Genomic DNA, 144,179 nt, shown 5'->3' with positions numbered 1-144,179 from the left:
CTTTGCTGTTTCCAGGGCAACTCCACGGGCCAAATCTAAGTACCCTGTGGGCCAGATCTAGCCCCCAGAGCTTGAGCTGGACACCCCTGCACTACATGACTGGACATTTTATGACCATTTTTACAACAGTTGTAAAGTTTATTCAGGTCGTTAAGCGAATCCAGCATATGCAATCGGGTTTTTTCCCATTTCTGCTGGAAAATGGCAAAAAAATATTGCAAATTGCAGTCACATGATAGAAGAACACTGTCACCAGTCTTAAATGTGAGTCAGCTGCAAGTACCCAAAATGTGATCATGTGACCATAGGGGGAGAGGCAGCAGTTATAACTGTGAGACTAGGTTGTAAGTAGCTTTTGTAAAGTCTGTCATCATTGTGAATAATTGTTAAACAATCGGTTATAAGTCAAGGCTTACTGTAGATAATTTCATTTATTCATTTTTTAAACCTGGTCATATGTTCTAGAGAGGAGAAGTCAATGATAAGAAACTATACTTTTATATTTGGTGCATTTTTCAGGTTGGATTCTGTAGATAGGTTCACATTATGTTTATATAATTTGGATTTACATATTGCTCAAACCTAATGAGCTATGATTTTTCAATAAACCATATCTAAGCAATCTATGTTTTATAATGAGGGGTGAATTCTATTGTATGTGTCCAAGTGTATGCAGAATTGCATGAAATTGCAATGGCATAAAAATATCTTTATGTTCCAGCCAAACACATGTATTCTTCAAATTGAAATGAAAACTTATCCTTTCTTCTCTAGCTTCATCTCTCATTGTTCAGAGTCTATCTGAACTATCCCCCTTCCCTCAGTTGTTTTTTTTTTCATTCTGAAACTTAGCTTGTAATTATTGTCAAGCAGCAGAGTTTATTTGTTGCTTTTATAAAATACCACAAAGTGATGCTAAGCATAATTCTTAATCAGAAATGTTTCTGTAATATAAAATATTCATCTGCTCATTAAGAATTAGACTTTTAAAATTCTTGATAGTGTTATTATAGTCAGGATAGCAGTACTAGGTTTCTAGTTGTTTTCATAATCTAGTCATGAAATCACACAGACACTCACAACCCTGTACAGTATGTACGTGACCACTCACATCACCCTGTGTCTTCCAGCTCATATCTTCCAAAGGTGATAAGGCCAGTTAGACATTCTTAAAGCTTGAGCACTCAACCTCAGTGTCCCATTTCAGCTCCAATCCTATCCCAGTTAACTCAACATGCACTGGCTTTATGTAGACATTACCCTACTCAGTACAACTATTTACAGGAGATGTGTGCAAAGTGCATAAAACTGTACTCACATTACCTTGTCCAAAAACCAATCAATGTATACACATTTTACATATGAAGACTTTTTTCCCATATGACATGAAAGAATACCAGAAAAAAAAACCGGTAATATGGTTGATTGGATTGAGGTGAGACATTCCCCTCCAATTAGCAAATCAGGATGATTTGACTTAATTAAGCACTATTAAGAATATACTGCACTAACATTTGAATTAAGCACTATTAAGAATATACTGCATTAACATTTGATTGAAGGAACATAATCTACATAAGGACTATTATGTAGAAAATATTGTTAGAATTTTTGTAGAAGGTAATTTTTTCTACAAAATCATCTATTTTATTATTATATGGTAGAAGGTTAAATCTCAAGAGAGAGGCGAAATTAAGCATTTTCATTAGTATGGAAACACCCGTCAACTGATGAGAGAAGATAAAAATTCAGAAGAAGGAATCTGTTGCAAGAGGTAATGATTACTACACTGAAATAGTCCAAAAAGAGCCCAACAAGAATGCTGATTTGGGGTGAAAGATAGAAAACTAGATTAAGAGAAGAAATAAACTGGAGTGTAGTATCCTGAAAGAGAATGTGGTTGACTGAATGGAAGAATAAAAAGGAACACCATTGCAAGTTTTCTTGCAGTCCCACGATTAAAGCAACTCCCTATTTTCTGATAATATCTCCTGGCAGCATCTACTTAATTGTTCAGATTCTCCATACTGACCTCTTCCTGAACTGAAGGAAAATGTAATCAGGTTATCACTGTGAGTGGAGAAATATGTAGAAATATGTCAATTTCATGTTTGTTCCTGTACATTTCTACATCAATTTTAAAAGTCCTGTTCGTTTTCATGAACATTTCTTACCTTTGTATGTTCCTTTCTTAAAATATACATTTTTTGAAAATGGTTTTTCTTTCATCTTATTTGTAAGATTATTTCCTTCAAATATTCTAATTATTATTATTTAATTCCTGCAATGTAAATTGGGCTGTGAAATAGCACCTGGTTCAAAAGTACCCAGTGCATGTTCAATACAGACTTAAACTGGATTTCCATTATCCCATTTCATCTTTATCCATCCTGCAGTTTTGGTGCCTTTGTTTGCACACTTTGCAAGCAATATGTGCAAACCCTTAAATGTGTGCTTTGATTTCTACATGAGACGAATATTCTAAATGGTGAAGATTTCAGTAATTCTGACCTAATTATAGATTAGTGTTGATTGGGCAAATTTACCAAAAAAAAAATTCATAGCAAGCCCTAACCATAGGAACCGAGGTACATTGGCAACAATAGGCTGAATTCACATAATAATATATATTTTTAAAAACCCACAATGTGGCTTAGGGTAATCAGTGATCTAAGCCAATTTATTATGTATCAGTGTATGTGTTTGTGCTTATATATATATATTTATTAGCACAAGTCATCTTTCCGAACACAAGGCTCAAATCTTTTCCATTCTGTTCTGAAGCTATTAATAATTCAACTGCAGGAGCTATCTTACAAGAATGTGCCACTATCAAAAGAGAGGAATGCAAAAAGTTTTTCCCTTGCCTGCATGATAACTTCAGAGACCAATGCTTTGAGTGCCTGTGGAAAGCAAATGATAACAAGAAACACATGACCTACTGCATGTGTTAAACAGCTCAGTGTGTTTCGCTGTTATTAAATTTTAATGACACTTAAATATTAAGAGGAAATACTAATATTTAAGACTTAATACCTCTAAATAACAAATATTATGGTCAAACAAAGGAAAACAAGTTGACACATTCCTCATAGGTTTTTTCTGTTATTTGATCATTTTTGCAAATTGGATCCAGAACTAGGGGGATTCTTTAGGATACTTCAGGATAATACACCTTTCTTTTTATACATTCAGAATTTTAAGGCCAAATTGAAAGGTGAAAGATTGGCTCGTTATGTAATGATTTAGATTAATGGTGCACTTGGGTACTGTAGAGAAATGGACTGAGAATAACAAAACTTTAAATTTTAAATGACATTTCATTTTTACATGAAATATAATGCAAAATTTTTAATTTAAGAAACAAAGTATGCACCTAGAGGATTTGGTAATAGTATTGTGAAAAATACCTTGGAATACTAATCAATTACAAACTGAATATGGATAAACATGATAATGTGGTTAGGAAAGAGGCACTTTTTAGCTGTGTCAACAGATATATAAATTCCAAATCATCTTCTTATTCTATGCTGATTAGCCCACAGCTTGGTTGAGTTCAGTTTTGGACAACACTCTTTAAGAAGGATTTAAAGAACATGAAACAGGTTCAGAGAAGGGCAAACCGTATGACAAGAGGATTAGGAAAATACTGTAGATCTATGAAGAAATATTTCAGGAATTAGGAGGTTTAGCCTTAAAAAGAAAAGGTAGAGGGGGAAAATTTTTAGAACTTAACAAAAACCTGAGTAAATGGTACATAGAAAAAAAGGAAATATTATTATTTAGGATTGTAGAATGCTACATTCCTATAAGGACCAGTTTGATAGTAGAACCAATTTTCCACAGGATGATAATCTTTCTTTTTTTATTCTGCATCTTTCTTTTATTATTATTATTATTTATTATTTTTTCATAAAAATAAAATACAAAACAGTAAAACAAACAAACAAAATGAAACAAAAGCATACATTACATTCAACCCTAACCACAACAAAAAATAGTGCACAAAAAGTGATCAATTAAATTTAATAGTTAACATGCAGGATCCGCCTTGGCAGGATGCTGAAAGAAAAGAAAAAGCAGTAAATTCTCCTTCCCTTTTACACACACACACACACACAATTATCTGTTGTTATATTTAGCACATGGAAATTCCACCAACAGTTTCCAGTCTCTAATCCGTTATCTCTAATCAAAGCAGTTAATTGATAAGCTTCACCTTTCTGAAAGGATTGAGATACAAGGTAGGCAGCCATCTGTCTGGAATGTTTTACTTTAGATTCTCCTACTGAGGAATCTAAGAAGCTGGCATAAGTGTCCTTACTGCTGTATAGCTTTATGGTTCTACACAGAGAAACCATTTGGCTTTTGGGTATTTTTGGCAGATACATTAACTATTTCATGCAACGTCTGTCTGTCTGTCTGTCTATCTATCTAGTGTATGGCATATCATACATGGACTAGGAATATAAATTAACTAAAGAAGCTGTGATGTAGCTTGTTTAGTTTGGGTTTATAGTAAATCCAGTCCCTGGGATCTGTGCAAATCCAATCAATTGTGGTTTATTTGATTAATAATGATTAAACATGCTTTTGAATCATGTATAAACCTAGTTATTATGTTCAACAGTAAAACAAGTGGATCCAAAAAGATAAGTTATTTCTTAAAAAAAGAAAGAAAATAAAGAACTTTATAGGCATCTTGCTTTTTTTATATTGTCTCATATAAACAATATTTATTATTTATCAGCTGAAATTCTTATCAGCTGAAATTCTGAAACCATGCCATAAATTATGATGATATTATTTTCTAATGTGCTTCTGGTATCATGAGTTCAACATGACTATACACACATGTTGAAAACTACATCTTTGATGTTACTTTCTGCCCATTCTTCTACAAATACAATCAAAGGAAGTTTCTACCTGGAAAATGAAAATGGAATCCATAACCATTTAGAAAGAAATTTAGAAAGTTGTGGTGTCCATCATTTGACACCATTACCCCTGCCATATTTTCTATGCGAAAACTCATAGAGAAAAGAGATAATGATGTCATCACAATCTAACATATCAAAAAAGAACAAGTTTTGGAAAGTGTGTTGTACACTAATGATATCTTCTGCTTCTTCAGAATAGTACAATATCATAGAAGGGATTTATACCAAACTCTTAAAAATCCAAATTTTGAAATTTGGGAAGCTTTTGGAAGTCTTTTAAGCTGGATGTAGATGATTTCTTCAAATAATTGAAAACAATATTAAAAGGCGACAGATATTTATTTCGTGAACATTCATTACATTTTCAACATGAGTTTTAAACAAGAAAGAAAATATGTAGAATGTATTTGAGCACAACGACAACAGCAGAAAATAAATAAATAAATAAATATTTTATGGGAAATTAAACATTTTTCAACATTTTCAGGTGGGGGGTTTTTTGGACCAAGAAAATGAACATATGCCTTATAATATTTATTCCTTGGAATCATAATATATTTGATGAAAAGGCATTACAAACAAATAGTTCTACAATTAATTTCAAATTAAATACAAATCTTATCAAAACTTTCAACAGCTAAGAATTATTTCTTATTAAGCACCAGAAATATTAAAAGTTACAATTAACTTGTGCTACCCCGTTTTTGCAAAATATATTTATATTCATTGACCAGAAGCTGATTTTGAAAATAACTATTCATAGTAGATCACATTATTTAATTAAAATAAGTAATGAATATTTAATATTACCTGAAGCTGAATAAGGAAGGAATGCGAAGCTGGTAAGCTAAATTTCACAGCAGCCAAGTGATAAATTCAGAATAAAAGGTCGCTACTTTCACTATTTAAATTCACTAATTTAGGTAACTCTGTCTGAACATAATCATCTTTTAATGTATCAATGGCAGAATTGTATTCCCTGCTCCATTATCTTCCAAGGAAGATAATGAATAGTTATGCTTCTCAACCTAATGCCCTTTCAGATGTGCTGGATCTTGCTATCCACAATCTTTTCTAAGATTGTTATCTGGAAATTATAGGAGTTATCAGACACATCTGAGGGCAGCAGATTGGCAGAGGCTGGAACAGGAAAAACTGAAGCTCCTACTTACGGTCACACTTTTGGGATCAAAGGCAGGTTCTTTAGGTGGTTCTGGAGCTGGAGCGGGAGCTGGAGCTGGAGCTGGAGCTGCTTTGGGGGCTTCTTTCTTGGGTTCAGGCTTTTTAGGAGGCATGAGTCTGGATTTCTTGCCAAAGTGCTTGGTTGAAAAAAACCTTAAGGGCTTCAGGGAACAAAAGGCACTTCTTACATCAATGGCTTATATACTCAGCTGTGGGTCTCAAACCCAGGGGGTGGGTAAATTGCAAAGACAACTGTTTACTATAAAAGGAAGGGACTCCAAAAAAGTAGCGTGTCTCTCAATCAACAATTCTCCTTTGTCATCCACAAGGGCCTGGCTTGACTCCATGTCCTATGATAGAACACGCAGGCTGGCTTTGCACACCTGAGCTGAGAAAGCTGTATTGAAATGGAAATGCTTTTTTTGAGGATTATCCAGAAAAAAAAAATACAGTTCTTTGCTTCTCAACCTGCCTCTATTCTCAAGGGGGGACAAAGTGTGTCTTTTTATAGGCAAGCCTTACAAGTGCAAATGCCACACATTCCTTTCAAGCTCTGGATTTACTTTCTGACACTTTCCCAGTGGGATAGTTGACTGCAAGCTGTTTGATCAACAGGTGTGTGTGTGTGTTTGTGTGTGTGTGTGTATGTTTCAATAGCTGATCTTGTTGGAGAGCCTTATTTGGCTTTTTGTTTCATTTTATTATCAATCATATCTTTTGCAATCTTGCCTTTTGGCTAGAAACTAAAATTATTTTTCAAAAAATTATTATGCTGCATATTGAATGATGACACCTGGGTTCTTCCATTGTACTAAATTTTGCATTGACTTTTGTTAAACAAGGTGTGCAAACCTAGCCAGCTGTAATTTATTCAACAAAGCATGTCTACATCATAATAGTTTTTAGCATGGTGGATGAACTAAACCAAGTTTTACAAACCACAATGGCTAGGTGACTATCATGCTAAGTCTAAACCAAACAAATCACATTATGGCTTGACATACTAAATATCCATTCAATGGTTTCATTCCGGGGGTGAAATTCAGCAGGCTCTGAAAGGTTCTGGAGAATCGATAGTGAAAATTTTGAGCAGTTCGGAGAATCGGCAAATACCACCTCTGGCCCGATCCCAGAGTGGGTTGGGAATGGAGATTTTGCAATATCCTTCCCTTGCCATGCCCACCAAGCCACGCCCATCGAACAGGTAATAAAAAAAATGAATTTCACCACTGTTTCATTCTCATAACTATGCTTACTCATAGTTAATTTAAACATAATTTGCTCAATTAACCCAATTCTCTGGTTGTGTATAATATATTACACTAAACCATGAAGTAACAACCCAGACTAAGTCTGCAACGTGTTAGGCCTAAATTTAACATGGGTGTCTACAGCAATTTTTATAAGGGTGACTGCAATTTACAATATATTATTTCTTTGCATGCATGCATTATTACTAACATTGTACTGTAAAACTGTACCTCTATGGACTTTTTGGTTTAGCATAATATTACATGAGACAACTTGTGATCTGTTGAGTCTTTTCAGAGATATTTCCTTTCTTAAACAAATAAAACAGAAAGACCATAAGCAAGCAAAAAAGCAGTGGGAGTGACACCCCTCAATTTGCATTCTTGTCATTTCCCACTGCCCAACTCACCACAAAAAGTGTCCTTCACACAAGTTGCAGCTCTCTTTTGAATCACAAATAGCCAAATTTACTTAGACTCAACAAGGAGAAAAATTGGATGATCGGATAGGTTTTTTTAAAAAATTCCTCTTCAATGGCTGGGGCAGACAGAATTTTATTTAACAAAACAGAAAAATATATTACGAAAATTATATTTTAATCACCCATAGTACCTCACCTTGGAGAGGATATTCTTTACAGTCTGATTTCATTGCCTCTTCATACTTGTATGTTTTTGTCCATGTATGTATGTATACAACCTCTTTTTTGTTGTTTTTATATGTCTATTGTCATTTTCTACAGAACTATACCCCTTTTCCTGAAAACCTCAATCTCTTTTTTATCGTTTTCTTTTCAATTTTCAATTTTTGTTTTACCTCTTCTTCTCCTCTTCTTCTTTTTGTTCTTGGCTGAATTATGTGACTCATTTTTCCTGAATCTTTGCTCAATCCAAGGGAATCAGCTGGAATAATTTTTCCTTCATGCAAGGTCTGAAGTAAGGAAAAAAAGGCATTTCTCTTCCTAATTGTTTTAGCTGTGCTTCCTTTCCTGTTTCCTTTTTCTCAGATGGGCTGCCGATCTTTTAATTTTAACTCTTTTGGCCTTTGGCTCTGATTATTTAACCTGATGCCTGTCTGCCACGTCCCTAGGCAGCCATTTTGTCTTTCTTGCTCCTTCCTGACTGCTCAACATGCCATTTATTGGGACTACTGGGAGTGAGATGAAAAGAGATAAGAAGAAGAGAGCAGTAGTGCTTATGTTATAATATGCTCTAGAAGTCTGTCTTTCTGCACAGTTCTACAGGTGGCTTTCCTGATGTTGCAATACCTCCAAGCAACTACATAACCCACAGTGCTGGGCCCTCAAATAGGCCTCATGACAAACTAGCCCACCATCTTCCAAATGTATGTCAATTGTGTTCTGTAGGGAGAACGAGGCAGACAGGGACTGAGGCAAGGCAGGTTGAAGCTAACACAACCTTTATTAACAGTGACAAACAGCTCAACGGAAGGCAAACCTCGAACTGGCAAACAGCAAAGCAAATGACAGCTGATAGCTCTTTTACACTAGAGCTGTCAGACGCTTAGCCAATCAGGTAGCTAGATTCTCCCGCCAGCAGGCTGCTTGCGTCTTAGCCAATCAGGAACCAGCAATGTAAGTCAATGGCAGGGAACTTCAGTACTTAACACCCTTCTCCTCCCAGTTGGCACATGCGTAGTCCGCCAAGTATGCCGGCCGGCGTCGGCTCCGCCCTGATTGTCTCAGTTCAGGGGCGGCGATCAGAGGAGGAGTCTCTGCTGGCTGGGCCTGCGGAACTGCCGGGGACTGAGCGGCTGAGACGGCGGGAAGAGTGACCTCCGCTGGATCAACTGGACTACCAGGTAGGGCAGGCAAAGAGAACGTGTTGGAGGAGGGTGCAGGAGCGGCTTCTAATGGTGTTAGTTCACCAGGGCAGAATTGGGCCTGTCCTGGCTGTTGATCTACTGCACTGGGAGGTCTCCAACGAAGCTTGTTGATGTGCCGGCGCCACTCTCGCCCATCGTCGAGCTGGACCCTATAAGAGTAGGGTCCAGTTAGCTGTGTTATTAGTCCGGGGAGCCACCTTGGTTTAGCTTATTTAACTTATTAAAGAAATCAATTTCTGGATTGTAGCATTGGTAGAATTCCTCCTAAACTGAAGTAAGAGTATTCCAGATCATACTTGACGGTGTCTATTAAAATGTCTATCTGTGTGCTTCCCCAACATTTTATGCTGCAATGTATGGATCAGCTTCTCAGAAACCATTCTTTCCCATGCTTCTTGACCATTACACCCAAAACATATACAAACAATGTATTTCTTTTAACTCTTCCTTTAATTGACTGCATGTGAATTTTTTTTTTTTGCATAGGTATCCTGACAATTATACATTTTTCTTTTCAGTACTCTATGACACTGAATGAAACTATATTTTTTGTAATTTGTGTGATTCTACAAAACAGGGCTGACCACCTTTTGACCCCATCCTCCTTGTGCTGACATTTGGCTCTAATAAATATTTGATTTGACTTTTTGATGCCAAGATTTGAGGAATGGGAGGAACAGTTGCTGTAGGTTGGACAATTATGCTAAATATATGGGGGATCTATCATAGACAATGTAAAGCTGGGATTATCATAATTTTCCAGGTTGCTGGATGGTTTTTCGTTCTCTCCTTTTTTAAACACTTTTGTTTTAAACATATTTAACATCAGATTATTTTATTGCTTTTTACCATATGAAGGTACTAATTTTCACCACTGAAAGTTGGCAGTATACTATGAAGGGCAGTGCTTGGCATTAGGGCAAAACTAAATGTCTATGGAGCTTCTCTGTCATCCAAGTCATAATTGTCCCAAAGGTGCTTTTTCAAGAGGTAACTGGACATTCTAGTTTTTCTTTGAAGATGTTTCGCTTCTCATTCAAGAAGCTTCAGTTCCTCTTGAAAAAGCACCTTTGAGATATTAGGGCAAAAGTTACACATCCCTGCCATGACAGATCAGTTCCTTGAAGCATTTCAATTCAAGGGAGAAAAGTCAAAATTTAGAAATGCAAAGCCTGTTTCAAAAGTTATTTGTTTAATTATTTTATTTAATATTTATTATTTGTATAAATATCTCAAAGTGGTGAATATACATAATATTGCTTCCTTCCATCCTTATTTTCCTCGTAACCATCCTGTGAGGTAGATTGGACCTAGAGAGAATGACTGGCTCAAAGTTATCCAGCAAGCTTTCATGCTTAAGGCAGGACTAGAACTCCCAGTTTCCTGGTTTCTAACCTGGTACTTTAACCACTGGATCAAACCAACTATAAATTGAATCATTGGAATAGTCTCCTTAAGTATGAACATGAGCACTGGTGGGGATTCTTCTTTATTCTTCTTTATTCATGTCAGAAGCACCTTCAAATTATAAACATACAGTCCTGAATATTGAGCAAATAAAATAGATATAAAATAGGTCATAAAAGTATAGCACGTGTAAAAAGCATATAAAATAAATAGGAACTAGATGACATTTGTCCGGTATCAGGCCACATCAGCAGCAATTTTTTTGCCAACATGATGTCTTCCTGTGTATATGTTGAAGCTCATTGTATGTACCATAGCACGTGTGAGGTGGATTGTTCTCCACTTCACACAGAATATCTTCTAGGGAAACCCCCCTTTTTTAGATTGTCCTTTGATCTCCCTACCTTGGTGTCCAGTCTATTTATTGATTTCCATAGAGGATAAGATTGTTCTTGATCAGGTGACAATTGTGTGGTTATGCTCAGTTGCCTAGTAGCTCCTTATTTGCCTTCCCTAGTTCCAAGGTGGTATGTGGTGACTGATTGTTAGGAGAGACAGAAGTTTTGAGGAAACTGTTTCTTGATCTCACTCTCGGCCTGGGAAGTTGATGGCCTTATAATAGTGTATTTCTTTAGATGTCATTTTAACTCATTCTTTCTGCATAGCACTTTCCTGGTGGAATTTTGAAGGAGGGATATTAGCTAGTTAATACACCTTTTGTATTGGAGTCAATATTTTCTGTCTGGTTTTAAAACAGTGGTTCTTAAAGATAAGTGAGCAGACCAGAATTACTGCTAGATACTTTGGAAAAACACAGTGTTCTATTCCATTCCATCATACCTAGAGTATTCTTAATGCCCTATGGTTTTTCAAGTGGAAAGCACAAAGTTGTGTCTTTAGGCAGTTTGGCTTCAACTGGTTATCCTTGAAGTATGTGATCAAAGCCTTGGTCATTTTTTTTCTTTTAAAAAGTTTTTTTATTTTTTCCTTTCAAATACATTCATAAATATACATTCTTATAAGTACTATTAACATTTATCTATTAACCATTTATATTTATTAGTATCTTCTTACAAATATAGAAACTATAGTTTGGGTCACTTTCTTGTCACCCCATGTCTCCATCTTATTTTGCAACAACCCTGCTTCTTTCGTCTTAACCTCCCTTCTCTGCCTTCTTCTTTCCTCCTCTCCTTCCTCTTTTCTTCTTCCCCTCTCTTTCCCCCACTCTTCCTCTTTTCTCCTCCTTCTTCCCCTCTCTCCTACTCTTATTTCCCCTCCCTTACTTCCTCTGCTTTATTCTTTCTTCCTTTCCCTCCTCATCCTCCCTCCTTTCCGTTGTTGCCCTTGCTTATTTGCTTTCTCTGATGGATTGTTGGGGTGGCATTTCAGCAATCCCAACTTTGTATTTACATTAAAAAAAAAATCTTGGCAACCTTGAAAGTTATGCTCTACACTGTTATTGCCAGTTCATTGATGTAAGCAAACTCCTAATAGCTTCCAGCAGTGGTTGATCATTGGTGTATACATTAAACAGCGTAGGAGCTAACACACTGCCCTGCAGAAGGGTTCTCCATCTATAGTGTTGTTCCTGAAAATTGACATAAATCTGTAATATCTATGATAATGGGCATCCTATAATTTTTGTGAATTTAAAATCCTTTGTAAGGTGAAGGGCTTTCTTCAACAGGGCTGCATAGTTGGCTGTATCGTAAGCCATGGTGAGATCTGTGAACACCATTCCTGTGATTTTCTTCAGTTCAAAGCTATGTATTGTGTTAGGTTGAGAAACTGAGCTGCAAAGTTTTTGCTGGCTCTGAAGCCAACTTGTGGGATATAAGCAGGCACTCTATTACTGCAGATAATCAGTTGGGGATTATCTGCAGTAATTAAACATTCAAATACCTTATATATAATAACTGAGAAACAATATGGGACATGGCTTTTTGGATCGCTTGTCTGGTTAAGTATGGCTATCACGCCATATCTTGGGTATCTGAACAATATTTAAACATCTGTTTTAGAGGTTGAGAAAACTTATTTTTGTTTTAGGTCAAAAATGTTTAATCCGCTCAACCCAAAATTAATCAATACCAGCTGCTTTGTCATTCTTAAGTTTGCCTATTGCCACTTCCAGCTCTCCTATAGTAAAGAGGAGTGTCAGATTTCTCATCTTCCATTCTTTGTTCCTGACTGTCCTCTGTTTATATTTTTTTGTAGTTTGAAATCTGGTTTTCACAATTTGTGGTAAGCCAGCAGCAGTAATCTCACATAGGATAGGTCGATGTTGGATCTAATATCTTTGATATTGCATTCCTATTGACTTTAAGCATTAATGCGCTATATTATCACAAAGGAAAATAAGGTTAGGTGTGTAATGTCGCCTCCACCAACCACTGTTAAAGGACACTGATAGTTTGGTTTCATGGATAAGTGATAGTTGGTCAGATTTTACCTATTCTACTATGGTCTCTTTGTTTTCATTGTTATCTTCATAGCCCCACATATTATTATGATAATTGAAGTCGCCTATTATAAACTTAACTGATTTGTTACGGACGTTTGGTGGTTCAATGAATGAAAACTTAAAGGTGGTGGTTTATAGATAGATCTGCAGTCACTGAGCTCAGCTATTAATATTTCTACATTATTTTCTTCCATCACTGCCATAGCCAACATATGGAGATCGGTTCTAGCAAACTCTGTGCTTCCATATTGCTGGTGACATTGTCAACAAGTAATTGTGTTGGAAGAAATATCCATTTGGTTCAGTTCCAAGCTGGGAGAAAGTAACTGGAAACATGGAGGCTGATTGGAAAGATGACTTAATGATGAACAGAACTACCAGCGTTTATGGTTCTGGTGCAGCTGACAAAATGGAGTTGAGAGTGGGGTGATTTTATAACTTCTTTGGCCTTTGTATTTGAGCTTCCTGTTCCTGTGCAAGAACATGTCCTTTAATATTCTATTGGCTGTTGTCAGATTCCCATGGGGTTGTGTAGGGGTTATGTAGGGGTCATAGCTGGCTCAATAGGAAAAAGAGGAAAAGCAAATCCTAGATGTTTGCCTGAGCTTATCTTGGTCAACCTCTGGCTTATTGTTTATCTGAGCTCCTGAAGACTGGACTGCTTTGGGATTAGTGCAATGAAGGGGCTTTGGACTCTCCAAGCTGCTTCAAATCTGCCTTTGTTTCAAAATACCAGTCATGAATGGATTACCAAATCTGTATTTCTAAATAGTGGCTTGGGAGCAGGGAGACTGGGACTGGTTTCTGAATAGGCTGGCCCAATCTTTCTTAATGGGCGCAAAATATCTGCTGGGGACTATTAACAAAGACTGAGTCTGCTTGCTGCCTTTAAAAAAAACACATTTCTCCATTTCTCATTTAGGGAAATGTAATATTCTGCCTTTTTTAAAATATTCCTCAAAATATTTCATTCTTCTAGGAGGGATGATGGTGGCTTCCCACAACTGCATTCCAGGAACTACTGGTTTTCCTCCCTATGAGTTTCTTGCAAACATAATAGGTCACATTTATGTCTGTCACAAAATTCTTGGAGCAGGATTTCTTTGACTAAAGATATTCCTTTTATGCTGACTGTGATCATGTCAATCTGAGCCCTGAGAAGGGGCATATTTTGAGGTTGCTCTTCTTAGTAGTTATCTCCGACTAAAGAAGCTTCTGAGTTGAAAGGATTTGCCAGTGACAACATTGTTGCCCAAGGGATGCTCAATTGCAAAAAGGCTTTGGGGAGGCCCCTTTCATGACCGCCATTGGTAGGGATAAGGAACTACTAAAAATATCCTATCACTAAACAATGCGCTTATGTGAAGGGTCTAACTGCCTTGCCTTCATGTACATCTCCCTATTGCTGTAGAGAACATATACTTGTAAAGTACATCTTTATGAGAGTGCATATAGTACGGCGGGAAGAACTTATAACTTTAACATACCAGAGGAGGAAAGCTCCTATTATTGAACAGGATCAAGCTTTTATTTTAATATAAACAACAGATGTACTTCCAATAGTTTCTGAGTCTTCAGCACAGGAAGACAGAAGTTAAAAGCTATTTCTTGGCAGGATCCCTTGCCTTCTATGCCTATTATTTGCCATGAACAAAACCTCCTCTTGTTTGACTGTAAAAAGAGCATATATTACAACCAGTGGTGGGATTCAAATAATTTAACAACCAGTTCTCTGCCCAAATGACCAGCTGGGTAGGTGTGGCTCGGCAGTGATGTGACTGGCTGGGCGTGACCAATTCAACGTCATTCAGGTTGATGGGCACTTCACCTTAGCTGTTACAATGTAATAAGGGTTAACCAGAGAGGCAGTTTCTGTAAGCAGGGCAATAAAGATTAGGCTAGAAATAACACCAGAATGTTTCCTTCCTGCCTTCCTTACAGGATTAGCCCTGTAAAATGGGAAAAAAAACAAAGGAGAGATTTCTTCCAACAACCGGTTCTCCGAACTGCTTAGAAAGTTAACAACTGGTTCACCCGAATAGGTGCAAACTGGCTGAATCCCACCACTGGTTACAACTCCATGATCCCTTATTATTGCTGTGGAGAAAATGGTTTGTGAATCAATCCTGAGCTCTATTTCCAAACCTGCTTCCATGTCTATCCTTTTTTAGATTCGCTTTTCCTTCTCAGCTGTCCTTCTTAGCCAGCTAAGTTTATCATAACACATCCTGAAGTGGGAAGAGCTGAACATCAGTCCAGGAGATATTTTGACTTTGTAGCCTCTCAGGGGGATGGTCAGGTTTCTTAAGCAGGTGCTGTGTAGCAAGTACACTGGGATATGTGCAAACCTTAAAGCTCTTGGGGAGGTGGAGTGGAGATGGATGGGCTGAGCAGCTGCTGAAATTGCTGAGTTTGTGTAAAGTCTCCAGATTTGCTCTCCTGCTTTTCTTACATGCTTCGCTGCTGAATCTGTTGATCCAAACATAGGAAGAGAAGCTATTTCTGCAGCCTTGAAGGATTACTTATTCTCATAAAATATGTTCCTCATCTTCTTTAGTCTGTTTCCCTCCAAATATTTTCCCTTTGTTCAAACTATAAACTATACGTTGTCCAATATACCTGAAAGGTGCAGAACCACTTAGAAGAGTATCCTTTAAGCCAGGGAAAAGTTTTTGAATATAAATTAAAAACAAAAGGAATTTGAGTATGGGTGTGATGACAGCATATTCTGCAACACAGGAATGTATAGGAAAAAACTGAGAATAGCGTTCCCATTTCTTTTATCTCATTTCTTATTTTCTTTTGCTTAGTCCTTGCATGTTTTCTACACTTTGCATAATGTTAGTTTCCATGAAGGAAAGCAGAGCCCACTGGAGTTAGGTGGCTAATTAATTAAACAAATAAGTAAATAATAAAAAGAAAAGTGTAAAAGAACTGTTTTAGGATTTGATTGTTTAGCTGTTTCCTTGTTGATTTGTTGGTTTTTCACATTTCTTCCTCAAAGTGGCATTCTGGTTGTTGTACAATAAAATATTAAAATATAAAAACAATATATAAAGATTAAGCTGTTACAATTACAATTTTAGAATTAAGATTTTGGAAAGAGACAAGAATAATTAACCCCATTGAAAAGGTGAAAAGAAGGGTCTTAGGGCACCATCCAGCCCTGCAGCTTGCATGCTCTTTTGAGCTTCCCACACGAGGCTGATGAATCATGTCTTAACTCCTTTTTGGAAAGCCAGAGGGAGGGGAGGGGCTGCCTCACCTCTAGGGAAAGAATATTCTGTAGTGCAGGAGCAATAGGAGAAAAACAATTCTCCTACATCCTGCCAGTCAGAGTTCTTTAACTGACAGAGTCCACAACATAATTTCTCTGCCTGACTGGGTGGGACAGACTGATGTAATGGAATTAAGCCAGTCCCATAGGTAACCTTCCCCCATGCCATGTAGAACTTTATAGGTAATAAACCAGAATTGGACCTGGAAACGAACAGGCACCCAACATAATTCGCTTAGCAATGATGTTACATGTGCTCTTCTTTGGCACATGTAGCTCGTGTGGCTACATTCTATACCAAGAAGAAGCTTCCAGATATTTTTCAAAGTAGAGTGCATTGCAGAAATGCAAACGAGAGATGACCAGGGTATGAGTGACCAAGTGGAGAGCCACCCTATCCAGGAAAGGGCATAACTGGCGCACATTGAGCTAGCCATGATTGCCACCTGTTCTTTGGGCAGGAGCCATAATTCCAAGAGAACCATAGATTACACATTGTGTCTGTCTGAGATAGTACCTCTCCATTCAAGACCAAAGATGACAAAACACCTGGACATAGAGAAGCCACAGCTACTCCATTTTACCAGGGTTGTCCTGGTAAATCAGCTGAAGTCTATTGTTCCTCATCCAGGCCTACAGGCATTATGAAAGAACATCCACAATATCAACTTATCTCAGTCAGGATGGAGATAGATAATTGCATATCCTCAGCATACTGGTGATACCTCATCCCATGGTAATGGATGATCTCACCCAGCAGTTTCATGTACATTTGAAAAAGTATCAGAGAGAGAACAAAGTCCCATGTCACCCCACAAAGCAATGGCAGTGAGCTGAATGTGTCATTTCCTACTAACACCAGTTTGGGACCAGCCTTGGAGGAAGGAAGTGAACCAGCATGAAATTCCGCCACCCACTCCCAACTGGCCCAAAAGGATTCCATGGTCAATAGTACTGAAAGCTGGTGAGAGATCAAGAAGTGAAGGATGGATGCACTACTTCTATACTGCTTTTAGGAGTGATCATTCATGAGTGAACTAATGCCATGTGGATCCCATACCCAGGCCTTAAACTTAACTGAAAAGGATCCAGGCAATCCGTTTCCTCCAACATCCTCTGGAATTGCATCACCACCTTCTCAACCACCTTTCTTAAATTGGGGAGGTGTGGGACTGGATAAAAATTATCCATAATGGTAGGATCCAGTAATGGTTTCTTGAATAGGGGCCACACTAGCACCCCTTTAAAAAGAGCCAGTAATATCCCCTCCAACAAGGAAGAATTCACTAATGTTGGACTCATCTATTCGATACCTCTCGAGTGGCCTTAACCAGCTAGAAGGGACATGGATGTAATGTGCAGGTGATGGCATTTACAGTCCACTGCCTCAGGTCCAACAGAATCAAACAGTTCCCAGATATGAACAAAGGTGAATTTATGTGTCCCAGGATAGTGTTGCAGGATCCATTCTGGATCGGTCACCAGGACCAGATATTTTTCTTCCGAGCTTTCGGACTTATGCTGGAGCCCAATCTGAGGGAACTTCTCTGTATGCTTTGGACTGTTCTATGTGTGGTATTTATATGGTGGCTATTCTGTGTAGCTTTAAGGTATAGATTGGGGGGTTGATGAGTGGCAAAAAAGCTACACACAACAGCCACCATAAATGTCACACACAGAACAGTCCAAAGCACATACAGACATTCTCTGAGGATGGGCTCCAGCATGATTCCAAACGCTCAGAAGACAAAACCTCTGGTCCTGGGGACTGAACCAGAATGAATCCTGCAATTCCCACATAGGTGGGTGAGCGCTCTCCTCAGGCATCTCCACAGAATTTGCAATACTTGGTATCCAACTGGGAACAGATCTGAGTGATTCTATCCTCCAGATGCCTGGAAATTTCCTCCTCATGTTCCTGTAGGTGGGCCTCTGAGTTTCCCTTTCCAAGGAATGTCTAGGTCAGTGATGGCGAACCTATGGCACATGTGCCACAGATGGCACACGGAGCCATTTGTCAGGGCACGCAAGGCGCTGGCCAGCTGAGTTCACCCTTTTTTAAAGCCAGAAGCTTTATAGGAGCCTGGGGAGGGTGAAAATAGCCTCCTCTGGAGGCTTTATGAGCTTCCCTGACGCCTTCGGATCGCTCAAAACGACCTCTGGAACCTGGGGAGGGTGAAAAAAGCATGTAAAAATGGGGGGAGTGCCTGTAGTGCATGCATGCACACTGGGGGGGGGGTCGCACAATGCATTATGGGTGCGGCACGCCCACAGACGACCCCCCTGTGCTCCCCCACTTATGGCACGCGAGCCAAAAAAGGTTCGCCATCGCTGGTCTAGGTGACCCTAAGGCAGCATTCTAGAATAAAAGTAGTTCGTGGCCTTAGCTTGTATTTGGTCAAGTTCATTCTTCAGTGCTCTTGGCTCCCTTAATTCCATGAACCATGTGAATCACTCCTTGATTAGCTTTTAGGTATTGAGGTTTCAGGGCAGGAAAGCGATTAGCTGTATCCCAAGTAATTGGGAAAAAAATGGCAGTCCGGGATATACAAGCTCATGATTTCCTTTGATAAATCTGCTGTCCAGAATGCTTAATTATCAGTATGACCAAAATAGCACATCCAGGCTTTTTTATTAGATGTGCCACCAGCTTCAAAATCTGCAGGTCCATTTATAACTTTCATACCTCTAGTCTTTCCAGAGCATCATTCATCCCAGCTGAAGGGTCAAATCCCAGATTTTTTTCATTTGTCAGAAGTTACTCTATCCAAGTTACTTTTGAGAAAGAGGAGGAATGCTGGCTTTTTGTATGATTTTGTATGGAAAAAAAGTCAAGCAAAAATAGTAAAATACTTAAGCTAATGCTTAAAGGGCAACTATTATTTTTCAATAAACGCAAGTGAATTAGAAATACTTCTTTTTTTAAAATATATTTTTATTGTTTTTACATTTAAAACAATGCAATGCTGCGGGGTCGGGGTGATCATATATTCACATTATGTACAGCTGGTTTCAACCATTAACAGTTATTCTACTTAATACATTGTCTGTCCTTCTGTTCGATCACCATATATACATTTGTTCCAGTCTTGTCATCTTAACTTATACCAGTCATAAAATCTATTCCATACCTCAAAATATTCTGATTCCCCTTTATTTTTAAGTTCCAAGGTGAGCCTATCTGCTTCTGCACAGGCCAACACTTTTCTGATTATATCTAGCTCTGATGGTGTATTTAGAAATACTTCTAAATGATGTAAAAAACGAAAGTTAGTTGTTCTTTGGAGAGGGCCCTCGTAATTTGAAGCCTTGACCTGTAATTTGTTTGAATCAGCTGCAGGTCAGATAATGTTATGCCCTTGAATAAAACCAGTTAGATGGAAAGGTGCAGTCAGTTTCCTTGTGATTCATTGCTCTTATAAGCAGCTCTGTGGCTACAATCCCTTATATGTAAATCCCACATTGCAGGTAGCCAAACAATCCCCAATGCCAACATCATCAGGAAGGGCTGATAAGAAAATAGGATGTGGTTTTCAGAGCTAAATGGTTTTGGAGAAAGAGGATTATGACTACGTGTATCCTAAAACGCAGACCTGTGGATTAAAAAAAAAACACATTTTAACAGTATAATTATTAAAGCAAAAGCCAATTGCCTGGAAAATTGGGGGAAGTGGTGGCAGAGAAGGTTGTATGGAAAACAGGCCCTTTCTCCTAGGCGCTGCTTGGAGTGTCCAAGCATGGGTTAACTTCAGCTTGCTGCCCAAGGACTGAGTTTAAATCTTTAGCGTAGCCACGCCTCCTGCTCCCTTCGGAGATCAATTTGAAAAACTCAGTCGCCCTAAAAGGATGTGTTTGAGATTTCCAGTCCTTGAATAGCAAGCTGGATTTCTCCTAATAGCATCTGTGTAGCCTTTTTATTGTTTTCTTCCACTGTGGTAGTTTTAGATAGACCTAGGTTTTTTTGTTTTACCAATGAACAGAGTTCCCTTCGTCTAATTGCTTCCTCACGCGTAGACCAGGCTGCTGGGAGCATTAAAGCTTTCTTTGTTTCCATGAAGCTCTGGCAGCACTGGGAGGCTTGTTAGCGGCCGCTGGCGAGCCCTGGGGTCAGGTAGGGAAGTCAGGTACCCCTGCAATCTGTTGGAAGACTCCTCTTAGCTACGGAGGCTCTACTGGGCACTCTGGATTTCCGACGGCAGCCCGATATAGCTCCAAAACAAGCTGTGGCCATTTTGGGAGGGGAAAAGAAGTGTGCACTTTAAATCCAAGCCGCTTTTTTCCTGTTCTCTCTGTTGCAGCCTGGTCCCTTAGCAGATCGCCGCCAGGAGGGGTACTGGTCAAGTGGCCTTGCTCTGGGTCGCTAGGCAGGCCTCCCCCTCCCCTGAAGATCTTGATTGGCGGCCACAAGGAGTTTGGCTTTCTGGGCCATTCCTTGTCCCTATTAACAGCATGGATCTGCAGCGCCCTGAGGACTTCTCCTATTGGCGCCATTTTGTTGCTGCATTCCCTGCCGAGCCGTTGCCTCAGAGACTCATCTCGTATTGGGACTCTTCTTACTCCAAGCAACTTTCTGAATACCGAGGTTTGAGGGCTGAGAGTTCACCATGGCCAGCAAGAGTGTGGAGAAGGTTACAAATCAGGCAGGGCCTACCAACGGCAAGTGCAGCAGGCCTAATCCTGTGGCCAAGGGTGCCAGTGCAGCATGCCCCACTAAGGGGAAGCAGCCTAGAACAAAGAGGGGGTCCAAGGCAGAGGAGAGGCTGGCTGAGAGACGCCAGAGAGCCCTAGAAAAGCAATTTCAAAAGGCTCATGGCAACCAAGATCTACCATGTTTCCCCGAAAATAAGACAGGGGTTTATTTTCTTTTGCCCCACGAAATATGGCCTTGGGTTTATTATAGGGGAGGGCTTATTATTTTCTGGGGCAGGCGAGAAGTGAAGCGCGCCTTTTACCTTTCCAGCTCCGTCGCGTTCCTCGCCATTGTGCTCAGGGAAGCGGCTGGTTAAAAAAAAAACACCTCCTCCCGAGTTCAATCAAACTTCTTGAACTCGCGAGAGGTTTTTTTTTTTTACCAGGGCTTCCCTGGACACAATGGCGAGGACTGCGACGGACCTGGAAAGGTAAAAGGCGCGCCTCGAGGCCCAACACCGCCCACCTTGCCCCAATGGTAAAGGCAGCCTGCCTGGTTCCCTTCCCTGCCGCCCCTTTAGGGGGGGGGGCGGAGAAGCGAAGCGCGCCTCTTACCTCGCTGCGTTCCTCGCCCATTCGTCCAGTGAAGTCCCTTGTAAAAAAAAAAACCCATGAATTCAACTAGCGAGGTTTTTTTTAACAAGGGGCTTCAATGGGCAAAGAACGCAGCGGAGCTGTCAATCTCCGGTAGCTCTAGGACACGCGCCTGGCGGCTCCCCCCCCCTACATTGGTAAACGTTGCTACAAATGAGACTCCAAACAAATGATAGAATGGGGGGGGGAACGAAGGCAGAGGACAGAGAATGAAACAGAAAAGGAAGAGAAGGGGGGAGGGAAGGAAGGGAAAGGAAGGCAAAGGACAGAGAAAGAAACATTCTCCCCCCCTTCTCTTCCTTTCCTGTTTCTTTCTCTACCCTTTGCCTTCCTTCCCCCCATTCACTTCCTTTGCTCTTTCTTTCTCTGTCCTTTCCCTTCCTTCCCCTTTCTTCCCCCCCATTCTCTCCCTTTCCTGTTTCATTCTCTGTCCTTTGCCTTCCTTTCCCCCCCTTCTCTTCCTTTCCTGTTTCTTTCTCTGTCCTTTGCCTTCCTTTCCCTCCCACCATTCACTTCCTTTCCTGTTTCTTTCTCTGTCCTTTGCCTTCCTTTCCCTTCCCTCCCTCCCCCCTTCTCTTCCTTTTCTGTTTCATTCTCTGTCCTCTGCCTTCGTTCCCCCCCCCCCATTCTATCATTTGTTTGGCGTCTCATTTGTAGCAACGTTTACCAATGTGGGGGGGGGGAGCCGCCAGGCGCGTGTCCTAGAGCTACCGGAGATTGACAGCTCCGCTGCGTTCTTTGCCCATTGAAGCCCCTTGTTAAAAAAAACCTCGCTAGTTGAATTCATGGTTTTTTTTTTTTTTACATGGGGCTTCCCTGGACGAAATGGCAAGGAGCACAGCGGAGCTGTCAATCTCTGGTAGCACTAAGATACGCGTCGCTTCCCCCCCCACACTGCTACCCCCTCCCTAAAGGGAGGTTGGGGAAGGGAAGCAGCCAGGCAGCCGTTATCATTGGGGCTTGGTGGGAGTTGTTCTTTTTGCTCGGGAGGGAATGGGGTGCGAGAGGGATCAGGTGGGGGAGGGGGGATCGCATTGCTGGACTCTTTTTGCAGTGGACTCTTTTTTTCATGGGACGGAATGGGGCGCGAAGCACTTTGCTTCGCCTGCTGCTCCTTTTGCGCTGGGCTCTTTGCAAGGGAGGGAACAGGGTTTTTTTGAAGTGCATTGCTGCTGCGGGATCGGGACAGAACAGGGTTTTTTTGAAACGTATTGCTAGCCTACCGCTCTTTTTGCGGTGGGCCCTCTTTTTGCCCAGCAAACTGTACCCGTAGGTACGGCAAGGGCTGTGGGGTGCGTGGGGCATGCCCCCCCCTTCCCACTCTGGTTTTGGGGGGGCTTATTTTGGGGGGAGGGGCTTATTTCCCCGCATGCTCTGAAAAACCCGATTGGGTTTATTAGCAGGGCGTGGCTTATTTTCGGGGAAACACGGTACAACAGGATCTCCCTCCTTCTGCTGAAATTCCTGCTGACCCTCCCCCCATTCCGAGCAATTCCTCATCCAGATGAGCCCCCATCTATGGTAGAGGAGGGTGAATTTGGGTTCTGCCCCAACCTCTCTAGAGCCTCTCACAGATCTTTAGCCTCGTCCCTAGAGGAGGAGCACTTGGAGGAAGTTGGTTCCCTATTGGAGGAGGAAATCCCTCTTTCTGGGCCTGTCGCCAGGGCTTTGCCCCAGGACCAGGATCACACCCCTGAGCTGACCACAGCCATGAAGGAGGTGGTTGCAAGAGCCATATCTCAAGGGATTGTTGATGGTATCCAGCAATTGGGCCTTTCCCTACCCCTCCAAAGCTGAAACAAAGCCAAAGCAAGGGTTCCTGGTCCCCCACAGCAAGCTGGCAGGGTCACCCTTCTGGCCTCCTTGGCTGTCAATGAAGCAACTGACATAGAGGAGGGCGTCAAGATGCTCTAGATTTGTCGGAGGACGAGAATCTGACTCCTGACTTCCCTACATTTTCGGGTTTATTCAAGCCCTCCATGTTCCGGGCTATTCTTACCAAGGCTTGGGTCTCTTCTGTCCAGATGGGGCTTCCCGCCCAATCAGATAAGAATTTGACTGATCAGGGCAATAAGCAAACAGAGGGAACTCAGGATTTAGGTGCAGGACTGTTCAAAGAGACCACTCCCCACCCCCTGGAGCTGGTTCCAGCTCCCCAGTTTTTCCTGGACATTATTCAGCACCAATGGGCCCAGCCGGGTTCCATGGCAAATCCAAGTGGGGTGGATAAAAAGCTGCATTATATGGAAGCCGCCATGGAAGATATCCTAAGGCTTCCTCTGGTGGACGACCCCATAGTGTCCCTAACCTCAAATTCGTCTCTCCCAGCCGACCTACTGGAAGGACTTAAGGCTGAGGACAAAGAGAGCGGAGAAAGCCTGTCACAAGACTCACATGGCCACTGCGTGGGCCATAAAAGCTTCGTCTTCCTCTTCCTACTTTGGTAGGGCGGCCCTATTTTGGCTGTCCACTCTCCCAGCTAGCAACGTTAGGTCACGCCAGGATGTCAACAAAATAATTGTGGCAGTCGAGCTTCGCTTAACGCCAACAAATTCTCAGCCAGGGTCCTTGCCTCCAATGTGACCTCACGTCGCCTGCTGTGGCTTCGTCACTGGCAGGCAGACATGAAGGCGAAGTGGAAGCTTGCTTCCGCTCTCTTCAAGGGAAGCAAGCTCTTTGGGGACACCCTGGACTCCTTTTTAATTGAGTCCAAGGATAAGTGCAAGGTCTTGCCGGCTGTTACAAAGAAGCCGGAACGGAAAGGGCAACAGTTCTTTTGTAGGCAGCCCTTTCGTAATGCAGATGCCCCTTCTACATCAGGGACTACTCTAGACCTTACACCCAGTCACAGGACTGCTCCCACAAGAGGTCCTCCTTCAGGGTCAAGAATAGGCAGCAGGGGACTCGCAGGTAATTCCGAGAGGGATATTCCAACCACTCCTTTCATCGGACTAAGTGACCAGCAATGGTCCCCTCCCATTGGGGGCCGTCTTCAGTTGTATGTCAACCAATGGGAGGAGAAAACGATGGATGCTTGGGTGCTGAACATGGTTCGTTACGGGCTAACAGAGTTTCTTTCGATACCTCCATGAGATGGTTCCTCCATTGTCCCCTTCCAAAATCACCCCTCAAATGCCAGATGGTGCAGGCGGAGATCAGACATTTGCTAGACATAGCAGCCATAGAGCAGATACTCCCAGGGCAGGAGGGTAGAGAGTTGTTAAGTAAGTAAGCTCCCCGTTAGGAGAGCAAGTGTGCAGAGAAGCGTAATGAGAGTGGTATGGAAGAACATGCACACACCAGCATACAGGGATACTGAATAGTATAAATAGTAGTAGTTTACTATTTTGAAATATAGAGGTATTCAGAGTTCAATTTACAGTCCAAATCATACAGGGTTCAGTCAGTCAGTTATCAATGTTCTCAGTTAAGGAATGATCCTTCGAACACAGTCCAGTATCTAATAATCGGTTTAGCACACAAAATAACTAACAGTAGCAAAAACACAGTAACTCACGGTACACCGATCAGCGTGTAACAAACAGAGAGCTAACAGTCATTCTGGCTCCCTCTTATGCTGCTTGAGGTAACAGCAACCTATCATATTACAGCAGTACTTAAAGCTATAGTACTACCATCATGGTTTATATATTGCTAACCCAACTGTTAGCTTACATTCCTAACATTCTCCCCTTTGGGTAAGCAATATATATAACCTTACATTCCTAGTCCATATGCTTCACAACAATGTTTATGTTTTACCATACCTTGAGCTTTGGTAAAATGGTCAGCTACGTTTTCTTCAGATATACAATACTCTAGTGTGATCATGTTTCTACTAACACTTTGCCGTACATTCGTATATCTTAAGTCAGTATGCTTTCTCCTTGTCTTTACAGCAAGATTTGATGCCATCTGGATTGCTGCTTAGTTGTCCTCATGTACAACAATAGTCTCCCGTACATTAATTCCCATATCCATTAGTAGTTGCTTGTAACAAATCAAATCAGTACATAACAAAGATAAACATGAAAATTCAGCTTCCATTGTTGATAAACTTAAATGTTTTTGACGAATAGACAGCCATCCAATTAACACTTTTCCTAAGAATATTGCAATACCTGATGTGGATTTACGTGTAGACATGTAGAGGTATTCAGAGTTCAATTTACAGTCCATGTCATACATGGTTCAGTCCGTCAGTTATCAGTGTTCTCAGTTAAGGAATGATCCTTCAAACACAGTCCAGTATCAAATAATCAGTTTAGCACACAAAGGCGCTAACAGTAGCAAAAAACACAGTACCTCACAATACGTCTAACAAGCAGTGTTCACCGATCAGCATCTAACAAACAGAGAGCTAACAGTCATTCTGGCTCCCTCTTATGGCTGCTTGAGGTAACAGCAACCAATCACCTTACAGCAGTACTTGGTTGCTGTTACCTCAAGCTACAGTACTACCATTATGGTTTATATATTGCTAACCCAACTGTTAGCTTACATTCCTAACAGAGACCGTTTTCAGTTGTATGTCAACCAATGGGAGGAGACAACGACTGATGCTTGGGTGCTGAACATGGTCCGTTATAGGCTAACCTTAGAGTTTCTTTTGATACCTCCATGAGATGGTTCCTCCATTGTCCCCTTCCCAAATTGCCCCTCAAATGCCAGATGATGCAGGCGGAGATCAAACATTTCCTAGACATAGCAGCCATAGAGCAGGTACTCCCAGGGCAGGAGGGCAGAGAATTTTACTCGATCCCCTTCCTGGTTCCCAAGGCATCGGGGAGGTGAGGGGGGGCAATACTGGATCTCAAGAAGCTCAACATCTATCTAGCGTACAAGCGCTTCAAGATGCAATTGCTACAGACCATCTTGGGTTGCATCAGGCAGGGCGATCTCATGACATTGATCGACCTGAAGGAGGTGTAGCTGCACATCCCCATTCACCCAGCGCACCGCCAGTTCTTGAGGTTCCAGTACGCAGACCATCATTACCAGTACAAGGCCCTTCCCTTTGGCCCCTCACGGCACCAAGGACATTCACAAAGCTCCTGGCTGTGGTCGCAGTGCATCTCCGGTCTCGTCCTGTTCGTCTTGTTTGTTACCTGGATGACATCATCTTATTGTCGTCATCTGTTCCACAGGCATGTCGGGACCTCAGCTTCACCATTCACACCCTTGAGCAGCACGGCTTCTCCGTGAATCTGGAGAAAAGTCACCTGACTCCGACCTCCAGAATTCAGCATCTGGGCATGGTAATTGACTCCATCATTTGCAAGGTTTTCCTCACACAACAGCGAGGAGACAGCATAACCTCCCTTGTGCAATGCATCAAGATGTCTAGGTCAGTTTTCATCGTGACCCTATCCCAGTTGCTGGGGAAATTAGTCTCGTGCATGGAGGTAGTTCCCTGGACTCGAATGCACGCATGAGCGCTCCAATGGTTCTTACTCCCGGTTCAGTGGCGCAAGGACAGCAACTCCAAGAGCATGGTCAACATTCCTTCAAGAGTCATCCGATCGCTCAGATGGTGGCAGTCGCCGGCTCTGCATCAAGTCTTCTCTTCAAGGATCCAGAGCGCCTGGTTGTAACAACGGATGCCAGCCTGTACGGCTAGGGTGCCCACTTTCAGACTCAGATGATGCAGGGCAGATGGTCGCCAGCAGAGATTGTCCACAATATAAATTGGCTGGAGCTCAGGGCAGCCAGGCTGGCACTTCGACATTTCCGCCAGTGCACACGTCCTAATAATGATGGACAACATTGCCACCAAGGCATACATAAACCATCAGGGCGGCACTCGATCAAGGCCCTGATGCTGGAGGCAGAGGCTATCAGGCATTGGGCCAAACGCCACCTGGGGTCGCTGAGTGCAGATCACATCTTGGAGGAGGAGAATACAACGGCAGACTGGCTGAGCAGAACAACAATCAGCAACTCGGAATGGCAGCTCCATCCATCTCTCTTTCATCAACTATCCGAGAGATTTGATCTTCCGACGATAGACCTGTTGGCCAGTCCATTGAACACACAACTCCCTTGGTTCCTCTAACGCTATCAGTGCCCCGGAGTGGAGACGGACGCCCTGTGATGCCGGGCCTCCAGATCTCCTTTACGCTTTTTCCCCTCTGAACCTCATTCCTCAGGTGATCAAAAAGATCCTGCGGGAGGGGGCCGAGCTGCTGCTGGTCACGCCCCATTGACCGAGAAGATCCTGGTTCGCTGATCTTGTCAAGCTGTCCGTGACCAAGTGCTGCCGCATTCCTCAGGAGGAGATCTCCCTCAGGCAGGAGGCCATTCAACACCCGGATCCTCAATGGCTCCAGTTGACCGTCTGGCACTTGAGGGGGAACTCCTGAGGGGTGACAGTTTCTCGGACAAGATCATCCACACCATTCAGGCGTCCAGGCATCCAGGGGTCCCTCCATGGTGCACATCTATGACTCTACTTGGGCTGCCTTTTTCAGCCTGGTGTCTACCGCATCAAATTGTCACCACAGATTGGGGGAGGAGCCGAAGTCGTGATGAGACAACGTGCAATCTCAATGCTCTGAGATCGCAGTCGATACTTTTGCCACTGGGTGGCCCAAACGGACCTAAACCGTCCTGCAGAGACGGTGAACAGGAAGAATAGGTCTTGCTGATCTCAGGGACATTGCAAAGTCCCTGATTGATCCAAGAGAAGTTCTTCAAGTCGGTGACAAAAAATCCAGCCATTCGGCTGATGAAGTCAGGGCGGCTCCAAAACAGAAGGTTATGGAAAGAGAAAGTGTTTCCAGCTGGTGAGGAATTTTTACTGTTTTAAAAGTGACTGCCTATAAAAAACTTAAAATTAATTTAAATTGGAGAACAGAAGAAATAAGCGGCGGAATTAAATTTAGAATGGTTTTGGACAGTGGGTTATCTTACTTTTTAAACACTATCTTCACAGATGGAATTTATGCAAGCCTTTTAAAATGAATGGATTAAGTTTCCTTCTTCTATTTGTTTTCTTTACTATTCTTTGTAATCTATGGACTAAAATTCTCCTCTTTCATTACTGTGGGTGTTTTTGTAACTCATTTACGAATCAGACTTTTTTTTAAACTTAAAATACAAAAAGGATTCAAAAAGAAACAAAGAAAATTGCAACATTGCAACAATAACAATGCTACTCGAAGGCTGGAGGTTTGTGTATTGGAAACAAAACACTTTTATTTTTTTTCATTGATTATCCTGGCTTGGCACTTCAAGGTCTCACAGCTTGTTTATAGAGAGTGATAATAAGAAAAGCACACAGATGTTCCTTTGAAGTATATTTTTAAGCAGACAAAGGTGAAATGTTATTGTGAATCTATGTTTAATCCTGTTAAAACCTTTTAAGCTAGAGCAGCAGTGTTTGTTAGTTGGAAATAATGGCACAATTTCCACAGCAGAAAGAAGTTTTATGTCTGCAAAAGATATTCTCAGAAATACAGAAATTATCAGATACATGTGAGAGGATAGAGAAGAAATTGGAAGACTTAGTGCACCTAACAGCAAAATATGATGAAGAAGTTGAAGATGTTAATCAAATGGAAAAAGTGGCGGTTAAAATCCTAAAAATCAAAGAGGAAAATGAATATAAAGAAATTAAAATTGCTGATATTTATGGTGATTGCTTCGTCTCTGAAAAGGGAAAGAGTGGAATACTGAAAGAGGAATTAAATGGAGGGAAAATCTACCCCAGATGGCAAGATACAGAAGAAGAGAAAACAAAAGAACGTATGGATTTAAAGAGAGAAATTTTATGAGCAATATCATTGATAACACTACCGACAATCAAAGATAAGCTGATTAAGGAAATAGAAGAAGGGTATCGAAATTACATGAGAGATTTTATAAGCAAAGAGTTGATTAAAGGAGATGATTAGAGGACTGACGCCACAAATGGCAGAAGATATGGGACTGTTTTGCTACTGGAAAGATACAGGTTGATAGATTGAAGGGTATAATTTAAAACTAGTTATAAACAATGAAATTTAGTGACAATAGATATAGTTAAATAAATAATTGATAATGATAGTAATGTATACAATGTGTAGTGTTATGATAAGTAATAACTGGATATGAATATTGAATGGTACCCATGAAAGGAATATTAGAAACCCTTTTGGATTATATATAAAGGTTAATAAAAAAGAATTAAGTTAGATTCAGTTAAGTCTTGATTATTATGGGGAAAATGATGTGATGCGGGATATAGTCAAATAAAGGAGGGATAATGATAACAACATATATATATGAATGGGTACAACATAAGGAAATGGGATGTAAATTATAAACAGTGATTTGGAAAGAAGGATTAGAAAACTTTGTTATTAAATATTATGGATGTTTAGCTAGAATAGGACATAAGGATTTAGTGTTATTGGAGGATTTTAGAAATAGTAAATGAAATGCCAGTATGTGGTTATGTATTAAATCTTGGTATATTTTATGATAAAGGACGTTTAAACAATTATAGCCAAATGAAAATGGAGGTATGATGATGGTAACATGTATAAATATCTGAGTTAAAATACTTGAGTTAATATGAATTATGTTTGTTGACTGTGGAAGAGATGCACATAAGCCTTTTTGTAACCAACTTATACACTTTGTACAGTATGTAAAGAAGGATGTGTTGTGTTTGTTTTGAAAATTAAAAAAAACTTTTATAAAAAAATTGTCGCCATGGCTGCAACTATACCACAAATCCTTGAATTCCTTCAGGACGGATTGGACGAAGGTCTGGCCCCTAACCCCCTTCGAAGACAGACTGCCGCTTTGGCAACTATCTTATCCAGAGATGACTCTACACCGCTTAGCAGACACCCAATGGTTCGCAGCTTCCTGAAGGGAGCTGCCAACTTACGTCTCCCGACGGTCCACCGATACCCGACTTGGGACCTGGCAGTTGTTCTGCAGACATTGATTTCTGCTCCATTCAAACCATTTCGTTCTGTCTCCACTTACCCTTTAAGACTGCATTTCTCATTGCAATCACTTCGGCTCGCAGAATCTTTGAATTGGCGGCCCTGTCGATCAGGGAGGACCTTTGTGTTGTGCATCCGGACAGGGTCATTTTTCGGCTTGACCCCTCTTTCATCCCTAAAGTCAACACCTTGTTTCACCGGTCACAGGAGGTGATTCTCCCTGATTTCTGCCTGCATCCCGACATCCCAGAATGCAGGTCTGGCACAAACTTGACGTACGATGGGCAATACATATGCTCTGTCTTGCGGAGAACATAGGTGGACAAACGGAGGCGAGCCAGGACTTAACAAATGCTAACAGTTTATTGCTAACAGGTTGCCAACGCGGCAGTTCACATTTCGCGCGTTTAGCTAACAGGCAACAGCTGAGCTCTGCTTTGACAGCCTTTATATATGCCGGCTGTCAAGCAGCCAGCCAATCAGCGTTTAGCACAGCGCCCCCTAGTGCAACGGACCAGAGGGAAAACTTGTGATACATAACAACATATATATAAGAAGAGGACAGCCTCCTTTCGCAAGTCCAAATCCTTCTTTATTTCCTTCCAACCCGCCTCAATGGGCAGGAAGGTTTCTTCTTCAACTATTGGGGGCTGGCTGCGCGACTGCATTAAACTGGCCTACAAACATCAGGCCCGGCCAGTTCCTCCTTGCATCACCACTCATTCCACGAGCGGTGCTGCGACCTCGGCCACATGGGTAACCCAGGCGCCCATTGAAGAGATATGCAGGGCAGTGACTTGGACCTCGCCATCCCCATTTGTTTGTAACTATAAACTGGACTCCTTTGCAGCAGCGGAGGCCTCTTTTGGAAGGAGTGTCCTGCAGAGTGTCTTAGCGGCTCCAGAACAATGGAAGGTTTCTGTTTCCCACCCTGGGACTATATAGCTTGGGTATGTCCCATGCTTGGACACTCCAAGCAGTGCCTAGGAGAATGACCGTTGGCTTACCTGAATGGTCATTCTCTAGGCGCTGCAGGAGTGTTCAACCCCACCCTGAAGAAAGAGTTCACCTTCTTCGACATCCTTCTGGTCTTCACGTCCTCGTTTTTCAAACTGACCTCCAAAGGGAGCAGGAGGCGTGGCTACACTAAAGATTTAAACTCAGTCCTTGGGCAGCAAGCTGAAGTTAACCCATGCTTGGACACTCCCGCAGCGCCTTGAAAATGACCATTCAGGTAAGCCAACCGTCATTCTTTCTCTGTCTCATTCACTGTTAGCCCTGTGAGGCAGTCCCAACAACAAGGAGTACTTAGCTCTACCTTTATTATAAGGCTACTTTAAGAGAAGCTGGCAAGACTAAAAGTATCCTTGCCCCGCCCACCTTTCTTTTTACTCCCTGTAAAACCAAAAAGGATGCCTTCTGAAACATTTCTCACAACATCACTGCTTCTGTGGGATAAGACCAGTGGTGAAATTCAAAATTTTTTACTACCAGTTCTGTGGGTGTGGCTTGGTGGGGGTGGCAGGGGAAGGATACTGCAAAATCTCCATGCCCAACCCACTCTGGAGCCAGCCAGAGATGGTATTTGCCGATTCTCTGAACTACTCAAAATTTCTACTACCGGTTCTCCAGAACCTGTCAGAACCTCCTGAATTTCACCCTGGATAAGACATTCTTTACATGCTGGATTTCCTATCTCCCAAGGTTCTTTCCACATATCATTACATTCACTGAATTTACAGAATGAAACATGCAGATGTCAGACATTGTTAATTTCCATGTGTAACCCTTGTATGTTTTCTCCTTGCTTCTTTTCCAGCCTTTTTTTCTTACTATAAAGCATTTCCTAACAAGGGAAAATAGGACTAATTGCAGGAAATCATTTGACTAGGGAATGTGCATCTTTAAGCACCCTGAAATTGATGCAGAGAAGATATTTTACACTAAATAAAAATATATAAACAATCAGCTGGTGTAAAACTGCAATACTTAATAGTGAACACCAAGCGGAGCTCAAATCTGTACGGGAGCAGGGATCCTGCTCATGATTCTGAATATTAAATCTGCTTACAGAAGATTTCTATAAACAGCTCAATTGTGAGTCTTGAGATTAAAAGGCTGTGATTTGAAAAAAAAAAACCTGACTTTTTGGGGGATGATAGTTGGAAATTATTCAGGGACAGACTTCATGCTATGAACGCAGTAAAAAGCAACAAGCAAGGGCATTGTTGTAGGCAATCAGGTCAGAGTCTACTGAAAATCCCAATGATGGCAATTTCACAATCAATTAAAAAAGGGAAATAAAGACATGAAATGTATTTTTTAAAACTTAGAGAAAATATAGCAGAGAGAATATAACATATTCTTTCTTTTGTGTGCAATTTTTTTTGTATAGGACAAGTTTATCTTTGCATCGGGAAAATTTTCCCTGGAATTTATTCCCTGGAATAAATTTTCCTGACATAAAATACATGTGAAATGTATTTTATTAAGCAAAGGATAACCTGATAAATGATAACAATACGACAATGCAGATATGAAACACATATATCAGCTGTATCTTTTGGCATTTTAAAAATATAGATATAAATATATGTGATCTAAATTAGCATTTAACACTGGCAGAGTTTGCATATACTGTAATTATAGGTAATCCTCAACTTACAACAGTTGATTTAGTGATTGTTCAAAGTTACAACAGCACTAAAAAAAGTGACATAACCGTTTTTCAGTTACAACTTTTGCAGCATCCCCATGATCATATGATTAAAATTCAGGTGCTTGGCAACTGATTCATACTTAGGACCGTTGCTGTGTCTCAACGTCACCTGACAAGCAAAGTCAATGGGAACTTTTGCGAACTTCTGACAAGCAAAGTCAATGGGAAGCCAGATTCACTTAACAACTGGGTTACTAATTTATCAACTGCAGTGATTCGCTTAGGAACTGTGGCAAGAAAGGTACATGCTGCAAAACTCACTTAACAAATGTCTCACTTAACAACAGAAATTTCTGATTCTATTGTGGTCATAAGTTGAGGACTACCTATAAAAAGAAAACAATCTCTGGAAATATGTGCCATTAATAATTTGACTTCCACCTCCCAAAAAAGATAATTTGACCACACCTACAGAATCATTGCAAGGGGTAGAAGAGATGATAGAGATCATCTAACCTTTTCCGGACTGAGTGCCCAAAGCACGGGCCCCCAACCCCCCAAAATGCAATGCACATGTGCCCCCTACACATGCACCCCCTGCACATGCGCGCGTGCCCCCACGCATGCATGTGCCTCCCCCCCATGCATGCATGAGCTCAGTGACGTGCGGTGAGGGTTATGGCTGGGGAGGCTGGTGACGTCATCAGGAAGGCGGGGAATGGGACCACGTGTGCAGACCACGTGTGCAGACCACGTGGTCTCGTTCTCCGCCTTCCTGAGTGAACATTAAGGGGACCGCAGCGTAGCATTACTTCCTCCACCGGCACCAGTCCCTTTCACCCCGCTCAAGCCTTGCCGCCTGCAGCCACCGCCCGCCCTCACTGCTCCTTTCGTTGCTTGCCCGCCCGCCTCTAAGGCACGCCAAAGCCTCCTTCGTCCCCCCCCCAGCGCGCGCCCTTTTTATTTCCCGTGACACCCCCCCCCATTTCGGGAAAGCTTTCCCCATTGCCTGGGGGGTGAGGGGGGCGGCTCCTCTCCCCCCACTCCCTCCGTCCCTGCCTCTCTCCTCAGCCCCAAAGCTCCGTCCGCGCGACTCACTTCCAAGGCGATGGCTGCTCCATCCCGCTCCGGCTCTGGAAGCGACCGAAGATCAGGCTGCGTCACTCGCTCGCTCGCCGGACTGCTTCGGCGCCATTCTGGCTACCTTCGTCCATCCGCGCCCGGGAGATGCGGAAGCAGTCCGGTGGACGAGTGACCGAAGATCTCGCTGCCTCGCTCGCTGCCTCGCTCGCTCGCTCGCCGGACTGCTTCGGCGCCATTCTGGCTACCTTCGTCCATCCGCGCCCGGGAGACGCAGAGGGAGAAATGTTGTCGGCGCCTCCAGATGACGAACCAGTCGCTTGCTTTCGTCATCGGGAGGCCGATAACATTTCTGCCTCCACGTCTCCCGGGCGCGGATAGACGAAGGTAGCCAGAATGGCGCCGAAGCAGTCCGGCGAGCGAGCGAGCGAGGCAGCGAGATCTTCGGTCACTCGTCCACCGGACTGCTTCCGCATCTCCCGGGTGCGGATGGACGAAGGTAGCCAGAATGGCGCCAGGGCAGTCCGGTGGACGAGTGACCGAAGATCTCGCTGCCTCGCTCGCTCGCTCGCCGGACTGCTTCGGCGCCATTCTGGCTACCTTCGTCCATCCGCGCCCGGGAGATGCGGAAGCAGTCCGGTGGACGAGTGACCGAAGATCTCGCTGCCTCGCTCGCTCGCCGGACTGCTTTGGCGCCATTCTGGCTACCTTCGTCCATCCGCGCCCGGGAGACGTGGAGGCAGAAATGTTGTCGGCCTCCCGATGATGAAAGCAAGCGACTGGTTCGTCATCCGGAGGCGCCGACAACATTTCTCCCTCCGCGTCTCCCGGGCGCGGCCGGACGGATGTATATAATATTATATATAGTATATAATATTATATACTATTATTCCATGAAGAGAGGTGAGGCCCTGCCTCCCTTGCCTCTACTGACCGCACGTCACTGCATGAGCTTTGCCCCGTGCATGTGCGGCAGAGACCTGATGACCAGCTGGAGCTGAACTAGGGCAACGACTCACATGCTCACAGAGATATGCCATAGGTTCGCCATCATGGATCTACACTAATCCAACTTCCAGCAGTCCCAACAAGAAATCATCGATCATCACTTTAAAGTCTTTCAGTGGAGGAGATTCCATGAGCCTCTCTGTTCTATTATTAAACAGCTTGCTTATTTATTTATTTATTTATTTACTTACTTACTTACTTATTTACTTAACCTACTTACTTACATTTATTTATTTTAAATCTTTATATAGCTGCCAATCTTCCAATCAACCCTGAGCAGTTTCCAAACCAATGATATCCAATCTGCTTCCATTTATTCATATTTCTATATCCTTATTTATTCAGTGTAGAAAAAAAATGGCTATGAAAGCACAGAAAGTGGGGTGGGGTAGAATTGCCGTAATCCTAATAAATTGGACAACCCAGAAAAATCTCTGTGGCAAATTCATTTATTTGGTTAAAATATAATGAGCTTTATTTAGTTTTGATTTATTGAGGCCAACCATAATGTGTCAATTGTGGTGTATTGCATATCATGTTATATGAACCCCATTGTAGCTTATTCAAAAATCATGATGAAAAACACATGGTTGGATGATGTGATCACCTGCATAGATCATCTCCTCGCTGTCCATCCTGAACATTTTGGTTTATGCTGTTCAACTGGCATGCCACCGTTTCCACAGTTTGCACAATTCCTGCCTGCTGAAGCCCAAGTTGGATTTTATAAACTTCCTCAGCTTTTGGACCACTTCCAAAACACACGTCCATTATTTCTGGAGACAGTGCTAAAGTGCTCTTTTTTAAAAAAAACTAATTAAAAAGAGGAATGGAAAAGCAGCAGCAAAATCAATATGGACAATAAGATCTACCATCTTTCTAATTGGGTGCAGCAGTGGATACTGATTATAGTGATTTTTCTATGTATCTATGTGGCAATCTGTCAAAAAAAGGGCTTCTGTGTAGTGGGTGAAACAGGTGAAATGAAGCTCAGCTGGAAAATTCCCTATGTCCCACCCCTGTACTGTGCCAACTTATCTATAAGCATTTTTATTTTAGGCAAATTCCTTGTGCCTCACCTCCATACTGTACCAACTTACCTATCAACCTTTTTGTTTTGGGAGATGTGTCTTAACACTGCCCCAGAATAGCTCTAGATATGAGCTCAAAATTAGCTGAAATGACAGCGCTGCAAGACATTTATTTTATTTGTTAAACTGTCAATGTAACTCTCAGAGCTTCTGTGGGAGGAAAGGTGCCAGGTCCTGGATTCCCAGGCTCCCATCTCCCAACCTTACTCTACCACATTAAGAAAGCCATTAGGTGGATGCTTTTCCCAATTAGCATGTGGAAGTGGGACCCCTGCAATGCAGCCTCCTGCACTAACACACTGCACAGTAAGGGCATCACCTTCTGACCTCTTTACTGAAGGATAACAGAAATCAGCTGCCAAGACAGAGTAGATTACTGTATATTGACCTACTTTTGTTTTAGTAGAAGAAAGCAGGTTGAAGTAGCTCCCTGGAAGAGACCATTGTTTTAAATGGTCTCTTTTCACAGCACTGCTTTGCCTCTCATGTTTTGGGTGAAATGTGTGTACCCACCTTGTTTGCGAGGTTCCCGAAGACCAGAATTCAGAGGACAGATTCTTATTACAAATGAATCTATCTGGCTTATAGAAGCTTTGGGTTTCTAGTTATATCCAGGTTTCCACATTTTTAGATGCAAGGTTTTTGCAAGGGTTACTTTTTATGCAATTGCACACAACAGCATCTCAGTATTTCTCCTTTTAATATTTATGACTTGTGGATATTTTTCATTGTTCTTCACTGAACACAATAAACACTTCAGAGATAGCATTTTAGAAAATAGTTTTATTCCCATGATAATGATGGGTTTGGATTATTGAAGCATTGAAGAACCAGTTGTATAATGATGAGGCAAAAACTAAATAAAATTTATATTCTATTGATAATAACCTTTCTCTTTTGCTCCCCACTCAAATTAAGCAACAAAACAACCCAAAGAGGAGTCTAAAACCAAGAGGTACAAATAGGTTGGGGATGAAGATGATCAATCTTAATTATTTGAAAGTTCAATACCATATTCTTAAAAATATCTCCACAACTACCCCCTTTTCACCCCAGAAACTCCTGTTTGTAAGTTTTTTGGTGAAATCATTCATTAGAATTTTGGCCAAATAGTTTTATCTCAAGGAACACTGCAATAAATAATATAAAATACACTCTCTTAAAATAATCTAATAATTTGATATATTCTTCTTGTTCAAATCCCATTTGTAATCCTTTTGTCTATTGCAAAGAAACAAACTCAGCTAAACAGTTAACAACTTGTTGGTTGAGAGTTTATGAATCTGCAACTTTCTATCTCCACTGAAGAGCAGAAAAAATTTAAATCCATCCCAGAACAAACTTAAACATATAGAGTAATAGATCTTCTATTGTCTTTCATATTCAGAACTTTGTAGGCATGGCAAGAAGGGAAAACCCTAAAACTAATTTGGATTTAACAGAAATCAAAATAGCCTATTCCTATCTCTAATGTCATTTCATCAATTGAACACAAGAAGTTTGGGACTGCTGAAGTTGAAGTTCTCAGAGCAGAAAAACTAAAGCAGTATATGCAGTTGTGGTGTCTAATAGTAAGATTATCAATTAAAGTGCTGTGGGTGTGCAAAGCTCTGGAATAAGAGGGAGCAGCTTAAAATAAGGAATAGGATACTAATAAACCAGAGAGAACTTCAGTTTCAAGCGTAGGTGGGGAAGAATTACATAACTGGATCAAACCAATAGCAAAGCTCTGGGGAGATTTTCTTTTCTTTCCTTTTCCCTATAGTAAAAAGGAGTAAAAATCAATCATTCTGCCACTAACCATCAGGTCAAATCCTATCAGGATCAGCCACCCTCAATCATTGCAAGATGTCATAAATAAATTAAAAATGTGCCTCATTTTGCCAACCTGTGTTTCTGGTTAACAGTTATTCTTATGCCTTGCAGCAGTTTCATTTCAATTCCTTATACTTTCTTGGTAGAGTAAGGTAGGCTGGATTTATATGCCACAATGTCCTCCCTTTTTCCTACTAGTTAAATGTGCCAAAATCTTACCAGCTTTAGCAAAGAAAGATGCCAGTCCTTCTTGACTTGGAGACTTTCAGCTATCTTGAGCTATGACTCCCTAAATCCTTAGCCTTTGGCACCACATTTAAGAAGGTTGCCCAAATCCAAGGATCTGATGTCAGCCCATTTTTTATTATTTCTTCCTCCAAATACAACCAAGTTTCCTTTCTTTAATATTTCTACAAACACTATTCTAACAGAGCCTGGGGCATATAATTTATAAACAAATGCAGAGTAGTCTTCAGAAATGATATGCAAGTGCTTGAGTACTCACAAGAGAGTGAGCACAGCACTTCTCCACAATACATTAGCCTCCCCTTTTTTCAGGCTTCCATCCAAGTCTTAATGAATCTATTCATTCAAAATTAACATGACACTTAAAGCAGTGGTACCTTTTTTTTTTCTAAGCTCACATAGAAGCCTGAGATATCTATAGAGGAGGGAAGGGAAACTCCTAAGATCTCTGTGTTATTTAGAAATAACAATGGTTGCTTACAGTTCCATGCCACGATAATAAATCTTAGTAAAGATCAATCCTTTTAAGTGTAAGTAAGTACAGAATCTAGCTGATTTCAAAAAAAGTTAAGCAAAGTTGATTAAAACTACTTAGAGGGCAACAATAATAAATTACCTCCATATTGTTGCCAAGTAAACCACATGGATGTGTCCATGAAGTCACAATTCTTACCTGTTAAAATCCTTTTAAAGGAAGATCCTGGGGACTAGAGGCAGGAAGTAGTTTGGACCCAAAATTTACATTCTTTAAACATTGGTCTGGGTAAGAGAGAGTCTATCACAGCATAACTGATAATGGTAGGAGCAAGCAGCTACAAATTTCCCACTATGGATATAATTAACATGTTTTGCCTTGATGATCATCGCTGGACTTCCCCTAGATCCAGTATGTTTCTAGACCTGCATATGAGTAATTAATAGTAACAGATTTAGGACTCCAACTTCACCTATCCCAATTCCTCTTATTTCTGTTTTCTATCATGGAGGCCATATGTTTGTTGTTTTACCTGAAACTTATCTAGCATATTATCAGAAGAGGAAGACAAGCTAGTTTCCCAAGTTCACCAAGGAAAAAAAATCCTCAGGAAGAAAGAAGCAATAGCAGGATGGGTCAACAGGCAAGCTTTCCACAAGAGAAGGCACCTCCTTCAACAAAGGCAAAGGAGAAAACTAGCATTGCCTCCTTGTGGGCTCTAGGGAGTGAGAGAGTTGGCCTGCCTTTTATCTGCCTAATACCTCAGGCCAGGCTATCACACATGCTGGAAAGAGGTTTCCAAAGTCAGTACTAAGAGCCAGACAACAATTTACAGGGATGTCAAAGACTTTCTCTCTGCCAGGCACATGGCACATACCACACGTACATGCATGCATTCTGTATGATCAGAATCTGTTCAGCATGCAAAATACGAACAGAAGGGCCCTGAGCAGAGGCACTGGAGGGCTAAAGCATTTAAGGCAGCCTTCTCCAACATGATAACCTCCAGATGTGCTGGCTGGGAATTATGCAGTTATCGCAACAGGCCTGGAGGTTGTCAAAATGGAGAAGGCTGATTTAAGGTGATTTGTGTTGTAATTCTTTTCTAGGCACTGGAAAAGATCTGGCAATGAACAAATCTTGGGAGAAAAATTGAAAGTTATCTTTTTCTCCCTTTCCCCCACAGTGGTGGGCTGGTTGCAGCACCATAAGATAGCAAAGGAAGAGATCTATAACAATTTAAATTGAAAGAGGAAAGGAAGCCATCTTCCTCCAGAAGCTGTTTGGCTTTGGCTGGGAACAGTAACGAAGATCCAGTCTATGGTCACTGTCCACTCCAGCCGTTCCCCAAGCATTTGGGGTAATTTGAGGCACCAGCGGAGACCAATCTTCTCCCTGTCCTCAGAGACTCTGTCCCCACCCTTCCAGCCCTGAAGTATAAAGAAGCATTTAAGGACAGTGTGATTCTTCATGATCTTGTGGGAAAGCCCAGGCAGTGCTGCTGGCAGGGAGAGGATGTTAAAGAAGTTGTTGGCACAAATGGCAAAGGGGGGATGGAGGGAGTCCCCAGACAAGGAAGGATGTTGAGTTACAGGCCTGGTCAATGAGGGTGTGGCTTTGGGGGTGCAAAAACTACAGCCATCAAACTCTTCCTGTAGGGCTGAAGGCCAATCTTTTAGGAACAGCCTCTGCCCTCAGTGGCTCTCAGCTGCCACCCCCAAAGGTCTGAGTGGAAACAAGCTTCTCTCTAGGTGGATAAAAACCCATCCTTGAGGCCTTAACGGATATAAGCATCACGCCCCCATTCTTCCATATTGTTTTGGTTATGACTTAGAACTTCCACCTCTTCCTCTTCCTGGCAGTAGCGTTCCCTCCCTTTGCCCCGCCCACGCAGAGACCGATTATGGTTTTGTCGGTCAGGCTCCTCGGCTTCCAGGGAGCCTTGGCACTGGGGGGTACGATGACCGCGGCCCTGGAAGTGATGAGGCTCAGGTTCTTCAGCCTCCCAGGCGCCTTGGCGGTGACTCAGGCAAGGAGGCTCCGGCTCCTCATAAGGGTCAGTTTCAATGTCCATGCAGGAATCCGTTGGATCGGTGTAAGCAGAATCACGACTGCCCGGCATCTCTGAATCAAAGGTGTCTTGTCGGGAAAGGCCTCGGGCAGCCAAGTGAGAAGGAGGCACCATTGAACGGATGTGGCCATGCCCCACTGGCTGCCCTGTGTAGCTGTGGAGGCCAGGATGCTCGGGGTCATGAGGCTCCTCCCCATGCACCAAATAGGGTCCCTGATTGAAAGAAGCAGATATCGCACACCATGCAAACGAACAGAAGAAAAAGATAAAACAATGTTAGTGCAGCCACCACACAGCAGCAGTAGTAATATCCTCCAACTGGTTAGAATGAGACATTCTTGAACTCTAGTCTTGTGAATCACCCTAGATTTAAGAAAGCAGTCAGCATTTCATCTCCCCAGGCCAAGACAGACCATTTCCTTTGGCAGCATTTCCTCTTCTTTCTCCCCAAGCAGATGAACAAGAAAATCCTCATGCATCTTAATGCCAAAGAAACTTGCAAAGAAATAAAGATGGACAATTGAGGGACTGAGAAATTAGGGGTGTCAGAAAAGAGATTTGGAACAGTAGTGCTGCTGGTTAATTATAAAGTCCAGACTTAATGGCGTAAAGTGTACTTTTAGGCAATAATGTATATTACTTCACTTACTTCAACAGAAAACATACCATGCTGTATTTTGGCTCTCCAAACTAGGATCTAGAATTTTGCCCCCAAATTCTTCCCTGAATGGCATCACCAGGAAAAAAGGAAATAGCTTCAGAGAAGAATGTTAGTTCTGGCATGTTGTCAGAAATTGCTGTTTAGATGTAGTTTTGGACAGATTTTGCAGAATCAATGTGAACTAGAACAGGAATGAGAATTTTCTGGCCCTCCAATTGGATTTTTCTCACCACTACTCCTTCTTCCAGATTTGGCTATGTTTCATTCCTTGTGACATACATACATACATACATACATACATACATACATACATACATACATACATACATACACACACACACACATACACACACACACACACACACATGTACATGCACACATGTAGTTATTTAGGGAAAAATGAGACTTTTTTATTGTTTCTATAATGTTAGAAAGACTTACCATCCAGTTTGATAACCTGCAAGATTTCAGCATATATAGCTCAAGATGAACTGGCAGCAAAATTGCTCTGCAGGTAGTCCTCAACTTACAACCACAACTGAGCCCAACATTTCCGTTAAGTGAGGCAATTGTTAAGTACGTTTTCCCCAATTTTTAGGCCTTTCTTGCCACAGTTGTTAAATGACTCACTGCAGTTGTTCAGTTAGTAGCACAATTGTTTCGTGAATCTACTTACCCATTGATTTTGCTTATCAGAATGTCAAAAAAAGTGACTCTTGAACACTGCAACCATCATAAATGAGTCAGTTGCCAAGTGTCTGAATTTTGATCACATGCCCATGGGGAGGCTGCAACAGGTGTAAGTGTGAAAAATGGTCAAAGGTCACTTTTTTCAATGCTGTTGTAACTTCAAATGGTCACTAAATGAATTGATGTAAGTCGACGACTACTTGTACCTAGATTTTGGTCAAGTTCTGACACAATGCCATTTATATAGATAATTAGTAGATCATTAATCTATTGAGTCTCATCATGCAGACCCATAAAAAAGCAAGGGAGGCCAATTGGAGAAAGGAACAACTTAAGGATGAGCTTCATAAATATGTTTACCACTTCAGAGCCTGCACTTTTCTAAAACAAAACGCATGTGACATTTTTCATCATATACTCAAACATCTATTTGAAACAAGGAAAGCTCAAGTTTCTGAATGATAGGAACAGATTACCTTCATTCCTGAAAAAATATTATAGTCATGGTGCAAATTCGTATTTTCAACTAAAGGAAGAAACATATTAGATGAGCCTCATACCAGAAGTTAGTTTACTAGGTGCAAAGATGAGGGTCCTAGTAAAAGTAAAAAGATAAGACATTGCATAATGTGATGTGGAAGATGCCAATTTTGACAAAATGGGGTGCTGATTCTGATAGATTAGTGTTGCCGCCTTGTCTACTAATTGCTTGGGAAGCTAGAAGGGACATTGTTTGATAAGTTGCAACAATGATTAAGTTTTTAGACAGTATATCTAAAGACAGTATATCTTTAGACAGGAGAGGCAGTAGTAGTGGGTTTTCTTAGATAATCTCACTCCACTGAAGCTTCCCCAACCTTGGTGTATTCTAGATGTGCTGAAGCTCAACACAGAGAATTTTCAGCGCACTGAAAATTCACTCAGTTGAGTTGATACCAATACATCTGAGGAGTATCAAATTGGAGAATAATGACCTTTTGAGTACAGCCCTTGTCTACATTCTCATACACTGTTTAGGAATACAATAGGAACATAGCATGGCAGAGGAGGTGAATGGTAGTGCAAATTCGTCCAGAAAAAAATGGCAACCATGGGTACCTTTGTGGCATAGTAACCCAGCTTCTGCATTCATGTACGTACATTTGCAAAAAGCTTGGTCAATTCCTGCATGGCTTGTCAAGAAAGTGAAGGAAAATGAATGCTTTTTTTATGGCTTCTATGATACCATTTTACCATGATTAAGATAAACTGCAATATCTTCCCTCCAGACCCAACATTCTTAGCTCAGTGTCCTAGCAAGTAATGCTTGTTAGGACAAAGGCAGGGGAAGATGTAGGAAACCACACAACGCTATCCTTTCAACAAAATTAGCGTAAATTTTGAAAAGACGGAAGGATCCTTAGCAGAGAGATTCATCAGAGAAGTGTAAGGCAGAGAGCAGAAGAAGAAACATAGAGTGATCACCTTCACTAAACAGCAGTACTAACAGTCATTTGAGGGCAAGTGGGAGCCTTGTTGATGGGTCTCCCTTATTTCTTCTTTCTGGAGCAACATCCCCGTTTTCCCAGAAAGCTATAATTCATGTTCTTCAACCCGGATAGCTCCACTCAGCCCCTCGTCTAGGCTGCCCCTCCCACCCCAGAACCCCAGGTTGCGCTTCAGGGAGGTCAGCACTTGTACCTGGAGGTTGGAGACCGGGGCAGGGCTCGCAGCCAAGGCAGCAGTTGCCATGGTGCGGGTTAGCAATGGATTGGGTGGATTACTGCTAGGAGGATGGGTGGCCTTCCAGTAGGCTTCCAGGTACTCAGCCAGGTGTTCACAAGCATCTTCCAATTGGTTTTCATCCAGAATGATGTCAAACATTTCCTGCAGAAAAATAGGATGAAGAGTAGCAGTAAATTGGTCCAATGAGAGAAATAGAGAGATGGTGTAGGGGTGGGAAATGGGATGGAATATCAGGAGCAGCAGTAAGCAAAGGAAGTAGACAGATCTTATGAATAGAAGCCAGTGGGCTGTAGTAGTAGGTATTTAAAAACACAATCTTCTCCAATTTCCAGAGGGTAAACCTTGGGAGATGACAACGAAAAGTTGAAGAGGAGACCTACAACGTGATCTTTATGTACCACCTAAGTTTACTTAAATCCTTCAGATACAATAAAAGATACTATCCCATTACTATATTGAAAAACTATTCTGGTGCAAGTGCAATGACCATTGTAACAAAGAAATAGGGAACTATATATTGCTATTTTTTACTAGTGGTAAAATAGTTTTTGGTCAGCCCTTCCTCTGTATGAACATGCTGGCCAAGCGTATTAGGAATTGTAATCCATTATCACTGAAAATCACCAATAAAAATGACTAGGCTACACAGGATGCTAAGCACCGAAGAGTCATAATAACTTCCCTATTTGGCTTACTTTGTAAGCATGGGCAAAGATACAGATCAAGAACTTATCAAAGGAATGGAATATCACAACAGAAGCTGAAATGTGAAGTTTGGTAACTACAAAGATAAGAGCAGTGATGGTGGTGGGAAGAAGGCCAAATGCTTCATTTGCATGGTATAACTGCGATTGGAAACATAAAAGGAAGGGAGAGAATAGTTGAAGGAGTCCTGACCATTAGGCTGCTGCATCCGGTGTGAGAACTTACTGGGGGACATTGTGCCAACTTGTCTGATGCCACCATTTGCACATTCAAGTGCTTGGCCTGGGATTTACCTCTAGATTTCACCAACCTTTGCAGCACCTGTTGGAGGAAGAATGGGAGAAAGATAAGTCAGGGCCCAAAAGAATGGAGACAGGATCAGAACAAACCAATTATTAAAAGGGAGGAAGATACTTCCAAGGAACTTTTGCTATCATCCTTCTCCCGAGGGAACCCTTGCAATTGTATGAACATTTATTTATAGAGAAAAGATATTCCCCTGAACACAGAGCCTTTATTCATCAGAGTAAATAGTCCCAGGAAGAAGATTACATTTCACATTGTGGAGATGAAGTAGCAATTTAGAGTGGATAGATTGGAGTGATAATAGAGCAATGTTTTGCCTTCTGCATCCTGTCTTCATTTCCTAGCATTTCATGTAAAAATGATTGTGTCTCTTCTTGACATCTTAAATAACTCCTTTGAGCCTGAAGAGTTTCTGAAGTATTTGGGGCAGTGATCTAATGTGTCACAAGTTATTTCCTTATGTGCAGTTGCTTTGAAAAGAAGCAAACAAAAGAAGCTACACATGAATTTGTATGAACCATATGATGTCTTTACATTTAACAGAGCATAATTCCACTTATGGATGATCACCCTCAATTTTAAGCAAGGTATGCTCAAAATAAGATCAAGTTTTTGAAAAGAGAAAACATGAAACACAGATAGCCTGGGGTGAAAACTGGAAAACTCTTTGGTCAACAAACAACAAGGGAAAAACATAACTAATGAAAAGTAAGAAAATAAGGTTATGAAACATACAAAAGGTTACACATTTCTGATCATCTGAGAAATATTATATTTTTATTTTCTAAGCTGTTTAACATCTTCCCCTTTAAGAACAGAACTTCTGCAGGAATAAATCAACAAAAAAGTGCTGTAATTCATTAGAGACAACACAGGATTTTCATGCAAATGTTCACAAATTCAATACCTGATACCAAAAGGACTGGAAAAGATTCCTTCCTGAAATCATGGAGAACAGTGGCAGTCAATGAAAATAGCGCAAGGTAAGTGCACCACTGGTTCAGTTCCATAATTTCTGGCTTCTATGTAACTTGCACATTCTCCTCTATAATTTAGCACTAACCAGTTTCCAAAAGATATTAACAATTTGTGTCAAAAGTATTCATATATCACTTATGCACTCCTTCTGAGATTAAACATTCCTATACACTATTCTCACCTGCACATGCCCCATGAAGTACATAAGAATTTTCAAATTTCTTTTGGCACCAAGTCCCTCTATGACCACCCACCTTTCTTTCCCAAGCCAGGTGGAAGGTAATTTGTTAGTAGAAGCAGGTTGACAAAAAAGGAAATGTGTTCACCTTTGGGGAAGATATCTTGATGTAGACAATAATAGGTGCTAATGAGGTCTTGGAGAGTTGAGCTGGATGATTAATGGTGTCTGCATCCAAGGCAACCAGTTGTAACGTTCGAGCCAATTCAAAGATGCGCTCTATCTCGCTCTGCACTTCAGCTGTCAAGGCAGAGAGCAAGCAGCAAAGAAGAAGACAAGGTCAGCACTGCCATGGGAAAAAATAGCAGCAAGATTCAACTGCCCTGTGATAGTTCTAAAACAATCTTTCTCAACCTTGTTAGCTTCTGAAGAACTGGACATTCCAATTATGGAATTCTGAGAAATGATATCAAACAAAAGGAAAGCAACAGATTTGGGAATATCTTTACTGTTCCCTTTTGTAGTATCTATTCAATGCATGAAATGTAATCAGTTATTTTATGTTAAACTGACAGTTTGATTTAAAGCTATTCCTCAAATGAAGAAAAGTGAAGTAGCTCCTAGCCACAAGAAGCAAGTTTGAAGCATAAATAAGAAAGCTAAGTTTTGATTCACAAAGCCTGATCCAGGAGGATATCCCCCACAGCATTAATAGGAAGAATCTAGTCCTTCCTCATCGCTTCTAGGATAATTTTTAGTGAAGTTTATGCCATGTTAGGACAGTAATGTGGGAAATAACACCATGTGGAAATGCTACCTGTAGTCCATTGTGATCTCCTTGTTTTAAATATTGCTGTTTGTGTTTATTTTTTCTTTTAAGTTTTCAATTTAAGTCCAATTGTATGGAACTCCCAGAATTTTCCAGGCAGCATGACCATTAGTGAGAATTCTGGGAGTCAAAGTCTACAAACCTGCAGGGTACCAAAATTGGAAATGGCAAATACAGAAAATAAATAAATAGATAAATAAATAAATTTAAATATAGAATCTGTAACCTTTTACAACCAAGTGATTTCTCTAACAGTGTTAGAGCATTAAGACTACTTACAGATATGTCCCACTGAATTTAACTGGTCTTCTCCCAAGTAAATATGCGTAGGGCTGCAACCAAAATATTAAGCATTGTTGCTGTCCTTATGATGGCCATGAACGTGGGGGGGGGGGGGCACATTCTTTTTTGGATTTGGTTTATTAAGATCTTAGGAAATGAATGAAAATGAAAAATGAGACTGATATGACTCTGCATTTTTCACTTCTCAAACACAATTAAAAATCCAAAAAAATGTTTTAAACATTTTAGCAAGAGTGAAACGTATTTATTGTTCTGGTTTTGAACACCCTCTGCCCCATTATCTTAAACATATTTCCCATGCTGAACTTAAGCAAGTTAAATTGGCACTTGGAAGGAACACTGGACAGCTTGTGAAGTTAAAGGTTACATACCCAAGACATCTGTATCAGGAGCACAGAAAGGAAGAGGATGCGCAGACACAAGGGAAGGAAAGTTGTGGGAAGGAGGGGGGAAAAAGAGAAGAGTGAGTCGAAGTCATTGGGAAGCAGCAGAAGATGCCTACAAGTCTGATGAGGTCACAACATGGGGAGGGATTAAAAATAGAGAAGGCTGCTGACAAACCCAACTGCTTTCTCCTTTTTCAATTGTTGTTTGAGAAGGAACATTCTTCCTCATACACAGAAGTGTATGTGGTTTAAAATGCACCCTATAATACTTCTGATACCATTGTCCATGCTCTGCATATTTTAGGCTGCCCCACTTCCATTCCTGAATATAGATAAATTCATGTTGTTGTAGAGACCATCCCAATGCCCTGCTCAAGGATTGGGTCAAAGGGGTTCTGTTAGGGAGAGGGGGGGGGGGGAAGAGGCAACACTACAAAAAAAGATACAAAATCAAGTAGCATCCAGGAAAAGATATTCTCAACTGATACAGATTAGAGTTAGACAAAGCTTAGGTACCATGCAAATGTTAGTGTAATGTGACTGCCTGCCTTCTCTTCCCTCCCACGATTTCAACAACAACAACAAGAAAAAACGATCCTGAGAATTTTTTTTTATAAGAAAGCAAAGATTTGAAGTTTTCTTTCAGGATCTCCTTAACCTTACCCAGACTGGAACGGGTACTGGAGCGCTCAATGATGGTGTGTTTGCTAGGATTGTTGAGGACTGAGCGCTTAGCCAGAGAGATATCAGCAGTCACACGTGTGATGGATATTCTGTAGAAGATACAGAGGGATGAATAGCTGAGGAAGCCAACTTCATTCGCCAGGTATTCCCATCAGATCACTAGGATGGTATTTCTGGCATTAGAACCAGAAAAAGAAATCTAAATATCTGCCAATGGAAGTTTAACAATCTCAGCCCAACCAAACTGAAACTGGTTTCTCTTCATCAATTAGGAAAGGAGTTTTTAACAAACCACGAAAAAATATCTAACTTCTTTCAGTTTTTATTTCAAAAAGAAACGTCTAACTTTCAGCTCCTGGAAGAAAGAGGGGAAAATGTTTTGTAGTCAGTAAAATGCAGGAAAACTTGTAGAAATTCTGGAAGGCAGAAACTCTGTACCAACCCTCCCATATCTTATGACCTCTACTTGGATTTTTTCCTGAAATCACATAGATGTGGCCATAAGATTTCCAGGTTTCCCCCAAGACCTCTCTTCCCCCCCCACCAAAGCTCCTGTTCACACCTGCCATCAAATCGGCGTTTCAAGAAATCAAATAAGGCTTTCTGCATCATGTCTGTCACCTAGGAAGATAAAAGGGAAGGGAAGAAGAGGTACACAGAAGTTAGTATCCAAAAGTTTGTATATTTGCAAAGTAAGATGGGTGCAAAGTTTTATGTCAGCATTTGATAAAAAATTGTCCAACAGACTATGAATGTAAAACTCTTGGGATATGTTGCAGTTTAATTGCCAACTGATACAGTCTGTGTTCTCTGCATGAATGGATATCCTTTTGGATTCAAAAACTAGGCCTAGAATTAAGGAGAAATTTCTTGATAGTTAAAACTATTAATCAGTGGAACAACTTGCCTCCATAAGTTGTGGGTGCTCCAACCCTGGGAGTTTTAAAGAATAGATTGGACAATCCTTTATTTGAAGTGGTATAGAGTTTCATGCCTGAGCAGGGGGATGGAGTAGAAGACTAGAAGATCTCCAACTCTATTATTCTGTTATTCTGTAACTAGGTTCATATAGCAAAGTGTGATTTGCATAACCATGTACAACTGCATTCATATAGAGCTGAGCCATAATACTTCCCAGAAGTATTTGGAATGACAGTTTATAAATGTGATGGATGATATATAAGGTGACAGACAGACAGACAGACAGACAGACAGACAGATATGGACAGACACACACACACACACACACACACACACACTGTAGTTGGATTCGTGCAAAATATTACTGCAAAATCAAATCCAACATTCTTCTGTAATAATTTTAATTTTTATTTTGATTGATTCTGCTCAAGAAACAGGAAGAGAGAATTATTAATCTAAATAAAAGTATTACAATTTAGTTTTCTGCTTTTTAATTGTTATAAGAATTCACTTTAACATTTTTGTGGGGAAAGGAAAGTGTAAAACACTAAAAGTGAGTTTAGATTGATAATGTAAAGATTAGATAAATCAATTATATCAGAAAGGAAATGAGTGTGTCTGGGCAAACAATTGATAGAAACATTCACAATCTATTCTAAACATCTGATTGACAACTTTGAAAGATCTTTCATCTTTCTATTTTAAATGAAAATTTCAAGGTTCAATAGTGTTCTATTTCCCAACCATTTATCCTTGAAAATAGTGTAGCGAGCCATTGGGAAGAATGGGAAAATCATTTATAGAATCATGGGTCAAAAGGGGAGCAAAGTTGAGATGAGCTACATTAAGATGAGGCATCAGCTCACTCAAATGCATGGAAGGAAGTTGGATTGGAGTGACTTTTTTAGGAGTTAAGATTGTATTCAGCATTTGATGTTCCACATGAAACCACAAGTCAAAAAATGAGCAAAAAGTGGACTGGGAGCACATTTGATTTAACTTCGTTTAAAGACTATATCTAATGATTTCCCAGTTCTGTTATAAATTAAACTTTTGGAGCTGTTCTACGGACTGCACCACAGCTTGTAAAAGCTACATACTATTCAATGGTTTCAGGAGATGTATCTCAAATTTGAACAATGAATTGGTAGATGAAAAAGATGTCTGTTGGCCCTTTGGATATGTTTCCAGCTTCCCGGTAAAGTAACCCAACTCCTCCATATTATTTTCCCCACATCACCATTAATCCCACTCTGCACCTCACATGCTCTATGCCTCACCTCATATCCTTTCAAAGATGGGCCCACAAGAATGATTGGCCGCATAGAAGGAACTACATCATATGGTGGCACATGCTCTGTCTGAGGGCAAAGAAGAATAAAATATTAGGTTTGCTCTTGATTATTAACCCATGCTTCCAGATTCTCACAATATCAATCTCTACTTTGTGGGGATCCCCAGAGCTTGGCACTCTCTCCATTCAGTTTAACATCTACATGAAGCTGCTGAATGAAGTAATCTGGTGGCATGGCATAATGTATTATCAGTATGCCCATAACACATGGCTTTATATCTCTACCCTTGGCCAACCGAATAATGATATGGAGGTTCTTAGTATCTGGAGGCTATTGAAATCTGGATGAGGAAAAATGGGCTTCAACTCAACCCTAGCAAGTAGTTCTGGGTTCAATGGTCACCAAGTCCTGAGGACTTTCCATTGCTTGTCCTGGATGAACGCAGAAAACAGTGTGCAATTTGGGAACCCCGTGGACTGGCAGCTCCTATTCAAAAAATAGGTGGTGAACATAACAGAAGGTCTTTGGACCACTTGATGTTGTGCATTACAAGTGGTCCTTGACTTATGACAACAACTGAACCCAGAATCTCAGTAATTAAATTTCTGGGAAACCTTCGCCTGATGTGATATTTTATAAGCTTACTTACCGATTTTTGCTTCTGCTTGGCTATGTCCAGTGATCGCCATTAATGGTTGGGGTGGGGATAGGAATATGGGAATGGGAGAAGGAACAGGCAAGAGAAAAAACAAACAGGGCATGCGTGTTACTGACAGCTCACACTTGCAGAAGCAAAGGTAGGCACAGGAAGGAAAGGGAGAAAAAAACTAGGGCCAAGAAAAACAGGATACTGGCTGTTTTTCAGTATTAGTAAATTTATCCTCGTACCCACTAGTGGTGTGGGGAAAAACCTTCCATCAAGCATCCAGTTTGATCTCTCTTCTCCTTACTCTTCTTGCTCATGGCAGTCCATAGTACTAAAGAGCAATGGAGGAATCCTTTTGCTCCTTAAGGCAAAGAAAAACTTTATCCCTCTCCCTCCAGTTCCAGAACCCACACAAACTTAGAAGTTAAACTTCAAGTCCGACAATGCGATAAGATTATCATCATCATCATCTGTAAGGCCAGATAGCTGATATAGGGGCAAAGATGCAGGATAAGCTTTTTCATACATGCAACTCAATCTTCCAAAATTGCCAAGGAGGTGCTTTCTCAAACTATTTATACTTCCATCTGAAAAACTTTGAAAGTTATTTCTGGAGAAAGGCAGCTAGTAAAGACAGCTAAGCACCCCCTTCACTCTTCTTCATAGCAAACTATCATTTGGCTATTAATGTGACATGTAATTTAGTCTTCCAACACTTCCCAACCTGTATCTTGAATTGGTTTAACAATTAGGCTCCAGGTTATTTTCTTCCCCTCTTTCTAAGGAAGGCTCTGAATAGGCACATTTCATATTCAGAGGTATCAAAAGAAGAGAATATTTGTATAGAACTGTACAGAATATTCAGTGTATAGAACAGAATGTATAAAACAGAATATTCATGAATATGGAATGCTCCAATAGCTTTTTCTCTCCGGAGAAAAAGAACATTCATAGTACTGAATGTGCTCAAGAGCATCACCACATTCAGTGCTACGATGTTTCTCTTTATCTGGAGAGGAAAAAGTATTAGAAATTTCATATTCATGCTTATTATGGAATGGTTATGACCAACATGATGCCTTAATCCCATATCTATATTACAGGGAACTGCAGAATTATTTCACCCATTTGCTATTAGAACGTTCTACTGATGGAATTTTCCTTGGGTGAGCAAATGGAGAATATGTTCTATTCCTATAATTAGCACAGGGAAAACCCATCATCTTAGGGAAGAGTGAATGGGACATGTCATTTGCATAGTGAGAAAATGGTTGGAATCTTGAATTTTCCATTTTCAAGGATTTATACGGGGGGGGGAGGAGGACTGAGAAAATAATTGGATGACTGAAATATTCCTTTCTTATCCTTCGATTATTTTATTCTCATGATATATAAAGCAGGGAGGGACAGGATAAAGGGCACATAATCTGTTGGATCCATCTTGCAATATGGTCCACACATGAGTATGAACTGGCTGCCAATACATCTTTTAGCTCATACACATGAAAAATAGGTGTGATCACTGGAACATATCATTCTTACAAGACATATATTCACATGTTACAAATGTTATGAACAGAACCTCTGCTTTTTTGCTGTCCAAGAGATTGTGCATTTAATATGCCACCTACTCTTTGAAGGCCATCACCATATTCATTCCTATAACTTTTGCTCAGTATTGCCAGTGGATGATCAGTGACAAGATAAGCTCCCCGACATGCTTTGGTCACCTCTATCCTAGTCGTATAAGGGCTTGACCTTGACAAAAACAGCCTATACACACAGGCAGGCATCTTATCAGGACATAGCAAGCAGGTGCAAGTAAAGAGGGACACTATTACCTTCTTAAAGAAGGCCATGCGCTTGGTGGTAGAGGGAGGTGTGGTGACACTGCTAACGCTAGTTTTAGGGGTGCGCTGGCTCTCGTCGACTCCTGCCTCTTCCTCCTCCTCTAAATCAAGGGCATCTGGGTCATAAGCTAAATTAGTCAGTTCCAAGGTACCTGGGACAAGGATGAGGTGAAAAGGTATGAGAGGTTGGGGGGGCAGGGGGGGGAGAGAGAAAGAAAAAAAAAGCACCAAAGAACAATAACAAAACTGAGAAAAACTGAAAAATAGCAGAAGGTAAAATAAATGAAAAGGAAAGACAAAATAAAATAATAACATAATCTAAAGAAGGCAAGGAAGAGAAAACGGGGTAGAAAGTCCAGTTTCCATAATATGTTGTCCCCTGACAGTGGCTTAAGCACAGACGGGGTTTATTCATAAGCAATGACTTATAGGGAGGAAATCCTGAAGAGGCAGGGCGACCTATACTATTTCAGACAAGGCAAGGGCAATTGCAATTTTTTGTTACTTGCAAATGCAATTTTTTAATTGTTAAGAGAGAGAAAAAGAATATCTAGCATCCTAGAAAGTAGAATGGGCTAGATTATATTTGAAATGTATGTTATTGACTAGCATAAAAGCTTTTGGGCAGAAGGAGAGAGATAAATGTGGGGAATATTCAAATATAGAATACCCATGGAATCTCATTTTGCTGAATGCCTGACTTCACCCATAAAGAGTCAGGTCATCCTGATGCTTCAGACTTTTCCCATTCTCAGTAAGAGATGCAGGATTCTTCAGCTAGGATAAAAGTAGAAAAACAGTGAGAGCCATTGTGTCTGGCAAGGAGAGGCCTTACCACTAGCAGGTGGGGTGGGTCTCCGGGGACCTGTCACCACATCTCCCAGGCTGGAAGTGGAGTTGTCTCCTGATTTACTACAAGAGCAAAAACAAAAACAAACTATTAAAATAAAAGATGGTAAGACGAGATTGTGGAAAAATCAGCTGTGGCATAGGAGAATCACCATAAGATCCAAGCTTGGCAACTTTTCTCAGTAGAAAATTAACTTTTTCATTCAGTTAAATTTTTGGATTTTTGGAAATACATTGCTGCAGGATAACATTACTTAATTGGCTATTTATGTCACCTGATAAGCTTCCCTTGCAAAACTACTACTTGCAACACCAGTTCATCGGGTTCCTGTCTTTTAAATATATTCTGAAGTCAGGTGGCTCTCTAAATCTAATAAATGATAATATTTTTACGAAATTTAAGGCATATTTTGAGTATAGATATAAAACATTTGGTAACCATATTAAGCTTTCAAGAAAGTTGCTGCCCTAATCATTAAAGTTTGCAGATTGCTAAAAATTCTTCATTACAAAAAGGATTTGCAGGAAAATGAACCCGCTAATTAAACTATTAGGAGTCCTGAGAATTAAATCAATTTGAAACTAATATAAACTGCTTTTATACACTTTGTAAGGAGATATTATCTTTTGTATATATTTAAGAAAGGGGTTAGATCCGTGAAAGATTCTGCAGTGTCGCTCAAGTTGTGTTATGGTTGCTGGATATTTTTACTGCTTTAACTTTGGTTGTGAGCCATGCAGAATTACAGCATCTATGACAGTGACGTGCGGTGAGGTTTATGGCTGGTGAGGCACTGATACAGTGGTGGGTTTCATTTTTTTTTTAGATTTGTGGACTTCAATTCCCAGAATTCCACAGCCAGGCATGCTCCGTTCCGATTTAAAGCGAGAGCATTTGTTTTTCTCCTTTGCAAAAGAAGTTTCCTTCTTTCTTTTTCTTTTTCTTCTCCCTTCCCCTCCTTCCTCCCTCTCTCCCTCCCTCCCCCATCTCTCAAACACACACACACACACACACACACACACACACAAACACAGAAGTTGGATTGGACTATCTCTCCTACCCCCTTCCCCCCCCTCTCTCACTCTCTCTCAAACACACATACACACACACACACACACACACACAGAGTTGGATTGGAGGGAAGAGCACCAGTGAGGAGACCACGGGAGGAGGCAGGAAGCCAGTCAAGTAGCCATACTGGAGCACACACACTTTCCCCCAGCCCCGGAAGGATCCAGCCCAGTTTCACTGATTATAGGTTTGAAAAGGCAACGTGGCTCTGTTCATCCAGCCTTTGCCCAAAGCCCCGCACAAGGAGGATGAAGTTTGAATTCCTGCCCCTCCCTCCGACCCACATGTACCTTTTCCAGCTGTTTCAGAGAGGATTTCAACTCTGCTCTTCCCTCCGGTCCTCTGAAGAAGCCCCGCCCAAACGAGCGCCCTCTACTATGAGGCAGGAGAACTGGTGCCTCACCTACATCAGGAATTTTTAGGCTTTTAACCCTTGCTTAATTCTGCTCGAGTGATCATAAAATGCCGAAAGTCAGACTAGATGAGGCATGCAGTTCTCCTGCCTCATAGTAGAGGGCGTTTTTTAGAGGCTTTTTTAAACAGTTAAGCAGAGTCATCCACAGTGATGACTCTGACCTAGCTCAGCCTGACCTCAGCTCTCACCTTTTTCCTTTTACATTTCTTTTCTTTTCATGATGACAGTGGTGAGGCTGTGCCTCCCCTGCCTCACCTGACTGCACGTCACTGATCTATGATGGGCAGCCAAAGAATGGTTGAATGAATGTCCAAGGGATTTTAAGATCCACAATGTACTATGAAGGTTAATGAGGCTAAAGGTTAACGAGGTGCGAGGTGCATGACAATTTTATTTCAGTTTCATTTAGATGCAGTTTCCTGAAATACTTGATGGTAGAAGGAAAGATGAAATTGACACCAACCTTGTACTCTAAAACAGTGATTGACAACATTTGCAGGCACCAGGTGCTACTATACAGTTTTGCATAATGACATGGGTAACGAAACAATTTTTTGAAGATGGCCCCACACATGAGATTTTAGCAGACTCAGCTGCAAGACCTTGTTTAATTGCATTTGAGAATGAGGAAATCTCATAAGAATACTATATTTAATGAGATTTACCCCTCAGATGAGATATTGATTATCAGTGATGCCCAGAAGAGAAGAGATTTTTAAAAATGGGGGGGGGGGGACAAGGCAGTTAGACGAGTACAATTTTGTCCTTTTGTGCATACATCGATCTTGCATGCTTCTAAAAAAGGTGCATTTGACTCCACTGTCTTGATTGCTCTCTTGCCTCTTTTGATCCCTCCCTGTCAGCCTCTGCTTTACTGCTTGCTTTCAGCTGCCATTGAAACAGGGAGGGGGGGGGGAAAGATAATATGGTATTTGGGAGGGGAAGCTTAAGCACAGGAGTGAATGAAGAAGGGAGTGATTTTCTCACCATCTACTGCGCATGCTGCAGATAGTGGAATTGCCACCAAGGCCAACCGTCCGGCATACTAACCTGATGATGGGTTTTGAAGCTGCAGCCCACATGACACCTGTGGGGTGTGTGGATTGGACTGGGGGTTGGGGTTACTAGGGGGAGGGAGTTGGGTCACATATTGATATCTATGATTACGCACGCTTTTGCCTCAGATCTTGCTTTGCTAGCTGCTTTCTACTCATAACCAGTAAAAGTACTCTTAATTCTGAAAAATGGAGTTGCGTGGTTTCTTTCTTGGTTACTGATGGAGGCTGCCCTGACATTAAGCAAGATCTCAGTTTCGCATTCAACCCGGAGTTAACACCTTCCGAGGGGAGTGCAATAAAATCTCAAACTTCAAAAGAATGTCCCACCCAGGCAGCGACCAGAAGGAAGACATGGGAGCAACTGCATCCTCTTGCCCTCTGGAAATGGAGTGAATGGCTGGACTACACTTGGAAGAATAATCCATTCGTCCCAGATGCACATTGGGAGTGGGGCAGAAGTATGATCCTGAGGAAACTCCGTTTGGGGTCACCACAAGGAGACAGAGGCGTCCAGCCACTGAGTGGCAGGAGGTAGAGGAAGAGAACCTTATGATGTCTCAGGCCATGAAACTCTTCAAAGAGGCTTGGGAGAGGTGACGTTTACGTGAGAGTGGTCCTGGAAGAGAAGATGTTCTCCCAGAAACAGAGGAGAGAACTGCAGAGGGTCTGTTCTGCCCGAGAGAGATTGGGACCACCGATGGGGCTGATGATCAGGATGAATGAGCCCCAACCCGAGTAGCAGCGGCTGCCAGAGCCATCCCAAGAGGGGGATGGGCCCCCCGCAGACGCCGGATGGCCAAAGTTCCTCCACTTGGAATGAAATTCGGTGGGGAGGCAAAAGATCTAGGATTTTTTCTCGCTCAAGTGTGGAATTACATGTGTCAGTTTGGTGAGGATTTGCCTACAGAAGAAGCCAAGGTAAGAATTATTACCCTGGCATTAGAAGATAAAGTGGCTGCTTGGATGGTTGCTCTGCATAACGCTAATTCCCTCCTACTGAGAGATTACAATAGGTTTATGGCTGCCCTGAGGAAACGCTTTGATGATCCACTCACAGAGCGAAAAGCCAGAACTAAATTTAAAACCCTCACCCAGGGAAACAGGCCAGTTCCTGAATATACGCAAAAATTTTGGGAATTGTCTGTTTATATGAGGGGTTGGTCCGAACAAGCCCTGTTGGATGGCTTCATGGACGATTTAAACAAAGATATATACCAGAACTGTGTAAACAGGGGGGCTCCCTGCACATTGCAGCACTGGTATGAATTGGCAGCGGATGTGGAAATTGATTTGGCCCGAGACAAGTACCGTGATGACAGTGAAAAAGAGAAGGCTACTCCCCCTCCCAAGGCCCTCCAAAGAGTTCCAAAAGGAGGGAAAAGTTGGTCTACTAGCAAGCCCTGAGTCATCACCTGTTTCCGTTGTGGGAAGGAGGGGCACATCGCAGCAAACTGCCACACCAAGATGGGACCAAAACCTACTACTGGGGGAGAGAGAAAACCAGACAAACAGCCCGGGAAAAGAAGGGAAACCGCCATGAAAGGGGTGGAGCTGACTGCACAGTTCCATCCCACCCTAAGGGAGGGGGAACCATCCTCCTCATCGGAAGAAAGTGAAACCGAATCTGACGACGAATGTCTGTTAAGTTCCCAATTGGGCCCCATGACTATCCCAGTAGAACTAAAAGTACCCTCTACTGGAGCGCAAGAAAAAATGCTGGCCCTCTTAGATTCAGGATGCACACGTTGCATCGTTAGTCCTGAGGTGGTGGAAAAACTGGGACTGAAATTGAAAACTTTAAAAGTCCCCATTGCTTTTTGCCAGCTGGACGGCTCAATAGCTGGGGGGAGCCCTGCCCATTTTGTAACTGAGCCAATAGACATGTGGATGGGAACTCACCATAAGTTTTATTGTCGCCCCAGGAATGGATCGGCCTCTCATACTAGGATTACTTTGGTTACAGAAGTGGAACCCACACATCAATTGGCAGAAAGGGTTGCACATCCGATCCGCAACACCTCCTGAGGGTGAGGGGGGGCTCCAAAGCCCATTAACGCTAAACCTAACCTAGCAGCCACAGGACAAGAAAAAATTGAGGGGGAGGAGAAAATCCCAAAAGAATATTGGGACCTAAAGGATGTTTTCAGTGAGAAATCCTCTGATAAGTTACCCTCTCACCACGCAACAGATTGCAGTATTGATATTCTCCCAGGGGGGAAACTTCCAAAACCCCAAATCTACTCAATGACCCCCCGTGAAAGGGACAAATTACAGAAATTTATTGATAAAAATTTACGAAGAGGGTTTATTGAACCTGCCAGGCCCCGAGTGGCTGCTCCAGTGCTGTTTAGAGAAAAAAAAGATGGCTCTCTTCGCCTCTGTGTGAATTGTAAGAACTTAAATGCGGTGTCAGTACACAATGTTTACCCCCTCCCTCTGATGAAGGACATGTTGGCCCATTTGAGTAAAGGGAGGATTTTCACAAAATTGGATTTAAGGGAGGCTTATTACAGAGTAAGGATTAAAAAGGGAGATGAATGGAAAACTGCTTTCAACTGTTTTCAATTCCGAGTACTCCCTTTTGGCCTACAGAGGGCACCAGCGGTTTTCACGCAACTAATAAATGAAGTTTTGCATGACCACCTATACAAAGGCGTGATAGTCTATCTCGATGACATCCTTATTTACATGGAACACGTGACTTTGGTGCGTTCAGTTCTCAAAAAACTCCGCGCTGTGGAGCTTTATGCCAAGTTGTCTAAATGTGAATTTCATCAGGAAAAAATTGACTACCTTGGTTATCGCATCTCCCACAATGGCATCGAGATGGACCCAGCTAAAGTCCAAGTCGTTACCGAATGGGCACCCCCCCCCGCACCTGCAAATAATTGCAGAGTTTCTTGGGATTTGCGAATTTTTATAGTCAATTTATTCCATCCTTTGCCAGCATTGCGCTACCCATTACAAATCTCCTAAAGTCAAAAGGAGAGGCCAAACCCAAACCAGGGAAGCCATTAAAATGGACTATGGAATGTCAGGCCGCATTCGAAAAACTAAAGAGACTCTTTGCAGCTGAACCCATTTTGAAACACCCAGACATGGATGCACCATTTATCGTTCAAGCTGATGCTAGTGATGTGGCGGTGGGAGCAGTGTTACTTCAAGCAAACACTGACGGGCACCTGCAGCCTTGCGCTTACACCTCCCGAAAACTGACAGAGACGGAGAGGCGATGGGCTATATGGGAAAAGGAAGCTTTTGCAGTCAGGTGGGCTTTGGTGACCTGGCGACATTTCCTTGAGGGAGCTAAACACCCTTTTGAGGTGTGGACAGATCACAAAAATTTGGAAGCATTAAAGACCCCTCGAAAGCTATCTCCTAAACAAATGCGCTGGGCGCAACATTTCAACCAATTCAATTTCACTCTAAAGTACATCCCTGGAGGGAAGAACTTTATGGCGGATGCATTATCCAGACTCCCACAATACAACAGTTCCAAGTTAAGCATGATACTTCCAGTCAGCCCAGCTAAAAGTCTTGCTGCTCCAATGGTTACCAGAAGCCAAAGCAACTCTAAGTTGGAGGTCACAACAGACCTCATCTGCAAACTCAAGGAAAGCCTTGAGTCCGACTACTGGTTTAAGGAACATTCAAATGAATGCACCATGAAAGATGGACTGGCCTGGATAAGCGCTAAATTGTATGTTCCTGCAAGCATGAAGTCTTTGGTGCTACAACGAGCTCATGATTCCCGCATGGCAGGGCATTTTGGGTTTGTGAAAACTCTGCATCTCATCAAAAGACAATTTTGATGGCCGTCTTTGAAAAAAGACATTGAATCCTATGTGGCCAGTTGCCCTGTATGTGCTGCTACTAAGCGACCTCCAGGGAAGCCCCAAGGCCTGCTTCAAGGTGTAACCCATCCTGAATCCCCGTAGAAGGAAATATCAATGGATTTCATTGTCGAATTACCGGAGAGTCAAGGAAATACCGTGGTCTGGGTAGTCACAGACTTGTTCTCTAAACAGGTTCATTTTGTGCCTTATTCCAAGATCCCTTCAGCTAAGTCCTTAGCTAAATTGTTTATTACACATATATACCGTTTACATGGGGTGCCGGGGCACATAATATCAGATAGAGGGGTACAGTTCACCTCCTGGAAGGAGTTTTTGAAGTTGATTGGCTCCGCCCAGGGGTTAAGCTCCGCCTACCATCCTCAGACTAATGGAGCTTGTGAAAGGACTAACTCTGTTTTGGAGCAGTATCTCCGGTGTTTTATCAATTATCAGCAAGATAATTGGACTGAACTGTTACCACATGCTGAAGTAGCATACAACAACTCTGTGCACAGCAGCACCAGTTTCACCCCATTTAGACTTGTCTTTGGGCAAGACTTTGTGCCTATCCCAGAATTGCTCCGGGAAAAACAACTAGTCTTGTCCCTCGCAGAGTGGAGTGACCAGCTCCAAAAGGTTTGGCCCATAGCCCAAAAGACATTGGAAGCTGCTCATCGAGCACACAAGAAACAAGCTGACAAAAAGAGGGTGAAAGAAAGGGAGTACAAGGTTGGAGATCGAGTTTTTCTGTCTACCAAATTTCTCCAAACTACCCAAAAGTCGAAGAAATTAGGGCCTAAGTATGTTGGTCCGTTTCCTATTGTGAAGATCATTAATCCTTTTTCTGTACAGTTGGAATTGCCGAAGTAGCTCAACCGTATTTACCCCGTGTTTCATGTTAACCTTTTGAAAGCAGTGCACACCTCCTCTGTTCGGGCACCTGTACCGTCGCCTCCTGCCCTCTTCTCATTGAAGGAGAGCAACATTTTGAGATCAAAGAGATTTTGGATTCCAGGAGACGTAGGAATCAGGCTCAATATCTGGTCTCCTGGAAACATTTTCCCCCATCCGAAGCTGAATGGGTTAATAAGTCCCATGTTAGAGCTCCTAGACTTTTGCGGAAATTCTACTCTACCTATCCTGATAAGCCCTGACTCATATTGCCATACATATGTCTAATCTGTCTTGTTCCTGTTTTCTCTCTACGTTTTTCCAGGGGTGATGTCCTTTCCTGACAGAGGGTCGGATGTCAGCCTCTGCTTTGCTGCTTGCCTCCAATGTCATCCGTCCTCGAGCCTGACGGAGTAGGATCATGGGCCCGAAACTCCGACGATGGTTGCGGGTAACCACAGGGTCCCCCCTGTGTAATTGTGGATGTAGACTGGGTCGCCTATGGTAAATGTCCGGATCTTTCCCATGGAGTCGGGAGGTGTGTCAGAAGAGTAGTTGGGGTGCAGCCGGTCTAAGTGGGACCAGATTCGGTGTCCCATGAGTAGCTCTGCTGGGCTCCTGCCGGTGGTGGCACTTGGCGTGATGTGTTGGACCAGGAGGTAGTGGTTTATTCACGTTTTCCAATCACCCGGGCCCATTCTGCTTAGGGCCTCCTTGGTAGACCTTACCATCCGTTCCGCCTGGCAATTGGACACCGGGTGGAACGAGGCGACGAGGGCATGCTGGATTCCCTGTGCCGCTAGGAGCTCTTCAAATGATTTGGCCGTGAACTGTGGGCCATTATCAGACACGAGCATGTCGGGGAACCCGCGGGTCATGAACAGCCTCCGTAGTGCCCTCATGACAGTGTCTGTGGTGGTGGATGTCATCAGGACTACCTCCAACCACTTCGAGAACGCGTCCACAACTATGAAGAAGGTTTGCCTGTGCACTGGCCCTGCAAAGTCTATGTGGACTCTGGACCACGGTGCTTGGGGTCGCTCCCATTCTTTTGCGGGTGCCTCTGGGGGAGCCGGCCTGGACTTTTGGCATGGTGTGCATGTGGCCACCCACTCTTGAATGTCTCTGTCCATATTGGGCCACCACACATAGCTCCGTGTCAATGCCTTCATTCTTACTATCCCAGGGTGACCCTTGTATAGAGCCTCCAGCACGGCTACTCGCAGCTGTTTCGGGATGACCACCCAGTCCCCCCACAATAGACAACCCCAGATGGCGGACAATTGGTCATGTTTTGTGATGAAAGGGTTGAGTTCTGTTTCCACTGGTCCCTTGGACCACCCCCTCCACACCCAGTTCAAAATCTGCTTGATGATGGGGTCTTTTTCAGAATAGTGTGCGACGTCTCTGGAGGAGATGGTCCTGTCTAGGCAGTCGATCAGGAGTACCGCAGTCTCGAGTATCAGGTCGGCGAGCAGCTCCGGTAGGGGGCATCGACTCAGTGGTCTGCGTGCCCCAACATGGTGCCCGGATGGTGGATGAGCTGGTATGAGTATGCTGCCAGGAAGATCGTCCAATGGGTCATGCGGGGGGAGAGTGACACCAGGGTCGGGCGGTCTCCAGCCAGTAGTCCCAGTAGCGGCTTATGGTCCATCACCAGGTTGAAGTCCCTGCCGTACAGATATTCATGGAACCGCTTGACCCCCACCACTGCGGCCAGTGCTTCCCGGTCCAGCTGGCTGTAGTTCTGTTCGGCGGCGGACAGCATCCTTGAATAGAACGCGATGGGTGCTTCCGTGCCATTCGGCATCCGGTGGCTTAGGACAGCGCCAACTCCGAAGGGGGATGAGTCGCAGGTCAGCACCAGCGGCAGGGTTTGACTGTATTGGACCAGGAAGGAGTCTGCTGATAAAAGTCCCTTCACCGCAGCGAATGCCTTGGCTTCGGCTTTTCCCCACATCCACTCCGTGTTCTTCGCAGGCAGGCGGTGTAGTGGTTCAGCAACCATCACTTTCTGCTTGAGGAACACGCTATAAAAGTTAAGGAGTCCGAGGAATGCCTGGGGCTTGGTCTGATTTTTTGGAGTGGGGGCTTCCCCAATGGCCCTGATTTTCTGGTTGGTCAGGTGAATCCCGGAGCCATCGATTATGTAGCCTAAGAACTCCACCCTGGGTATGTTTATTTTGCACTTTTCCTTTTTTAAACAGAGGCCCTTAGATTGGATTCTGTCCAATACAGCGTGAACTCTTTTTAAAAGTTGCGCTTCGTTTGCAGTGGATACCAATATGTTGTCAAAATAGGGGACGATTCCTGGTATCCCCTGCAACAGTCGTTCCATGATACTTTGGAACAGCCCTGGGGTGATACTAACTCCGAAATGTAGGCGGTTGCACTTGAACGCCCCCCTGTGCGTTACAATGGTCTGGACTTCTGCGGTAGTGCCATCTACTGGCAGCTGCTGGTATGCCTGCACCAAGTCCAGTTTTGCAAATATTTTCCCCGGGCCAAGGGAATGCAACAGATGTTGGACTACGGGTAGGGGGTACGCACTTTGCTGCAACCCCTTGTTGATTGTGCATTTGTAATCGGCACACAATCTGATATACCCATCAGGCTTGACCAGAGTCACTATTGGCGTTTCCCAGCGGGAGTGATCGACTGGTTCGAGGATCCCCTGGCTCACCAGTTTGTCTATTTCTTTGTCAATTTTCGGTCGGAGGGCGAAAGACACTCTCCTGGGTTTGAGCCGAATTGGGGCCACATTGGGGTCTAGGCTAAACAATATGGGATCTTCCTTGTACTCACCCAGACCGGAGGCAAAAACATCCTCGAACTCCCTAAAATGGTTTCTGCAGTGTTCCCGTGGGCGGCAGCGGTTGGTGCTTGGCCTGCTTCATCTAGGGCATTGACTTTGGCCATGACCATCCCTAGAGCCTGAAACCAGTCTAGTCCGAAAAGGCTCTGGATGTTGTCCCACACCACGATCGCCTGCAGCTTCTTGATGATCCGCTTGTAGCGGACAGTGAACGTGCCTTGCCCCATGAGGGGAACCAGGTTTCCTTGATAGTCGCGGAGGTGGACATCAGGGCTCTTGAGGTCCTCCTTCCACATCGTGGGGATCATCAGTTTCAGCACTGCCCATGAGATGATTGTGAGAGATGACCCGGTGTCTATCTCCATCTCGCAGGGGGCACCCTCGAGGAAGACGGTGACTTTCAGCTTCCTGGGGCGGCTGATTCGGATGTGCCTTACCGGAACCAGGACATTCGGTTTCGGGTGGCAGCTCTGGTGTTCCTGGGAGGATGCGGTGAGGTTGGCCACTTGGTCGTCGGCCTCTGACCGGCGGGGGTGTCTCTGGCTGGGACGTTGTCTTCGGTTTGCCCCCTTCTCCGCTCTCTCGGGGCGACCGATTGTCACTGGGAACTCGCTGCGGTACACTCTGGCGATGTATCCCCTCCGTTCGCATCGCTGGCACGTCGCGTCCCGGAACCGGCAGGTTGCTCTTGCGTGGTTGCCTCCGCAGCTGGCACAGGGCAGGCCGGGCGACTTGAATTTTCGCACCGGCGCTGCGTGGGTACTGCACATGCGGTGGCTGCTCTCTTCATCACTTTCAGAGCTCTCCTGCTCAATGGTCTCACAGTGGACACGGGCGCTCTTGGTTGCCTCAGCGGGTGCGTGGAGGCGCTGGAGGGTCTTGATGGACTTCTGCGCTGACTCGGCTGCTCTTGCCTCACCGAGAGCGACCTGGAGGGAGAGGTTACTTCTCGCCAGCAGTCTTGCCTGTAGGCTCCGGTCTCGGACCCCCATGATGATCTGGTCGAAGATGACGTCGTCCAGCTCGCGGAACTCGCAATGGGCTGCGGCTTTCTGGAGCGTGGCGATGTACTCGTTTATTGTCTCACCATCCATCTGGTTTCTCATGTTGAAGTGATAGCGCCGAACGTACTTGGATGGCTTTGGAGCGTAGTGCGTCTTCAACGTTTGCTGGAGGGTGGTCCAGGAAATGGTGTGCAGCGGCATCAGCGTGGAGAGGTTCTTGGCGGTCTCTAGAACTTCGGGGCCGCAGTAACCCAGGAACAGGTTCTTTTTCCGGGGTTCCGTAACGCCACCAAGATTGTTCGCCTCCAAGAAAATCTCGAACCGCAGCAGATAAGCATCCCAGTCGTCCAATGCTGGGTTGAATGGAGGTGGTTGGGTATATGTGGCCATCGTGACTCTCTCTGGGTTCATAATGGCCAGTTGATGCCTTCCTGCGCTTCGGGTGGAATCACTGCCTTGTGACCGAGCTCTTTGTTAGTGTCTGCCTAATTGCCTTCCAATCCCACCCTCATCGCCAGTGTTAGATTGGGCACAAAAGGCTAGAGATAACAACAGCTCTTTATTTGGTCAAGTACAGGCATCCACTGAGTGAGAGGTCTGGCAGCTCCCTTTTTAAAGGGGAGCTGTCCAGTGCTTCAGCCAATCCGGTCTCTCTCTGTTCCTACCTGAAAAGAGAGGACCTGACTGGAAACTACTATTGTCCTTGCAACAACTAGAGGGGGGAGTATCTAACAGTATGAATGTGTCTGAGGAATTCTGGAAGTTCAAGCCCACACACCTTAAAATTGTCAAGTTTGAAAAACACTGATACATGACATGTGTCTGACTCTGGTATCTGTAATACTTTGTTCTCCAAAACCTTTGTCAGGCAATTTGAAATTAGTCTTGTCTACAAATGGAAAATCTAAAAGTTCAAGTAGCTCATACTCACCTGCAAGAGTAAATAATATGATAAATTAACTAAGATTGTCTCAGCCTTATCTCATTGCTATTTTTAACCCCAATTCTGAATTCACATTTGTGTGAATATAATCTGCAGTTATAATTATAAAAACCACCCCTTTATTAAGTCAAGCCAAGTACCCTTCCAATCTCGTGCTTTCCCACATGATTAGAAGCAGGTAATGGAACACCTAGAAAAAAACTAGGAACATTCCTGACCTTAAGACCTTGAAAAAATTATTCCATTTTAGAATTCTGAATGTCTGGATCCACCCCCGGATTTCTCTCTTGACGTGAGTTTAGAGGAGGAGGGTGAGTTTGAGTCGGCAGAGGAAAGCCCAGAGCTAAGTGTTAGCTGAGTGTCAGGATCGGGGCACGGAGAATGCTAGCCTAATAGAGAAGTCTCAGCTATGTCAATCAGATATGTGACAGACTAGGCTGAGCAAGCCGAGCTACAGTTGCAGCAAGTTGGTCGGGAGGCTCCAGGTGAGGACTGGGAGCAGCTACTAACTCTTAGCAATGAGAAGGGGGTGGAGCAGGAGTGGGTTGCTGCCAGCATTACTACTGATTCAGCGTGCAATCACTGCCGGTTCGGCACATGTGTGCATTTGTACCTAAAAAGCTCTGCGCATGCGCATAATGTTAGAAAAGGGGAAAAATTAGATTGTTTTGCGCATGCGCAGAACCAAAAAATCAAGATAGTGCCGCCACCGCAAGAACCGGTTTGGGAGCATGGAAGGACGACTCATTGCCTATTCAGCCAAACTGGTCCAAACCGGTAGGAACCCACCTCTGGGGTGGAGTACATGCCTCCTCCTGATCCAAGGAAACATATAGCAGAGAGGAGACAGGCACAATGCTAGTCATCTAGACTACTCACAGAGACAACCTTGCCTCTCATGAGGGGCTGCAACAGTGTTGCCTACTTAATTCTGTCCTGAGAACTTGAGCATATATCTCATGAATGGCTTTCCTAGATTTTACATGTGCCCATTGGACTCAGTTACTCATTGATTCTCACTGAATAAGCACCTGTAGTCTCTTGCTATATCTGTATGTGTAGAGCGGAGCAGCACACTGAGTTGCTAAATTGCAAAAAGGCATTGAGGTTGACAACATTTCTGAGTTCTCAGGTGTAGAACTTCCTTGGTCTTTGATTCAGGGATGGGGTACTTGCAGCCCTTCAGATATTCTTGGATTCCATTAACAGTACTTTCGGCTTCAGCTAACATTTCAGGAGTAACAGGTAGATATGGATATAATTAAAAACAGTGAAAGATAACAGGTTTCTCTTGGTTGGTCTGATAAAACACCAAGCATTCAGCTTTTCTAAAAACAAAACTTTTAAAATCAACTATCAGAGCACTGAATTGCAGAGTAGTTCCTCCTTCTCCTCATCCTATCTCACCTGGAACTGAGCCGATGTTGTCTCATCTTAAATTCCTGTTGCATCCTCATGTACTCTAGTTTGACTGGGCTTGGGATGAAGCCCACTTCACAACCCTCTTTGACCAGACGTCCAATCCACCAATCATTGTTATATTTCTGAAGCAGAGAAGACAAAAACAAATATATAAAACACATACAATTTATAAGGTGGAAAACAGAGAGGAGAGCCATTCTGGGTTGCTGTTTGTTACCTATTGATAAATACTAATGGTTTTCAAGTTTTCATATCATAAATCCCACTAATCGCTTGGGTCTCCCCTTAGGTAAAAACCAAATGCCTACTTTGTTCAACAAGGATAGTGTGTGTGTGTGTGTGTGTGTGTGTGTTTACAGAACTCTCTTCTGTACTGATCAAGTACCATAAGTTTTAAGAATCTAAAAGATGTGTTAACACTACTAATTATTCTGCAACTATAAAATGAGAGCTAATGGGGTTAAAGCAGCATTTCCCACTGTGGGAGCAATTTTATGTAAGCCCAGATGAAAAATATTTTCAAATAATGAAAAGGAGGGAGGAGGTGGAAAAGATACATTGGTCATGTTTAGTATGTCAAACCCCTTGTAATTTTCTTAGTCCCTTGTACAAGAAGCTCTACCAAATTATCCCTTCTCTTTGCCTTAGCTTGCTGTATGGGAGACTGATGCCTCTGCTTCATTTCACTCTCTTTTTCTGTTTCCTGATTTAAGAGTGGGAGACATGCCCCACCCAGATTATTACTACCTTAGATAGGACCAGTAGTAACAGTTTCCTTGGTTAAGAAACACTGGTCTGTACGTTTTATAACCCTTGGGACCAGGATGAGCTCTTACATTTCCCCATCAGATTGTTTCCGCGGCCTCATCTCGATGTCTTACCTCTTTGATGTGAAGGAAGTCTTTGGGTTCAAAACAAATAGACATGCCTTGGACTGGCACATCATCATTGGGAGAAGGATTATAGCCCACATTTGTCCTCACAGCAAATGCTACCGGCTTGGTCTACAAAACAACAAGCAAAAACACTTTGATGGAGAAGCCTATTTATGACTGGTTACAGCATCCAACTCGCAACCTTCACAGCCAGTTTCTGGCAAAAAAAAGGCAAATTGCAAAAGTTAGATTTGCACAACAAACATATGATTTGTTTAATAACAGTAGTGATTTACCACTATAAAAATAGTTGTAAAGTTGGGCTTGGTTTCACGATGATTCAATTAATGACTGTACCAATTTAACAACAGAAATCCCAAGCCCAAGTATGGTTGCAAACCAAGGACTACCTGTAGAAGAGAAAGAACTTGAGAAAAATCAGAAAATACAAAGACCTGCAAATAGAAATAAAATGTCTATGGCAAAAGAAAACAAAATTAGTATCAATAGTAATAAGCTCCTTGAGTGCAATGTCAAAATATCTGAACACACTTAAACACCATTGGCATTGATGAAATCACTTAGTGATTTAAATTGCAAAAGACAGCTTTACATGTAATAGCTTACATCCCACAACGATACCTATAACACCGTGAAACAATGTCTGCCTATCCCAGACCCTTGGGAAGAACTTGATAGATAAAAATGCCAAATCCAGTCTAAACATCTGGCTGGCTGTCACCAATAATAATAGCTAATGTATAATAAGCTATATTGGTGTGCAGAATACCCATGGGACAGAACATTTTAGGAACCTTCCCAACTTTCTTGCAGTTGTTTTGATTATGAGATACATTTCCAGACATTTTTCCTCACTTTTTTGTTTTGTTATTTGGTGAACTTTGGCAAAGTGTTAACAGGACTGCTAATAATCCTTTTGAATCACGAGAAGTGGGGTGAGTGGGGTATATATATACTGTTACACATTTTAAAACTTAATTGTTTTGCACCTGCGCTTCGCAGCTGCCCCAGCCCCAGGCCACCGATCGGTCGAGCAACTGATGGAGCGGCTAAGCTAGTGATTCCTTGTGCGGAATGAAAAGAGCGTAGAAGTTTAAGAGGCCAAGGAACACGTGCAATTCGGCCTTGGAGGTAGGAATGGGGGTGTTCCGTATGACTTCAAGTTTTGAGGGGGTGATGTGGATGCCCTGGGCATCCACAAGGAAGCCCAAGAATTCCACCTGGGGCACAGCATAAGGCTCCATAAGGCTCTGGAAGATTCCTAGGGCCACAGAGACACCAAATTGGAGCCTGCAACAATGGAAAGCCCCTCGGTGGCTGACGATGGTCTGGGAGGCTGCGCCTCATCATCCACCAGGAGCTTCTGGTAGGCCTGAGCCATAACCATCTTCACGAAGATGCAGCCCTGCCCCAAAGAGTGGAGCAAGTGCTGCACCACGGGAACTGGATAAGAGTTTGCCCGGAGGCCCTTGTTGATGGTAGATTTGTAATCGGTGCAGACCCTGATGGACTCGTCGGCCTTAATGGGGATCACAATTGGGGTCTCCCATTTGGAGTGGTTGACAGGTTCCAGGACGCCTTGTGCCAAGAGCTTGTCCAGCTCTGCATCTACCTTGGGCCTCAAGGCAAACAGCATCCTGCGGGCCTTAAGTCTGATGGGGGCAACCTGGGGGTTTAGATTAAGGGAGACAGGGGAACCCTTGTATTTACCCAGGGTGCCGTCTAAGATGTCAGCAAACTCCTGGAGGATGTCTTCGACAGACCTGGCTTGAGGGGAAGTGTGGTGCACCCTCGCTGGAGATAGGCCCAGCTGAGGGAACCAATCTAGGCCCAAAAGGGCAGGCAGGAGCTTTTCTATGACTAGAATAGGCAGTATGCCATGAAAGTCAGCATAGTCAACCCAAACAGTCAGTTAGCCTAGGGTAGGAATTACAGTCCCCTGGTATTCCTTTAAGGTGGTGTCAGCCACGGTCAGGTGGTCTCATTTGATGGCCTGGCACAAAGTGGACAGGGTGTTCCATGAAAGAAGTGACCTGGAGGAGCCAGAGTCAACTTCCATGCACCATGGAGCACCTTCGATCAGCAGAGAGATGTAGATCTTCTTGGTGTGAGCCGAGTGAGCCGTTGCCATGCTGATCAAGGTGGCAGGGAGGTCTTGCTTCCTGGGGATGACGAAGCAGTCATCTCTGGGCGTGGATGGATGGCATTGAGGCCGAGCGGCCGGCAGCCAGTAGTTGGCAGGGGCTGGAGCTGGAAGGGAAGCACAGCAGACATGTGCAAATTGGCCTTTCTTGCTGCAGTGGCAGCAAACAGCGGTTTTAAAGGGACAGGCAGTGCGAGCATGGGCACCTCCACAGCCCAAGCAACCTCCAGCCTGAGGGCGAGAGGAGGTAGGAGCAGCAGCTCATCTGCTAGGTTGCAACCTGAGGCGGTTGACTTGGTCTTCCTCAAGGTCATCTAGAGGGGTCAGCTCATCAATGAGACAGGTTCTCAGGAGTTGCGAGACATACTGCTGGCATTTTTGTATTTTGACCATGAATCTGTCAGAGAGTTCAGCAGCTCTGGCTTCATCCATGGCCATTTGCAGGTTGATGTCAGAGCAGGCCAGCAGTCTCCACTTAACGCGGATGTCTCACATCCCGCAAATGAACTGTTCCAGCAGTGAGTCATCCAGGTGAGGGAATTCGCATTGGATGGCCGCTGTTCTGAGGGACGCGAGGAACTGCCTGACCGTGTCAGTGTCTTTTTGGACACATTGCCAGAAAGCATAGTGCCAGGCAATGTGGGAAGGCGTTGGAGCATAGTGGTTCTTGAGTTTAGCAATAAGCGTGTCCCAAGATAATGAGTGGACAGCCAGTGGGGCAGCCAAGGTTCTAGTGGTCGTGAACATGCCGGGACTACAAGAGCTGAGAAAAAAACGCATTTCCGATCCTCAGGTGGTAATTATTGGCTATCAAAAAACATTCAAATCTCTCCAAAAACCATCCCATGATTCCGTAGTGGAACCAAAAGGGGCAAAATGGGGGAGAGATGCCATTGTAGCCCCCTTCACCAAAGCTGAGGAGAAAAGAGAGATTTTTTTCTTCTTCTTCTTTCTTCTAGCTGTTCATGCAGTGGGGTTCCTCAGAATCCCACCCTCGTCGCCAGTGTAGAAGTCTGGACCCACAGAAGAGGTGACAAACTGGCTGAGGTAAAAGGGAACAGCTTTATTGCAACAGAATAACCAACAGGGTAACTATGGGACACTTCAGCACCTTGCTCTGCTTGACAGATATTTGTATGGGAACTGTCAAGCAGAGCAACCAATAGTAACAGAGTAAAAAATCCGCTTCCAGCCAGGCGCTATCCAATAGCCGCGAGCCTTTGGTTGCCGGGCTGTCAGTCGTAAATCGAGGACTTGAGGACGTAAGTCGTGGACTTAAAACCGGTCGCAAGTTGAGGACATTACAAATAGTATACTAGTTTGCTAACAAAAACCCCATTTAGATAAGATCATAAAGTATCTGCAGAAATTTAAGGCTGGGATAAACACGGGAGTTTTTAAAGCAAAACAACTGAAGGCAAGATATCCAAATAATATCACAGAAAAGATAATCTTCATGGTCTTTCAATCAGTTAGATACAAAATGTAGGTGGTATCTTCATTTTGTTACCTATTGTAATATATTCTTCGCTTGCTTTCAAATGCTGTTTGCAACAACAAACAATTAAAATGGAATGGCTAAGCATGTGAAAAAGGAAGAGAATGACTCTGATAAAAGTAAACAAGTGCTAGGAGAGACATTAAAAAAAATGTCCCATCTACCACTTCCTGCAGTTCTGTGATGCAGCCCTCCAATTTACTCTTTTAGGAAAATACATTTTAATGCAAGAAAGTTGCTTATTTCAGATCAGCAAGATGGTGCCCACCAGAAATGCTTGCAATATGTCACAAGGTATAGCGGGTTTACAGGGCTTCGTGAGGAAGACCTACAAGCTTTTCTAAATTCTAGGTAATAATATATCAGATCCTTGAGTTGCATGGAATCTTCCATCTGGATGAATCATTTGGATGATTTAGTGCAGGTCATGATGTCATAAGACAAAGTGTCAATATAATTGTGAAAAAAAATGAATAAGCCCCGAGTAATAAATCCAGATGCTGATATCCTACTAAAAATCAGGTGATAGGTTCTTTATAAGACAGGCTATATATATATATAGTGATATAGCTACAGAGCCCTTTTGGAGTAGTTATATGAATGGTTTGGTTTTACAAGAATTACTACACTTTAACATGTGGCAATGGACAACAATTGTGGGATCATATCCTAAAACAATGGCTGGATCCATGCACTGAAACATGAATGCCTCCAACTATTTTAATTGAATTTAGTGAACTGAGCCAATCCAGCCTTGAGGCATTTTTGTGCCTGCCTCAATTGGTTTGGAACTTTTCTGAAGTCTAACCAAGGAACTGATCCTCCAACCAAGTGGAAGTTTGTAGTGATTTGCACATGCCTCAGAGTCCAGAAAGTAACTATTCTTTCAGGTCATCTGCACAATACATTCCAGGGATAAAAGGTATGATTCCAATTACATAAAATCAGGGAAGGAGAGAAGACTGCATAATTGTATGGGGGACCATTCCAAAAAAGCACATCACATAAACTTCGTGTCTTTTTTTTTCTTTATACCTTCATATAGTCCCCATACCTGTGGATCAAGAAACAAGCTAGAAAAGCAATCCTGATAGTCTGGCCATTCTTTGGATGGATAATATTTGAGAAAGTGAAGTATATAACTATCTTGCATTATTCAGAAAGTTGGGTACTCCATACAAAAGCAGAAAAAGTACCCAAAGCCCTATTAGAGTAAATCACAGAATGACAGAATTATGGAAGGGACAATGGAAATAATTTAATTCAACCTACTGTAATTTGCAGGAAACTCTATTAAGACATCATTAAGAAGGCGATGTCCAAACTATTTTTGTTGTCCAGACTGTTCTTAAAAACTTCCAGAGAAGGAGATCACACAACCTCTATAGGTATATTATGCCACTGCTGTGTAGATATTACCATCAGGAGGTTTTCCATAGTAGTTAAGTAAAATCTAGATAACTGCAACTTGTACACATTATTTATGACCATAATTTCTACAGTAATGGGGCTCCTTGTCTCCCGTTCATATATTTGCACTTGACGTCTCCCTTCCCTTCTTCTCTTCAGACAGAACCTCCCAAGTTCCTTCAGTCTGTCCTCATAGGGCATGTCCTCAAATCCCTGTTTCATATTTCCCACCTTAGAGAGGGTTACTTGATAGTCCCATAGCAGAGACGTGAGTTAACTGTTAATGAAAAACAAACAATTCTTCTGAGAACTGCTACAGTAGTGCAGAGATTGAGGAAAGTATTGTTCAGTGTAAATAGAAAAGCAAGGTGCTTCTGGTATTTACAACCTGACAGCTTGATGTCATCTTTTCTCCCTTTAAAAGATAATAATTTTCCTTAAAAGAAATTTAAAAAACCTAAGAGGAACAATTTAAAGTCACAAATGGTCAACTGTTTAAAACATTTGAAAAATAAGTAAGCCAAAGGTGAGTAAAAAAAACCAGAATGCACCAAGCTATTAAAAATTGTAACAACCATATATGCTTTCTTTAGATGTCTTTCTTTAGAAGACATCTAAAAATGTTTTAGATGCTTTTTGTCTTGCTTTATCAATTATCCATCCATCCATTCATTGTTGTGGAGGGAGATGTGTTGTTCCAAAAGGCAAATGCCACAACAAAAACTAGGTCCCAGTAGATGCATTGTTTGATGAAGAGGATTAGAAGCATGACTACTCTCCTGGATTTTGTGAAAATAATCAGAATCTGTCAGAGGTCAGCTGAAAATAATCTGCCTTTTTCTCTAAAGTACAATAAATGATAAATAAATAAATGATAACCAGCATCTTGAATTGCACCTGGAGACTTACATAAAGCCAGTGTGGCTTGCAAAATAGTGATGAGACAAGTGGGTCATCCATAACTATTGGTGCTGCTGCACTCTGGAACAATTGTAGTTTCCGAATGGTATTCCCAGGTAGTCCTACATAGAACATGTTGCAATAGTTGAAGCATGAATGATTGAGGCATGAATGACCATACGTGGGGCCTCATGATCCTGGAGTGGGTGTAATGGATGCACAAAAAGAAAGGCTTTGGGGGAGTAAGTTCCATAACTTAGAAGCTATTGCTGAAAAACTATTTGCCTGTTAGCTACCACCCTAATTTAATTAGATAAGGATAACTAAACTGTGTTCAAATAACATGGAATGTGGTTCATGAATTAATCTAATTTTTGGATTTGCACAAGACATTGAACCATCCATTGACCAAACGGTCTGCATTTATAAAACATACTAAAAACAAGATAAAATAATCAAGTCTGTAATTGACTAGGTTGAGTATGTTGCATGAACACAGAAGGTTCTCTGAAACTAATTTTTCAAAGCATATTAGCCATCTTCTACCATAAGGATCAAGTGAGTGAAATAAGTTAAAATGTAATAAGTTAATGTGGCTTACAATGGGTCAATGTGCATGCCTATTATTCCAGTTCTCTGCAGACATCTGTAAACTAATCTGAACAGATACCTTGAGCATCTGAAAGTTGAATTGAATCTAAAATACTCCCAAGGTAATAGATATGCTTTAGAAAAGCAGAACTAAAGGGATAAGAATGGAGATTTAATTTGTGAAAGGATATAGCTGCTACAACCTATAGCCACTTAAATCTGACATGCCCTTCAATATAATACCCCAATCAAATCATCATCTCTAATGCAGTAACAGATATAGCACGATTTTATTTATTGATGCACAAAGTGATTACCACATTTATACTGGTGATCTGAATTACCTTGACAAATGAGACAAAAGCTTTTAATAAACCAAAAACACTATAGCTGCTTGAAGTCCTCCAGATGTTTTGGATTACAATTTCTATCACCTTCATCCAGGAAGACAAAAAGTCAAAGGAAATGGAAGTTATAATCCTAAACATCTGAAGAATGTCACTTGGGAAACTGTTGCATATATACTGTACGTGACCAAGGATCCTTCCAGTTGGATAGCACTTAAAGTTATTTAATCAGATCCTCTTTACGTTCTTCTTGTTAAAAGAGGGTGAAAGCACAGATGGGTTACTTTTATCATATTCCAAACTACACAAGAAAGCTGTTTAGCCAACCCAAGATATCATCTAGATCACTAAAACCTCCTCCTATAGACTGAAATTTCAAGTGCAACAAAAATTAATTTACAATGCAGAGTCTGCAAAAATTAATGATATAAAAAAGAAGGAATTCTTGCTGAAAACTATTTTGAGTCAGAAGAGACATTGGTCTTTAACAAAGTAAAGAAATACAATTTTCATCTAGTAATCGGGCAACAAGACTGTTTAAGTTAGTAAAGCTTTAATACAAGAAGTTTGATTCACAATATTTCTGGCCCTGGATCAAAGCTGCCATTCTGAACTGCTTCGCTTTTACATTCAGGGCAAAATTGGTCTCCTTTGCTGTAAGAAAGTTTTTCTCTGAGAAAGTTACGCAATATTACATCCCAAATTCTGTTCGGCTCTGTTTGCAAAAACAATTTCCTATCAGATATACAGTATATCAATCCTAGAAAAGGAATATTAAGAATTCAGAAAAAGCAGACTCTCCTTCCATAAAGAAAAATGGAAAGGGACATGTTACTTCTAGAGAAACATTTCTGTTCTGGTATATCTTCTCAAACAGCAGGAGGTGTGCATTTGTGATGCCACTTTTGACATGAATATAAGCTATCTTTTACAACAAGACTCAGTAGATGTAATAGAAGCTGTCTTGGTTTGTCCATCTGATGCAAAGGGGGAAAAAATCTTAGTTCACTAGGACTAGGCGTAACTTTTGTTTTTCTCATTCATAAAGTGAAGGACGTTTGATCTTCATGGAAATTTCTGCTTTCCTGTTGTTCACATACTGAATTGCAGTCCCTTGGAATGAAAATATGGTATATTTGCCTCCCAGTCTAAAGCCAGATAAGCAGGTGACTTTGCAACAAGACATCTACTGAATCCTAACTCTCTAACTCTGTAGGAAGAAGATATTTACCTTGGCTTTCTCCAGCTGTGCCAATGCTTGACGCTCTGCTTCTTTGCGCAAGGCTTCACGGTCTTCCTCCAGGGACACATCAGAATCAGATGGGCGACTGGTATAGGACTCAGCAGAACCCTGAAAATGGGTGAGGAAGTGAAAAAAAGATGAAGTCAAGCCAGAGGTGGAATTCATCCGGTTCTCTCCAGTTCAGGTGAACCGGTAGTGGCGGCTGTGGGAGGCTCCACTCACTTGCCCCAATGTAATGGATGAGCAGTGCGTACGCGCAGAAGGCGGCGTGCAGACATGGCACATGCACTCACATTTGCAAACCGGTAGGGAAGGTGAATGAATCTCACCACTGAGTCAAGCCCCTGATGCTTGCCTGGGCAAGGAGAAGGCACTAGTGATGTAATAGAGCTATTTTCAATCTTAGTCTAGCACAAAAGGACACCAGATGTCACCTGAAAGAGGTGGCTGTCTACTGTATAATATCCAAATAATGGCCCATAACCCAATTAATGTGATTGCATATTTCCAGAACATTGGTAAAGAGCCCTGATTGAGCTCCTGGCTGACTGGATTAAGTATGCTGTATGAAAAACAAAGCATGAAGTTCTACCACAGAGCAATCATGCCTCTGGTCCCCAGGAAATTATTTGTTGACAATAGCAAACAGATGTTGGTATAGTTAAAAATGAAAAAAAGGTCTAGTTTCTGGGAACCCATCCCCTCTTCTTCCCCATATAATTTTCCCTTCTCAAAAAAGGAGAAAGTGGGGAAAATGTAAATTAGCCAGCTGTGCAAAGATGAGATCACTTCTTTACAACACTGGAAACAATCTGTAACTCCCGTTATCCAGAAATTTGAGCAGCTACATCTGGAGGGAGGTTCCTGTATCAAAATAAACATGTTTGAAATCACCACTGGGGAAGACAAGGGAGATGAATTAATTATGGATAGGTTGAATATGATAGAGTTAATAGATTAAAACAAACCTTGTATTTAGTTTTACATTCAGTTTTGCTCTAGGGACAGTTTAATCTACCTCTTATTTAAAGATTTTTTGAAGAGACCACTCAATTGTTATATACTAATTTATTCTGAAGGGCCTAATAAATTTGCCTCTCTTAGAATAACTAAGTACCTTACAGTACTCAATTTTACAATTGTTTATACTGAGCAATTTCTTTTTACAGTATTACTCTGTCAGAATTGATACTTGTTATTTTATAGACTAGTCATATTTATATGTCATATTTAGATTTTATTGTTTTCCTGCAACTTGTAAAGGTCAGCGGACTATGTTCAGTAAAGGATTACTTTGAGTACTATTGATTTACATTCAGAAAAGTGAGAAAATGCACCATCTTGTCCTGAAAATACCTGATTGGATTCCTCCTTTTCTTATGATTTGATCCTATTCATGTTTCCTTTAAAAGAAGACTATTCAGTTTAGTTATCTTCTTTTTAAAGTTAATTTTATTTGCGTATCTGATCATTTTCGGCAGAAAATGGTAGTCCTCTACTTACAATTAAAATTGATCCAAAATTTATGTTGCTAAGTGAAACCATTGTTAAGTTTTGCCCTATTTTATGACCTTTCTTGCTACAATTGTTAAGTTAATAACATGGTTGTTAAGTGATATTGACTGATGGTTGCAAAAGGTAGTCACATGACCCGACAATACTACAAACGCCTTAAATATGAGTCAGCTGCCAAGTGTCCATGAGGATGCTGCTGCAGCAGCAGTCATAAGTGTGAAAATGGTCATAAGTCACTTTGTTCACTGCTATTGTAGCTTTGCACAGTTACTAAATGAACTGTTGTAAGTTGAAGACTGCTATATCCCAGATGTGATGCACTTAAGTATGTCCATATTCCCATGTTGATTGTCACAGGCAAACAAATTATCTTGCTGCTAAAGTCTTGTCTGGACACAAAAGTAGTAATTACCCTGTCTTTTTTCAGGGCTTTTTGGAAGAAATAATGTTTTTCTCCTGATGCACAGATAATTAATATTCCTGACAATTCTTGAATAGCAGTCACTTGACTGGAGAGAGTCTGAGGGGCTGAAATGCCACCGTTAATTAGCAGCCCCCCCCCCCACACAAAGCTTAGTTGAGAAGGCAGAATTTCTGCAAAAACTGAGGTGAGGAAAAGGAGTGAGAACTCTCCAGGCAGTTGCCAATCAAGTAGTAAGAGGGAAGGAATGGGGGTGCTTATTTAAACCCAATTGTATACAGATATTTTTTTAGTTCGCCTATTAAGGTAGCTCTGTGGGAATTTGATTGCTTTTGGGAAAATGTTTCCAACTCCAAGAGTATATATTTCTATTATTTAAGCCCAAGGTTTCCTACAGATTGCCCATTATTGTCACTGTTTGCAAACATAAAGGAGGTTCCCACCAAATGCAGTGCTAAGAAAACAGAAGCTACATGGAGACCAAAGGACTTCTCTAGCTGATTGTGCAATTGAAAAAAGCAGCCCATCCTGCAAGCTAAAGGAGTGCAGCCATTTGCTATAACAAGGAGACTGCACAGCTGAATTTGCCAAAAACTCCAAAAAGCTGGAAGTAGAAAGCTGATGTCCTGCAAAGTGGACACATATGGTCACAAAAAGAGAGACACAGGGGCAATGGTCAGAGGAGTTCAGAATAGGAAAAACTGAGCAAAAAGCCCTTGTCCTTCATTTTGACTCTTCCCAGGTGCACGCAGTGAAACTTGATTTCTGCTTCAATCTCAAGACTGAAAATTCACACGGTAGCGGATTTTTTTACTCCCAGAGATACCTAATAGTTTCTATGCACACAAAATGCACAAACGATGCAATTGGCCTACATTCCATATGGGTATTAAGGCAGCATCTCAGCCTGATGTACCAACATCTGGTTTATAACAGAAGATAGAGTTGGGCAGATTTAGGCAGAAATAGACAAACATAAAATCATGTTTTAAATAATAAGTATTCTATAAAAACTGGTAATATAGAAACCAGAAAAATCTATTTAAAAAATATTAAGCTTGTGATATGTGAAATCTTCTCTTTATGAAAAGGAATGGGGGAAGATGGAGCTATCACCAACCCCTACCACTACAAAAGGGGGGGGGGGGGAAACCTGAATATTCCTGAGCTGGAAATGAATGTCAAGTAGTATTGATTGACTTCCCCAGTGGTCCTATCAAGATTTGTCCCAACTCAATAACCTGATCTGATTTGAGAATGGGTTTTCAAGTTATGTTTCTTTTAGCAACTTTTGACTTTTTAAAAAATGGGCAATTTTCCTGGACAAGGAAGGTTGAAAGAAAAAGATCAGAAAAGGAAGAGATAGAGATTAGAACCCTGACAGAACAGTGGGGAGCAAAAATGATAAAATCTGAGCTCTGATGCTTTCAGATGCGCCACAGTAATTTGGCAAAGGCAGACCTAAGCAATGCAAGGTACCGAAACTGGCATATGCAATTACTCACCGCCTCTGAATCATCATCCCATTCATACAGGTACATCCTGGCAGGTGGCAGCTCAGGCATACAGGCTACAGCACAAATACTCCTGCCTGTGCTCAAAAGCATGCACAGAGGCACTGGCTTGGAAGCTGAAGCCACAGCCCAATACTTTCAGAAGCACAAAACTGCAAATAGGCAAGAACGGCAAATCCAGCCAGTGGCACCGGCTGTCCTTCTCCCACTTGGAAGAGAGATAAAAAAGAGAAATCTGGGCAAGAGTCTTGCTGGCTCAACAGCTTCTTAGCTTCCAATGCATGAGATCTACAGACTGATGTTCAAAAGAGCCAAGTGCTGATGATGTTTTTCTGAGATGCAAATCGCTTATTCATTTATGTGTTGTTCATTAGCAAAGCTGGTGTGTGGTTTAGTTTATCTGTAATAGCTATTCGTAAGAGCCTCATTGTTTAAAATCAGTGTAGACATTGAATATCCTGTAATAGAGATGTTTTGAAGCATAAAATTGACCAATGGCAACAGTAGCAAAAACGTGGCAAAAGAATTTGTTCACATATACCATCATTTTGTAATTATTAAAGCAAGCAAAAATGTGAATCCCAATCCTTGTGGTTTATTCAGCAAAAACATGATTAACCAAATACAGTCCGTATTTGTCGGAGTATAAGACACACCTTTTTTCCTCAAAAAAGAGGCTGAAAATCTGGGTGCATCTTATACATCGAATTCAGCATTTTTTTGCCTCCTGAAGCCCCGCCCCTTCACAAAAATGGCCGTGCATACCCTTACAGAGGCTTTCAGAGAACTCCTGGGGCTGGGGAGGCCAGAAATGAGCAAAAAATGGGCTGTTTTTTGCCCCCCCCCCCAACTCCCCAGCAGCACTCTCTAAGCCTCCATAAGGCTATGCATGCAATTTTTTTGACAAAAAATGGGCCCGTTTTCGCAAAAAAATGGATTTTTTTGCTTGTTTTTGCCTCTCCCAAGAGCACTCTGCAAGCCCCCTCCCCAAGGCTATTCATGCCTTTCATTTAAAAAAAACCAGGCCCGTTTTTGTGAAAAACAGGCCGTTTTGGGGAGCTTTACAGAATACTAAAACTTTTTTTCCCCCTTTCGGAAAGCTCTTTAGTTAAAGTGATAGATGAGAATTATTACATTCGATGGATGGCAATGACTGAGGTGAGGCAAGGCCCGACTAACACGGCTTTATTCAACAGCTAACACAACAGCAACTCAGAACCCAAGATAAAGAACAGTTCCAGCTTGACAGCAATTTATATGCAGACAGTCCTGCGGTTAGCCAATCAGAGAACAGAGACTCTCCCGCTATGGCACACACACACGTCTCAACCAATGGCGAGCCTCGGAGACGAAGCCACGACTCCGAGGCTAGGAAATAACACCCCTCTCCACCAGTCAGATTCAAGCATAATCTTGCAAATGTGCAGTCCGCCTGCGCGTGCGGTCCGATCTTCTTGGCTCAGCTGGAACTGACACCATAGAAGGGGCAGGAGGAGGCTTCTCCAGGGGAACTGCCTGCGATTGTATTAACTCCCCACCCGGCGACTCTGGATGCGACTCTGATGGCTCAGGTAAGTCTGGTGCCGGAACACCAGACTGCAAGGACGGGCAACGCTGAGTTTCAATGGAGGTGTCCAAAGTAACCAGGGAATCTATAGGCCCAACTGGGAAGAGATCAGCTGGTCGAGGCCATCTGCGGTCGCAGCTGATCAATGTGGCGGCGCCAAATGCGCCCATCGCCTAGGCCAATCCTGTAAGAGCAGGGACCTGTTAATTGCAGAATGCGCCCCGGTAACCACCTCTGCTCACCCCCATAGTTCCGTGCAAAAACCAGATCCCCCATTTCGAAACCCCTGGCGGGGTTATCGTTGACAATAGGTTTGTCATTGCAGTAGCTGGGGTGAAGTCGATCTAGGTTAGTCTGGAGGCAGCGGCCCATTAACAGCTCTGCAGGGCGGTGGTTGGTTTGGGGACATGGGACTGTGTGCTGCACTAACAGGTATCTGTCAATTCGGCCTGCCAATCCCCTGGCCTTAGCCTAGCTAGGGACTCTTTAACAGATCGCACCGTCCGTTCAGCCATGCCATTGCTGGAGGGATGGTAAGGGGCCACCAGAACATGGCGGATATTGTGACCCGCTCGGAACATCTGGAAAGATGCACATGCCATTATCTGACACCAGGACATCCGGGCACCCATGTGTCGCGAACATCCTTCGTAACACCCTAATGAGAGCCTTGGTGGTGGTTGATGACATTAGGACGACTTCCACCCACTTTGAGTATGCATCGACCACTACCAGGAACATCTGGCCATGGAACGGCCCTGCAAAATCCACATGGATCCTAGCCCAGGGAGTCTTGGGTTCCTCCCATTTCCTAGGTTTTGCCACGGGGGAGCTGGCCTGGACTGCTGACATTCCTGACACCTAGTCACCCATTGCGCAATATCCTGATCCAAACCAGGCCACCACACGTAGCTCCAGCCGAGGGCCTTCATCCTCACTATCCCAGGATGCCCCTCGTGCAGACAGTGGAGGATAGGTTCCCGCAATTGAGGTGGAATGACCACCCTATGGCCCCACAGCAGGCACCCCCCTAGTACCGACAGTTCATGTTGCCTGTGTTTGAATGGCAGGAACTGTGAGGGAACTGGCGTCTGCGGCCAACCTCTCCTTACCCAGTCTAAAATCTGAGCCAAAGTAGCGCCCCTAATCGAATGAGTGGAAATGTCTGTGGCTGTCAAGGGAAACGGAAGGTCCTCAATCAGTAAAACTAGGGGAACAGGATCCAGGTCATCCCCGGATGCTATAGTTGCGTTCTGGAGAGGACAGGGTCCTGGAAAAGTACACCAAGGGTGCCTCAGATCCATTAGGAAGCTTGTGGCTCAGGACAGCACCCACCCCAAAAGGAGATGCATCACAAGTGAGCGTCAGGGGAAGGTGGTCACAATACTGGACGAGGACAGCGTTGGAAGTTAACAGGTCCTTGACAGCCATAAAAGCGGCTGCTTCCCTCTCACCCCACCTCCACATGGCCCCACCATCGAGAAGCCGATGCAGGGGTTCTGCAACAGATGCTTTATGGGGCAAAAAGACAGAGTAAAAATTGAGGAGGCCAAGGAAAGCTTGTAATTGGGCCTTATTTGTTGGGTACAGGAGCCTGTTTAATGGCTGCAATTTTAGAGGGGGTCAGATGGATGCCTGTGGCATCAATCAGATACTCTAAGAACTCCACTTCGGGTACCCCTATATGACATTTTGAAGGCTTAAGTTTCAACCCCACCTCCAGGAACTTTAATAAGACGGCACGCAGCCACGCCATGAGATCAGTGCTGTTTCTGGCAGAAATAAGCACATCATCAAAGTACAGGACGACTCCCAGAATGCCACAGAGCAGTCGCTCCATGAGGCTCTGGAAAATGCCCGGAGCTACACTGAACCCAAACTGGAGCCGCCGGCATCTAAAAGCTCCCCTGTGGGTGACGATGGTCTGCGCTTCCGCAGCAGCAGCATCCACAGGGAGCTGCTGGTATGCTTGGGCAAGGTCCAGCTTGGCAAAAATGGAGCCCCGCCCCAATGTATGAAGCAGTTCCTGTACTACAGGGACAGGGTAGGGGTTGGATTGGAGACCCCTATTTATGGTACATGTAAAATCTCCACATAATCTAATGGAGCCATCGGATTTCAGGGGAATCACGATGGGGGTCTCCCATTTGGAGTAAATTATGGGCTCTAAGACCCCTTGGGCAACCAATTTATCTAGTTCAGCGTCCACTTTCAGACGCAGGGCCAGGGGGACACTTCTGGGCTTGAGACAGATGGGAGCAATCTGAGGGTCCAAATTAAAACTAATGGGGGTTCCCTTATAGTTACCTAACGACCCATCAAAAATTGCAGCAAACTCCTTCATCAGTCCTTTGAACTGATCATGGCCTGCCATTGCATGCACGCCAGCGACGCTGAGGCCCAGGGCATCGAACCAGTCTAAGCCTAGTAGACTGGGAAGGTTGCCCTGAACGACGATGAGAGGAAGCCTGCCCTTAAAACTTGGAGTGACCACTTGGAACCGGCCACTGCCAACTACTGGGATATAGTTTCCCTGATAGTCCCGCAACTTCATAAAACAAGGTGACAGGTGTTTCTTGGGTAAGGAAGGCACCAAACGCTTGATAGAGGACCAGGAGACAATAGACTTGGAGGAGCCGGTGTCCACCTCCATGCGGTAGGGCTTGCCCTCGAGCTGGACACTGAGGTAAATCTTCTTTCCCAACGTCGCGTTGGCCTGACTGGTCAGCGGAACAGCCTGCCACTGTTCGTGGAAAATTGCAAAACAGTCCTCTGACGTGTGATTAAGACCGTGGCTTTGGCTTGCGGTTATATGATCGGTCAGCTGGTTGACCCTGGGGGGGGGAGGATGGTGCACGGCACAACTTAGCTAAATGTCCCTTCTTTTCACACTTGTGGCAAATAGCTGATTTGAAACGACACTAGGCACGGGCATGGTTCCCATCACAACCAGCACAATGGCTCTGAGGTAAATTTTTCCTTGATCACCCCGCACTGCCACCTGCTGTTTTGAGGCGGTCAACCTCAGCCTCATCGGCGTCGGACGAAGAATGTTCATCCACCTCCCTGTGATGAATAGGCACAGTCTTAGTAGATGATAACGCGGGCCCCGCTGTGGCTTGACCCCTCTCAATCTTGGCGGAGGACTCGTTGGACATCTCAGAGGCACGAGCCTCATCCAACGCCGCTTGCAGGTTGAGCTGAGAACGGGCCAGCAAACGGTGACGCAGCCTTGAATCGGTCACCCCGCACACAAATTGCTGAAGTAGAGAGTCGTCTAAATTAGGAAGTTCACAGTGCAGTGCTACAGCCCTGAGGGCAGCTACGTACTGATTCACCGACTCCCCCTCCTTCTGAAGCCTTTGCTGGAATGCATAGTGCCTAGCTATGCGAGACAGAGCTGGGGCGCAATGGTTTTGCAGTCTCATCAAAAGAGTCTCCCATGAAAGAGACTGATCTGATTGCGGGGCAGCCAAAGCCCTGACTTTTCTGAACATCTCACGTCCACAAGCATTCAGGAACTGAGCCCTCTTTCCCTCACTGGGCAAATTAGCCAGATGGTTTGCCTCGAGGAAGCATTCAAAATGATCAATGTAAGCCTCCCAGGACTCTAATGCTGGCTCAAATGGGGCGAAGTTGCTCAAAGTGGCCATTCTGAGGGACACACGATCTGAGGAGATTGCCTCAGCGATTAGCAGGGAGCCTTGTATAACAATGAAAGTCTGCCTTACGTGACACACTCTTCCTATGCCTCAGCAGGATCCCACCTTCATCACCAGTATTACATTCGATGGGTGGCAATGACTGAGGTGAGGCAAGGCCCGACTAACACGGCTTTATTAAACAGCTAACACAACAGCAACTCAGAACCCAAGATAAAAAACAGTTCCTGCTTGACAGCAATTTATATGCAAGCTATCCTGCGGGTAGCCAATCAGAGAACAGAGACTCTCCCGCTCTGGCACACATGCACGTCTCAACCAATGGTGAGCCTCGGAGATGAAGCCACGACTCCAAGGCTAGGACATAACAAGAATTACATTGATCAAGTGCTGTGCCAGCAGAAATAAGTCTTAGGTGCTGTAGGTTGTCAGTGATTTCCTTCTGCAGCACATGGATAAATACACCTGGAAACATCTACCTACCTGCCTATCTACCTACTTTGTCTCTCCCTACCTACTGTATTTCTCTCTCTCTCTCTATCCCTCTATCTATCTACCTACCTACTCACTCTCTCTCCCTACCTACCTACTGTTTTTTTCTCTCTCTCTCTATCCCTCTACCTACCTACCTACTCATTCACTCTCCCTACCTACCTACTGTATTTCTCTCTCTCCCTCTATCTATCTATCTATCTATCTATCTATCTATCTATCTATCTATCTATCTATCTATCTATCTACCTACCTACCTACCTACCTACCTACCTACCTACCTACTGTATTTCTCTCTCTCTCTCTCTCTCCCTCTCCCTCTCCCTCCCTCTACCTATCTATCGTATTTCTCTCTCTCTCCCCCTCTATCTACCTACCTACTTTTTTTAAAATTTGCCTCTTCAAAACCTTCGTGCGTCTTATACTCCGGTGCGTCTTATACTCCGAACAATACGATAACTTGAATACTCAACAAGAATTCCCAATACTGGTTGAATACCCTCATCAATGTATTTGTTTAATCACAGTTTTGTTAAATAAACCACAAGAATTGGGATTTACATAGCATACCAACCTTAGATCATAGTTTAAAAATGCAAGGCATACATAATGCCAGAATCAAACAAGCCACATTTTCTTTAGTATATGCTGCATAAACCAGATCTTTATACCGATATTCACCCATATGATCCTTCTGTTACATCAAACTGGTAGTACATTCTGAAAATTTCCTTTATATGTGTAAAAACCAAGCTCTGTATATTTTAGATTTGTTTCCCATCTAATCTAAAGTCTCAAAGGTTATAGTACATTTCATTTTATTTACTTCTCATAGCCATATCTAAAAGTTGAAAACTTCTCTGAAATGAATTTGTGGTTTTATTTTTGAACTGAACCCTAAATTCTAATTTTCTAATTGTTTTTTAATTCTAAATCCAGTCCAAATTACTGATCCAGCTCGAAAGTCTTATTTTCCAACCAATCTTTGGAGAGAAATAAATAGTGTGGTAATTTTGATTTAAAGAGAGAAGTGGAATTGATTAATCAGACAAATTTCACAATACTTTCCTCAGAGGGTTTTTTCTCTCTATATGGATGATATTCTTGCAAAATAAAAATGAACATGAATTTTGTCATTTTCCTATCACTGCCTGGTTACCCTGCAACTCTATTCCCATTTTTCTGCTATATGTTTGAGTAGGGATATGTTAAACTGCATAAAAAAACTTCCGTTTAGAAAGCTGCTTTATGTTGCATCAGGCTATTTGCCTCATTAAGCTCAGTATTGATTTTACCTTGATTGGTCATGTCTCAGTAGGGTTTCAGTTAGCAAGTTTTTTCCACATGGCCTATAATACCAAGAATTAAAGCTGGGGACTTCGCATATTGACGCCAAGAATATCCTCTAATCCTGAGATGGACATTGCTGAGAGATTACTATATATCTCCCTACATGTATTTATCCTATCCATAAGAGACATCCATTTCCCCTTTACTCAAGTCCACCTTCACATCAAAAGTCAGTTCTTATGTACTGGTCCTGGCAATCTAAAATCAGCAGAAAGAAAGAAAGTAGTCTCTAATTATTAATGTGCAAGTTTAAGACTTGCTCTTTGAGAAAAGTGTATCAAGGACTGACTGGACTTGTCCAGAATTAAAGGGACCTCTGACAGTAGATTAGATATTATAATATTAGTATTATAGTGCAATCCAACAGATTCACTTCCTAATCAGAACATAGAAGCAGATAACACCCACACACAAACACACACACATGCACACCAGCTTATCCCTCCTTCTCATCATTTGAGACTATCGGCATTTCCAACTAGTGTAGCCATATCTGGAGAATCAGGTTCGAAAAAGTTGATCTGGCCAAAATCGTCAGGAAAAAGTGGTGGTGTCATTGGGAAAACAATGAATTGAATATAAAAGGCAGATGACATTTGAATACCATCACACTCTTTTATTCTAAATTCAATTAATATGAAGCTACCACCTGGCAGTCTATTTATAGCTATATGAGTTTACAATCATCACTAGATCTTATTTATTTATTTATTTATTTATTATTCATATTTATAGACCGCCCCCTCTCCCGAAAGGGACTCATCATAACACTCGAATAAAAATGATTCTAATCATTCCAATAAACAGTGAAAGAATGAATCCCTTTAGGCATGATGACTGCATATGCAAGAGTTAAAAGCACTGACTTACATGTAGTGAACCATCGATTTTGTAAGATTTCATAAGAATTTATAAGATTACTATTTTATCTTACAATATGGGACAGAACAACAAGCAACTTTCCAGATTAGGACACAATCCTATGTAACATATCACAAAAGAATTTTTTTTTTTTGGGGGGGGGGGATCTTATTTACTTCAAACCACTATTTTTTATAAAGCATTTCATACCCCTTCCGCAACCAAGCAGAATCATTTCCAAGATGTAAAAAAAATTGCCAGAGATTTACTTCTAGTTCCTAAGCATCAAGATTTAGGGGCTAGCTGACCGAATAGGTACAACTGTAATATTGCAAATTATATTTTGAAAGGCTGGTAAGTAGAAGGAGGAAAATAAAATAAAAAGCTGTCACAGTACATTTGCTTTGTAAGGGAGAGATTAGAGTAGAACAGGTGATGGAACAGTTTTTTCTGGGGGTAAAAGAGAAATGAAAAGATGGGGAAGGAAGGAAAGAATTTGGAATGAACATATTTTCTAGTATTGTGGCATTAAAAAGGCTAGGAGGGTACTAGTGGGGTCTATTCTGAGCTTAAAAACCCAAATTCAGGTTGGGAGCCACATTAATGACAGAAGGGGGGGGAATGGAAGGCTATGGAAAAGGGGTTTTTTCCCATGAGGCCAGGTAAGGCTAAGAGACAGAAGTGCTCACCAAAATGGGTCTGGGGTCTTTGCTGCTGGGCGTCTCCATGCTGCCTAGGCCTGGTGATATGTGGACAAAGGTGGCTCTGCCTGATTCCTGGGCTCTCAGGTTACAAACATTCTGCTACATTAGCAAACAGCTGTGGTATATTTAGACCAGGGACTGGACATCCCAGCAAGTGGGTGGGCATGTGAGGCTAGGCCAAAGTCATTCTAGCTGATGCCCAGGCTGAAATGAGGGGTAATTTAGAAAGCAGGAAAGAGCATCATCTTGTGGAGAATATGGCAATCAAGTGGTATATATTACAGGTTTGTATATATGTATATACACACTCACACACACAATTATATATATTATAATTATTCCAAGGAATGGGAGAATTTGAGACATATTTTCAGGCTGAAGTACAATTTCCTTGCATTTAAGTTACTTAAGAATATCCCTGTTTTTGTCTGCAGTTGTGACCACAGCATTATCTTTTTTTGGGGGGGAGGGGTTCAGCAATGATGCTACTATGATCACAACGGAGGAGGCTTGTCATTAAGAAATCATTGAAGAAGTTCTTCTTCCTTGTAGAATCTTCCACCAATGTTTTTCCCATAAAACATGAGGCTTCCCTGGCAATGTATGCAGAAGTTTAAGCTGATGTAAAATGCAATAGTGCAAGTTATGTGTGTTTCTGGTAGAGCTGTTATACCACTGCTGCACTAGCTGCATTTGCTGCCAGTTTGTAGCGATCACTGGCCTGGATTGAAGCTAGGCCCAAGTACAAGATAAGTTTCGTTCTTCTATAAGTTTCTATTCCTGAACATTTACAAGATTTCCTGTAAATCATATGACCATGAACAAGCTATGTGTAGTATCATGTTTCTGTATATGTAGCAGTAGTTATCTATGCTTATGCTTGACTCTCTGACCAATAGAATGTTACTTCTTTGTGTAAGCTTCCCAATAAAAGGGGTCGGACGGAGCAATCCGTGTGCACCCACCTCGAGGACTTCATGGTGTCGAGTCGTTCTTGAGCCAGGTGCCCCCGTGCTATGGCATGCACCCTTGCGAGGGTCCCCGGAGAAGCAAGCCTCCCCCCGGTCCTTGCAGGTGTCAAGGACCCCCTCACCAGTGAAACTTCACAACTGGTGACCCCGACGTGATTCCTGTCTAGGTTTGCGTCGCCTTCACCCCCCCGTCTTACACACCTGGCAAAGGCTTGATATCATCGTAAGTATGGGTTCCTCACTTTCCAGAGCTTCGTCAGTACATAGGGACGAGCTTCTTATCTTGGTGGAGAAGGAAAATTGCTTGCAAAAGGTTAACGGCACCACTATTTATCCTCTTTCTAAAGTCTCTTTAAGTAAATTTTTCTAGTACTTAGAAAAACAATGTCCGGCTTATCTGGAAAAGGCTCCATAAACATGTCTATGTGGGAGATTGGGAATTTATTTCCACAAGACACAAAGAGCCCCTGCAAAAGTGTTATCTATCAAGTAAAAATTCTTTCTCCAAAATGATCTTCAATTGGCCTCTTAACTCCTCATGGAGATGTTAATTTTTCAGCTCCTCCATGGTTAGAGGAACAATTAGCAAAAGAGGAGGGGAATAAACATATGTTTTTTGTTTCTCCACCTAAATTGATTCCACAAGATCATAAAATAATTAGTTTAAAGGATTGCTTTTTTCTATCCTTCCTTACCCTGCTTTGCAAGATTTCTTCCCCCACCTCCCCCTCTCCGGGATGTCTGTTGTTTCCCCCCCCCCCACTTTTCCCTCTTTAGAAAGACTCTGTGTCGGCTTCTGCTTGTTGCTTCCCCCCCCACTTTCTTTTCTTTTGAAATGTTCCCTCCCCCCCCCACCTTCTCCTCCCTTTTTTGGAAGAGCCTGTATCGGCTTAACAAATTGCAGGAAAACAACAGAGAGATAATTTTAAGGCTCGAATGAAGTTTGGTGAAATTAGCAAAGGGAAATGTTACGTTTGAATGCTAGAGAGTAATTATTGGTTTTGAGAATGATTTTGATTGGAAGTAGTGTAGAGAAGGGTAACGAAGGTGAGAGACTGGAGACTAGAGCATGTGAGGAATTGTTGCAGGAACTGGGTATGTTTAGTTTATTGGTCAAGGAGAGAGATGGCTTGGAGCTAGGGAGAAATTTCCTAACAGTTAGAGCAGTTGGTTAATGGAATGGCTTGCCTCCAGGGGTTGTGAATGCCCCAACACTGAAGGTCTTTGAGAGGATGTTGGATGGTTATTTGTTTGAAATGGTATAGGATTTCCTGCCTAGGCAGGGGGGTTGGATTGGAGGACCTTTAGGGTCCCTTCCAACTCTGTTATTGTATTGTATTGTATTGTATGAATTGCAGATTGTTCCAGTAAAGCATAACTGCATGAAATGTTACAATCCTTTTTGCTCCAAATTTTTCCTTGTTTAAATGAACACGGAGTTATTTTGCTAATTAATTTATGGCAGCTATTAGGGAACCTTTATTTGGGTTCGTCCGTCTGCGTCTGCCAGTTTATTTAAAGTTTTTTATTTGATTTATTTTTTTTCCTTTTCGTGCCCTTGCCACAATTGAAAAAAATTAATGTGATTTAATTAATTAATTGCTGGCCAGCAAAATGGATGTGCTTTCGCCTTGAGGCAGGACGATACGGGCAGTCAGTTCAGGGCCCTATGTCACCTTTGTGATTAAAACTGCTGCCTGGGTTTTCACTGCTTTGGGGGTAAGCTAGTTCATTGAAATAAATTTAATGACTGATTTATTGCAAAAGAAATATAACTACAGGTGTGAATGGGTGTGTATGTAGTCAGTATTGGATCCTTGAAATGTAAGGTTTGTTGGCTGAAAAAGCAGAGCGTGTTGTGCTAAAAGAGGTGCTTTGGATGAATGATGATAATTTATTTTTTCTCCCTGTCTTCCCAGGAAAAGGGAGCCTGTCGTTTTAACAAAACATTTTTTCCTTTTCTCTCACCCCCCTCTTTGCCCCTGGTGAGAAGGCAGGAGGAGGGGGGCTGTGTTCTTTTCACCATTTTTTTTTCTCCTCTCCCTGCCAGCCTCAGAAAGGCGGGGTTAAGGGTGATATTTGATGCCTGCATTTGCAGTTTCAATGCAACGTTGCCTTCTATTTCAGAGTATACTCAAACTATCTTAATTGTTTGTTTGATTTTTGAAGCTGTGTTTTTTCTTTTTTATGTTTTTATGTTTGCGCGCACTTTATATGCTTAACAGATGTCACGTCTGTTTGTTTAATTGTTTGTTGGTCTGTTGTTTGTTTGTCTGTTTGTTTGTCGGCAGCGCTGGTCGCTGTCCCCTTTAGAATTTTAACAGACAATGGCCCTCTTTACATCTGTACTGCCTTTACAGACCTTTGTTACAAGTGGTCCAACACACACACAATTGGCTTGCCCTGCGGTTCTCATGGCCAGGGAATTGCGGAGCAAGCTAATTAGACTTACAAACATGCCCTGAATAAATCAAAAGAGGAAAAATGCCTCGGCCTCCCAGCCTTGCAAAATAAACTCAATCCTTGTTTCTTTACTTTCAATCAATTGAATTTTTTCACTTTCTAATTTGACCGCCTATCAGAGGCATTTTCAACAAAAAACAAGTTTGCTTCTACCTCTGGTATATTTACAGCGATACCAGACAAAACACCGATTCCTTTAATTACTTGGGGGTGGGGCTAGGCTGCTGTGTTTACATCTACACGGTCCAGCCAAAGATGTCGTGTCACCAACCCCTGATTCCTATCCCAGAGATGACAACGATGACTCTACACCACCCCGATCCCGTCATGCCAGTCATCCAGTGACATGGGGAGATGTGAAGAATTTAACCACCAACGCGCACCCGGGAACTTGTGTGCTGCCATTTTTGCGGTGCCTCCCCCGCAAGGGGGACGAGGATATGTTGTGCTTGCTTCTACAGGTCCTTGTGGATTCCAGTACATTGTGTTTGTCTAGCTAACAATATCGTGGTACCAGTTCCCAAATCCAGTTCCAGAGATGACCAAGATGACTTTACAGACAGCACAGTGGCCAATACGATCTTGCCAAAACAGCTGTCCAGTGATATGGAAAACCAAAAACCACCAAAGCAGTGCTGAAACAACAACACGACAACTTATGCGCTGCCATTTTTGCCAAGTCCTTAGTCATTATTAATCATCATTTGTTTATGTTTATTTGTTTTGTCATCTCACCAAAAAACTTATTTGAACAGTGACTGCAATAAAAATTTATGGGTGCAACTAACATTACACACGCTGACTTGAACTGTACATAAAACATTTGCTTTCTACATGTTTGGATCCTGTTTGAATTTTGTCTGCAGTAATTCAACATTTCATTGGTTCAAATTATAAGACTATTTTTCATTGAGGATTAATTGCTTATGATCCTCCCCCTGATGCAATTGCTTTGTATACATTGATAGTAGCAGTTCCTGAAAATGTACCATGTGCTAAAGTAGTTAACTGTATATTTTTAAGTAATAAGCTTTATTGTCTCTTATTTCTTCCTCCTATTTTGCTCTTAATAACAGTCATGCCTTTCCTAATGCTGATCCAGAGTGTTGGATGTGTCTTTCTTCCCAACCACCATTTTATGAGGCCGTTGGCTCACCCTTCCCCTTTGTAAATGCTACTTCAGATACCACCTGTCGCTGGAGTAATTTTTCTATTACTGTTTCTTCTATTATTGGTCAGGGTTGTTGCATAGGCTATGTTCCCTCTAATTATTTGCAATATTGTATTAATGCCTCTACAGATATTTTTCATCAATGTACTATTTATTTGCCTAAATCTCGGATGTCTTCTTCAGTCCAGTCATCTGATATTCATGGGGGCTGGGTGACTTTGTTTTCTTCCCACCCCACTGCCGATTTTTCCAATTATTTTACAGGATATTTTTTTATTCCCACCAATGGCTCCATTTGGGCTTGCTCTACAGGAGCCACTGCCTGTGTCCAAGGAGACATTCTTCAACAACAACGCTCCTTTTGTATCCAGGTCCACTTGTTGCCTAAGATATCTGTTTTTTCCAACTCTCAATTTATTGATGTCATGGCCCCCTCTCACTATTTTTTGAAAGCCAAACGAGAGGTCGTTACAGCACTCACTCTGTCGGTGCTTTTGGGCCTGGGGGCAGCAGGAGCCGCCACTGGAATTGCTGGTCTCGTGGTTAACGATCAGCAAATTCGCCGCCTTAGCACTGACGTTGATGCTGACCTCCAGCGCATAGAAACATCCATTGTGGCCCTCCAAGACTCCTTAACCTCTCTTTCTGAAGTTGTTTTGCAAAACAGACGTGGGTTAGATCTTTTGTTTTTGAAAAGCGGGGGATTATGTGTTGCCCTAAAAGAAGAGTGTTGCTTTTATACAGACAGCTCAGGTATTGTACTTGACTCCATGGCAGAATTGAGCAAACGCCTTAAAGAATGAGAAAGGGAAAGGCAAGCAACACACAGTTGGTATCAAGGTCTGTTTACTCTTTCCCCTTGGTTGACTACTTTACTTTCTGCCATCATAGGCCCCGTAATATTCCCCCTTCTTGTTTGTACAATAGGACCATGTGTGCTGGGAAGATTGCTTAAATTCTTAAAGAATCGCTTACAAAATTTGGATGATAATGTTGCTGAAACACGTAAAACGGTTCAATTTCTTAGTCATGTGGTTAAACATTCAGGTGATGATGTCAAACAACCGCTTTTAAATTTCTTTGATAATGAGAGTGACTTAGAGGGGGAACTGGATGCCAAAGAGGTGTTTGGTGAGAGGCATCGAAAGCCCCTGGTTTTGAATTGCTTTAAGAAAATAAAAACAGAGGAAATGTAGCGATCACTGGCCTGGATTGAAGCTAGGCCCAAGTACAAGATAAGTTTCGTTCTTCTATAAGTTTCTATTCCTGAACATTTACAAGATTTCCTGTAAATCATATGACCATGAACAAGCTATGTGTAGTATCATGTTTCTGTATATGTAGCAGTAGTTATCTATGCTTATGCTTGACTCTCTGACCAATAGAATGTTACTTCTTTGTGTAAGCTTCCCAATAAAAGGGGTCGGACGGAGCAATCCATGTGCACCCACCTCGAGGACTTCATGGTGTCGAGTCGTTCTTGAGCCAGGTGCCCCCGTGCTATGGCATGCACCCTTGCGAGGGTCCCCGGAGAAGCAAGCCTCCCCCCGGTCCTTGCAGGTGTCAAGGACCCCCTCACCAGTGAAACTTCACACCAGTTTGTTTCCAAATGCAATTCAAGGTATTGGGATTGACCTTTAAAACCTTATATGGTATGGGACCGGGTTATTTGAGGGATCACCTTTCTCTAATTTTACATACCTGACGCACCGGATCTCACAGAATGGATATGTCACCAATTTCAACATTGAGAATGCTACATTTGGTGAACCCTATGTGGTGGGCCTTTTGTCCTATGGTGTCTATATTGTAAAATCTTCTCTCCCCTGAGGTAAAGTAGGTCTCATCACTCCTCACCTTGCTAAAGGTAGAGGTTCCCCTCGCACATACGTGCTAGTCGTTCTCGACTCTAGAGGGCAGTGTTCATCTCCATTTCAAAACCAAAGAGCCAGCACCGTCTGAAGATGTCTCCGTAGTCATGTGGCCGGCATGACTAAACACCGAAGGCGCATTGAGTGCTGTTACCTTCCCACCAAAGATGGTCCCTATTTTTCTACTTGCATTTTTTACATGCTTTCGAACTGCTAGGTTGGCAGAAGCTGGGACAAGTAACTGGAGCTCACTCGGTTATGCAGCACTAGGGATTCGAACCGCTGAATTGCCGACCTTTCTGATCGACAAGCTCAGTGGCTTAGCCACTGAATAACCGCATCCCTTCCTCAGGTCCCTAAAAATCTGGTTATTCCAGCAGACCTCAAACCTCCAAGAGATGGTGCTCTCATGAGGTCACTCCTTTATTATTAATATCCCTCTATGCATTATTTTTTTCCTCAGCATTTTCCGTGAAATGGGCAGCCATACAAATTTGATTAATATATAGAGAAATGTAGTGAAGAATTTGAACAGGTCATTTGAAGTCAGTTCTAGATAGAGCACTAACTCCATAAAGTTTCCTTTGCAACTGTTCCAGCCACCCAAAAAAACAGATTATGTTATAATGTGGATATTTGCTCAGTTATTGAGAATTCTTCCTGAGTAGACTAGCATTCCTCCAACTGATCAACAGAGAACACTCAGGCTGCCAGTACTCCAGCAAGTTTGGTTTTGTAACAAAAGAAGAAGAAAGCAAGTCGGACTGCAAAAAAAAAAAGATTCACATAGTGTTCCAGAGCTTTTCCAACTACAGGGCAATGTTCCCTCTAAAGTGCGCGGCTGCGCGGGCGCGCACATGGCAAGAAAGCACCATGCAGTAGTTTCCAACTGCCGCGCAGTGATTTCTAATGTCACAGGCTCCGGAAGCTGAGGGATTTTCTGTCCTGGTTAGGGTTAGCACGGGCACGGGGGTGGGGACAGCGACAGGAGCTTATGCGGCACAACCGGTCTCCTAGGACCTCCTAGGGGCCAGCTGCGCCGCTCAAACTACCGTCATTCGCCCTGTGCACATCAAAGCAAGTCTGTGGAAGTCCTTTGCAGGCGGCTAAAACTGGCCGCCCGCAAAGGACCTCCACAGACTTGCTTTGATGTGCATGGGGCGAATGACGGTAGTTTGCGTAGTTTGAGGTGAAGCCGCCAAAGCCCCCGCTGCCACCAGAATAACTGCTGCCGCCTTCTCCTCCTCCAACAGCACTGCTGGATTTGCCACCCAGCACTGCGGCTGAGGTGAAGCCACCAAAGTTCCCGCCGGTGCCCCCACCCATGGCAGCGGCGGCTGATCTCCACAGACTTGCTTTGATGAGCACGGGGCAACTGACGGTAGTTTGCGTAGTTTGAAATGAAGCTGCCAAAGCCCCCGCCACCACCAGAATAATTGCTGCCGCCTCCTCCTCCTCCAACAGCACTGCTGGATTTGCCGCCCGGCACTGCGGCTGAGGTGAAGCCACCAAAGTTCCTGTTGGTGCCCCCACCCATGGCAGCAGCGGTGGTGCCTCCCCCTCCGCTCGGAACACCTGAGCTGGACCCCACATAACCCCTGCTGCCTCCTCCTCTGCTGCCGTGCTTTTGAGGAGCCATGAGGCTTTTTTTTCCTGCAAGGCGGGAGCTGTACGGCAGGTGCAAACTGACCACGGGAGGGGAAAAGGTTGCTGGAGCCCTGGCAAATGTGAGGTGGTGAGGAGCCAGTAGGAAAGCAGCGGAGGGGGTGGGAGCAGGAAAAATAAGGCTTCATGGCTCCTCAAAAACATGGTGGTGGAGGAAGAGGCAGCAGGGATAACGTGGGGCCCAGCTCAGGTGCTCCGAACGGAGGAGGAGGCACCGCCACTGCTGCCACGTGGCGGTGCCGGCAGGAGCTTTGGCGGCTTCACCTCAGCCGCAATGCCGGGCAGCAAATACAGTGGTGCTGTTGGAGGCGGCGGCGGCAGCAGTTATTCTGGTGGCGGCGGGGGCTCATCGGCATCTTCAGCAGCGGCCCTGCCCCTGATGAAAAAATTGAAGATGGAGCAGATCCAGGATGATGATGTCGCCGCAGCTGCCAGTCCGGACGGAGGTAGCCGGAGCGGCGCCGAGGCAAAAGAGCAACATGACTGGAGGAGGAATTCTGGGAATTGAAGTCCACAAGTCTTAAAAGCTGTCAAGTTTGAACACCCCTGGGTTTTTTTTTCTAAAGGGTTAGGGGTGCAAAGGTCTTGTAACTTGACAGCTTTAAGACTTGCGCACTTCAAATGGCAGAGTTTCTGAACCAACATTTTGGTTGCTAAGCAGGAGCGTTGTTAAGTGATACTGACATTATATAACACTTTTAATTAAGCGGGTACCTTGAATAAACATAACTTTGAGTTTCAAATAATACTGATTTCGTTGTTATCTTAGGTGACATCCGTGAAAAAAATTCAGGTGCTCAGGCATGAAAATGTGCCGCTCAAACACTATACTTTTCTGCTCACACTGAAAAAAAATTAGAGGGAACATTGCTACAGGGAGGGTGGAATACAGGAGAGAATGCTAATGGAAATTACCATCTATGGAGGTAACCTCAATGTTCCATGGAGCTTCAGCTTCAGCCAAAGTGGAAGAAAATGGACTTCATTCATGATACTACTGTATCATTTCAAATTCCTATATGGAGGACTCCCTAATTGCTTTTAAATCCAGTATTCCAATCTCAATTGGAATAAATAATTCAATTTTCAAGGATCTCATTCCCATGTATTTAAGATCTTTCTCAGATAGCTCACTTTATATAAAGTAGTAATTTATCTATCATGCTCATACCTGGAGGTTTTTTATTAGCCTAAAAGGGATGTTTCAAACTGCACCAACGTAACAGTTCAAGTCAATGTGATCCATCCTCATCCTTCTATTAGTGAATGAAGCCATTTTAACCTCTAAGCTTTCTGAATGCACCATTGGCTGTACTTGAAAGAGGCAAAGAAGAGCTAGCAGGTAGTAATAAAATACTCTAAGAAAAGAGCAGCTTTTGGGGGGGAAGGCAGAATAGGTGAAGCTCTGAGATAAGAATATATTTTACACCACACCAACCCCCACTGTGGGAAATACTGGGAAATTAATAAGAATCTAATCAAACAATAAAAGCAATGGGATATTTATTTTCAGTTCTCACTGCTTCTTTCTTTGCGGCTTTGCCTGCCCCCTTGATGGAGAATTAAAGGCTCTTGATGTAGCCAAGAAATGAACTTCTATACTCTGCTTCTCCTCTAAAACAGTGGCAGAAGCAATTCCTCATTCTTTTTTTTGTTACAAGTGATGAAGTATATCCAAGTATATCTTCCAGTATATTTGCTTATAATGTATTATAGCTGATTGTCTAATTTGCTTCCACGTTGAGCCATTATATTATAAATCATTTTGTTTCCTTAACTTTAGTTTATTGGATAAAGTACAAGTCATTAGATTCCACAATTCCTATATTATAAATCATGGTTTACAAATCAAAATGGCTGGGTCCACATAATATACTTATCCAGTGCTCATCCAGTGTTACAACAACTTTACAGTTGGGGGGAATTAGAATTTAATATTATAATGAGTCCTGAAATTTAAGAATTTCTGTTTTCTGAAATAGTGGGACCAAATGTCACAATTACCCAGGCAGGATGTGGTGGGAGCATTTGGGCTTTCCTTAATCTAATCAATTAGCTATGCACTCAGTGAAAGTAATTCAGAATTAGTTCTCTGGATCTTGCACGAATACAAGGACAGCACGTCTGTTATTCATTAATTTACACATGTCTTCTTGCAGGCCTAAAATATGATGCAACTTCAAATCTACAATATGACGCAACTGCTTTAACAGTTGTATTAAAAACACCGTTAAAAACAAATGCATTTGAATGAAGAATTAGAAATCTTCTGTACCTCATCTGTGGAAAAAATGAGTTGGTTGCACATCAATATAGAAAATGTGTGCATGTTAAAGACCCACATATACATTCCAACAGAGTATTATGCTTTTCTTTATGAGTACAAGCCCTTCTTGTCATTATTGCTCCTTACAAACATTTAAAAATGATTTAACCTTTATATGATATTTCTTAATGTCATACACTCCCCTAAGATTTTGTTGATACCGGTAATTCTGCATCTTACAAACACTGCTTCCTTGACCCTTTTCCTGTAAATAACGGAATCTCTATTTCAGATTTTTATTCATATAATTATGTGGCATCCAAATTTTCTGACAAGGAGCCAAGAGCAGCACACATTCTTACTGTAGCTATAATTACTAGTGTGCTATAGGGAATTTTGCTGAAAAATAAATCCAAATGCAATATACACACAGTGAATATATTCACACATTAAATTATTCTGGGTTGCTCATGACCTGGTCCAGGGTATGGCTGTAAGCTTCAGAGTAGATGAAGAGGTATCATGTAAGCAGATAAGATAGTGGGGATAATTTTTAATGTTTTTTTACAATTATATTGCTATGTTTATTTCAGGATTTACAGTACATTGTTTTATTTAAAATATTTTTCATGAGTGTGTTTGTGTGCATATTTCTCTCTGTGTGTATATGTACAACTTATTATAATCTTTATCTATTTCCTACCAGAAATAGGCAGAAACCGTCAGTCTGGTTTTTTAGGGCTCTGAGGATACAAAGATTTGAAAAATTGAAATGGAATCCACAAATGTACATCTCTGCATTAAGTTGTAAGTTACTTATTGAACAACCCATGCTTGGCTAAGTTTAAAGAGCATACTAACCATAACTCATAAATAAACCACACTGGTTTGGTTCATTCAATCAATCTACTAGCCTGAGGATATCAAGAAGAAGAAGAAATAATGATGTGTCTAAACCTGTTTAAACCCAAATCTCCTTAATATCATGTAGTTGCATCCCTCTTTGGACTCCACACATTGTTCTCCCAATTATTTCCCCACAGTCTACAATCAACAAGATATGGAAGGTAGGGTTGGGATGGGGGAAGAAGAAGCCTTCCCTTTTGTAGACTGTACTGGTGAGCTCTGAATTGCTAATTTGGGATCCAGGGTTTACACGCCCCCCCCCCCCTGACTAAGAGAGGACATTTGGTTTCTCCTGCTGCACGTTTTTCAGACAAGAAATTTGTAATTCTTCTCCAAACCAGGTTGACCTTCGCTGTTTCCACTTATTCAAACTGCTCACTCTAAGACTAACAGCCCCTTGCTAGGATTCTAAAATAACTTTTTGCCATGATTTGTGCCCAGTTCTCTAAGCCTGGACTCGATGTGATACTCTGTACCACAAAGTACCTCTGCTGTAAATAAAGGGCTTGCATAGCATGATAGCTTTTAAATGTGTGCTGGTGCTGTGCTGAAGGATCGCTTAGGGATCTCCTCCATAGCAACTACCTCCTGCGTCATCACTATGGCAATGCAAGTCTAGGTCACTGATGCTCTCCCTCTCCCTCTTCTTCCATTTCTTTGTTTTTTCCATTCACACATTCAAAACAAAGTTCATGTGCATGATGTGTGTCTACGTGGAGTACGTGGAGAAGCTTATAATATCAAATGTACAATATTGACTTATAGAATACCTAGCCCAGTAAAAAACAAACTGAAGAAACAGTATGCTCAAAAATCTACTTCCCTCTATTTTTCTCACTTGACCTCATTTTAAAACAGCTATGTTGGGCTTATATGAAACACAGCATATTCCTGCTTTCATTCATCAAACAGATGAATGGAACAAATTGGAGAATTTGTGGCCCTTTAAAAGAAGGCTGTTGGTCTCTAATCCTTACCAGTCCCAACCAACATAACCAGGAATATGGGCTGATGGGAGGTGAAGCCTAGAGGGCTACAGCTGCTCCCCGCTCATGAACCAATGAGACAAAATTCCATCAAAATTGCTGAATTAGTTGCCATCAGCAGCAGAGTTCATTTGATATTTTTCCAATAACTTAGATTTCTTATTCTTTTACTTGTAACCTTTAAAAAAAAAACATAGGCAGGGTATAATTGTCTTCAGAGGACTGTCAATTTTCTGGATACATTTAAATTAACTTTTGATGGCCAAGTGATCAATTGATTTTTTTCAGTACTTGTCCATATTTCCTGATTTTAACATTGCTCTCTGTTCAAAATGTTTAGAGTAGATCAGGTTACAATTTGTTATTATTCTATTTATTTGATTTTCGTCTTATCCACAACGTTGCATTCTTTTATCCCTTGTCTCTGTCTTCATAAACAGAGACCTTCTTAGGGTAACCCAGGCAATTTCTATTTCAGAGCCAGGGCTAAATGTAAATTGAAATATGTTTCTCCTATTTGCTTTATAAATGCTTTGATAGATGCTTCACTTCTGTCCTTCCAGACACTCAGCAGATGGAGAATTGCTATAGCAACCTCATTGCTTCCCTGTGCAATGGAAGAAATGTTTTCTGTTTATTTTTTATTTGCTAAGGCAAGAAACTGACAAAGCAGCTGAAACAGACAAACATGAACAACAAAAATATTGTAGTGGAGAAGTGCAAATGCTGTTTCTTTGATCTCAGAGAGTGAGGGTGTATACAACCATCATCACTTGTCAAAAAAAAATAAGTGTTTGAATCATACAAAGCAGTACTATAATGTGATTTATCTGGGTTTGACTGAGCATCACTATGGATTGCAAATCCTGATTTACAGTTTTGTGTTACACACAAACAAAACCACAGGCTTGCTTAATGAAGTTATGGTTTGCTTAGTGAACTACGTGAACAAACTTTCTGTGCACATTCATATCTTCTAACAACAAGTAACTTAGTTGTTAGTATATTTTGACAAGCAGGCATTCTCCAAAACCAGAAATAGATAATTTTGTTCTGCTCTGATTATCATATAGGATATATTTGTTGCTTGTTTAGCAAGTGCTCAGGAAAATATCAATCTCATCTTCCCCATAAGACAACAATGATGTTGGTGAATATTACAATGGCAACATTATTTTAGATGGGTGAAGAGATAAAAGCTATTATAACACTGTAAATATTTTACACTCGTTTGGACATGACCGAGAATAAAGTTATCTCAGCTGGAAAACACAAAGAAGGTAAATCTATAACTAGTTCATTGAAGGCTAATAAGTTACTTCAGAATAAGTTATTGTCTCTGGAAGCACATTCCCATCAGTCCAATGTGTTTGTTATTGGGATTCTGAGCAAGCGAAGAAAAAACAACTACCGTAGTTCTTCTTTGTAGAGCTCTAAAATATGAAGTATTAGCTTTGCCAAAAGAGCTAGATAGATTTTTTTCTTTCCTTATAGCTGAAGAATCTCTGCCACATAGTGTGAGCTTTCTCATATTTTCGTGTGTGTGTGTGTGCATATGTGTGTATGTGTGTATATATATATATATATATATATATATATATATATATATATATATATATATATATATATATATATATATATATATATATATATATATATATATATATATATATATATATATATATATATATATATATATATATATATATATATATATATATATACATATATGTATATATTAAAAAATGTATGTACACTGCAGGAAAGATGTTCCATACATTTTCTTTAGATATGAATATACTATTTCCATGTAGGTTAATTCCTTATATCTCATATGTTGGTTTCTTAAGCTGAATACATGTAATAAAAATGCTATTACTCTTTTAGATCATGGCCTTGTGATGTTTATAACAAAGTTTCATGAAATTTTTTTAAAAACCTTTTAAGTGGTCCTTAAATACAGCTTCACAGAATGATATATATTAAATAAATACAGAGACTGGGTCATGTCATTTTGTGGGATATTGCCAAAGCATTCACTTAATTGATGACAATGACATGACCTGGAAATCTAGATGTTCCAGAGCTCAACTGAATGGAGTTCCCTTGCATTAGACAAAATTCGGTAGTAACTTGTGTTATATAAGTGACATCACTGGCCTTAAGTTTTATCATCTGAAACACAGAGTCCTCACTGTTAGATTGGGTAATGGATAGGCACACACAGGCTTAACGGTAACAACAGCTCTTTATTAAGTACAACATATGAGAACAATCCAGCGAAGGTTGAGTCTGACAGCAGCCCTTTTATAGAGAGCTGTCAGACCCTTCGACCAATAGGATTAAACCTCTGTTCCCGCCAGAACAGAGGACCTTGGTGGAAACCACTGTAGTTAGAGCAAGTATCTAACACACCTCCCTTCTTGGATGGAACAATTCTACTTGTTATGTAGTCACACGGGTAGGCGGGCTTTTGGGTAGCTTTGCCTGACCTGCACAGTTCAGTAGGAGGGGTTCCCTTGGACAGGTCGGAGAGACCTGTTTGTTCCGCAGCTCTGCTTGGTGGAAAGCTCCTGGAACCTTTCACAGGCCGCAGCTGGAGCTTCTAGAGCCAGTTCGTTTGGAGCTCGCCACGGGCCTGCAACATAAGCAGATATGTTTCCCGGTACCATCGGGCTTGAGCTGGCCGTGGAAGGAGTGAGTATTTGCTCCATTTGGGTAGGGCTTTGGCTAACTCGTGCAGAAGTTACCTCTGGTTGTCTAAGAGTGGAGTTGGAGAGGCGGCCACGGAGTTGGTCAATATGCCTTCTCCAATTCCTACCATCCTCGAGCTCTAGGAGGTAAGAGCGAGGGCCGGTGATGCCTATCACTATGGCAGGGATCCACAGAGTTCCCCCGGCGTAGTTGTGGATATATACCGAATCCCCTACACTAAATGTCCGAATCTTGCTTGTGGAGTCTGGGGGCGATGAGGCAGAATAATTGGGGTGTAGCGGTCTAAGTGGGACCTTAGCTGGCGACCCATGAAAAGCTCGGAGGGGCTTCTCCCTGTAGTGGCACTGGGTGTACTGGGCGCGCTACTGCGCATGCGGCAGCTGTCATCTTCCTCGCCCTCTGAGCTGTTGGGCTCTGCAGCCTCACGATATACACATGTATTCTTTCGCGCGTCTTGTGGAGCGCTTTGGCGCTGCAGAGTCTCAGTAGATTTGACGGCTGATTCAGACGCCCTGGCCTCGTCCAGTGCGATCTGCAGAGTGAGGTTAGATTTAGCGAGTAACCTCCTCTATAGGTTAATGTCCCGCACACCGCAAATTATGCAGTCTAGAATCAGTTCGTCCAGGTCTCGGAATTCGCAGTGCTCTGTGGCCTTGCAAAACGCCACAACATACTCATTAATCAACTTGCTCTCTTTCTGGTTCCTGATGTTAAACTCATGCCGGCGAATGTGCTTGGACAGCTTGGGCACATAGTGAGTCCTCACCGTCTGCTGAAGCATGGACCAGATGACTGATTGTAGTGGTGTCAGCTCAGAGAGGTCTTTCGCCGTCTCGAACACTTCCCAGTCACAGTATCTGAGGAACATGTTCTTCTTGCGGCCTTCAGAAAGGCCCATGAGGTCGTTTGCCTCGAGGAAGCAGTCAAATTGTAGAATGTACAAGTCCCAGTGCTCAGTGACTGGGTCATACGGAGTCGGTGGAGCGTGCATGGCCATTTTGTGTTCAGAGGGTGTTTTGAGTTTGCCGCTCAAAAATGGCTGCTCAAAGCCATGCTGAGCTCCGACCTGGATGTACTTGCTGGATTGCTATGCTCTTTCAGTTCGCCTAGTTGCCTTCCAATCCCACCTTCGTCGCCAGTGTTAGATTGGGTAATGGATACGCACACACAGGCTTAACAGTAACAACAGCTCTTTATTAAGTACAACAAGTGAGAACAATCCAGTGAAGGTTGAGTCTGACAGCAGCCCTTTTATAGGGAGCTGCCAGACCCTTCGACCAATAGGATTAAACCACTGTTCCCGTCGAAACAGAGGACCTTGGTGGAAACCACTGTAGTTAGAGCAAGTGTCTAACACTCACACTTTCAAGAATAACAGGAACCTAATCCTCACAAACATATTTTAGAGTAAGGTTTCATTCTAAGTATTGATGTGACATCTGGAAGTACGAACATCCTATTTGGATAAACCAATGGAAACTTGTCATAATACTTGGGTGGCAAATTTATAATCAACTCACTGAAGTTTCTTCAAACCACAGAATGTCTTGCTGCTACTGCTTCCAAATTGTTATTATATTTTTCACCTTTTTAAGGTAGAAGACACATTAGAATTACAGCATGTCCTATAGCAAGCTTAACAAAGTTTCATCCTGAAAACCTTGAAACATGTCTCCTCTCCAGCATAGTTTAGGAACTCAGCAGATAACTGTATTTGGCTTATCATCATGTACGACACAACTCTTTGTTCATCATTTCAACATAGAATACTTTTCCCCTCTGCCTCTGTTGCTTCGGTCATTTAGATCCTTCATATACTGAAGGGACTGTTGAGGGTGTGTCAAATTTTTCACCTTTCAATTTCGAGGCATTAGTGGCTTAAAGGTTGTGACATGTCTTGGTGATTATAAAGTTATTTTGATTACTTTAATATAATTTAGATGTGCTTGGTAAGTAACTACATAAATATAATAACTTTCTAACATTTTGTTTGTTTCATTTGAAGGGTTACATTTCATAGATCCAAATTTTATAGTTACTCAAGAATTATTGCTGTTCAGTCAGAGCGGCTTTCTCCCAGGCCCATAAATGGAGGATTACAGTCCATATTCCCAAGTAGCATCTGCTGCTGCTTTATTTTCAGAGCACTTTATGAAAAGAGACCTAGGAGTATGCTTTAGACCAGGCTGTCAAATTCCTGGCCTGCAGACCAGATGTGTCACATGCTGGCCACGCCCCTCACCATTTAGCGAAGGAGGGGAAGTCCCAATACATCATATGATGCCACCATGACAATGTGAGTTTGACACCCCTGTTTTAGATAGTGTTACTTCACATCAGGAAAAGTATGGACTTATAGTTGCAAAAAGAAATATAGTGTATGGGAAAAAACTGGTTCCTCTTTAGAAGAAGTGGGAACAAGAGTAGGAAAATAAATTGTAGATTTACATCTTGGAAATGAAAAAGAAAGGATAAAATAAATGTCTCATCATTTTATTTCCCCAAAAACTTTAGAGACCTTTGACATTTTGGCAATATTTTAAAAACAGGTGAGAAATAGAAAGGAAACAAATAAAAAGTCCAGCAAACAGATGAAGTGGAGGAGCATAAAACCTCTAGACCAAGAAAGAAATTACTGAAGTGTATGTGGGAAGAAACCCAATTTCTTCCCCACACTGAAATCCCCTTTTATTTATTCTTCTTTGAGCTGCACATATACAACAAGTGAAGAAAATGGCAACCTTGTAATAAAAAAGTTGTTGAAGGGTGGAAAAGAAATCTCAGAAATATGTGAATTCTGAAAGTAAAGTACATTGTTAAGAAGAGTATTGTTTCCACCAGTGGAAAGTTGCCGGAGACTGGATATCAATAAATTCTCAGCAATGGTTATGGTTATGGCTGTGGAATTCTGTGGGAGGCTATTCACCTGTAACTCATCATGGTTGGGAAATGCTTTGAAAATATATTAAGCCATGGGCTTTCCCCGTTTTTGAGTTGAAGGGCTGTTTACCTGTCTTCGAATCAGCAGAAAACTAATCTAGGCTAACATTTTCAATCAGCATAATATTTGCTGTCCCTATGGTTGATCATTGCCTCTGTTTCAGCCACTGGGTTTGTTTGTTTATTTATTTATATTTATATATATAAATTTATATTGCCGCCTATTCACCCAGAGCAACTTAAGGCAACTTACAGAATACAAAACCACATTTAAAACAATAAAAACTAACAAAAAGAATCAAATAAATTAATATAGTACAACAAAAGCATCCCCCACCTTCCACCCATCCACCTGCCCAGGCGACAGCAGATCACACGAGCCATTTAATGTCTTCCAACCCACTCTGGGTTCCCAGGCCCACTGGCAGAACCAGGTCTTCAATGCCGGAAGAGTGTTAGAGTGGGGCCATTCTAATCTCTTGGGGGATGGTGTTCTAGAGAAAGGGGGCCACCACGGAAAAGGTCCTTCTTCTGGGCCCCACCAGGTATATCTCCCTCAGGGATGAAACCCACAATATTCCCTACCTCCCCACTCTGATGGGTCAGGTAGATGTGACTGGCAAGAGATGGTCCATTAGATAAACTTACTTCACTTTCTTGGAGCTGCCTTTGGAGAATGCTTGAAAAAGGGGGTGGGGATTAAAAACTATTATAGCTGAAAATAGTCTAAACTTGCTTGCTCATGTTGGGCTGGGCTGATAGATTTTCAGGGAGTGTGATCAAAAAAGTCAAGATGATGGCCATGTTGTGTTGTACATAAAAAAGCAGATGGGTCTTTAATCAGTGTTGTGACTGCCATCTTGACTTTTTTGACCACATCCTGCAGAAGCCCGTGGAGGTGGAGCAATCTCATGGGGACATAGCAGAAAAAGATTACTAAGATTTGTTTGTGCCGTGGCGAGGTGCAGGTAAGGAAAAGCCCCCTGACTGAATTTAGAAATATGCTCACCCCAGAATATATCAACCACCTTATGGCCAAGCATGAAGTTTATAATTTAAGAATATATATTTAAACAAGAGAACTCTTTAGTATAATGGTAAAAGCACCAGGTTAGAGACAAGGAGTTCTAATATAAGCCGTGGCAAATTATTTCACAAATGCAAGGAACTAGTCCATGCAGTTGACAGGATTCAAAACTGGGTGGAAGGCAAGTCAGAAAGACAGCAAACTGCAGTTTAGTATGACATCAACCCAAGTCTTTAATTTCTAAGTCATGAATTTAGTAGTCGTCCCCTACCCATCTTCCTTTTTCAAGCATAATTCGTGCTCTTTTTTTGTTGCTCTTACCTGCCTAACGAAGCTGTTTGACGTTGTGTCAGAAGAGGTGCTGCCATCAGAACGTTTGAAGCGGTTCTTCCTTTTGCTATACTTCCCCTAATTGGAAAAACATACAAAGGTCAAGAGTAGCATGAATTCAGAAAAACATACACAAGTAGGTAAAGTAGGTGACCAAAAGTGTGGATACACACAATGCTGCAGTAAAAATATACTCTAATCCAGCAGAGGGATAATATAGACCCCCATCTTCAGACAGTTGAAGAACATGTTCCATATTCTTTAACTCAATGTTTCTCAACAGTGATAACTAAGTTGTGTGGATTTCAACTCCAAGAATTCCTCAGTGAGAATGCTAGAATTCTTCAGAGAATGCATGCTGCAGGTGCCATTACATGCTGCAGAAAACATGTTTTTTCACCCAAATTTACTTGTTTTTGAACAAGACACAGTGACCCGATTCACAAATAACACTAAATCATGTCATGATTCACAAACCCCAATAGCATGGCAATCTCCTCACTAAAGAAACTGTGCTATGTAAATCCTCTCACAAAGGTCTGTTACAATGCTACTACCTCTCTTGCATGTAAAGCAAAAATGCAAATCAGAAGAGCATTAAAAAAAAGCCCAAAACAATTTTTTTGAAGTGTAAATACCTTAATGATGTGTGCCACCATTTCATTGCTTTTGGTTTGATACACACAAGTCAGGTCCCTAAATTCACACAAGTAAGCACTTCAACAAGGTACAAAACTTTGAGCCTGACAGTGTTGTTCCACATGCCAAGGCTTTGCAATACATTGTAATTTGAAAAAGAACTATTGTAGAAAAACACATGCTTTTTTAGATGCATTATATCAGGAATTCTGCAATGGGAGAGTCCTTTATTGGCTTGATTGGACTATAAAATTCTGTCACACATGCAACACATACAGAGGGTGGGACTTTGTTGTAAGGGTTTCAATTGCCATATTTACTTTTGTTGTTGTTGGTCAATGGAGTGGTTTTGGAAAAATTCCACCATGGTGCCTTCTTTAGGAAAAATTAGTAAGAGTTGGCCCAATTATCATAACCAACATTCCTCACTTTTTTTTTCCAAGCTGAGAGAGAAACATTGATAGTTTATTGTTTTTCAGATCTCATCAACCAGTACCTAATCCAGTTTAAGAGCTGTGAACTGTCAAGTGTCCATGTTCCTTAACCATGAGCCTTTTTAAAAATTCAGTCTGGATCATCCAAATCAAAGCTGATTTATCAAGGCTGTAGGAATGACTACTGAGAGGATCATGAATAATTTTCTGAGCATTTGAGGATCAATATTACACTATAGATGACATAATCCAATCAGAAGATTATTGAGCAGAAAAAAGTCAGGGGGATTTAGTGCAATTTTCATTTAAGAAAATTAAGAAATTCTACTAAAAATAAAAATAAAAAGTGGGCTCCTCTCCCTCCACCCATGTAACCATAAGCAGGAAGACCCCTTGCTTAATCCCCCCACCCCAATATATTTGCTGGTTAGTTAATTCTTACTCCCGCTACAGTTAAAACCTGTGGCTTTTTCTTTTCATAGCAAGCTGGTAACACCAAGTTCCTTTTTTAAGAGAGAGGATATCAATTTAAGCTTCTTTCCTTCACCTGCTTCTAAGAATCATGCCTCTGTCCATATTCCGAGGGAGAATGTTCCCTCCCCATGAACCAACCCTTTGCACTGATCCTGAGAAGGGGGGAGGGGGAGCAGACCAGGAATGAGCCAGGCGCTTCACAAGCATGTCTCTAGAGAGAGAGATAGGACAGCTGGTTGAGGAGAAACCCATTGTTATTAGGCCCCCCATAGACATGGTTCTCGTAGTTCTAAGGCCAAGCAGGGCAGGAAAAGAAGGCAGAGATGAGGCTGGTATTTTTAGGCTTTTCCTCTCCCTGTTCTAAATCAGGCACGTGCGTCACTCATAGCTGCAAGACGCAGTCTGGATCCAACACGTGGAGGACCATGAAGAGCAGGACAAAAGAATTGCCAGAAGATGTTTTAGCTCCAAAGAGCCCACTACCACCTCACATATACTCAATCTAGCATTGCTTAGTAGGCTACCTGCATGAGGTTTATCTTGCAAAGGACCACACATTCATCCATCATCATAGAAAAATCTAAAATAGCATCTTACATTCCATTTGATTCTTTCCTCAAGTGAGAGCATTGGAGCTGCTACTTCCTTATCAACTTGATCTCTCTCTGTCTCTCTTCCTTCTCCTCCCTCTAAGATCTACCTTTATCTTGAAATGTTTTAAAACTCCTGATGTTCATAAGTGAGTACGAGAAAACTGGTATTTTCTTTTGTTGGGATCATATCAAAGGACACATGTAGCTCAACTTCTTCTTTTAAAACATTCTGCCACTCAGTTCTATTCTCTCATTATCCACATACATCACAATAAAGAGTACATTGGCATTTGCCAATTCCCACTGCCTGTCTAGATTTATTAATATTAAAAATTTCTCTTCTCTCTTTTGCTCATCAAAACCATAAGGCATAGCAGTTTCTGAGAATCCCTTATTTCTAGTCTGGGCCAATAATTTATCCCTTTAAAAAGTGGCTGGCAAATAAAAACACCACCCATTTTCCAATAATCCACCCAGTAAATATTGTTTGGGGAGCTCTTATAGCTAAAATTAGCAGCTAAACAAACATTAAGCAAAGTCAATATGGTGTCATTATGCTGTAATTATTAGGAACTCCTCGCTTGGAAAAGTTAAAACGCAGGAGTAGAAGATTCCTAACACATCGAAAAGGATGAATAGTGCAATTAAATCATTTCCCCCCAAATTAGGATATTTCATCCATGCATCTTGTTCTATCCTGAAAGATCAAAGATATTTGCATCATTCTGTCAATTCTTATCTATCTGAACCTTGTTCTTAGATTCATCAATTTCCTGGCTAAAGTAGCTGAAGAAGCGTAGGAGAGGAGAAAACCTTTATTATCAAGTTCCAGGTTTTCTCCATAGCTAGATATAAAATTAATTATCTTTTTTGAGACCCCTATAAATATTTTCCCACATAAACTGGGGGGGATCATTACCAATACTGAATCCACTAGTCTTGATTTCTATTTGAGTAGAGAGCCAGAGGAAACATCTGAACTTCAATAGCAAACAGTGGTGGTCATTTAATTCTCAGGCTACTTTCCTGATCACAACTGGCTGGAAATTCTGACACATCTGGAAAGATGCACTAGTAATCAAAGGCTGATGCACTTCAAAAAGTCCTCCTTGGAATCAGCCTGAGGAGCTTCTCCTATTACCATCTTACTCTTAACAAATTTGTATGGGGATTGAGTATTGGGGATGGGAGGGAGAGGAAATGCTAAGAAAACATGAAAAGGCACAAACACAAGATCATATATATCTTCCCCTCCTTCTGAAATTCAAGGACCAAGACAGGACGATTCCCCACTTTCAGTTTGGTCGGAAAGTGCCGCCGCCCGCAGTTGGCTTTGGACAGATTTAAAGATCGCAAGGGAGAAGAAAAGGGCCTGAAGCTGAGCGACACTTCTCACCGGACCGACTGGCTAGCTAGCCCAAGCCCCCCATACCAGCCGTCCCTCCACCCGCTTTTGTCCTACTTAGTGAATTGCATCTCAGCACCCATCCCAAAGAGCCTGACATTCCTGGGTGGCCGGCAGTTCAAGATCAGAGGCAGTAGAGACGATTAATAGAAACCGACAATGTGCCCTTCCACCCCATCCTCTTCCAGCAAAACATTTCTCTCAGTTACGTGCTAGATTGGGGGGGGGGGGGGAATAATTCAGCTCAGAATGTGGGTGCATCAACCCAGGTCGGGTCTTGCAAGATCCCCCTCCCCCGGTCGCATCCATTGGATCTTTCTACTCCCTCTTTCTCCAGCCGCCGCCGCGGTTCTTCTGATTTTCTCCCCGCCCCTCCTTTCTTTCGGACACGATCTCCACGTCCAAAGTTTCCCACATCACACCCAAGCTGTTCTCCGCCTAATGGACTGCAAGGCGTCCGACCGGTGCAGCCGACTGAAGAGCGGGCTGGCGGTTACGCACCTGGAGGCCAGGGTTGTCTAAGACCTCCATTTGGATGTCTTGGCTGGAGCTGTAAGGTGTGCGTGACATGCCGCTGTCCTGCACCATGGAGACGCCTGTGCTGTCGGCTGAGCTCACGCCGGACTCATGGTGAAAGCCAGGGAAGATTGGGGTCGCCTTTCGCCTGTCCAAGGAGCCGACCACCAGCCTCCTCAAACCCGTAGCCTCAGCATGGCCCCTCCTGACGGCTAAGATGAGCAAGCAGGCCCCCCTACGCGCGCGCCGCCGCCGCTGCCGCCGCCGTGATGGATGAGCCCAGCGTTCCAATCATAGGGCATCGCCTACGAGCGCTTCCTGGCAACTGGCAAGGGCTGACTGCTGCCTTCAGCTCCCCAGGGGAAGGAAGAAGGGGTGGGTGTGGTTTTAGCCAAAGTGGGGCCGAGCAGATGGTGGGGCGGGGCGGAGAGGGGAAGGGAAGATGGAAGCTCCTGTCAATGGTCTCGCATCTAGCTTAGCTTCCTGACAAAGATCCTCTAGAGTCCACCTGCTGCTGTCCCATCCTGGAAGCCACCATGGAAAGAAATTTGTCCAGATTCCCATCCAGTTTATAGCTAACTACCTTTCTCCTGTTTGTTTTGTCAATTCACATTTAATATCTCCCTCCGTGATTTAGCATTAGGCTGGAAAGGACCATTTTGCTTCCAACTCAGTTTTTTTTTTCACTCACTCTATCTTCTGATGAAAATCCTGCAGAATTTGGATCATGCAGGAAGATTTCAGGTTGTAGTTGAGAATAGCCAAATCTAATTACCCTTTCTGGTATAGGAAGTTAAAACCCACCCCTCTCCTAGACAATAAAATATTTTTGGAAATATTAAACTATTAAAAAGGCAGAATATTTCCCCTAAAAAGAGAAGTAGAAACTCAGAGAGGCAGAAACTCTGACCCCACCTTTGTCAATGGGCCATTAAGGCCTGAGCTAAAGAAACATGTTTTTAGGCAGGAAACAGACTTAATAGCTCCCCACACCTTTGTTAATAGGTCAATAAGGCCTGAGCCAGCCTATTTTACATAATCAAGATCTACTCCATCTCATTGCCCTTCATTGTACCACCCACCAAGTTTCAACCAAACTTAGCACACAACCTACAAAGTTAGCTAAGACCCCGACCCTGGGAGTCTGACAACCAATCAGAATAATTTCTTAGACAAGAACAGGAAACTGAAATGTGGGGTCCCAGAGAGGGCATAAAACCCAGGGACTCTCAGCATCTCTGCCCTTTTTTTGTTCAGGAATACAAGCCATGTGATTCTGCTCAAGAGCTCAAGCCATGTGATCCTGTTCAGGAACTCAAGCCATGTTATCCTGTCCACCATTAAACTATCTTTCTAAGCACCCTCCATGTTTCCAATCTTTTTCCCCACTTGGAATTGAACCAAGGAGGACATTTCTTCCAACACTAGACTCTGAAACCAAGCAGGGTAAATACTGAATGAGAGACCAATAAGCACCCCCATGACTGGGAAGTCAACCTACTACCTGGCAAAAGGCCACGGCAAAGCACTTCCATAGAGTTGCCAAGAAAATGACCAGGAATTAAATTTGGTTCAAATGCATCATTAAACACTGATAATTTCTCTCTCTCACACACACACCCCTTAGCTATAAGCATAGAATAGCAAACTTTACAGGCTAGAAAGTAGAAAGTGGGGGCCAATTCAGGGTTGCATTAATAACACAGAACCACAAATTAATGAACCACAGTTTTGTCTAACTTATTGAGTGAACACAGACTGTATAATTAGTTTATGGTATTGCACAAATCCACAAAATCTATTTGGTAGCTGTAAGTGATCATGTTCAAACACAATCAGTAGTGTTACATTTATTTATAAGGTTTGTTCCAGGTGAATATTCATATAGATGCAGTCTAGTTGCTCCTATATTTTTTTCCCCACACTAATGCCTTCCAGGAGTGCTGTGTCTTATTGTCTGGGTAGTCAGCAACAGGTTAACAAGATTATCCTATGTACAACAAGATCAGAGCTGGTATTCAACAGGTTATGACCAGTTTTGGAGAACCAGTAGGGGAAATTTGAGTAGTTCGGAGAACCAGTAAATACCACCTCTGACTGGCCCTGCCCCCATCTATTCTCTGCCTCCCTAGTCCCAACTGATCAGGAGGAAATTGGGATTTTGTGGGGAGGGAATGGAGATTTTACAGTATCCTTTACCTGCCACATCCACCAAGCCATGCCCACAGAACCAGTAGTAAAAAAAAATTGAATCCCACCACTGAACAAGATATTTTGCTTAAGAATTTGTTGGGGTGATGATAGAACAGAGGCTAAGATCAGTTCAGTTCCTATAGTTGCTTTGGCCTGCTGTGCTCATCTGATGTGAAGCATTACTTAGACATTATGTGGGTTCTTTATCTATTTGGCTAAGTGAATGGGCAGCTTGTACATTGGCTGAAGCAGAAGAGTCCGTCCACCAGAGTCTTTAAATCCCAATCCCTACATACCTGTTGTAAGCAGCAAGAGGCACAGAAAGTAGGAGAGAGTAGCACAGTGAGCAATAGCAAAAATAAAAACTAAGAGAAGGATAAAGAGAAAGTTAAATGAGCAAAAGAAAGATCCAGAAAACCAATTGAAGGGGGTGATGGAGCAAGAGAGGATGATGGAATGAATGACAGCCATGAGATGAGTAACAGAATGAGAGAACTGGCAGTGCTCAAGGCGGTGGAGCAAAAGCAAGTGATGAAGTGATGATGGCAGCACAGTGAGTGATGGAGAGATGAGTGAGAAAGATGAATGAAGAAGACAGTATGAATGACTAACAGGCAAGAGAAAGTGAGGCAGCCTGAGTATTGTGGAATAATCTTTGGATCACCAACAAAGTGGATGGGAGCTGCAGCACCTGGTCCACAGAAAGCCCCTTGCACCCTGCAGATCAGAATTCTGGCAAATGGCTAAATCAGGAGGTTATGAGTTCAATCCTAAATAGAGACAGATGTAGGGTTTCCTGCTTGGGCAGGGGGCTGGACTAGATGACCTGCAAAGTCCCTTCCAAATCTATTAATCTGTTAAAATTGGTTTCCAGCCCAATTCTCTATTCTCTCAACTCTTCATGTTAGGGAGAGTAATTGCAGGAAATCCATCAATATTTTTTCTTAACTTGTCCCACATCAAAGCCCACAAGGAAGCACTCACTAGCCTGGTAACCAGGGCAGAATAAATTCCAGTGTCAGGGCAAAACACTTTCATATCACCTCACAGACTAGAAGAAAATGCATTAAGCTGGACATGCTCCTTAACCTATTTTATCTTCTAATTTTTGGGTATGGAGTACAACAGTACAATAGCAAATAAAGCTTTGTTCACATGATTTATATTACAGATATATCAACAGTTATTTGCAATTTCCAACATACTTACTAATATGTCTTCTACATTATAGTAACATGTTTTGTTTCATTGTAGTTTATGGAATCAACTTGTTTTCTGGATGTTATGGCAAGCAATTAGTTCAAATACAAATACATCTGACATGACTTTTAAATAATTTTAGGAGAAACTTTGAAACTCAAGCTCCTAAAATTCCAAGATCCAAACTTACATAAAAAAGTGTGATGGTGGTAGAAAACAGCTGTCCTGCCATAAAACATGGGGCTTCCCTGGAAATGTACGCAGAAGTTTAAGCTGATGTAAAATGCAATAGTGCAAGAAGTTACGTGTGTTTCTGGTAGAGCACCTGTTATACCTCTACTGCACAAGCTGCATTTGCTGCCAGTTTGTTTCCAGATGCAATTCAAGGTATTGGGATTGACCTTTAAAACCTTATATGGTATGGGACCGGGTTATTTGAGGGATCACCTTTCTCTAATTTTACATACCTGACGCACCGGATCTCACAGAATGGATATGTCACCAATTTCAACATTGAGAATGCTACATTTGGTGAATCCTATGTGGTGGGCCTTTTCTCCTATGGTGTCTATATTGTAAAATCTTCTCTCCCCTGAGGTAAAGTAGGTCTCATCACTCCTCACCTTCCTAAAGGTAAAGGCTCCCCTTGCACATATGTACTAGTCGTTCCTGACTTTAGGGGGTGGTGCTCATCTGCGTTTCAAAGTTGAAGAGCCAGCGCTGTCCAAAGATGTCTCCATGGTCATGTGGCCGGCATGACTAAATGCCGAAGGTGCATGGAACGCTGTTACCTTCCCACCAAAGTGGTCCCTTATTTTTCTACTTGCATTTTTACGTGCTTTCGAACTGCTAGGTTGGTAGACGCTGGGACAAGTAACGGGAGCTTACTCTGTTACGCAGCACTAGAGATTCGAACTGACAAACTGCTAACCTTCTGATCGACAAGCTCAGCATCTTAGCCACTGATAAGAAAGGTAAATGTTTTGTTGGAATTCATTGGGAAGTTGTTTGGGGTTTTGTAATCCTTGTCATAACTGCTGTTGGCAATGATAGAGAATGAATAAGTGTGAGACTTTCTCTAATAAATATTTAATTTCCAGTTTTATCTGAGGTTTCAATCACTCCATCAGGAGGGTAGCTCATCCTTTCTGAATATATGTGGGCCAGCTTTGACTCTGGAATTGTATGCAGAAGTTGTTCACAGAGAAGAAATTCAGCCTGCAGCATTTGTGAAGACTAATAGAGCAAACAAAGGTGAGAGCATTTTCTAGTTAGAAAGAAGAATAAGGCTTTGAAAGATCTGAGGAGAAATATAAAGAACACATTTAATCCAGAATTCATGTATATTGTCCTATGCTGTTGAAAATGCTGCAATTTATTCAGCATTGTTATTCTTTTAATTGTTCCTGCTATCTCTTAGGGGAATTCCTACGACATAGAACAATGTATCTGAAAGTCATCTTTTGCTAGTAGAAATTGATAAATTGGCCATACCTGTTCTGACCTAGGCTTCCCGAGAGCATGAATCAAACTCCTTGTTCCGACAAAACCCCTTTTATTAATTTACTGTGAATTCTGCTCATTCACATCCAGCGAAGTCTTTCGAGGGAGAATTTACAGTCACAGACCTTATCTGACTTGGAAAGCTGACAGGCCGATATCTGCAAAACTTGGCAAGGAGTCTCAGAGAGTCACAAACCAATCAAGCGAACTAATTGTCTCCTGAAAACTCCATTCCCCTTTTGCTCCTCTTTTATTTCCTCTGGGAGGGGCCATTCATCATCCACTTGTGGCCTCACTCCCAAATCAACCCCTGTTATTTAGCTGCTCCCTTTGTTTGCACAAGCACACACTGGGAACAGGCTCCAGCTGTTCGTCTGTCTCACTGATGTCTGACTCTGAAGGCAGCTGATAGCTGGCATACGGCTTGGCCCCCTCTCTGCCTCTGATACAGAACCCTCCTCAGAGCCTTCTCCAGACTCCAGGACTGGCCCATGTTCCTCCTTAACCTTGTCACTGTCCGAATCTGCTGCTAGATTTGCTGGTTGTTGGCGGGCCACAACAATACCTTTTGGACTCCTGCTCTACATGTGACTCCAATATTTCCCTTTTATTTTAAATCCTCTGGAGCCTCCTAAGCCTACACTACTGAAGTATTATTATAGCAAACTGTTATAGTAATGTTGCTGCTATTTCTTGATAATTTTTGAGGGAAAATGAAAATGAGGGAAAGTTATTAAAATAAATTTAATCTGCTACTGATTTATTTTAACTATAACATTAACATCTTTCAAGGGGAAAAAGAAGGAGACCATGCTAAAAATTAACTCCTTGCTGCACCATAATACCGGTATTGTACTTTGTTCTGTAATTCTTGTATGTATCTCTTTCTTCAAAAAAAAAATTATTAACTTGGCACAATGGACAGTTATGATTATGTACTACTAAAACTCATATCTGTAACCTTAACTGGGCAAAACAATGCATTATAGGACAACAATTTTGGTAACAAATTACCTCAAATGGGAGTCCCAAAGCATTCTTACATAAAAATATCACAATACCTTTTATGATATAATACAGAATTTCATTAAATATTTCCTGTGGTCAGTTCCTGATGCTTGATGGTGCTATACCAGGGGTGGCGAACACGCGGCTCGCGAGCCGCATGCGGCTCGCAGCCAAAATAAATGAGGCTCTTTGCCTCTTACCATTATTTAGTATACTGTGGCTCGGATCGCGCGCTAAACCCGGAAGTACGGTCGATGCGACGACGCTTGCCTGCGCTCCACCAGCTGGAGCGCAGGCAAGCGTCGTCACGTCGACCGTACTTCTGGGTTTAGCGCTCGATCTGAGCCACAGTATACTAAATAATGGTAAGAGGCAAAAAGCCTCATTCATTTTGGCCGCGAGCCGCGTGTTAAGTTAAGATGAAGTCTTAAGTTAAGATGAAGTGGAAGATGGGTAATAATTAGGGGAATGGAGACTTTGGGTTGTGGAGTCCACTTTTTTTAAAAAATACAAAAAAACCAGCCCTTAGAACTTGAACTTTGCTAATCAGAATAAAATGCTAAGTAGTCAGAGGAAGGTTGTAGCAGTACTGTCAGTCACCTATTGCACCTCATCATGAATCAAGTATTCTATATTTTAAAAAATACAAACTTATATCTTAGTTACTAGAGACCAAAGTGTCCAAGGAAATAGATTAATTCAAATGCAATGAATTAATCATTATACTGAAGTTAAAAGACAAGCAATTATCAGAATGGTGGCTATGGCAGAGACCTTTCTAAATTTTTAACATTTCATTTAACTTAAAATACTGGAAGTTGGAAAAGATTGGTGATCTGCCAATCATTTGTAGATATACCAAACCCATAGAATCACAGGGTTGGAAGGGACCACAGAGGTGATTGTTCAATTTTATCTTTAAATAAGATTAAGACAATTTGCTTTGTAATCCAGTCTAAGATTAAGAAATGCTGCTCCTCTATATGTTTCTTTTGAGTCTTGTATGATTTTGAATCTTGCTCCCCCACCCCACCACCCAGCTTCCAGTTGGTGCCATTTGGAATAAAACATTTATCTTAGATAATATCTAAGTTTCAAGGAATTGTTCATTTCATTCAATAATTTGTTATAATTGTTTTCAAATGTATTATTATTATTATATCCTATTAAATAAGAGTTCTAGATATTTCACTATATTTTTCTCATATCCCAATCCCCCTTTTCATGTTTTTTTTTCATTGGAAATTGAATGCCTTATTATCTTACTTTTCATTTTATTTTTTATCTCTAAAAGGTAGCCAAAAATCTTTGGATTCTGCCATTAGTATCTTATGAAGCTTTGTGTTTGCATAATCGTTACTACTATATCATTTGCATAGCATTTCATCTTGTATCTCTTTCTACCTGAATCTTTAGCTGAAATATTTGTTTAGCTTTTCAGTTCTGGCCCGCCAGGACCTCCTAACCCAGGGGTGTCCAAACTTGGGAACTTTAAGACTTGTGGACTTCAACTCCCAGAATTCCCCAGCCAAGTTTGGACACCCCTGTCCTAACCAATTATAAATAATAAAAGAGAAAATGCCCATCCTTGCCTTTGACTTTCCATATTAAAAGATTGTAAAGATTATTCCATTTACTGTGAATTTTAACTTGTCAAAAGCTTTGTGTCTAAAAATATTTCCGTTGCCTTCCGTTGCAGCTCTAATGGGTTTATAAAAATTTATAACAAAAAACACCTGACTGAGCATGTTATATTATGTGTTTAATATATTATTAAAATTATATGCTTTTGTGTGAGTGTTTGTCTGTTTTGGCAGGTCACTGCGTGGTGTGGCTCTCTGACTCTCACAGTTTAAAATTTTGGCTCTTTTTGTCGAACTTGTTCGCCACCCCTGTGCTATACAGTTCAGTATGGGTTATTTTCAAGGCACATATATCTGAATATTTCCTTTAATTTTAAGAGCTTTTCCAGTGAAGGCAGCATATTAGAAGCATCAGAATTAATTCTTCTACCCCCACCACCATCCAGTCAGAACTGATGAAGCTTGGATGAGAAGCAAAATATCTTCTTTCTCAAGGAAAAAACATAGTCCAGTTGCCCTTTGAAAAAGCACCTTTGAGACAACTGTGACTGAGAATCTCCATTCATTACATTAGAACAGGGGTCCTCAAACCGAAGCCATTAATCCAGCCCGTGCAGAACCACGAGGCTGCCCCACCCACGTCACCCCACCCACTCACTGGTTCCCACTCTTTGGCCAAGTGCAGGACTTACTCTTGCGAGTCCCACATGCTGGAACTGGAAGGTAAGGCCTGTCAAGGATATAATTTAAACCTTTGTAATTAATGATGATGGATCGTGGCTTTTCCTGCCAGTATACTTCTGAATAAGCAAAAATAAACCCGAAGCATGTTCTAATAAAAACATTTTAATATAAAAGAAAGTAAAAATACAAACTTACTAATTGAATTAATTACATCTTGGCAAAGCTATGTGCCTGCCTCCTTCGGCAGGCGAACAGAAGATCAAAAAAGAAAGTTAAGAAAGAATGTGAAAGTGCATGCGCACTAAATCATTGTCAGATAAGAACTGTGACTGCGCAGTAAATCTTCAGCACAGCTAAGAAACAGTTCAGTCTGCACAGAAATATAGGCACAGCTGGCAAATCAAAATAAACCCAGTGACAAGGCCAACGCTTTTGGCCGACAGAGTGCTTCTGGAGGCTGGGGAGGCAAAAACAGGCCACAGGGAGGCAAAAACAGGCTGTACATGTGGCCAGCAGAGTGCCGCAGGTGGAGTGGATTGGAGGAGAAAGGCTGCCCACTCACCCACATGTTGGCTGGACTAGTCTTCATGTTTCAAGTGACAGGAGATGTGTTACTTTTGGGGAGACCACAGGATTGTTTCACCTCCCCGCTGGCCAGCTGGTCTTTGGTGTGCCGCTTGTTGGCCTCTGGACATCAGATTCCCACCACCCAGCACCAATCCAGAGGTTCCTTCCCCCCCCCAAGGGGCAGAGAGAGAGAGAAAGAGAGCGGGGGAAAGAGAGAGAAAGAGAGAGACAAGAGACACAGAGAAAGGGGTGGGAGACTTGTTTATTGTAAGTTTCTTGGGGCTGAAAAGAACTGCTGCAAAACTGAGCTTCCTGAAGTAGACCACTACACTCCTTCATAATTTGTGTGTATTGTTTAATGGACTAACTTTAATGCTAAATTGACCACACCCACCCAGTCACATGACTACCTAGCCACACCCACTCAACCAGTCCGTCCCCCTAAAAGTCTGAGGGACTGTGAATAGGCCCCCAGTTTAAAAGTTTGAGGACCCTTGCATTAGACATTCTGCCACTGTTGAAGGCATTAAGGAATCTGGTAAGGAAATATCTATAAAATGATGACCCAGTGGGTCACAGGATGTCTAGTATTTAATTAAATTTTGAATTATTAAAGGTAAATGCCATATTTATTTCTTGATCAATCCCAATTCCCATACAATAATTAATTTTAATCCAGAAGCTATCATACAAATTGAACATTTTTGTAGGTTATAGCCTGTAAAGTTTGAGAATATCTGATTTAAACTGTTGTTAGCCAGTGATATAAAATGGACATGGAACAACTCCAATACCTAACAGAACATTTGTGAATCAAATTGAAACATTGTGAACTATGCTACTTTAAATGCTATTTGCAATCTGCTTCATATTCCCAAATGGATGATGGAATCAATATACCAGTATATTTTTACATATCAAAAAATATATTTTCCTAGGCAACAAGTAAAGCACATGTTTAAATAGAAATATTAGTTGTCTAGGCAAGAGTGAAAAACATTGAGCAGAATTATTTTCTTTTATGATGGCATGTTCAGTTTATATAAAAGCCACAAATTAATACCAATGTACCCAACAAAACAATATCAATATTCTGGAAAAAAAGATTAAATAAGAATCAGACTATGTACCATTAATGTGGCTTGTTCACATAGCATAGATTTTTTATTTTGATTTAACAAGTTGCATCATGTGCAATATTTCAGGAACCATGATTTAAAAACCATATTTAGAGTGATTGTGGACATGACAAGCTAAAATATAGTTGGCTAATTTGTGACTCAGTGTGTTATAAAACCCAGACAAAATTATTAGTTTTGGGATTAGTGTCTGTATTTACATACATTAACCAGCAACAGGTTTTAAAATTTGTATTAATACAATCAAAATATCTATATAAGTATTTAATTCTAGTTGTAATTTACATTATTTTGTATATCCTCCTAGGAACTCATCTTAGGGCACAGGGTTTTCCTCTTTCATTTTGAAAATGAAAATGTTATCAAGCATCTGAATGTAAATCATATGACCAGGGAAATGCTACAATGGTCATTAGTGTGAAAAATCATCATAAGTCACTTTTTTCAGTGCTGTTGTAACCAGGGGTGGGTTCCAGCTTCTGTTACTGCTGGTTCACTCAGGGATGCACTTCAGGCACACGCGTGCTATCCGTGCTATGCATGCATATGCAGTAGTGAAAAAATTGCTTCTGCGCATGCACACAGGTAAAAAGCAAGATGGTGGCTCCTAGGGCACTGCTGATAGAATGAGTTCGGGGATGTGACCGTCCGAGTTAACTACCTACTCAGCTGAACCAGTCCAAACTGGTAGGAACCCACCTCTGGTTGTAACTTTGGTCACTAAATGAAGTGTTGATACTTGTAGTATCATTCTGTGTATGTAGCCCAGGCACAAACTCCTTGGTGAATTATTGGTGAATATCCAATTTCAGACGTATCAAAATCAAACTTTTCTAAAAGTACCTTCTTACCCAAAGGAAATGTACATTCAAATTTCCAGACAATTTACCTCTTCTGTGTTATCTATTATTAAAAGTAAAAATTAAAAGTAAAAATTAAAATGGCTCATGACACTTACTTACTTCAAACTTCGGGCTTGTTATTTTATATTCAATTCCCGATCCTTTCCTGTTGGCCTATAAAGCACATCATCCTCAACAAGCACAGCCAATTGTATGCTAGTATGAGGGGAATTGATGAGAATGATATCTCGAGACAGCTGGATGCTTAACTTGATTTGAAGTTAGTTTTCTAATATTGATAGCACTTGGGAGGGGAAGTGAAAAATAGATCTCCTGAAGTTTATTCTTAATAAATTTGCATATAGTGTGCTGAATCTGTGATTGAACAAAGCTCGCCTTTAAATAATGAACCCTGCAATAAGTTACATGTTGTAACATGCCCAGTGAAATAATTAACTACCATATTTCACTGGGATTATTTTTGTTGACTATTAGAAAGGAAGGTGAGCATTTAATGTGAATAAAATTATAGTGTTGTAGGAAGTTATCACCTAGCCCTCTCCCAGAAAAATGAAATATCCTAGGAAATATTGATAAGGCAGAATATTATATTTTCCTGGATGTGAAAAAGGGAGAAACACATTTTAAACACAAAGTAAATTCCTGCAGCTTCCTGCCCATCCCCACTTTGTCAATGGGCCAAGCTACTCCACTTTACATAATAAAGAGTTCTCCTCTTCAACTCCAGAGTGATGGGATTAAGGCAGGATAATAAGCCTTTACTCAACTGACCACATGGCATCTAAACTCAATCAAACCTGGATTCAAACTCAGCCTAGAGGATTGCCCTTGCACGGGCCCATGGGAGTCTGGCAACCAATCAGAATACATTTCTTACACAGGAACAGGAAACAGATAGGTGGGGCAGAACAGATTATAAAAAGCCCTGCAAGGCTCTTCTCTCTCTCTTCTCTTCCTTTTGCCTTCTCTTCTTCTCCACCAACACTGAAGCATGTTATCACCTTTTCTGTTCAGGACTCAAGCCATGCGGTCCTGTCCACCATTAAAACCATCTTTCCAAGCAGCCTCTATGTCTCCAGTGTCTTTTTCCCCACTTGGAGCCGAACCCAGAAGGACATTTCTTCCAACAGTGTGTAGACTGAAATTTTTTCTCAAAGTAGGGCAGTATGGGCAAAGTGATTCTGAGTCATTACGTAGTGTTACACCTTTCCTTTTTCCTTTTAAAGACTGTAATAAAGTTTTGAATGTGCGTCTGTTGGTTGTATTCACATGACCTATTGAACCAGTTTAGCCCAGTCTGTTTTCCAAACACGGCCCTTATATTAGTTATAGTATATTTCAAACTGTACACACACTTAATTGTTTTGCCAAATTTCATTGTATAAATCATAACATGCTAATGGATCAGCAAATTGCATTTTCACTTTCAGGGTGAACTTAACCAGGAACTTTAAATCTAAAACCACTCACTGGGTCATCACATTAAATTGAAGCTTATTTAATAAATAAAAGCCAATTGCTGTGTTCATGTACCAGCTAAACCAAATAAGACACATCCCTAATTTGCAATAAATACCAAGAAAACTAGATTCCATGCCTGACAGCTTATGACAATTAGTCTCAAAGTCATGTGATGCCCTTTTCTGACAAGAAGCGATCACTTAACAAATGTGGCAAGGAAAGTGGTAAAATGGGCAAAAATCACTTAACAAATTTCTCATTTAGCAATATACATTCTGGGCTTGATTGTGATCATAAATCAAGGAAAGATGTTTGAGGAGGAATTCAACCCAATTCTTTAGCCCATCTTCTGATCAGAGAATCAGAATGCCCTTTTGTAGGTGTGTATCTGTTTTCTCAGTCGCAGTACCCGCTGCCCCCATTAAGATGTGGGGAAACCTATCGCTTTTGTAAACCAAGTTTCCAATCAATTTAGACATTTTAAAAACCCGCATTTAGAAAAAACACAAAATCTTTCTCCTTTATTAACGTGACTTCTGGAAATGAGGTTGCTAGTGGCTAATGAAGCCTACGAAAAAAATCATAGATTGCTTTTTTTTTAAAGGAGTTACTTTAAGCATTCATTCGCCGATACCGCATCAATTACTAAATGTGAGCATGCGCAAAGCGCTTCGCGCACGTTCGTCGCACGAACCCAAAATCTTCCCCCACTCCATGCTAACATACCAAGAGATGTGCGCAAGCGTAGTAATATTTTGGATTATACCATTTGTCCCTCTTTTGAGGGGAGAAAATATTTTTATTTACACGTAATATCATCTGTCTTCCTCGATATATCCTTTAAGGTCAGACTTAAGGGTGTAATAGCAAATAAACAGGATTTTAAGAAAGCGTGGGGAAGACAAGGCGAGACAGGATCGGGGTGAAAGCGAGTGGTACAGCCCATTACGTGAGATGGGTTGGCCCCTCCTTCGCCACCTTTCTTTCTTTTCAGTGCCGTCGGCCTTGCCGCCATGAGGTGAGCTGTTCGCTATGAGGGGGATTAAGGGCCTAGGGTGAGCCTTAAGTAGGGAAACTCAAGAGTCACGGTTGGCGAAATGGGTCCGAAAGGCAGCTGGAAAGCCTTCCGTGCGGAATGGTGGGGCGAGAGGTTTAGGAGAACGAGGAGGGCGGCCTAGAGGCCTACGAAGCGTGGAGAAGCCTGGCAGCGGAAACGTGACTCGTGGCAATCGAGAATTAGGGAACCCTTGGGATTTCCTACCAAATGTCCCCTTTTGGGGGGATAAGAGAGGCCCTTTTTATCGGAAGAGCCGACGGGGAGAGACTGCGAGGCGCCAGGGTAGCTTCGCGGGAGGAAAGCAGCGGCGTGGGGGGGGGGGCATTGGTAGCAGACACCGTCGATGGAGGCGGCCTGGCGGGGTTTGGCGCCGCCTGTTTCCAAAGACTTCCTTCCACATGATTCGGTTTGCACTGCGGTCTTTTCGCGTGTCCCTTTTCTTCACGAGTAACTTCCATTCGTTTAACAGAGATTTAAGAAGAAGACTGGAGGCCTTGTGGAGTTTACCGAACATGTGGTTCTAAAGTGCACGGGCACTTCGCGCGTTGCTGTATTTTATAATTTCAAGCCGTTTAGTCCCAGCTTACTATTTTCAGCTGAATCTTACTGTGCTACTACAGAGTAAAAACTAGGAGGCCTGATGTTTATTCCAAAAAAATTTTCCCCGAGAGGATCTTTTTAATGATAGTTATTGTTTAAATATGCCTCATGCGATTATATTAAATTAACTAGTTACAATATTTAGGGGTTCAAATAATTTTGTCTTGTCTTGGTCATGTTACATACAGTATATTACAGAAGTGAGTACACCCCCTCACATTTTGTAAATAAGTATATCTTTTCATGTGACAACACTAAAGAAATGACACTTGGCTACAATGTAAAGTGGTGAGTATACAGCTTGTATAACAGTGTAAATATGCTGTCCCCTCAAAATAATGCAACACACAGCCATTAATGTCTTAAATATTAATGAGTAAATGCTTAAATATTTACAAAATGTGAGGGGGTGTACTCACCTGATTTACTGTATATGTTCAGAATAATTTTTAATACCAGGCCTGCTTTTTTATTTATTGAATCTGTTTGTTGCCCATCTCTCTTCAAAGTGACTCTGGGTGGCTTGCAACATTAACTAATAAAACCATAAAGATAAATATTTCTAAAAACAAAATTAGAATTTTTTTAAGAATTAGAATTACAATCCTGTTCATTACAATATGTCCCCTCCCAGTAATGTAATGTTGCACAAATGCTTCTCTGTGTCTTGAATATTTTTGGACTATAAATCTATTCTTGCAATTCAGAAGAGAACTGAAAGTGAGTTTTGGAAGGAAGACCTCCATCTTTATACAAGGCATAGTTTTTAATTGAACATGGACTACTGAAATAGATGTATTTAGTTGGTAAATTTAGAATAATATTGCTTCCTAAACCTATAGCCATTTCTTCCCAAATACCTACATTCTTATTCCTACAAGTCATCTGAACAGAATTATCCAAATGTAAGGTATCTTTGGCTAATTTGATACCCTTCATTTTGGTTTTGATAATGGGAATTGTAGCCCAGTACATTATAATGATTCCTATAAAGGAAACAAGGGAGCAATATAAGTCTCACCAGAATACAAATCAGATTTACCATTTCATGATCTCTGTTTAATAAAAGTTGCCCTGTAAGCAAGATTTATCAGACAAAATATGTTAAATCCTTAGTGTTTACATTTAAAAGATGTAAAAATATCAAGCATGTGTATGTAGTGATCTTCACAGTTCCTGATTATTTAAGCAGCATGCAGGCTGTTTCCTAGAATTCCCACATAAATACAGGTAACAGTTCAGTTACTGGCCTTTCAAAGTTACAATGTCACTGGAGAAATATGATTTTTATGACTGTTTCTCGCAATTACGACCTTTTCAGCATTCCCCATGATTATGTGATCAAAATTTAGATGCTTGGCAACTGGTTCATATGTCCCACTGTCACATCTTTTGCAATCTGACAAAGTCAATGGGAAATTCAGATTCACTTAACAAATGATTACTAACTTATCAATTAAAGTGATTCACTTAACAACTGGCAAGAAAAGTGGTAAAATTTGGCAAAATCACTTAACAAATATCTCACGTAACAAAATAATTTTTGGGCTCAATTGTGGATATAAGTGGAGGACTACCTGTATATCATTTTGTCTACTCAAAATTAGTTATATTTAAAGACTTAGAATAATTTTCCATGTCATCTTCAGAAATCGGGTTTTTCCCTGGGTGACTTCCAACTTACATGTAGTGTTTCTTTTCCTTAGTATGTTAAGGCTGCAGAAGAGGCTGGCTTCCAGCGTTTTGCGATGTGGAAAGAAAAAAGTATGGTTGGATCCCAACGAGACCAATGAAATTGCTAATGCCAACTCTCGTAAGTATCATTTGCCATGAATAGGAAGCCTATGTTGTAGCATTTAGAGGCATGTAAAGCATTTTCAAACATAACGATTCCTTTCCAGCTGCAGAATGGATTGCTTATACTTCTATTTTGAAGTCGGAATATTCTGTTTTAAAGTTGGATACCTACTAGCAAGATCAAAACAGGTTTTCCAGTATTGGAACATGTTTGATAAGGTTGCAGAGATTTGTTCTGACATCAAAATAGCTGATTGAACTATTTTGTATACCTCAAATAATGACTGCTTATGTTTAACAGCATTTCTGATTGTAATGTGAAATAGATTCACATACTTAAAGGTTATGGTTCAAAAATAAGTACCCAGATTTCACTTTTATAAGCAGTGTGTTTGAACAGTAGAACAATCTTATTTTTCAACTAATTTGTATTAGACTTAAAATAGATGAGTTCATGAGAAAAATGATATCAAAAACCAACGAACTCTAATATTTTAACTTGATTTGGAAACTGAAAATTTAGAGCAGGAAGTAAGCATACTTGCATATATTTAGGCAAAGTTGTAAAGTACTTCATGTGATGTCTACCATAGTACCATCTGTTAGTAATTGATTTTCTGCCACTCTAGGTCAGCAGATCAGAAAACTAATAAAAGATGGTCTGATTATCCGTAAACCTGTGACTGTTCACTCAAGAGCTCGATGCAGGAAAAACACCTTGGCTCGTCGAAAGGGCAGGCACATGGGGATTGGTAAGTATTGGTTTCCCCTGCTATATATCAAATTGTAATTTATTCATTTATAGATACTTGTATGATAATATATTCAGCTTACAATTCTGAAATGATAGAAAACTAGTTTTATGTAGACTACTGTAATGATAAGGCACAGAAAAGCTTTAAGGTTATGGAGAAATGCAAATATTCAAAGTACAAATATTAAATATCAAAAATTGATTAACACCGACCTCCTTTTACTCTCCAGGGAAGAGAAAGGGTACAGCTAATGCTCGTATGCCAGAAAAAGTCACATGGATGAGGAGGATGAGAATTTTGAGGCGTCTTTTACGCAGATACAGGGAGTCCAAGAAGATTGACAGGCATATGTAAGTCTAGAAGAGAGTGCACTTACAGGTCCTGCCATTTAAAAGATGTCACTTTATTTTTGTTTACTTATGGGACCTTTTTTCCCCAGAACAGAACATTCTAGATAAAGCTGCTTAGCAATGTTGATTCACAGTCCATTTCTTAAATGAGAGTTCACAACTTCTGCTACACAGCAAATTGGAGAAAGCATATAAAAAGAACAAGGACCACATTTCAAGTGCCATGGCAGAACATCTAGACAAAAATTTCTATTAAGGGAGCATTTTTCCTCAGTATTCTAAGATGTATATTCAATTCTCTTTCTCTGCTTTACAGGTACCATAGCTTGTATTTGAAGGTGAAAGGTAATGTGTTCAAGAACAAGCGGATTCTGATGGAGCACATCCATAAGCTAAAGGCAGACAAGGCTCGCAAGAAGCTTCTGGCGTAAGTATCTTACTAAGTCAGATTTATTTACTCAATAATGCTCCTTTTTTTCTTTTCATATAAAGAACTACATATGACAGTATTAACAGTTTTGAATATAACACTACTGAAAAGGTGTTACGCATTAAGAACCGAAAAGTGGAAAATAAGGTTTAATGTGTAGATTTTCTGCTTTGGAAGTGATTCAAAACAATTGGTTAGTTACGGCATTTATAGAAAGAATTTTATTAGAAAATGCAGTAAGTAGACAATATGTCATATAAATTCATCAAAAAGCTGCAAATTCTGAATATTTTTTGATATGAGAGACTCAAGTAAGTATAATGATTAGTAAGCATTCTTAATATGATTATTTGGTTATTTACGTACCTCTAGTGTGGGAATTGATCAAATTAAATTACTAGTGTATCTCTGTTAATTTGCAGCAGGAATTAAAAATTAGTAATGAGGGTTTTAAAACCCTAGGAAAATATTCTCTGTAAGGAACCAATGCTTAAATAAACATCGAGAAGGAGTTAGTTAACTTTAGCTTGTATTAGAGAGATAAATAAACCTTTAGGGTACTCTTCATAAATAGCAAGATGGCTATATTTTAGTTGAAGAAAAAGAAAAACTATTCCGACCTATTGTAAAAGGTAAGAATATTTCTGTGGGAAAAAGTTAGAATTTAATCTGGGAAGAGAAGCATGGTTGTTAAACTAATAATATAGGGGAAATACTTGACGCAGCTGAAACAGATAATCACTGTATGTCTCAAAGGTAATATTTCATTGCTAAACTATCTGAGCACTCCTTTATTCTTCAGTGACCAGGCTGAAGCCCGCAGGTCTAAGACCAAAGAGGCCCGTAAGCGCCGGGAAGAACGTCTCCAAGCAAAAAAGGAGGAGATTATCAAAACCTTGTCTAAGGAAGAAGAAACTAAGAAATAACTTCTGCCTTTTTGTGTACATAGTGCTCAAAGGGTATCTAATAAACTTCTTCAACAATAGCAGTGACCAGTACCTTTTTCTATGTAGGAGGGGGTCAATTGAGGATAAAGTAGGTTTTACTTTCTGGAATAACATGTTTAGCTGAATGTTTGTCTTTTAATGCTTTGGTTCAAGCCTGTATAATATAACTACTTGATTTTAAATACTTTCTGTATTTAATTTCTAATTTCTTAGTTAATATATGTATGAAGATTTAAGCTTTTAATCAAAAACTACTTAGATTGCATGGAAGCTAGCCAGAATATTATGTGCTAGTAAAAAAAAAAAGTGTGGGGAAGGAATACATTTGAATAGAAGGATTTCATTCTGTGATATGGAAAGTAAACCCCCATTCTGTTTTACGGTCTGCAAATCATAAATATTTAAGATATACTTTTTTAACTTGAAGAATTAGTACACATTGTTTAGATACCACTTAGATTTTATATATTCCGATAATGACAGCAGAAGCTACACGAGAAGAGGACTTGGAATCCACTAGGGCAGCCAGGAGTGGCTAGCTTATTAGGGCAGATGCTTGCAACCCCAACTAAGAGTCAGGTGGAGGATCTGGGATGAGTATCCTCCCCCTGGCTAGCCAGTGAGGGACTAGCTGAGATAAGAGGTTGTGTGTGTGGTGGTGGTGGTGGGAAATGCAATGGTGGGAGCCCTGTTGGTGCTGAGAGCTTAAGCTATAGCATGGGGGGGGGGGTTACGCTCCCTCACCTATTCCCCCCCCCCCATGTCTGCAGGAGTGAATAGAGGGGATGGCGGAATCTGGCTCTAGAAAGAGGGAGGGAGGGAAATCACCTTGGGGAATGCAGGATGGGACAATACATTACAGTGGTGACAGGCAGGGCGTGTTAGATGGGAGCCAGAGGCAGGCTGTTACAGGGAAGATGACTTCAATGTGTGGAAACTGGCATGCTCCAGCCCCCTGGGCTCATTCCCAGTACCCAAACAACATCCCTTCAGAGGCCTTTGGGTTCGGTTGCTACTGGTTAATGCCAGGCTCCCCTTATCTAAAATCTTATTGAGGAATCAGCCAATATTTGGCTGATTGAAGAAGTGGAGATTTCCCTCTTGGAGTCTGCCAAGTCCAGTTTAGGGTTGCCAAAGCCCCAACTAAGTGGAGATGATGCGGCAGTAATCATTCGAGTCATTTGCTATTCAGTGGTTTCCTCCAACCCAGTTCCTGGTTGTGTTTCTGAAGCTGGATTGAAAAGATCAGTTGGGAGTGTTGCTATTGTATAAGCCTTCCTGCTGCATAACAACCTCCTGCCTAAACTGGAGGATATTCTGGGGCTGTCAGAGTTCCCCAGACTTGGGCAATTTCAACATGCCATTCCTGGCTTTGGCATTGGGAGCGGCCAAGAAATTTATGGTCACCATGACAGCCACAGGCCTTTCCCAAATCGCCTCAAGTCAACTCAGAACAGTGGTCACACAACAGACATTTTCTTGTCAGCATAATGGTGATGTGACTTGGTAGAGACCATAACATCTCTCCTGTCATGCAGACAACATGCCCTGGTGTCCTTGAGATACTCTTGTGCTTTCACCTCTGCAGGGAGGCTGGACCACGAGTGGTCCATCCTTGATGACTAATAGCTGCAAATGATTTCCAGAGGGTGTTGGGGGACATCTTAGGGACTTTGTGCATGGCCCTGCCGAAACCTTAGTAATGGCTTGTAACCGAAGGGCAGCCAGGAATCTGGAGATGATCAAGCACATGCAACCTCTTAATCCATTGTTCCTAGCGATGTTGGAAGAATGGGGCTTGGGGATCATCTCCAGGGCCATATAGAGAAATGTGTTAAACGTAGCTTGAGTTTGTTCTGTTTAAACCCATGCATGGTGCAGGTCAATGTGAGATGCCTGAGGAGAGGTCTATCCAAGTTATCTGGGGACAATTTGACCCTGTTAGATTCTGAGTAAGCAGGGTCCTCTGCTGTCATGTGCATCCATCTGCGAATTAGATCCTTGCCCTACCTAGTTAGCTGTGACTAGCACGTGAGTAAGTAGTGATAAACTCTTCACTGCAGGAGGGAACATTACCAGGGCTTTTCAGTGAGACCCTGGTTCAATCCCTTAAAAAAAAACGATCCCACCTGCACGAGCAATTTTTGTTCAATTTCTTATCTTTTTAGGAAAGGTGGTGGAAAAGATGAGTGCTTGGCAGCTTCAGAGGGTCCTGAATACAATTGATTTTTTGGACCCTTTTTGAATCTAGGCATGTTATGGGACAGAGATGGCATTGGTCACACTTGTGGATGATGTCTGGCAAGAGCAAGATGAGCTAATGTATCCATCTTCTCTCGATCTCAGTGTCCCTCAATACCACTGGCTGTGGTATCTTTTTTGGGTGGTTACAGGGTTTGGAGCTGAGCGGCACAATCTTGCACTGATTCACCTCCTTTCTCCAGGGCCCTAATCCCAATTGATGTTGACAGTGAGAGATCTCTCATCCACTCCCTTGTGGTATGCCACAAGGCTTGGTGCTCTCCACTGCTTTTCAACATCTATGGGAAACCTGGGTGAGAGTGTGAGTTTGTCACCATGTGTTGAGATATCAGTCTAATGATACTTCACTTTGTATCTTCAACCCTGGTGATCCAAATGATGCTGTAGTTGCCTCTATGGGAAACCTGGGTGAGAGTGAGTTTGTCACCATGTGTTGAGATATCAGTCTAATGATACTTCGCTTTGTATCTTCAACCCTGGTGATCCAAATGATGCTGTAGTTGCCTCTCGTGCTTGGAGGCTGTGGAGGTCTGGATGGGGGACAATAGGCTTTGGCTGAACCCTGGCAAAACCAGGTGGTTTTGGGTGCATGGAATTTCAGAGTCTGGGACTTGTAACATCCTCAGATCTGGATGAGGTAGCACTATCCCAGACAGATTTGGTCGGCAATTTGGCAGTTCCCCTGGATTTGCAAATTCTGCTGTATAGGTGGTAGGTTGTGGTTAGTAGAGCCTTGTTCAATTTTGTCTTGTGTGTCAGTTGTAGTCTTTTCTGAATCATGAGTAACTGTGCTCACTCAAGCCCTGATCATCTTCCCATTTGGATTACTGCAGTGCATATTATATGGGGCTATCCTTGAAGAGCTTTTGGAAGCTGGCATAGAGGACAGTGGTGTGGGCAGTTCTTAGGGTCCCCAAAGTGACCCAGGTTAATACCATTGCTCTGCAAACTCCACTGGTTGCTGGTTTGCTTCCAGGTGCAGTCAAGGTGTTGGTCCTTTAAAGCCCTGCATGGCATGAGTCCAGGCTATCCTCTCACCCCAATGGAATTGACCTGTCCCATCCGCATTGGCAGAGCGGGCATACCGTAGTTCCTGTCAGTTAAGGAATTTCAGCTGTGGGGGAGGTGGTCCAAGAAGATACTTCTCTGTATGGCTCCTGCCCTTTTGAATATCTTTTCCCTTGAGGTAAGATCAGCTTCTACTCTTTTGACTTTCACTATTGGCCTCAAAATCTGTTTCTACAAAATGGCTTTGGGCCCCAGTGGGGAGCTTCACATTGAAATTGGTTGATTAAGTGCTAATCCCAGCTCCCCCCACCCCACCATGTATCCAGCTACTCCTCCACCTTGTGCTAATTATTTTGTTTTGTTTTTGTATTGTCATTTTATTGGGTGAATATTCATACTTCATGATTTTAATGTTTTTTAAGCTGTAAGCTGCCCAAATTTGCTTCAAAATGAGAAGGGTGGCAAATACATTTAATAAATAAATGAATAAATTTAATAAATAAATACATGCTCACTATAGGGTCTCCTTGGGTCATTTTTTGCATATGTTAACCCTTTTATAAGGAGTATGGGGATTGCTGCTTCCCGCCGGCTTCGCCCATTGGCACTGTCACTATTGCCTCCATGCACCCCATTTTCTGCCTCAGCATCCTGTTTTCGGCTTGTTCCAGGTGGCGGAGATCACCATCACCTATCCCCCCCCCCAGCCTGGAACTGGCTAAAAATGGAACACATAGAGGCTGAAAATGGTGTACATGAAGGGCAAAAATGGGGCGTGCAGAGGCAACAATAGGTGCAACAAGGATGGGTGGTGCTGGCGCCGATGGGTGGCAGCGATCTGCGCTACCTCAAACAGCTAATCGGTATTTCAGGAGGCAGATCCAACCACCAATCAGCTGCTTATGCTAAATCAGGCTGTGCTGAAGCTGATCTTGCTATTTGCTGCAAGGAGGCAAATTGCTGTGAGGCAGAGGTCAAAGGGTGGGGGCTGGAGAGTGGGCGGGGCTTTGGCAACATTCACTCTTAAGACAGACATTTCCACCCACTTTTTTGGAGGGGGTTGCGTCTTATAGTCCGAAAAATGCGGTATATCACAGGAAATGAACTAGAACAGAGACAAAATGGAATGGGTATATAACAGCCTTGATTAAATTGGATCTTCTGAAAGTGTATAGTAAGAGCTAAATGTAATAATTTAAACTTGACCAGGCATAAAACTCATTAGCTGTGAATATCTCTATGGTATCCTTAGCGAATTATAGCAATAATGAATGAAAAGTAAACTGGTAAAAAAATGCATCTTCCATTTCCAGAAATCAAACAGGCATTTTTAGACACATTGATTTTCTAAGAGGAAATGCATAGAAATCTTCAGATAACGCAACCAGGACTGTAAATAAACCTAACAAGTTAATCAATTTAATCAGCTGGATTACATATTGCAAGGTAGGGGTTACATATTCTTACATAGGGGTTTCAAAGATACCACATTCAAAGCTTAGATTTAGTTCTATAGTTTGTACTCTTACAATGTTAGTTTTTAAGCTAATTTTACAGGTCTCAGAAATAATATTGGGTTTCATTGGAGTCAAACTCCAGGATTATTATTTATGTACACATATTAATTGACATTCAGTCTGATGACCTTCCTCCCCTCAATTACATGCATTACTTAAAGTCATGTGCAGGCAAATAATGAACTGATGTGTCCCAGATGCCCATTTTTTAATTACCTAATTAATTCCAATGTAGGCAGAAACTCAAAACATTTGGCCTTTACTATGAACAGGAGAATAAGGATGTATTTTCACTAACCTTTGTGATGAGGAAAGAAGGCTTCGTTACTGCTAAATTAGTCATTCATTATTATGCAGATTACATTTCTGTGTATTGCACCATGTTGTTCAAATTATAAACACATTATAGATTAAAAAATCTAAGCATAAGAAACGATAGACTTGTAGTGATCCACATTACAATGTCAAAACCAAGTTTTTACAAAGCCAGCCAATAATATAGCAAACCACATACAACTTTAAGGAAGAAAACCAATGCTTATTTGACACCTTTCTCCAGAAGTTTTTAAACTATAGAATTCTGAAACTTCTATACTGTGTGTTTTCAAAAAGCATAAACAAATGACATTTTTCATGAGGTTTTTCCACAGTATGTCCAAACAAAGCTGTCAGGGTCCCAAGGCACACCCCCAACTGAATCAAAACTACAAGACATTTTCCCCAAAGTAAGAATTTAATAGAGATGTCATATTGGCACATCTGGGCAAGACCCAAATCTGAGGTCCCTGTGTTTTCCTTACTCCAAATCAAAGTCAAATCCTTGTATGAACTCCGTCAGAAATCTTTTTAAGCATTCAGCAATTATTGAGGCAAATATTTTATAATCTGTATATAATATTATTATTATTATTATTATTATTATTATTATTATTATTATTATTATTATTATTATTATTATTATTATTATTATTATTATTATTATTATTATTATTATTATTATTATTATTATTATTATTATTATTATTATTTTATTTGTTAGCCGCAACCCTCTCCCGAAGGACTCGGGGCGGCATACAATCAAAGCAAATAAAATACAGCTAAAGACAAACATACATAGAACAAAGACATATACATGTGCATGGAGGAGGTAGACTAATGAGTGAGAACAATTAAAAAACACAATTTAAAATCCCATTGAATAAAATTACCGAATTAAAAAACCTGTCAGGAGCGATATGAAGTTATGGTTGAGCCAGGCCAGCTATTTGGAATAGGTGGGTCTTGAGCTTTACACGGAAGGAGATATTGGCCTCTAGTTCTTTATTTGTGTTGCGTCTGAGTCTTTTGGGATCAGAGTGATGTAGGCTTCTGTCCATGTATCTGATATCGGCCCCTAGTAGGATCTCATTATACATCTCTTAACACTGACAAACTCCATGCATCTTGCAAATCTTTATCAATTTCTGCTAGTAGGCCACCTAGACTTGGTATTTTATTATTATTGTTTTTTTTTATTGCTTCTGTTACTTCTGCCATTGTTATTCTTCCTTTCAACATATTCCTCAGCACTTCTGAAGCTTTTGGTAACTTAGCCTTTTCCAAGTATTGTATTATTTTTTTCCCTCTGGTATTTTTTTGTTGTCATACAGCCTCTTGTAGAACTCCTGCATCATATTATATTTTTCTTTCCCATTTGGTATTGTAATGTGCCTTTCTTATCCTGTAATTTACTTATCCATTTCTTCCCTTTTCCCTTTTTCAGTTTATTGGCTAACCATCTTCTGGGTTTATTAGCATTTTCAAAAAAAAAAAAATTCTTTTGCTCTTTTTGTTTGTTGTGCCAGTCCTTCTTTTTGCATTATGTTTAACTTATGTTTAATCATCTCCATTTGATTTTTAAAGCATGCCTTATGTGGTTCTTTTTGTAACTCTATTTTTAATCCTTCCAAGGTCTTTTGGTATTGTTTATTTTTTCTTTTCTTCTTCTCTATGTAGCTAATCCTCTAGTATATGCTTGGCTGCGTTCCACATGTTCTGTAGTGAGGTCTCTTTTCTGCTCTCTTTAAAGAACCCCAATGAATAAACAAATTATTAATTAGCTCCACAGAATGGTTATATCTCATAATGAACGATTAATTTCTCTCCTTATGTTTTATATTGACAGGTGGTCCTTGAGATACAACCATAATGGAGCCTACCCATTATGGTCTTATAACAAGGCAGTCTTTAGATGAAATGTCTCACCTAACAAAAACAACCCCCTTCCCCTCATCCCTGCTCTCTCCAATAAAACATTAAATAACTATGCAGGTCATTAGGTAGAGTGGGGACTACCTCCTGGGTAGGGAAGGTCATTGAAGACTTAGCACAGGTCCAGGCCCACCTTTCAGTGACCTTATAGCACAATCCTGAAAGCGACTGCCATTTTGTCGCATCCACAAAATGGCAGTTGCATTGAGGTTGTTGTGGTCTGGGGACAAACTACTTCATTTTTTTGCTTAACAAAGTCTGCACAGTACTGCAGAAGCTTTCTGCAGTGTTCAGAAGTTCTATGGTACTGTGCCTGACCTTGCAAAGGCAGCAAAATGAAGCATAATGTTTGGTGGCAGCCATTTTATCTCTACCCACAAGAGGGCTGGACAAAATGGCTGCATTTTGATTGCCATTGCATGGGCTAAGGACACATGGCCTGTTATCCTGCCACAACATAAATAGGCTATCATATTTGGACTTCTAAAATCTGAACAGCCACTAGATGGCAGCAACCAAATTCAGTTTGGGGCCTTTAGATCAGTGGTGGCGAACCTATGGCATGTGTGTCAGAGTGGCATGCAGAGCCCTCTCTGCGGGCACGTGTGCCATCGCCTCAGCCCAACTCCATTGTGTTTCTCCATCGCGTTTCTTCGCATCGTTTGCAGGGAAAAAAATGTTTGTGGAACTAAAAAAAAGTTAACTTCTCCAACTTCTCGCAAAACATCTTGCGAAGTTGGAATTGATTGAGTGAACTCAAAATTTTGTTTCCCTGCACACAATGGTGAGAAACACGACAAAACTGGAAATCAGGTAGACAAAAGAAATGATTGGGGGAAGCGAGGGCCTGGGTGGTGGTGGGAGGGGAAAGCTCCGGGGGTGGCACTGCAATGACGAAATGGGCAACAGAGCAGCCAGAGGAAGCCGCTTTCCCTCTCTTCTCCCTGCTCCCCCTTCCCTCATGCTGGATGCTCTATTTCCTGTTTCTACATTGCAGTGCTGTGCCCTTTGATAGTGTGTGGGAACGAGTGATTCTCTCCTGTGCTAGTTGTTGCTGTTCTATTTAATAAAATTGTGTTGGACGTTCCTCAGCGTGTCAAGCCTCGTCTTTCCCCACTCTTCTTCAGTGGGGGGAAATAATTTGCCTAGCCAAACTAGCCCCGCAGTCTCCCCTATATTGGGCTCAGCTTTGATTGGGTTGGTCAAGTCTGTCAGTGGCTCCGTCAGCAGCGAACAAAACATCCCTGTCGTGCCATGCCTCATCCTGTCGCCAAGCGTGCCTAGCCGTGTGTATTCTTTCCTCCACCTTTCTTTTCCTCATGGATCACAGTGGACAAAAAAACAACTAAGCTGCCCACTATAGCCAAGGCCCGGTAAACAAGCAGCAGTCATGGTGTGATGGCAGCAGAGCATAGGGCGGAGAAGCGAAGAATATAAATTGGCAACTACCCATGTTGTACTTTTCAGCCCTAGACAATCATAGAATTTGCAGAGTCCTGGGGAGAAATGTATTGGGGGAGGGGAGAAATAAGCATATTTCTTTATTGGAACCACTCATCAGATAAAGAAGCAGAACAAAAAAAGCTATCCAGAGTCCATACAGTGGATTCAAAGCATCCCTAACCTTGTCTTTTCCTGCAAAATACAAGCCATGTGCCCTCTTTGCCCTCCCCCCTTTCTTGTTTTGAATGTCCTGTCCAAATGTAATTGGACTTTTTGGCTTGTAACCAAAGGTATCTAAGCTCAGATATCCCTACTTCTGTCCTGGATAGGACATTTTATGGTGTTACAGTTTTCTTCCAGATAAATATTTGATGGGTATTGAGGAAGGTGATGCCTGTTTCAATAATAGAAATTAAAACTATTTTATTCTAACAAAAAAAAAAAAAAAATATACAGAGAAAATTGGGAAAAGAAAATGAAGAGAAAAAACAAGAAATGATATTACAAGTTTTTCTTTTATTATTGCTAAACGTAATATTTCAAAAGCAAGAAAAAAAATGAAGGGCATAAAAGTGCATTTATCACAGGTTTTTAGAACAATTAGCTGAACTCTGCTTTGTTTTTAATTATTTTAGGTAGTAAAACCTCAGTATTAAATTGCCATGTTGGCACTTTACTATAAATAAGTGGGTTTTGGGTTGCAGTTTGGGCACTCAGTCTTTTAAAAGGTTTGTCATCACTGCTTTAGATGGTCTGACATAGCAGTCCCCAACTTTCTTGGCTTTGTGGACCAGTGGTGGTGGGGAGGGGAGAGGGGATGGTTTCACACAAGCAGCAGATGGGCATGCTTGCTCACCTGCCTCTCGCACAAGTAGAACTGCATGCTGTTGTACGCTCAGCCACCACTTCTGCGGCTGGTTCCGAATGGGCTGTGGCCCAGTACTGGTGATTTCTTGTCTGAACTACATCAACCAGCATATTCAAGCAACCAAAATGAAAGGAAAAAAATAAACATACGGTATAAAAGAGATTATTAATATTTAGTGCTATCCTGTATTGCTTATTTAAAAATATGACCCATTTAATATAAAGCAGTTTACACTGGAAATATATATCTAAAGGCAGAAAATAAATAAAAAGGCAAAGGTTTCCCTCTCCAGTCGTGTCCATCTCCAGAACATGATACTTATCTCCATTTGTTGGTCCTAGAGAAAATAAATATAACAATATAAATTGAGTTCTAGAAGGTATTTTTTGTCATTGTTATTCTTAAAAACAGCAGAGGGCAGTAGAAGCCCATACGTAAGCTTTTTAAACTATATTATATATTTGGCTATTGGCTAATTTTATATCTGAATTCTCAACTGTTAATCCAGCTACTGTTTTATTTATATCGAACAGATGGACAGGTACAGTAGGTAAAATCCATTCCAGAAAGGATTTATGGGAGCCCTGAAAATGATGCCTATCAGAATGGTTAATCTACAACTCCATTAATCTCTAGACAGAAAGATATTTGAATTTATATTTGATTGCCAACAGAAGTGCAGAGGGTAAAAGATCTGGGTGAAAGTAATTTGCACTTTTACAGATTTAACCAAATAGATCTTTACTTGCTTTGCTTATTTCATGGCTAATACATATGTTAGGCTATAATTTTTTTGAGATTAAATATTTAAAATCTAAAATTAAGATTTGATGTCTGTTCAGGTCCTTGCTTAATTTGATTCTATATTATCATTTTTACTACATTTCTCTCCTTTTGACTAACTAGCAGAGTTGTCCAAGGCTTTTTGGCATAAGGCCCCACAGAAAATGATCTTAGCACAAATTTGGACTGCTGTTATCTAACTCTCTGACCTGCTATCTGGAGCAGGACAATCTGTAGCAAAAAATGAAAATAAGTGGGGTAATTTATCCTACTGAAGCATACAGGTGAGTTCCGACATATCCCATCCTTGTTTTCCATCCTATTTAAATAAGGCCAAGTGAGAGAAATAAAACAAAAAAAAATATGCTTCTCTGCCAGCAGTAAAACTGCTTTTGTCCCCTTTCCTCCTCTTTGCTCCTTAAATCTCATTCCTGTGGAATCAAAAACTGACTTGCCACTGACAATTTGATGTGATTACTTGTTTTCCACAAGGTCTCCTTTATTCTCCCAAGGAGGCAGTGAGGGGCCGACATGAATCAGAATAATTTGCATAACAAAAGGCAAAGAGAAGAATACTGTCACCTTGATTTGTTTCAGAGCATTTATGATTAGCCTTAAAATGTCTGGTTAAATGTATGACTGTACACAGAGGATTGCATACCACAAAAGAATGTGGTTTTCGAAGTCCAGAATGGTATATAATTTAGTATAAGATTTAGACCTACTCAAGTTTGGTTTGGTCTTCAACGATGAATGCACAGCCTGTGGGAAGGGATTATCAGAACTACTGTATAGTATAAAACTTTAATGGGGGATTCTAGGTTGTACTTGGTAAAGTAGAACATGTATATATCATAGTTTGTTGTCTGTACTGAATGGTTTTAATGTGTGCCTGAGTATCTACCGTATTTTTCGGAGTATAAGACGCACCTTTTCCCCTCAAAAATGAGGCTGAAAATCTGGGTGCATCTTATACATCGAATACAGCATTTTTTTGCTCCCGAATCCCCACCCCTTCACCAAAATGGCTGTGTATACCCTTATGGAGGTTTTCAGAGAGCTCCTAGGGGCTGGGGAGGGCAGAAATGGACTTTTTTTTGTCCCCCCCCAGCCCCCAGCAACACTCTATAAGCCTCCATAAGGCTATGCATGCAGTTTCTTTCGACAAAAAAACGGGCCCGTTTTTGCTCCCGGTTCAGCCTGGATTGGTTGAACCAGTAGTAGCACCCGTGGGAGGCTCTGCCCACCCGCCAGATGCTTCCATGCATGCGCCCGAACATGGAATGAAAAAATTGGAAACCCACCTCTATACTAATGGCAATGTTTAAGTCTCAGGAGCAAATGCTGGAATTAAAAATTATCTGGGAACTGTGTACCCTGCCTAGTAGAGGTCCTTTAATAATATAAGGATAGCCCCTCCAACCCCACCCACCCCCAGCCATGAAGACTGACCAAAGAGATGACCTCACCCTTCCACCAGTATACATGGATTGGTCATTTTTATATTTTTATACCCTTTAGCAGATACCACTACCAAAATGTTTTTGCCATAATATCTCAGCATCCTAGTTATATAATCCTCTCTCCAGAAACACTGTGAGGTGCATTGGGTTGAGAGAGAGTGACTGGCCCAAAATCCCCTAGCACTTTTCATGATTAAGGCAGGACTTGAACTCACACTCTCCTACTCTCTACCTGGAGCCTTAACCACTAGACCAAACTGATTCTTTTCTTCTTACCATTTAGGTTCCAAGTTACAAGATTTTAATGAACAATTTTGCAGTTAATTGTTGTTGGAAGTTATGCGGTTGTTATGCTATTATTCCATCTCTGTGTGCTTTTCTTAGTTGATTATTTTAACCTATGCAATTCTATTTAAAATGATGTTCATTGTGAGTGTAAAATCTTGGACATGTTTGCATGAATGCAGCTGCCATCAATATTCATTTACACAATATACCTTCAAACCACCCACTCATAGTTTATTTTCCAGCAAGAATAAAATAAAGAAGAAATCTAAAAACAAAGGTAAAAGCCAAAGATAACAGTTATTCTGGCTAAATCATGTTTAGGGTGGCCATGTTATATGAACATGCCTTAGATCCATGATGGCGAACCTATGGCATGCGTGCCGGAAGTGGCACAGAGTCATCACTCCAGGCATGCCAGCCATCGCCTGTTATTCTTCTGGGTTCTGGTGCGCGCTGGCCAGCTGGTCTTAGCACGTGCGGGAGTGCTGGAAACTGGAAGAGCAACTCATGCACACCAAGAAGCTGAGCTACTGGTTTTGGCCAGCTGGTCTTAGAGCACGCATGCGCACCAGAAACCAGAAGACCAGGTGTACGCCGAAATCCAGAAGCTTAGCTTCCCAGCATGCACATGTGCAACGGGAGCTGCTCTCTTGTTTTCTCGTGCTCCCCCACGTGCACGCTCCCATTTCAGCACGGAATGCCAAAAAGGTTCACCAGCACTGCTCTAGATACTATAAAGGAAGGGTATACCTTGGGGAAAAAACCTAATTTATTCTAGGGTAGATCATAGAAAATGTGTTGGTTCATTAGGGGGAAAAATCTAACCTCAGGATAGGCGACTGAGACCAATCAGAATGTTACAAATTTACCCTTTTTTAAATAGAAAATGAAAAAAACATAGAAAAGTCAGTACATTCAACATGTAACCTTTTAGGTATTTTGGATTACAGGTTTCATAATCCCTTGTAGTTGATCTTACTGCTTGAGGGTGATAGAAAGCACTCCAATATATCTAGAGGATTACTGACTGCAATGGCTGGTCCTGGGAAAAGTCAGCAATTCTTTCTGGTATGCTTTTCTAGTAAGTTATGGTGGTTTAATTACAGCATTAGAAACATATTCGTATCCTTCTGTAGACACAGCAGATAATTAAAATTGTGGGGTTTGTGTGGGGGTAGATCGCTTATTCTGTGAGTGTGAAAGACAGACTCACATTATTGCTGCCCTGTAAACATTGCCCAAGCTTTTGAAAGCATCCAAGGCTCAGGTACTGCTACTTACCTATGAAGTCCAAAATGGTTATTGAGATATCACCCCATCCAATGCCAACATTCTACAATCTGCTGGGGAGGATTGCAGGTGATCCCATTGCAAAAGAAGTTTAGTGGTGGGCCTTTCCATAGTAGCACCAGATTTTTGGAATAAACTTGAATTTGAAACTTGAAACAATGAATGTGAGGCAGACTCCTCATTCTGCAGTTTTAGAAAACAGTCTCCAGAGGTCTGGTTGTAATTGTAATTTGAGTAGACTTGTAAATTCAGTTTCATAAACATTTATTTATGAATTTTTATACTTAGAAAGGTCCTTTATAGTTTAATGGTTATTTTACTGCTTGAAAAGTGGTTGTTTTTACTGTATTTTTTTGATGGTCAGAACCTGCCCTGAACATTTTTGTGATGGAAGCGACACAAACAAAAGTAAATAAAGTAGGTAACTATTCTTGTATGGTAATATAAAAATAGTTGTGATCTCCCTTTCAGGATCATGAAGATAAAGAACATACAGTATTTCTCACATGGGAAGATCAGCAGGAGCAATAAAACAGAATACTCCCATAAATGAGGAGCAACTCAAGGTCATCTAAAGAGATTGTTATGGAGCCAAACCTTTTAAAATTCTTTTCTGGTTTATGTCAGAGCCAGTTCTATCTATCTCCATCATATATAGAGACTTTGAAGTCTTGAAAGGAAAGATGTCCAGTTATGTCATTAGACAATGTGTCCTTACAATATATTATCTGTCACTAGAGTTTGGTTGGGACAAAGGCAGGCACTAGAGAAAAGAATGAACACAGGCTAGGTGGCAATGGACCGAGGTAATTAGGATGGAGGATGTCTGGGAACAATTAGTGTTGTTTCAGAAGAAAAATGGAATATAACAGGATGGAATTACCAG

General features: G+C 41.8%; 3 protein-coding genes and 1 long non-coding RNA gene across 4 annotated transcripts in view; 2 read left to right on the top strand and 2 right to left on the bottom strand.

The window, feature by feature from the left end:
• MYL4 (myosin light chain 4) overlaps positions 1–6,469 on the bottom strand; it is a 24,800-nt gene extending 18,331 nt beyond the window's left edge. The window contains exon 1 of the mRNA XM_081971187.1: positions 6,113–6,469. Within this exon, the coding sequence (XP_081827313.1) occupies positions 6,113–6,235 (123 nt within the window). The 5' untranslated portion in view covers positions 6,236–6,469. The remainder of the gene's footprint in view (positions 1–6,112) is intronic.
• A 34,687-nt stretch (positions 6,470–41,156) lies between these two features.
• On the bottom strand, positions 41,157–112,092 carry CACNB1 (calcium voltage-gated channel auxiliary subunit beta 1). Its single transcript, XM_081969751.1, has 13 exons — positions 111,970–112,092; positions 107,915–108,001; positions 76,515–76,634; positions 68,380–68,502; positions 67,484–67,620; positions 54,029–54,105; positions 53,185–53,345; positions 50,683–50,763; positions 49,044–49,102; positions 48,461–48,570; positions 46,428–46,579; positions 45,043–45,138; positions 41,157–44,253 (listed from the first exon to the last, which is right to left on the bottom strand). Exons 1-13 carry the CDS (start codon positions 112,054–112,056, stop codon positions 43,960–43,962), a joined length of 1,584 nt encoding a protein of 527 aa, XP_081825877.1. The 5' UTR covers positions 112,057–112,092; the 3' UTR covers positions 41,157–43,959.
• LOC309381927 lies at positions 89,325–94,676 on the top strand. Its single transcript, XR_014173594.1, has 2 exons — positions 89,325–89,806; positions 92,336–94,676. It is a non-coding gene; the product is annotated as an uncharacterized lncRNA (long non-coding RNA).
• A 13,051-nt stretch (positions 112,093–125,143) lies between the features above and the next one.
• Positions 125,144–130,159, top strand: RPL19 (ribosomal protein L19). The gene is made up of 6 exons (XM_081971404.1): positions 125,144–125,203; positions 127,549–127,655; positions 128,269–128,391; positions 128,624–128,744; positions 129,061–129,171; positions 129,977–130,159. Exons 1-6 carry the CDS (start codon positions 125,199–125,201, stop codon positions 130,098–130,100), a joined length of 591 nt encoding a protein of 196 aa, XP_081827530.1. The 5' UTR covers positions 125,144–125,198; the 3' UTR covers positions 130,101–130,159.
• Positions 130,160–144,179: the final 14,020 nt, after the last annotated feature.

This window comes from Natrix helvetica (genome assembly GCF_964273705.1).
Source record: "Natrix helvetica genome assembly, chromosome: Z".
Classification (NCBI taxonomy): Eukaryota; Metazoa; Chordata; class Lepidosauria; order Squamata; family Natricidae; genus Natrix; species Natrix helvetica.
The sequence above is the reverse complement of the archived record's forward strand: the minus strand, read 5'-3'. Positions and strand labels throughout refer to the sequence as shown.

Bases quoted from the DNA above. Each gene is read 5' to 3' on its own strand.
- CACNB1 (XM_081969751.1), bottom strand. From the start codon at position 112,056: ATGGTGCAGGACAGCGGCATGTCACGCACACCTTACAGCTCCAGCCAA. The intron at 108,002-111,969 runs GTGCGTAACCGC...TTTTCCAATTAG, and splicing joins TAGACAACCCTGGCCTCCAG to GGGAAGTATAGCAAAAGGAA. The intron at 67,621-68,379 runs GTAAGACATCGA...TCTCTGCTTCAG, and splicing joins ACTTCCTTCACATCAAAGAG to AAATATAACAATGATTGGTG.
- RPL19 (XM_081971404.1), top strand. The intron at 127,656-128,268 runs GTAAGTATCATT...CTGCCACTCTAG, and splicing joins AATTGCTAATGCCAACTCTC to GTCAGCAGATCAGAAAACTA. The intron at 129,172-129,976 runs GTAAGTATCTTA...TTTATTCTTCAG, and splicing joins GCTCGCAAGAAGCTTCTGGC to TGACCAGGCTGAAGCCCGCA.